This window comes from Columba livia, chromosome 14, assembly GCF_036013475.1.
Source record: "Columba livia isolate bColLiv1 breed racing homer chromosome 14, bColLiv1.pat.W.v2, whole genome shotgun sequence".
In the NCBI taxonomy this organism is placed as follows: Eukaryota; Metazoa; Chordata; class Aves; order Columbiformes; family Columbidae; genus Columba; species Columba livia.
In genome coordinates this window covers 5,942,682-6,084,970 of record NC_088615.1, presented here as the reverse complement: position 1 = coordinate 6,084,970, position 142,289 = coordinate 5,942,682, and the positions used below count along the sequence as shown (strand labels likewise).

At 45.9% G+C, this 142,289-nt stretch overlaps 3 protein-coding genes across 3 annotated transcripts; 2 read left to right on the top strand and 1 right to left on the bottom strand.

The window, feature by feature from the left end:
• The first annotated feature begins 23,834 nt into the window (after positions 1–23,834).
• GALNT10 (polypeptide N-acetylgalactosaminyltransferase 10) lies at positions 23,835–107,692 on the top strand. The gene is made up of 12 exons (XM_065029721.1): positions 23,835–24,157; positions 63,568–63,670; positions 64,556–64,694; positions 68,748–68,914; positions 84,801–84,986; positions 85,406–85,589; positions 86,457–86,574; positions 94,994–95,101; positions 97,000–97,221; positions 97,857–97,973; positions 100,620–100,769; positions 101,537–107,692. The coding sequence occupies exons 1-12, from the start codon at positions 23,975–23,977 to the stop codon at positions 101,702–101,704; spliced, it is 1,845 nt and encodes a 614-aa protein (XP_064885793.1). The 5' UTR covers positions 23,835–23,974; the 3' UTR covers positions 101,705–107,692.
• A 5,911-nt stretch (positions 107,693–113,603) lies between these two features.
• On the top strand, positions 113,604–124,192 carry SAP30L (SAP30 like). The gene is made up of 4 exons (XM_005503625.3): positions 113,604–113,966; positions 115,778–115,900; positions 117,346–117,444; positions 119,232–124,192. Exons 1-4 carry the CDS (start codon positions 113,781–113,783, stop codon positions 119,358–119,360), a joined length of 537 nt encoding a protein of 178 aa, XP_005503682.2. The 5' UTR covers positions 113,604–113,780; the 3' UTR covers positions 119,361–124,192.
• An 8,369-nt stretch (positions 124,193–132,561) lies between these two features.
• HAND1 (heart and neural crest derivatives expressed 1) lies at positions 132,562–134,945 on the bottom strand. The gene is made up of 2 exons (XM_065029308.1): positions 134,290–134,945; positions 132,562–133,745 (listed from the first exon to the last, which is right to left on the bottom strand). Exons 1-2 carry the CDS (start codon positions 134,794–134,796, stop codon positions 133,644–133,646), a joined length of 609 nt encoding a protein of 202 aa, XP_064885380.1. The 5' UTR covers positions 134,797–134,945; the 3' UTR covers positions 132,562–133,643.
• Positions 134,946–142,289: the final 7,344 nt, after the last annotated feature.

Genomic DNA, 142,289 nt, shown 5'->3' with positions numbered 1-142,289 from the left:
CCAGAATAAAGTGACCAGCTGAGTGGCACTTTGCTCTGATCCAGCCCCAGAGACATGGCCAAGGTGATGTGTTCAGACCCTTGATCTGTGCAGCACCAGAGAGATGGACCTTCGGGGACATCATAGACCCGTGTCCCTGGGGATGGCCACCATAGACTCTCATGGCTATCCATCGTCAGAGGGTGCCTGGGGCTGGCAGCAGCACAAAGCATCACCCACACGCTGACTTGTGGGACTTCCCAGTGGCCAAGGGCTGTTAGAAACCACTGCAGGGACACACACAGCCTTGGTGGGCTGGAGACACTTGCCCAAAACCCCTGGGCGAAAGAAAACCAAAACAGCTCAGCCTGGAACAGAGGAGGTTGAGAGAAGATGCTGGGGTGTGTGTCCCACCTCCAAGGGCAGCGTAGATGAAGGGGGATCAAGACTAGGGGAGACCAATATAAATCAGAAATGGCATTCTTAGAGCTGGTCCTGCCCCAGAGATGAGAGAGGATCTAGTGATCCTTTCCTATGAAGTCTGCCTGTGAAAAATAAAAATAACAATACTTATCCGAGATTCGCCAGTGACACATAACCTACAGCAACAAAGCATTACCACCGCATTAGCAAAGCCTCTCTCCCTGGCACTGCCAGACCAGCAAGACATTTACATTAAGACATCCGTTATATTTGGGAATGAGATGAGAATCTTGTATGGCTTCCCTGCAAGAGACAAAGCAAATAGGGATGGTTTCTTTGGCAGAGCCGCAGAAGAAGTCAGAGGAGAGGTCGGGCTTTGCAGACACTGGGTGATGTGGGGAGGTGGTGAGGGATGCTGATGGTGCATGGCCAGGGCCATCTCCTCCCCAAGCTGGGCATCTGCGGGACACAGCTGCTGCAGGAGCAGAGCCAGGCTGGGCTGGTGCTACACAACCCCAACCCAATCTGTTAAGGAGGGAGAAATTATATCAGAAAAATGACATTTCCAGCTTTAGGAGAGAGAGTGTGTTTGACAGGAGGAGTTAGCAGAGAGACAAGATGCTCAAAGGGGTGCTTGCTATCAGCAAGCAATTAATAAAAAGCGGGGGGGAGAGGATGTGGGATAAAAGCAGAGTTGCAAATGCTGATAAAAGAAATCTCTGTCAGAGGCACAGATCAGTATTCATCTTTCTCAGACTGCTGAAGGATTCAGGCTGACCTGGGCATCTCTATCTCCATCCCACAGGAGACTGGTAGCAGCTCCAGGAGGAACAACGCTTGTCCTCAGCAGCCTGTGGTCAAAATAATAATAAAAAAAGGAGGCAGAAGACAAATGAAGCCCAGGAGGGTGAGGCGAATTTTACACCAGGTAGGAATTTCCCAGGAGACCAGTTTGCTGACTGAAAACGCCACTCTCACAAAAATGAAAATTTTTCCTTTGGGAAAATCTCAAGATCGATGACAAATTATGAGTTTCTTCTGGGGGAAAGGGTGGGAGAACCGGAGACATTTGCTTAGTCCCATGTCTGCCTTCAGGGAAAAAACAAAATTAATGGGCACTGGTTGAGCAGTCACGCGTCAAGCCAAGAAACCCCACTGAGCTCTCCTAAAGCTTTTTCCACTCATTCTGAATATCTCCTCCTATGAAAAAAAATAAATCTTATACTGCATTTTGCCCCAATTCAGGTCAAAAAATGGCTTAAAAATCACATTCTTGAGTATGGTATGGGATTTCATTTTCCAGCTGGCAGCAGTGAACCTGTATCAGTGAAACCTGCGCTCTATGAGGCATGCTCTTCCTGGCCTGCCCCAGTGTCACCAGTTTAATTAGCAGCCATCCCCAGTGCCTGCAGCTCAGCTTAACCTCATGAGAACAACCCCGCTGTGCTGGCTAAGCTGGACTCCTGCTTGCGCCAGGGAGAAATCAGTGCCTTTCTCCCCTTTTGTTCCCCAAAACTTCATACCTGGCAGAAATCAAAACTTGGAAGATGACCCCAGGTGGATTCATACCTGCCTCAGTCACTCAGTCTTTTATCTGAGGAGGTAAATAGGATAAAGGGACCTAAGGGAAATTAATCCTTCACCAAGCCTTGATGTGCAACTTGCCAGGCTGCTTTTGTCTGTCTGGGAGTGGGATTAATACCCATCATGGGCACTCATGGAGGTGAAGACCATCCTCACCAGATATGGGAGGGTGCAGAGAGGGGCCAGGAGGGCTGTGTGGAGGTAGAAAACACAAATACAGGCTGGCAAAACTGGGATTTAGGCTCAAAAAGAGCAGGTTGTAACAAAGCAATAATAGCAAAAGTGATGGCAAGGAAGGTAGGTGTTGGTTCTTCATCCTCTGCTGGGTAGGACAAGGTGTGATGGGATGAAGCATCAGCAAGAACATTTGGGGTTAAACATCATGGAAACCATGTAAGGGCAGCAATGAATTGTGGGACAAGCTGGTCAGGGTGAAGACAGACATACTGTTATGGTAAAGAACACACCAGAGGCACATCTCTCTGGAAAGATGCAGGTGGAGCTTGTCCAGCCTGGATGCAGTGCTCTGGGCTGGACAAATTGCTGAGGTTTCTGCTGCTCCATTTTCCACTGGTCCAGCCCAGGGTCTGACCCTGCCTGACTGCCCAGGGGGATCAGTTTACAGCCATTTTTTTGTCACTTTAGCACTTGTTTTCCCAAATGAGAGCAGCACCCACCGATGGCTTGGGCTCCCAGGTGGGATGCCATGGAGGTAATTGGATTTATGGAGCTTCAAGGTAAACTGTGCATCCCCATGTGAGCCAAGGGGGCTGGCAGCACTCACAGCTGGACACAGCAAGTGAGGACAAGGACATCCACTTGCAAATTTTGCAAGTGGACTTGGAAAATACCTCGGACAGGTTGGTTGAAGAGAGGTTTTTCTTGGTTGTCTCCATTGACTGGATCAGGAACCTACAACTCGTATCTCAAAGCACTAAAGTTATCACTTGTCCTTTGGATACATGATCAGGGGCTTCTCCAAATAGACAGTAGAGGATGGCTGGGATATTTTCTCCCAAAAAGAGAAGCAGTGCCAATGGACAGGACTGCATCTAACCAATCTGACCTGCATTGCACCTCACAGCTGTGTCCTGCTCCTTCCCCCATGGCTCAGCCACCAGCTAAACCATCCACGCCAAAACCATCTCCCCATGGCAATGAGCAGTGGTGCATGCAGGGACAGGGCCTTATCTCCCTCTCGGGGTAGAGGAGGGGAGCGGGAGGGGATGCACAGGAGGGGGTAACCATCCTGCTACCGAGTTTACCAGCCTTTTATGGTGCCTGATTTTTGTCATCTGCAAAGCTATCAGCTGAAAACGTCAAATTAGTGCTGTTAGTCCACTGCGTGGCTCTTATCTGCGCCTCTCAGAATGGAAGACACTTCAAGATGATTATTGTTCCCCACTGCTCCTGAAATGAAATCGGCCCTCCTGGAGCACTAAAAAGGGACTGAGAAATTGTTTGCCTGAATTTGCATGAAAAGCCTTGGAGACATAATGGAAGGGGGTGACAGGCCCAGTGTCACCTTCTATCAGCTAAATGACAGAAGAAAAATTTTCCTTTGCATTTCTGCTTTATTTTAGGGTCTCGATTCCCTCTCCTGGCCCTTTCCCCCACCCACCCCTGAACTCCTCATCCCTGCACATCTGCCCACCCTGTGACTGCCATGGGGGCTGCCTGCTTTGGAGCCGGGTTGAGATTTTGCCACCCAAAGAAGGATGGTCTGTCCCTCACAGAGACATGGACCCTGTTCCCAGCACCACAACAACGCCTGTGTGCCCAGGGACCAGCTCTCCCACCTTCACCCCAGGGGCAAAATCGCTCTAATTTTTCCCAGATTTGGGACATCTGTACACTGGAAAGGGGTGCAGTGACACAAATTCAAGTTCCAGCCACTCTATCATTGCAGCTTGATATTTTTCTTTTGATGCACTCACTTGACTGTGAGTGAGAAATGCTGACACCAGTTCACAGGACAGACAGACATCTGTGTGCTTCCAGGGCTCCTCCTGATTGCCATGGGATCATCAACCCAAACCTGCAACACCCTCTATGGACAAAGAGCTTTCCTGGTGAAACACAGAGGATGCGAACATCCTCTGCCATGGGGCTGTGTTCAGAGTGTTTAATCTTGGAACCTCACTGGTTGTGGCTTTGTAAGGGAACCAGCCGGGTCTGCCAGCCCTCATATGTCCCATTTCCCCACCTCCCTGCCCAGCTGGAATTTGTGCCTCAACCTTCCCTTGGGTTTGGGGAGCTCTGAAAGGGCTTTAAAGCACAGCAGCACCTCCCCAGCCCCAGTGAGGGGTTTGCAGGGCTGGCCTGCGGATGCATTGTGGCAATAAGAGGGATGGGCCAGCACTCCTGTCGCATTGCACTGTTCCTGAGGAAGGGTTTCCATCCACAGCAGGGCTCCAAGTGACAAAACACAATGGAGCAGATGGCATGTGCTGGGGCATCCCTGCAGGAGGAGAGCCGATACAGGGCTCTCACCACCGGGACCCCATGGGATATCACCGCGTCCATCATTCTCCCACAGCCCGACACATCTGTCCCAGCCCCAGCAGAGCAGCACCATCCCCTTTTCCCAGCTAGACACCTCCTGTGTGCAACATAGGCAGCAGCCGTAGCAGACACAAAGTCCCATAGGATGTTTCCTCCGGGTCTCTGCCTGCTTTGGAATCCCTGCAACAGCTTTTGCCTCCCTTCACAGGGACCAGGAGCCCACAGCCCATCTGTGCTGGCAGCATCCCACCCCACGCAGGGTCACAGGCAGCCTGAGAAGCATCTGCACACAGGAGAAAATACAACCGGAGTCACATGAGTGTCCTCATGGTGCTGCCTGGAGAAACCGTGCTGACACATTCTTCCCCTTCCTTATATTTTCTGCCTCCAGCAGTGCAGTGGGAGTTTTCTTGCTGCTTCAGCTCTCGCAGCCAAATGAAGGTGGGATGTTGCGTAATGGGCACCCCCAGGAAGGGAAACTGAGTCACAGTGTGGGGTTCATGGTCCATCCCCTCGCTTTGCTGGAAGGGGACAAGGGAGGGCAGTGAGTGAGCCCGCGGCTGCATGGCCAGAAGAGCCACCCCCGACACGGGGCTGGGGCACAGCAGCTGCCCCCCGGCAGCAAACCCTGTTGCTATGGCGGGGAATAAACCTGCCTGGAGCGAGAGAGAGGAGAATATGTAAACAGTCATCATATCCCCGGGAAGGCTGGTACGCTGCTGCTGGCTGTGGGGGGAGAAACTCAGATGGAAAAATACATGGCTAGGAATTAGGAGCTTTCAGAGTCAAACAGAGGGATCAAAAAGCCTGGCTAGAGAGTCAGAGAAGGAAACGATTAAAACACTTGTGGTTTCAATGGTGAAATGAAGGCAGCTATTACAACGGAAAAATGTATATATAGCCGAGGAAAACCAGATAGTAGTTCTTATGGTATGGATGATGTGAAATGTTAAGAATGCAAAAAACAAGAAAATGCCAGGGAAAAAACATGCCTGTAAGGGCTAAAGGCAATAAGAAAGGAGGTTTTTTTCATTATATTTGTATTATTACAGACAAATGCTTAATAGAGATGGCAAAATTGCTAATGATGATACATAACAGGCAGAGACAGGCAGCAAATATTTCTATTTGGTATTTGGAAATGAGCAGACAGCTATATTTGTCTCACGTTTGGCTGTTGAAGCACTTTCTAGTTCATTAATGATGTGGCCTTAATAAATATCATCTGCCAGGAATAAACATTGGAGAAGTGGTAGGCCGGGGTGGCTCAGCTCTGTGCCCTGCCTGAGCCGGGTCCTGGGGCAAAGCCCAGAGCCAGAGGTGCTGCAGGAGGTAAAGGGGGTGGTAAAGGTGAGTTGACTCTCAGAGAGGGGATGTGGGGTGACCCAGATTGGTGCTGCGTGCTCAGCTTTGCCTTTAATCCTAGTAAAAATAAAAGAGAAGCTGATGTAAGATTCAATTAATAAAGAATTAAAGGATAGAAATCTAGTTAATGCCAGTCCACGTGGTTTATGGAAAACAACATCTTGTCAAACAAAGCTGGTTGGTTCCATGACGGGTGATGAGTCGCATTAGCAGATGTGACCGCATGATGTACCAGCACTGGCTCTGAAACAGAGGGTATCCTGGTCCCCCCAAATTGGTGCAATGCCTGTTAGCAAAAGGCACATGGCTGGGATGAAATCTGGGCTATGAGGAGCTCACAGCATCGCAGGGATGCTTGCCCTGCACAGCTGGGACCAGCCTGCAGCTGCAGCGGGCACATGGGGACCTGCTCAGGAACTGCTGCTCTGCCAGCATAAAGGTTGGAATTTCCTGTGCTAATTGAGGCAGAATAAGACTCTTGGTGGCTGTCCTGCCTGGTAGGATGTACACTTGCTGTCCCCCTTGACGGTGAGTGAGACAAAATGACCCCTATCAGCTCCTGCTCTTTGCACAGTCAACCCACCAGCTCATTTCCCCCCTTTCCTTTTTCTCATTATTCCCATATTGACTGATTCCCCACCCACCTCCACACTCCTCCCCCGCTTTTGTTTAATCAATAGCTTCTTGGGGTCGGATTTTGGAAGCAAACTAAATATTGTGGGTGCCTGTCCCAGGGGAAGGGGCTGTGTGTATATCAAGGCCAGAAGGATGAGTTCAGCCTTAAGAAGGCTTAGGGGAGACCTTGTCACCATGTTCCATTATTTAAAGGGTGGTGACAAAGAAGACAGAGACTCAGTTTACAAAGAACCACATAGAAAAGATGAGGGGCAATGGGTACAAGTTACTCCTGGGGACATTTCAATTGGACATGAGAGGGGACATTTTTCATGTTGAGAAAAATCAGCCACTGGAACAATCTCCCTAGGGAACTGATGGATTCCCCAACATTGGGCACTTTTAAGATTCAGCTGGACAGGGGGCTGGGCCAGCTTGTCTAGAATGTGCTTTTGCCAAGTCCCTTCTAATCTGGTATTCTATGATTCCATGACTTCACAATTCTACTGCCCCCACTGGGGTGTGCAGGAGGATTTTGGGGGCTGGAGGGGAGCACTCCTTCTCTGCTTGAAGAGCTGGTCTGCAAACAGGTTCTGTCTGCAGGGTGTGGGCTGTGACACTGGTGGCAGAGATGTCTGTCCACAAGCAGCGGTCAGTCCATCATCTCTCCTTGCCCCACTGACACATGCATCCATTTGCAAGGGACTGCACATTTCTGGCACTCTGCACACCACTGTGCTTCACTCTGGAGGAGGAATTATCCTTACAGGAAAATACAAAGATATGCTATACCAGCTGGTCCAAATACAACTGGCACGTCACTTTGAGGCACAGCACCAGAGGGGGACTGTGAGAGCTGCTTGTAGAGCAGTGCAGGCTAGAAAGGTCTCTTTATCAGTGGGAAGGGAATGGAGAGAATAGCTTCTGTTCAAGGCATGTGAGCAGAGGACAAGAGGGAAACATCGTGGAGGTCCCAGTACACCTGGGAGCATCCTGGTGCCATGAGCCCAGCCAGCTGTGAGCTCCCTGAGACACTGTCCCCATATGCCTGTTGCCTCCGGGGAACCATGTCCCCAGGTGGGGAGCACAGTGATACATCTGTGTTTGTTTTATCTGCGCTCCAAAACTCAGCCCATTTCAGCTTCATTGCAATTCCACGTCCTCATGGCATCTCCTGACACTGGATCATTTACAGCGCCCAGGAGGCAAATACAATGAGTCATTATTATTAGTTAATGAAGCATCCAAGCACTAAACCCACAGTCTGCCGAACGGATAAAGAGCCCAGGCTGAATCCGATTTACCACACATCTCACTGGCTCCTCTGGCAGCAGCAGAGGTGCCGCCCGTTGCAGCTCCCCAGCCCCTTCCCCACCACTGGGAATGTAGGCAGGACCCTGGTGCCGGCAGGGAGTGGGGCTGGGAGCATCCATCCCATTGTTGGAGCTGGTGAGTGGTGCTGGCTTTGCACCCCACTGCATCACCTTGCAGACCAGGGACCACCAGTAAGGCACTGGTATCTCACCTCCTGCAGTGCCACGGGCTTACAGGGGCAAAGTCCTGACACAGCACTGGGGATAAGGAACCCCAGGGCACGAGGGACCCCAAGGGGCAAGGGACACCACTCTGCATTTCACACCTGCACCAAGGGGGCCAGGGAATAAGGGCACAGGGAGATGTGAAGGACACAGCACGTCCTTGGCTGGCCGCATGGATAACACAGAATCTCTCAGGCAGCTTCTCCCTTCCCAGAAGGATAAATATTTGATAATAAATTACTTTGAAGATAATCCACTTAATCCTTTGCCATGTCTCCAGGTTTCACTGTAATTAAAGTGTGATTAATTTTCTAAAGAAAAGCTAAAACCCCATGCGTCTCCTCGCTCCCCCTCCCCAGGGCACAAGGGATGGGCTCAGCTCTGTGACAGCAATGATGGGGTCTTGCCGAGCCCACCGCTGGTAGCCCGGCAAAGCCTGGGGTTGGACCCGCACATATTCTGCACGGTTCAAACCACACCCTTGCAGCTGGGGCATGAGAACCAGTCATTCCTCTGGCATCAGGAAGGGCTGACACAGGCACACAGCCCCCAGGACCTGCTCACCCACATGTGTCCCTGGACTGGGAAAGCACTTTTGACCCCATGTCAGCTCCCTCCAAAGTCTTTCCCCAGCCCCTCAGCTCCCTTAGCCCTTGTCACCTGCCCAGAGCAGATGATGTCCCACTGGTGTCCCAGTTTTAAGGCTGCAGTCTGTAGAGCTGGTAGGATACCCACTGCATGCTCTTCTGCATCTCCCAAGGGCTGGTGCAACTCTGCACTGGGGGTTTCAGATGCTCAGCCCTTTAACCCCCCACTTCAGAGAGGCAAACATGTATTATAGTGGGTTTGCTCATGGTGGGGAGCTGCTGGTGCAGAGCTGGCGTAGGCTGGGAGTAAGGCAGAGGGGAGGTGTGTGGGTTGTGCTTCGCTGATGGAGCAGCATCACCTTTCCACTCTTTGAGCACCAAACCCAGGGTTGACTCAGCTGATCAAAAATAGAGAGTGAGGGGAGGTGTGAAAGCCAGAAAAAAAACAACAAAAAAAAATTCAACTAACCTGACTAAGGCAATTTGCATCAGGCTTCACCTCCTCCAGGGTTCTGGAGCCTGGGGAGGGGGACCTGGCTTGTGTTGGGGTATTTCTGAGATGAGTGATACATCTGGAGAGCCATGCTGATGCCCCTGGCTGTGGCAGTCCTGGTCCCTATGGGGGTCCCTCTCTCCCAGGCGCATTCCTCGTTCCCAGCTGTGTCTCTTGTCCAGGAGGCAGCAAAACCAGGTTGGGTTTTCTGGATTTTTCCTGGTTGCTGTTAAGTGAAGTGAGCCAGGAACCCTGAGCTTCCCTACAGACCACTGCTGCCCCAGGTTCGAGCAGTGTCCCTGGGGCAGCCCAAGCCCCATGTGTGTCCTGTGGCCCTGCTGTCCCCTGCCACTGGGGCAGAGCAGAGGAGAGGACAGAGGCAGCCCTGGCTCCTGGCACTTAAATATTCCCCTTCCCTGCGGAGAGCAGATTTCCCACCAACACTAGGCAAATGGACCTTGCTGCATGCAACTCTGACTCTTTGTCCCGCATGAGTGGTGTCACCACCTCCCTGTCCCCAGGGAATTTCCTGGGGAAATGTGCTGGGCCAACTCCTTTCAGCCCAGGGTTTGAGGCTCCATGCCCTGAATTGTTCCCAGCCCCAGCACAGGCCAAGAGGAGACAGACAAGCAGCCAGGAGGGGTTTTGATGGGAGCTGCCCCTGCTTGGGGACATCAAAGCACAACACAAGCATGAAGCCACAACCCCTGGTTCCAGGCAAGCCAAGCTGTCCGTGCCAGCCAGGGGAAAGTTAATTTGCTTTGCCCATATATAATGAAGACATGAATCCTGGCTAAAATTAACACCATGCTTTCATTGCACACATCTGGGGAAGGGCTTTCCTTATTATCTGTCCCAGGATAGTTGGGTCTTCAGATCAACCCTGTGAAGAGAATCTTTGGAGCTCAAGACAATTTATCTTAGAGTAAAACCCCCCTGAGCACAGGGAGCGTGGGAGAGCATCAAAGTGCCGCACTTACCAGATACTTCAGCCCAGCACCGTCTCTAAGGACGCAGGTAAAGCTGCATTATTCATAATATCAGGTTTTGCTATTGAATCCTAATAGCTGGCCAGAGCTTTTGAAGCAGCAGAGTGGACACCTCACTTCAAGTCGGTTGTTGCCCTGGAGCTGCTTCTGCAGCAGACACGTGTGCATGGATGTGAAAATTTGCTGAAGAGCGGGAGCCAGTTGGCGAAGGCTGCCAAATTGTCAATGAAAAAAGAGTTACACTGCTGAAGGATCAGTTATTCAGCAGAGATGGCAGCTTCATTGCTGGGATGAATCAAAGAGCCGTGACAGCCCGCGGCGGGGGGACTCTGTGCAGCCGCTGGGGTATGTGCTGCTGGAGCAGAGAGTTTTTCCAACAACACACCACTAGCTTTTGTATCACGAGGTCTGGGGTTTTCATTAAATTATAACATTAAGGAATAAAACTCAGCACATGCCCAGTTTTTCAGCATGGTGCAGTCTGCAAGGCAAGCGAGCTCTGTGCTATGGACTTCGCCTTTGCTGTACCCCAGGGAAGCCCCGATTAAGGGAAGAAACAACTGCTTTCATAAGCTTTCCTGCCTTCCTCTTTGCTCCTCCACTTCCCCCCGCGGAATTCAGATTCCCAAGCAAAACCAGGGAAAGAAGCTCCCGTGATGGTCACGGCCGCAGCAAGGAGCTGTATTTTAGGAACATCCCGCTGGGCTTTCTGTGTTCCTCTCTCGCCTTACAGCACCTGGACAAGCCATACTGCAAAAGACCATGGAAAAAGGAGTTGAAACCACCATCTGCCTCAACCAGCACCTCCAAAAGCCACTCAGCAGCACAGGAACCCCAAAAGCCCTTCCCTGGTGACATGCAGGGGACAGGCTGAGAGTCCCCGCTGTCCCTTGAGTCCTGTGATGCCCCCGAGGGCTGTGCCCACGCTGAGGCATGTCAGGGTCCACCCGAGGCAAAGCCAGCCAGCAAGTTTTGTGTTTATTTCCCTTGAAAACATCTCCTTAACAGGCACTTAACATTATGCTTAAGTGACAACGAATTGCACATTTTATTTAAGAGTAGGCACAGGGAACAGTGTAATTCCCTGTAGACTAATGGTGCATTTCTCCTCACAGACAGCCAATTAAATATTTAATCAGCAAAATAGCCAGTTAAGTATTGTATATGGGCATAAATACAACCCAATACATTTCCACGCCACATTAAGCTGGAGCTTGTAGACACTTTTCTCCCCAGCATCAGGCATGACAACTTGGCCAATACATCCTTCAAAAGCAGATTCTATTTATTTTCTGTCATATTAAGTAGGCATCATTTCTATCCTGTCCCAGCCAAGTAAATTAACTCTTCAGCAGCACTATAAGAATAATCTGCATCAAATTGTGGATTAGAGGAAGATTGTTGCCGTCCTGTTCAGCAGCTATCTGTGAGCTGACTACAAATTTCCACTAATAATTTCTTTTTGGGTCGCATATTGGAGTTGTGGCAGTGGCTGGAGAGCCATTGTGCTCCACGGTCCTCAGATGCTTTAGAAGAGACAGAAGATTTAGCAATTACAGACACAAGCTAGAGAAAAGGGGAAAAGAAAAGGATTCTGCTTCTTCTCATTCAATAGAGAGGGTTGAGGTTAAAAAGGCATTAAAAATCAGGTTTTCAGAAATGACATGACTACAAGGAGGGAGGGACAGGGCTTACTACACCCTGCAGGGACACACTGGGGCTCCCAGCACAGGGTGACGGAGCAGCAAGGGCTGTGGGATGAGTGGGGTTTCCCGTGAGGAGCACCCCAAGGCCCAAAGAGGAGGCATCACTGGATCCATGCATGCAAGGCTACGCCCACTGCAGTGTACAGAGAGAAACACTCATTCTGTTTTCCCACCATCTAGGAGATGTATTCATTCCACGAGTGTCTTCTTTCAGGCTTGATTTCTGTTCGGCTTTCTTTCACAGCCTCCACTTCCCATGCTCTCATCGTCTCGATTATCACTGTAAAAATAAATCTAATTACGACGCATTGTTGCAAAGTGAATCAATAAACACGAAGCAAACACAAATCCTCAACAGCTCGAGTGGGCAGTTTTGTGTTGGCTGCAGTGGGTGCTGCCTCCCGCTTCTCCCCTGCATTTCTCAGGATCTTTCCTGGTACAGAAAGTTAAGCACAATGGATAATTGACAGCTGATTTTCTCTCCTGGTTTCTGAGTGATTTCAGATATGAATCAAAATCCTCTTCTGAGTTCTGCAAGCCATGGTGATCAGTGCTGTTAAAGTACACGGAGCAATATGAGAACCCTGCTCGCAGAGAGATGAGCTACTCTTGGAAAAAGGGTCTTTGCTTCATTTCAAGCACATAACACTAGGCATGCAGTGATACAGCACCTAAACACAGCAAAGACCGAGCAAGAATGGGATATAGTGTTAGACAGCACCTTCCCTGCTCAGGGCATTTCTAGGGCTTTGCAAAGCACCAAGCTGGCAAAATGCTGGCGGTGGAAGCAGATGCCGACTGCTGACGCTAGGATGGAGCTCCCAAACACCAGAGATCATCTAACTAGAGGGGTACAGGGTAAATCCTGCAATATGTCCATGTAAAAAGGCTTTTCAAGATTTGTGAGTTGCATTTTGGCGAACTAGAGACTGTGAAAGGGTGGTATGTAGGGAAAGATTAAGCTACAGGAGGGACACCAGTTTTTGGTTAATTTTTATCTTAGAATAGTTTCTATAGAAATCTGTTACATTACGGACAGGTTTTGGGAAAGCGAAGGCTGTGTGTCTTGCCGGAGACCAATGAATAGACTGAGCAGCCCAGGACCAGTCTGGCCCCATAACCAGCACTGGTGGGCTTGGCTGGGCTGAGCAGGTTCACACCTTCCCAGTGAGATGTCGTGGCCAGACGGGGCCATGACTACGGGCTTCATGACCTCACGGTGCTTTAATCTGACATGTTATTCCACCCTTGGCCAGGCTATGAGCATGCTTCTGCCAATTACATCATCTCGGCTAAAGCACGGAAAGCCTTTAAGCCACACAAATGCCCTCGCTTCTGCGCTCATTGCCTTAATTACAACCTGTATTTCCTCAAAGGTTAATTTGATCCTAGACCTGGGAAGCAATGCAGCTGGGAATCTGCCTCCAGTACCCCCAGCCACCTCCATTGTCTTCCTACTAATAAATCTCCTTCTATTAAGAAAAAATAGGCAAGTGCTAAGGGTGGTTTCCACTTTTCTGTCTCTGTTGCTCTTAGTTCAACCTCTGTAACAGCTGCCAGGAGTCATAAATCACTGAGCAAAATCCTGGAGCTGGGGATCACTGTCTTGTAAAACAAATATCTTCCAGATTTTGTAGTGCCTGATGCTGGTTACAAGCTGTTGGTTGTCAGGTTCTTCCTCTTCTCTTCCATTTATTTCCCAGCCCCGCGTCTCTGCTACTTCTTCTCTGCTATATATTTCCTGTTTATTGTTATTTCTTTCCCCCCTTTGTTTTAATAACTCTTTTACTGTGGATTCTTGTAAAAACAGCTGCTCTAGCCAGTAAAAAAAATATTATAATATCTGGAAACAGATGCCCTGGCATTGCTTCAGCTGTAATCTTCTAGATTTATAATTCCTCTTCAGTTCAATATTGATTCAGAATAAAGCAAGTCAAAACACACTGGCAACTCACAGCTTTCTGTAGTTGTCTTCTATATTTCTTTTTCTCTGCCGTGACATTTCTTTTCTTTTCCTCCACACAACTAAAACGTACGGAGGAATGCAAGCTGATAAGGGACACCCAGGTCCCTATAGAGAACAGGGTTTATGTCTGTAGAAGCTCAAAGGAATGTTGTCAGCTCATTTTTATTGTTCTAATGTACTTTCCTCTTTCCTGGCACTATCTACCTCCTCTCAGCATTCCCCTTTAAGTCACTCCCCTGTGTTTCAGGGACTTACAGAGTCCCTAAGGCTCACAGGGAGGTGACAGCAGCCCAGCAGCCCGGGGACAGGACATGGCATCTGCCATAGGATGTGGTTGTGTCCGTCTCCCTCAGGTTCTGGGTGCGGGACCCTAGGGACTTGGTTCTGCGGCTCCTTCTCAGCCTGCCTGCTGCTGAATGGCAGTGCAGGGGTTAGCGAGCCCCTCGAAAACACGTAGAAATTGAAATAATAGCATTTCCCTTTGGTAAAGAGCTCTCAGAGAAGAGCAGGAGAAAGTTATTAGCACACATCTTTTGGGTCTAAAAAACCCATTTAGGGTACATGTAGTAAATATGCACTTATATCCCCACCAGCAAGCACAGACACCAGGAATGCCTGCAGCCTGCCTGTAAGTGGCTCGAAGGCCATACCATCCATCCACCAGTGTACAGACATCTTCTGACTTACCCTGTGCCGATGAGACTGCACCTGAGTGCAGAGCAAAAGGCTTTTTTGGAGTGTAAAGGAGGAATCTGCTCCTTTGAACATTTTCCCGCACATCAGAGGGTGCCATCACTCTTTAATGTCTCAGTTTCTCTCAGGGCTATCTAGTTTGAAAGGCTGGGGCTATTTATGCCCAGTTCTTTTCTTCCAAGCCCAGTCCCCCATTGCTTTCTCCTGACAAAGACTCTGCCAGACCTACAAGTGGTGTCTTCCCGGCAGAGCTCTCATTTGGGTACTGTAAATTAGCCTATTGATTTCTCCTTCAGCAGAGGAGGTAGCCTGGGCTCTCTTTAGCTTGCAAAACCCCAGGTGGTCTCCAGTTATCACACCTTGCCCAGACACGGTACCATCTGCACTCTCCAAGGTCAGCATAGCCCTTTGGGTTCCTTCCAGGTCCACCCCCAAACTGTCTGCCTTCACCTCTGAGGAGAAGGGACCATCTCAAGGACAGCACACAAAAGCCAGCAGCCACATATCTCAGTGCTCACCTAAAGCCAGGCACTAAGAGGCACAAATTTAGGAAGTGGAAGTAAAGGACTGGTCCTACGATAGGCTGAGAAACATCACTTCTAGCAGAACTACACTGTTGTGGGGCATCTAATTTGGGGAAACAAGCTCCAGCGCTCTCAGCCAACAGCCAGGCTGGCTGTCTCAGTTGAGAAAGAAGTTCAACAATTCCCTGTGCTCTGCCACAAGTCAGCCAGGAACTGGGAAACCATCAAGTGATCGTTTACTTCGCTGAGCACAGAATGGCAGAGATGCTCTGTGAGCTGCTCTCAGAGATCCTCCCAGAGGCTCCACATCAGCAGAACAGCTGCTCTTCATGCTGTCTGCCTGTGGACTGGGGTGTCTCGTCCTACTCCATGAGGAGTGGGGCAGCATGGGAAGGGTTTGTACACCCCCATAGCTGCCGTGCCAGGAGCTGGCAGACCTGCTGCCAACCAATATGGGGTTGTCCCAACTTGAAACATGATTTCCCAGCTGAGAGCATCTCTTCTCCAGTGCAGGACACATTTACTGTGTGTTGATGAGGTCCTGCTTAATCGGCAGCAGCTAAAACACTCTCCAGAGGAAGGAAGGGCAGATCTCTCCAGCTCTGTGTCAGCAGGAGCGAGCAGTGCTGGGGCTCTGCCAGGAGCTGGCAGGGACCCAGAGTGGCTCTTGAACCTTAGTAAATCACAGCAACTCTTCTCCCTTCTCAGACAACCCAGCAGCAAAGCAAGATGTGGCTCTCTGAACTCTGGTTCACCTGGTTCTACCCTCACTTGCTCACCTGAGCAAACCCATGTGTCAGCTCCAGGTTGAAAAACAGGAGTTCCAGAACTGAGCTTTTTTTGCTGTTGTTTCTTACTTTTTTTTTTTTTTTTTTCCGGTTTCCATCAAATTTATCAAGCAAACACCAGATTTGCAGCTGGGTGTGCTGGGGCAGCGCAGACCATGAACGTCTCCCCTTTGCCTCTACCTTCGTAATACGGGGACCCTTCCGACCCTGGCCAGCCATGATGGTGACCACATGGCTCAGGCCAAGGGGCTTCTGTGGCTGCTGTTTCCCCTCTGCTCCCTCTCCATGATACAGGCAGGGCTCAGCCTCGGGTTTTCCTGGAAAGATGAATTTTCCTGACTTCTCTGGAACTTTAAGGTCTGTTTCCCAGGAGGGAGACTCTGAGGGAACCCCAAGGGAAGCGCTTTGTCTTGCAGTGCTATGTACTGCAAGATGATGGTTATTAGCACACTCGAAGAAGCTGCCAGTTATCTTTCATCCTGCTGTATCTCCTGGGAATAAGACAGAAACCTCTGCACAGCACCTTGCTCAATAGGCTCGAATATTAACCACAGGGCTGCTGAATTACAAATCCTCAGCCACAGTACAGCGACGTGATACAACAGCCACAGCCTGGGATGTCTCTGGTGTCTCACGTCAGCCCTGCAGACTCACCTTCTAAGTAACACAGCCATGGGACATGCAGAGTTTTGCTTCCCAGGCTTTCTCCAAAGGCAGCATCGTCCCTTCTCCCTTCCTACCCCGTCCCCAGCCCAGCACTGGTGCCTCCATGTTCTCCTTCCTGCAGAAGGAGCCCAGGCAGCGCAGGCACAACGCCTGCACTGAGAGATTGTCACAGCAAGTTTTCCTGATGGCCCCAGGTTAATCCCTGTCTCTCACACACGCAGTCACTCAAGGTTGTTCTTTGCTGCCACAGGAGACTTGTGGCCAGCTGGGCTACATCACAGGGCAGGAGGAGAGGAAGGAGAAGGAGGAATATGGGAGGAATAGACTGCAGAATGCAGGAGGAGGAGAAGAAAGGATGTTTGGGACCTTCAGGATGAAGGCAGCACTCTGCATGCTGAGCTTCAGCTCTCCAAGTGTGAACGTCTCCAAGTAAGCCACCGTGACATCTTCTGTAGTCAAAAAAGGAAAAAAAAACACTTCAAAGGAGCATCTGGCTGTTGGAAATACCTGTCAGGACAGCATCTGCCAGAGAGACGACTGCCTGTTCATTGACATCCAGATAGTCTGTGTGTACTTCCATATATTGGAGTTAAAGAACAATGGGATTTCAGTTGAATTATAAGGTTCAGCTGATGGGAGGGGAGCTGTATAATTCCTTACTCAATGCCTTTGTGTGTCTCAGAGGCCAGAAGCACTGAAAGACTCTGAAGCAACAGAAAGGACGAAAGCAACCCTGGGAACACTGGGCAGGAGAAAGGAAACAGGACGGTATCCAAACCTGTGGCTTTATGATATCCGTTCATTTCTAAAAGATAAAAAAATGGGAAAAAACACCAACTGGCTGAGCAACTCCATCACTCCCCGATGGTTACCTAAAGCCACACAACAGGCTGGAGGGAGACATGAAGCTCGTTGAAGATGAGGAGGACCATGCCTTTGAGACACAACAGAAGTGCTGACCTGACATGGTACAAGTGATCCCGTGGGCCAGGGCAGTGAGGTCCTGGTGACACAGAGCTCTCGGCTCTCCTGGTGTGTGGCCACGGGTCAGCACTGCAACACCGGCAGACGCCTGCCCTCCCAATCTCATCTTCTCGTCTCATCCTGCACTGCGTCTGACTTGCTTTTCTGCTTCTCAACCACTGTTTTTTCAGCCTTTCATTTTAAAGACAGAAAATAAAGGACAAAGGACCTGGTTTCCTTCTGGCTCTTGAACACAAGAGCCCTTGGAGAGGATGTATTTTAAGAAAGGAGAGCCTTCCCCCCGCTGGAAAAGCAGCTCAGCAAGGGTAGGCTCAGCGCTGTGGGCACTTGAGACACCTGCTAGCAGCCACTTCAGCCAACAGACGCTCATCCAGCAGAAATAAATGTCTGCAAGATGAGCTCCATCAGGATTCATGTGTAAGGTGGGGAGATTCATGTCCTGGGGAGAAGCCCTCCCCACATTCCCCCTGCACCGGTTCACTGCTCAAGTGACATCAATGTCACCTCCTCCCTGGGGTGGGCATTCCATGGGCCATGTGCAAGGGCATCTGCTGGGTGGTTTGAACCCCCTCCAAGGCTGAACCTTGCATGCTTTCAATACATGGAGCTGAAAAAGCAGGAGGTTCCTATGAGAAGAACTGCCCAGGTTCCCCTTGCAGCTGGCAGTCATTTTTTTGTTCAGTATGAAAAATCCTGAAGCTGATTTTATGGCTAATGTAGAAGGCAGGATTCCACAGGGGCCATTTGGCACATCTCACTCTGTACTTCACCCCAGGCTTGTGCTCCAGGGACACAGCTCACCTTGGAAAGCTCTGGTGTGACTGCTCCAGCCTTGCCTGGCAGGTCATTCCCTGTGATTTTGATTCTCCAATGGGGAAGGTGCTTCTTGACATCTGTTCTGAATTTGATTCTCCTCTATTTACATTTTATAGCCCTTGCACCTCTCCACTTGGTGAAGCTGAGTGCAGTAACTCGAGATGATATTACCTGTATCACTTAAGCTTTTATGCACTTCACTTAAATTTTCTCATAACCAGATTTATTTTTCCCTTTCTCCCAGCTGTCTTCAGCACTAGATACTATAGTGCTATCTATTAAGCATCTTCTTTCCCCTTTCCATAAGGTTATTTTTCAATCTTATGAGCAGAGTTTATCACACTTAGCAAATACCTTGTTAAAGGAAATTTTGAGCACGTAAGTGTTCTTGATTTGTTGCAGAAGAAGACCTTGGACCCAAGTGGTGCTCCTCTCATCCCAGGCTGCATCTAGTGAGCTGGCAGAAAAGCAGACCTTTCCTCCAGGTTCAGCTTGGTAATGCACAGACTGTTCATGTTCATAGCAAAGCTGCAAACCTTCCTCAAAATCAGCTCTATGTTGCTCTCATATGTGCATTGGAGAATCTGCTTTAAGTTTTGCCTTGCTAAACCCATGGCAAGCACAATTTGAAAGCTGATACCTGTTCCAAGTGCTAATGGCTGCTATGGGAAATAGTCAGAAACATAAGGCTGAAGGCTAAGGTGTTCAAAGCTGCCTTTGTTAGAGCGTGAGCTTCCAAATCCCTTGAGAAGAGCAGAAATTGTTGGCCTCAAAATCCATGGTGTGCTCAGACAAGTGGGAGCCAGGGAGTTTTGGGGACATCTTGACTGCAGTCTCCCTGGCTGGCTCCACCGGACTTGGAATCAGTCCGATTCATTGCAGCAGCTCTGAGTTCAGAGCAGAGGGAGCAGACAAGGCTCATTGCCTATTCCAGCCAGAAAGACTGCAACAACATTTGCCGTTTTCATTCTTTTTAAGTAAGGTTCCTTGAACAGATGGCCAGCAGTAGCCCCTCTGTCACCTCATCCCCAAACTGAGCCCCGCTGATAATTGAGCGCAAACTATGAGGGCTGCTTCAGGAAAACACTGCTAGAACTAAAGCGTCCTGATGTGGTTTTGTGCAAGGGTTTGCAAGGAGAATTGGGGTCCCTGCTGACCACCAAAGCCCGGTGGGCAGAGCACGGACCATTCCAACCCTGCAAAGTGCAGCAAGGGCTTTTTCTCCTCAGCCACTGATGGTTCCGGCCCAGAGATGGGCAAGGGATTCAGGCTGATCCTTGGAAAGAAGCACATTCCCGTGTCAAGCGCATCTCTGGATATGTTGGTGCAACTGCTTGCAATGTGGAATGCATGAGGCTCATATCCCTCCTTGCTTCACATTCTGTTCCAGTATATATCCTCGCAGCAAGCCACCGCTAGCTCGTCCTCCAGGACTGTGCTTCAACTTAGACATCAGCAATTTCCCCTGCCACACACCATCAGTGAAATTACCCACCCGATTTGAGGCCAGGGGAGTTAAGAGAGTGTTACACTCTGGGAAACTCTGCCAACAGCTTGGTTGCTTTTGCACCCCTCCAGGGTACAGATGTACCCAGCTGCTCCTTCCAACTTTGCACCAGGCTGGAGGAGCGACCACCAGCAACGGCACCACTTTCCAAGCAAGGCCCTGAGCATCCTCCACCAGCATCCAACCTTAGCCGCCTTCTCCTACCCCACACTGCTGGGCTCTGCCCGAAGCAGATGCAGGCAGATTTCCCTGTTGACCGTGAGGATTTTGCTTGCTAAGGTAGATCCACTGGGAATATCAGCATTTTAATTTTATTTATTTTTCTGCTAAAAACGGTGCATAGGTCTGTCCTATGCAGATAAACTCCCCGGTCAGTCACAACACAAATAACTCCCTGTCTTGCTTTCCAGCCAGGGGACAAGGATTCATAGATGCTGTCTTTCTATCCCTGACAGACACAAGAACACGGTTGGATGCCCTCCTGCAGTGCCAGGGCTTGCAATTTCTTTTTAAAAGCCTGTAATCATCCTCACTTCTGTGAGCTATTTAAGCATTTGCATTGTTTCACAGCATCTCGAGTGCCAGCCAGAAGCAGATCCCAGATTTGGGGGAGCCCAGCAGGATTGCTGGGGGGGCCATGCCAGCAGACACCCCCCGCCAAGCAGCAGAGGAGGGTTGTGCTCCTGCCAACAGGGGAGCCAGGTCCTGGGCATTGCTTTTTATCAGGAAAGAAAAATAGAGGGAAAAAAAAAACAACAAAAACAACTCAATTATGTCCACATGATATTTGAGCTGAACTTCAACCAATAAACACTGCAGGATAAAGAAATGCTGTGGAAAAAGAAGTTCTGTTGTGACACAGCCACAGCTGAGGCTCATTCATTTTTTAAAGATTGTTTTTGCTTTTCCCCTCCTGGTCAAAAATGAGATTTGGAGAAAAGAGAAAGCATCACCAGCATACACACATCTGTCCAAAAATCCACCCAAAGCGTAAGTGGAGGAGTTGACTTCCCCTACGGGTGCAGCCATCGGACACAGGGCACAGTGTGAACACAGAGATCTGGACCAGAGTTTCCCACTGCATCCCCTGTAGCAGCAACATGTATCTGTGGTATCCACAAACCCAAGAAGAAACATAACAGGCTCTCATGTGGTAGTTTAGTTCCCATTTGCCCCTTGCTATGAGAGGCAAATGTGTCCTCCCTCCAGCCATGTCTTCCCGCCCTGCCAACCCATGTCATTAGGCTGGCACAGCAGCTGGGGGCATGCAAGGCCAGGTCTTGTCTCACTCATGAGCACTTAGCAGAAGAGAGGGGATCCCATAACTGTTCAGCTCTCTTGCAGGGATGGAAAGGACCCACTGCTTTCCATTACCCACCCCTGCAGGAGTCCCAAGGTCAGAATCTGGTCCTTCTCACAAATCAGTCCTTGCCCTGAGGAACTGAAGACAGAGGCACCAGAAGGCAGGAGAATTCTGATTGCCAACATCTTTTCATGCTGTCGTGCCATCTGTGGGCTTCATCTCAGGAACTCCTGTCACATCCACTCCCGTTAGCATTTTGCAATGCTCTCTTGCCCTCCTAAGCATCTGCTGACCAAGTGCTCCTGGCCACCCCTGTTCCTCATCCTTCATCCAAGGCTTCATCACACCGCTACCCACTTTTGCTGTACTCTGCCCTGCAGCATCTCAACACACGAGCTGCAAACCAGGCAACCCAGCTTTCTAGCAAAGAGCTTCCAAGTGGGGATTGAGATGCTATTAATTTATCCTATGTTTGTTTTGAAAAAATGCCTGGGAAAGGTACACCATTTCCCTTTCCAGTTAGAGGCTTAACAGCCACAGGCTTTCTTTGTTCTCAGAAACATAAATCCGTATTTATTTTGCATGTACCAAATTAATACCCAAGGCATTGCATCCAACAGGCCAAAATCAGAGCTTCGTCTCTACCAGAACACTTCAGGAGAAAGAGGAGAGGGAAAACTGCTGGAGCTTTAATAGAAGAAACGTGTATTTATTTAGGACTGAGGCAGCTCACGGGGTATAAACTATTTTACTGGGAACGCCAACAGGATTCAATTAATCTTAAAATGTGTAGGAAGGACCTGGAGCATCCATTTCCAGCATGATCACCAAGAAGTAGCCAGACTTTAATTCCTACAAGGCTCTTCAGAGAGTTTGATTGTTGAGGCTGTTCTCAAATACAAAATACTGATCTACCTGCAGCACCGGCCATATTCTGTTCCCAGTTAAAACTTGTGCACCTCTGCTGAAGTCAATTTACGAGGCAAACATTTAATTTAGCAAGCAGGCTCACAATCCTAAATTTAAACATATGTCAAGCCAGCTAGTAGCTTTGTTTTAATTAACTCTCAAACTTTGTGGCTGTCATTTCTTTATATAAATGAGGATATTCTGCCAAGAGCAGACTCTAATCCTATGTGCATACCTACAAAACCTCCTGCTATTTCACAACCACTTCTCAAAGAGCTCTAGCAGAGGCAAGAGGATGTGCATGTTATTATAAGGGTCCATATGGCAGCACGTTGGCACTGCAGTATTAAATCAGAGATATTGTAGCTTTCCAGCCTAGATTCTCACAGTACCAGGTAATGTATATGTAGCTTTATTGTTGTACAATTTTAGTGGCTATGCATTATTCAACAGCGGCCAGAGTCTATGCTGGCAGAGGCGATTCAGTGATGATAAAGGGAATACGTTTTGCTCTAAAGGCACGAGCAAAGGGATTTCACAGGTCAGTATCTTCTCCACCCACTGAGGAACAATGAGAGCACTAACATTTCTAGTAAATAAATCAGCTGCTGACAAATTCTCATGGATAATTAAAATTAAATGACAAGCTGTCTTAACATGTAGTTAGACATAGGAACTGGAACCTGCTCTCTAAATTAAATGCTTTCCTTGATAATTTGGCTCTCGAAGCCAGCACTGAAATCTGCTGGAAGGTGCCATCTAGTGGGTTATGGAAGTTTATTTAAGTTTAAATTCACTTGCTGATGCGGGGCAAGAGTGGCAACAACTGCGAAAACTAGCATGTGTAATGCTTCTCATAGACGTTCTGTTGTTGTTTTTCTAGGAAATAAAAATTTCCCTGCGGGGGTTTACATTGGAAGAAACCTAATATTTATTTTGCCAGTTTCCCCAGCAGGAGACTGGATTGTCACAGCTTTGCTGCTGGCAGTAGCCGAGCTACATGGCTGTTCCCCTGGCAGGGCATCCTCTAATCACTAGGGATGTTCGCTCTTCTTTTAAGAAGTTAATCCACTCCTCATTTCTTTTTGGAAAAACTGTAACACTGTTTTCTCCTTCCTAAAAAAACTGATCCAAACCCCCAAAACAGCAAAAAACAAACACGACATCCCGTGCCTTTAAATAATCTAGTTTATGGTACAGTAGAAACCACTTAATCGGTACCCAAATGAATAGCATTCCTTGTTGATGGGACCCATCGCTGGGGAATGGACTGGGAACAATCCCGCCCGCGGGTAAGGCCAGAGGAGACCGATGGCATCTCCATCCACGGAGCCTTGTCCCCCCAGTTGCCGTGTGTCCGTGGGGCGAGCTGCAGCCCCTTGGGGAGCATCCACAGCCCTTCACGTTGCTCTGACCCCCACGCCAGTGCTCGACCCCGGGCCCCGTTTGACCCCGGGTGTCGATCCACTCTCGCCGCCGGTTCCCTGCCGTGCCAGCCCCTCCTAACGTGCTTTGCAAACCGCTCATGTTTTTAGGGAGAGCATGGACCAGCGCTGGGGCCTGGGCAGCCCCCACCGCAGAGGCCAGCGCTCAACGGCCGCGGGTGCCGCCGCCGGGCCGCTAATTGCCGAGCCGCTAATTGCCGAGACTCTCCTAAGCAATTAACCACCTGCGTTCTCCCACCGACGGCAGCTTCGGAGCCCGCTCCCTGCCCGCTCCCGCGGCGCCCACCCAGACGCCCGCCGGTGGCATGGTATCCTTCGAGAGCCGTTATTAGAGAGTCATTAAGGGAAAGTCATTAGCGGGGAGGGGAAGCGGAGGAGGGGGCGGGGCCGCCCCCCCGGCTGCGGTGGGCGTGGCCGCGAAGGCCCCGCCTCCCCCCTCGCGCGGAGCGGAGCGGAAGTGCCGGAGTTGCCGCCCGGCGCTGCCGCCGAGCGCGGGGGAAAGTTGGGCTCCCTCAGCGCGGCGGGGGCGGCCGGGCCGCGCTCCCTTCTTCGCTGCTTCACCGTCTCCTCCTCCCCGGCGGCGGCTCCGATGCGGCGGAAGCAGAAGCGGCTGCTGCAGGCGGTGGGGCTGGCGCTGGTCGCCCTCGTCTTCTTGCCCAACGTGGGGCTCTGGTCCCTTTACCGTGAGCGGCAGCTGGAGGGCGGCGGGGCGGCCGGCGGGGAAGGAGCCGCCGCCGCGGGGCTGCCGGGGGCAGCGGCCGGCGAAGCGCCGGTGAGTGGCGGCGGGGGGGGATGCGGGCACGGGATGTGGATGTTCCCCGTGTGCGTGCGGGGAGCGGGAGGTGCCGCCGTGGCGGGGCCGGAGGGGGTGTCCCCTGCTCCCGTGTCACAAGAGCGAAGCCTCGGCGGAGGCTGGGGCAGGGGCAGGGCGCGAGAAGCAGCAGCCACCCGGTTACAGAGGAAGGCTGGGGGTGGCCTTCTGTGCCCCTCTTCTCTGGCGTGTGTTGGGTGCAGGGGGAACGCGAGCACTTTCTTGGCAGTTTGGAGATGCAGGGGCTGGAGGGGCTGCTTGCCTCTTTTCTTCTTGGCTGAGCTTGGGAAGAGGATAAAGCGAGGCTTTTGCCCCTTGCTCCAAGGAGTGAGGAAGGGGAGCTTGTCCCATCCTTGCAAAGAAACTGACAGTAATTCTGTCTCTCAAGGGTGTGCGTTCTGTGCCATTTCTCTTTACCTGCCTTGGAAAGGTACAGGGAATAAACATCACCCACTACCTCTGGGTCCTTGTAGAGCCTAAGGCCAGGGCTGGCAGAAGGTACCAGGGAGAGCCTGAAGATTATGTCTGTGTGCTGATTGTCCTTTGGGAAAAGAGGAGTGGATAGCTTTCCTGAAGAGAGGCAGAGGATGCCTGCTGGATACGTGGCCCGATGGGGTTGCAGCACATGACCGCGCTCCTTTCTCATCCCACTGGTGTACTGGTAAATTTACAGACAAACCATCTGGTTAGTGTGTGAGACAGGAAGGTTAGATCACCTAAATTAGAAGCTCAGTTTAGCCGTGTTTACTTTTGTCTACATAATTGCTTTATCCCCTTCTGGGTTTGGCTTTGTACCATTAAGAATGGTTGGGACTTGAAAGCCTGAAATGTCAGCTGTTGGTTCAGCTGCCACTCTACAAGGCTCTGCTTGTTCAAAACCACTTAAAACTCTTAGTTGTCTAATTCTTTCCCTCCATGGAGACTTGCGGCTTTGAATGCACCATAAAGGTGGAGAAATGTACTGTGGTGATTTCTGCTCAGAGGGAGAGAAGGCTCTCAAAAAGAGGTATGGTCTGAGGCTGAGCTCTTCCTTCCCTGAGGAAATGTTTTCTTTTCCAAATTCAAGCATTTAGTGCAAGTCTAGGTGTAAACATGATCGCATCCTTGTAATGTCTCATGCTGGTAGGCAAAGAGGTCAGCTGTTATCTGCCATAACACATACATTTGTAGCAGATCCTTAACCTGCCCAGAAATCCTTTAATATACGCAGTGATCGTTACGTGCCTGGAGTTGTAACGTTACTGCCTTTTGCTTGTATTTTTGTGTTGGATACAGTGAATCTATTTTCCACAACTGATAAAAATCAAGCCCTGTAGTCCACTGCTCCACAGCTTCACATGGTAGGATGTTAGTTATGGTGGAATAAAGACCATGGTAAAATCACATGTCTTTCAGAGGTTATAAGGAGAAAGTTGGTGAATATCCTTAGGATGCTTAGAAGTTCCTTGCTGTAAGGAGCAGTTAATTTTGATTAAATCTATAAAGCATGGAAAAACAGTGACAAGCTGACTTTTAAATTTTGGTCTTCCAAAATTGTCCTTGTTCTGTGAGCTTTGGGTAGCTGTAAGCCAGGTAGTTCCTGCGGTGCAGTGCATTACTGCTAATTTTTGTGTGTGTTCAGTGTTCAGGTATCCTATATTGCCCATGTTGTACAAAATGTTGACTCTATTTTTCTTTGTATCTTTTTAAAGTATGGCAGGTGTCAGTAAATTGAGATCTGCTTTTGTTTCGATGGTGTGTTGAGCTGGGCAGGAAACCTCTGTGCAACTTGCAGGAGAATTTGCAATAAAACCTCTTTGCACTTGTGTAAATCAAAGTTACGCGGTTTTAGGCTGAAGGCTTCATTTTCCAGTCTAATTAACGTGGAGTTATGGGACACAGTGGATCTGGGAGTGAAGATATGCTTGTATCATATGCCTATTTTTTTTGAAGGATTGAGCACTGAAATGATAGCTCCTGTTACACTGAGCAAGGGAAAACATACCCTAAAGGACAACTGGCTGTCTCAGTAGAATTAATTTCAGATGAAGCAGAATACAAACCAAATGTTTTTGTGATGTGGGGGGGGTTTGGTTTTGTGTGTTTGGGGGGTGTTTTTTGTCTCATTTTGTTTGTGGGTTTTGTGTATGTGCTGTTGGTTTTTGTTTGTTTGTGTTTATTTGTTTGGTTGGTTTGTGGTTTACTGTTGTCATTGAGTTACTTGCCAGCTGATTGCAGAGAGTTTTTTGGGCATCCTCACATTCAGTGGTTCCAGCCTCTCTTCCTTGGTCCTGACAAGCATTCATGAATTTTGTACTTAATAATCAACTTCCAGCTTGTAAATGAACGTGCTGTTTGTCTGCTTGTTCACAAAGCCATTTGGAAGAGATAACCTCTTAATACCAAAACTCTGGATGATAGGAGGCTATATCATACAAAATTATGTTCATAGTAGTCAGAAAATATTTTCTTCTGTTTCTGGCTTTAATTTGCCTTTTTGTGCAGGCTAATCTTTGAATTGGGGACATTTTGAATGTGCTGCAGAATTGAGCTTTTCAATGAAACCTCTGTCCAGGCTCATTCTTTCTTTTTCAATGATGCCTGCTGTTTCAATCAGTAATTTTATCTTTCAGAGTAACAGCAAAAAAAGGGGAAAAGGGTTTTAAGAAACAGCTGAATTAAAGCTATAAAGCAATTCCTAGAATAGAGAGTTGTGATGCTAAAATTTTGAAGTTTAAAACCTGCCAGGAGTTTGTTTCGTTGTCTATCTTGTGCTGTGCGTTACCTTTGAAATGGCAATACATCAGTGTAGACGATTTTGCCTTGTTTAATCTTTCTAGTGCCTGAAACAAATGTGTCAGAAAATTAAGCAATCAGAAGCCGTATAAATATATTCCAGGAAAGATTATGCTAAATGATTTTTGCAGAAATGCTTAGGCAGCTAATTGCTTCTGTATTTACACGTTCAGGGGAAACATTACGCTAGCAGGAAATGTATTGCTTTAATAAGGTGGATTTGGTCTGTGTTCTTTCCTTCTGCCTTCGGGTTTGTTCTTTTGCAGCTCCATTGGGTGCTTCTTGCTCTGCAGAGGAGGGACTGGCCTAAAGTCATCGAGGTCTTGGCCTCAAGGTCGTGCTGCGGATCTCTTTAGAAAAGCTGATGCACTGAGTTACTCCTCACTACAGCTGCACGCTCACAATTGTCCTTCATCTGCGTGTGTAGCTGCTCAGCAGATGGTATCAACTGGGAAGTCCCCTTTTCATGCTGTGGGTAGCAGGTTTGGCTGGTGTCGTGGCTTTAAATGGGGATGATGGTGTCAAGGTACTGAAGTGCTTCTGCTGGTAGCAAAAGTATTGGCTTAGAAGCTTCTTATACTTCATGATTGTACTTTTTTTGCTCACCAGCATGCTTGTTTTCTGGATGCTCATGTAATGCACATTGACATATGCATAGTTTAATCTTTTTCTAACAAGTATTCAATAGGTAAAACCATATGATCTGTAGGTGTGGAAGTAGGAAAAAGCAGGAGAAATGTGGCTATTCCTGTTGTCTCTTGAATCTCTGCTGTCTGCCTCGGGGGCTGCTGGGCATCCTCAGCCCAAATGTTTAATTGATGTGTAGTTCTGCAGTACGTAAAACACAGATGAGTTAATTTGTGGGCTGGTGGTTTATGCTCGGACTAATGCAAGGATTTCTGTGACTTGTAATGCTCTGCAGAGATACCGCTCTGGAGATCCACTCTCTGCTTGATACCTGGTGGTGTGGGAATGTGGTGCTTGAACTTGGAGACATACTGAGCTTGAACATGTCTATCTTTGGACTGCTGGCTAGAGGCATTGTAGCAAATTAGCTGTCTTTCATTGCTTGTGTTTCTATCTGATATGATGCATGCTTTATGGAGTCACCCTGTAGCTTGTTGTAGTAGTAATTTGTGCTCTATAAATTCACTTGCAAGCATGATGGAAGCATATAAATCACATAGGTGATGGTGTGGTGCCCTCTGCTGCCAGCTGGCTGGAGTGAAGGGGGGGTACCTGCTGGTAGGTTGAGAATGAGAAACCAGCTGCAAACTTGTGATTAAAAAATAGTTTGCGAGAATGGTCCTGTTGGAAAGTTTGGGCTTGTAAATGTTGCCTTTAGTGCAATTAAACTTGAAGTTTCCAGCCCATGTTGCTGAAAATGTAGCCCTAATGGTGAGCTTGAGTGGGCAGCGATCCTGTGCTGCCTTCCAGACCACTGCTCGTGTCCTCCTCAGCAGAGGAAGATGATCAGCTTTGCCATTCTGACCCGGGGGCAGCTATGAAGCTGTCAAGGATTGTCAGCTTCATGTTGCAGCTGGTGAAAGTTAAGAAGGAAGAGGATGGTTTAGCAGCCTCTGTGCTGCCAAGGCTGGGGAGGGTGGAGAGGGGCTTGGGAAAAGTCAGAGGAAAACCTTTCTGCTCTCTGCCAGCTAGAGGTGAATGGAACAGCTGACTCACTGTCCTTCCTAGGCCTGTTTCTTCAGCAATTAGGCTGGTTGTGCCCTAGACCTTGTGGCTGCTGTTGAACTCTGGAACCTGTCTCCTCGCAGGCCTCTTGGAGACATCTGTGCAGGCAGTTGTACTCGCTAGTCACTCATCAGCTGGTAGAAAAGAAAACTTTGAAAACCTTATTTTGGTAAGCGTAGTGTAAACCAATTGGCATCTAAGGACTGACGTGCAAGTGCTAGAGCTGAACAAGCCTGTTTTAGTGTGAGAGTGACTGATTTCCAGTCTAGGCTACTCAAGTCTGTCACTTCAGTGCGCTTGTGAAACAAGGTTTTCCTCGACTAGGTAAGTGTGGACCACACTTCTGATCAGCCAAGTGAGCTGAAGTGAACATGAAGTGACTGAACCATCTCACAGCTCTGAAATGCGAAGTAAAATTTGGAAGAAGTGTTTCTTAAGGAACTGGGGTTTTCAGAGGTCTTCACTGAAGGCCTCATTATTCCCTCTGGTGATCTTCACTGCAACGGCAACACAGAGCTGAATGAACAAATGGGCTGTGTTCTAGGTCTCCTATGCTGTGTGAAAATAAAAGGTTTATTATATTTACTGTTCTTTAGGGGGGTATCTCTGTTATCAGATAAGTGATTCTGTGTTTCACCATTCCAACATACTGTGTGCAGCTCTTAGCTGCAATGGTACCTTTCTTCACGGAAGGAAGATTTCAGTGGGAAAACTTTTTGGCTCCCGCCATTTAGGCTACTTTTTAGGTCACCAGTGAAAACTATAATCATACTGTGATCTCCAGAGCTGTGTGTGTTTTTTCCGGTATGAATATGGATCAAATTCTGACAGGCAGTGAGATTTAAGAGCAACTGTATTTATTCATTTCATGGTGGATAACTGCCATGCATCTGAGTGAACTGAGAAACTAATGGACACCAGTGAGGAGTGTTGGTAAAACTGGGCAGAACAATGCTATCTACCAGACTTTGTTATATTGTATCATTTTCTCTCCCTGTTTAAATAGTTACAGGCATCGCTATAAAAAGATAAAGAACTGCAGTTAACCTTCCAGTCACTTTTGTATTTGCTTCCCTGTGGAGTCAACTGTAACCTTGCTTATGTTAGATAAGAACAGACCTTATCTAACTGAAACTTTGAGGAAATGGTTAATCCAGGTGTAAGAGCAGACTGTACTCTGCTCCTGGTCCTTTGCCACCTTTCCCTACACCAGGTATCGCAGGCAGGGAACCATCAGCTTCCTTCTGGAAAGTGAAGAGCTGATGGGGTGTGTTAGGAGTTTGTAGGAGGTATTTCACTGTGTGCTTGAAATATCACTAGGAAAAAAGAATTTTCAGCCTACTGGCTCAGTATCATGTTGGCTTTAGCAGAGGTGTGGTTGGCAGGCTTTGATGGAGTGCCCCGTGCTGAGTTCCATGGCACTTCAGGATGCTGTAAATGCCATGTAAACAAAGCTGCTGGGGTATTTACCCTTGGAGGATACTCCTCCTCTCCGGTGTCCATCATGCTTCCTCTTTGCCATCCTGTTAACTCCATGGAGTAACCTCTTGAGTTCTGCTGCTTTAAATTGTTTGATAGTAGCGTGAATAGCGCACGATGCTGTGTGGACACAGGGAGAGGGGTGGCTTCAGTGACTTTGTGCATGTGAAATCTTTTAATAGTAAGAGATACTCCCAGGTTCAGTGACCTGAGCGTATGTGTAGTTTTTCTTCTGGATCACCTTTACTAGAAAACTGGAAACGGATGTTTCCATGACTGAATGGATTAAGAACTGATGGGACATTGTGATGGCAAGCAGACATTGATTATTTAAATAATCATTCATTTAAATATTATTTAAATATTACTTCAATCAGACTGAGGTAGATTGAGTTAAGGCTGAGTAGTTGCTTTTTTAACTTCTTATCTGTCTATTCCTCTTCTGGAATCAAATTTGGAGCAATCTTTTTGCCCTGCAGTTGCACTTTGTCTTATCCTGAGCTCATGTCCCCAGACAGAAAGTTCCAGTCAGTCCTGGTGCGGTTTGGCCATCCATGTGTTCTTCCTAGATAGAGCTTGGCCTGGTGTTCCTCTGTGTCCGGAGAGGAGTACAAAAGACACTCTGACTTGACCTCAGGCCCCAGGTGGTTTGCAAAACTGATAGCTGTTGGGGATTTTTAGCAGTTAACAGAGTGTGTGAATCTGTTTGTTTGATTTCACAGACTCCTGAACAGATCCTGACGCTCCAGTCACTTCCAGCATAACAGCATGATGCTTTATTTCCAAATCCAGGGTTAATAGCCTCACCTTTCTGATTTAAAATTTTTACGTTCTACATTTTGACTGCCTTCCCTCTTGTTTGCGATGAATAGGCTTTCAAATTCCCTGTTATCTCTTTAAAAGTCTACTTGTGGTTTTAGCTTCACATCTGGCATGCTGCTTATGACTTCTTACAACCCAGGGAGCGAGGAAGTGTTGCTGGTCTTGCTTTATTCGACATGAAGCACAACCTCTCAGTGGTAATGGTATCTTTTCTATCAGTGTAACCGACACTTGTGGTCCTTCCTGCATTTTGTGTTACCCTGGCTAGATGATGGGTAGCTAACAAGGATGGAAGTGTTTATCTACACAGCTTTGTTAAGGATATAAGCAGTACTGGATATCAAATTATGGCTGACTTGTCAGACTGGGCCTCTTTTGTTAGATTTAAAGGGTCTGGCAAAGGACTGGAGAAAACTACAGATAAGTAAATCAATATGTAGCACAGTAAGTTACCAGTCAGCCCCTCCTGTTCAAATGCCTGGGTAGAAGAGTTACTTTTACTGTGTCTAAGATATCCTGGCAGCTCAGCATCTAAAGTCCTGTGCACCCCCTAAAATATGAGAAATATGTCACTTGGCATGTCTCCTTATTGTTCATAAACGTGGTAGAGCTTTAAATCACAGCTTCAAAGAAAGGAGGGCTACCATTTCTTGGTCCTTAAGTTTGCTTTTCTTTCTAAATAACTACCTCTCTTCTCTGCCCTTTTGCAGTTCCTCCATTTTCTCTAATCTTAGCTCCAGGGTTAGAAGAGAACTCTCTAGAGCATGTATCTATAATTAAGGCTTTTTAACCACAGTTACGGTGGAGTACAAGCAGTGTTCCAGTGGTGCTGTTACCCAGGGAGAAACTTGCTTCAGTGTAAAAGCCGGTGCTGTTGTTATAACAGAACTCTCTGCTATTGCGGTCATGGAGTTACCTCTGATACTTTGTGCCTTCCCGCTCTGATAAGTTATCTTTCTAGGGCTGGTGACCATCAGTGGCACATCTTCTGTAGCTCACAAGAATAACAATATTTATTCTGCCTGGCATTTTCCTGGAAACACAGCCTGCCAGCTATGGTGAGTAGTGTCACTCATGAGTGTCATTAGAAAGCTCGAGGAAATGTCATCCAGCTCGTTTCAAAGGTCTGACTTCTTTGGGTGTTTCTGCAGCTCTCTCCAAGCATCTGAACTAAAACACAGCTTTCACTGACTGTCCTGATGGTTGGTGACGTTCAGCAGACTTTCTTCTTTAGAAGGTCATTATATAAACACATGAACGTGTTGCCACTGATGTGAGTCAGGGATGAAATTCCTCACTTAGCCTCTGTGCTCTTGGAGGTCTTACAACTACAGTAGACAAGAGCAGACTTAGAGGCAAGGACTGAACAGCAGCCGATGGCTTAAATTTGCACCCTACAAAACTGGGTTTCTGTTACTACATCCTTTGCTTTTCGGTATTACTGAGTTAAACTGTAATGATAAGCAGTTTAAACATATTAAGGGTTTAAAATGGAAACCCTATTTTAGGCAAGTCGGTGTAACTCTTGTGGGTATTATGATTCTTTCCTTGGCCAGAAATAGAAAGCAAAGGAAGGAGGGTGGAGTTAGTGAAGGTTTGACTATGTAGCACTGCAAACCTGGTAGAGAAATTCGCTCTTAATGTTTATTTGGTGGCTGCGTTTAGCAGTCTTAACTCCTTATTAATTTTTCAGCTGTAATACTTTTTTTCTTCCCAATTAGCACAAGTAGCAGAAAACAACTTCTAAAATCTGTCTTTCAAAACAGGGAATGCTGCCATCCTTCCCTGTTATGCTGAGCATTGCCCCTACAGCAAGGTAACTAATTTTGGTTCAAAGTGTCTCCCCTCAACACTAATATGTACTTCTCACATGTATGTTGTGTAGCTGATGTAGCAGTGACCTGACACGTTTCCCTGATGTAGCTTTCAATAATTCCAGGTGGTTGTGGTTTGTACGGTGACTGCTGAAGCCAAACTTCCAAAAGACATTGCAGAGTATTTTAATGCACAGAAACTGCAGCTGTTTGTTGCAATAATGACCAGCCAAAGGGTTAAATGTCAAACAAATGTTGAAAGGTGGTTTTCCAGGTGCAAATGTTTGAACATGTGTCTTAAATTCGGATGTCTGTAAATGAGCTCTGTGTTCCTGCTGTAGAGCTACTTGGTCATAAAAATAAAGGATTTGCAGAATAACAGTAAATCAGTCTGTCTCCTGCAAGAACTTTCTGCATGAATGAAATCTACCTTCTTGGTTAACCACTCTTCCTTTCCAAAAACCTGATTAGAGTGGTGTTTTGTCTTTGTTAGTCTAAGTCTTGTGGTGTTTTAGGCATTTATCAGATCTTATCTGGAAACAGTGTCAGCTGTCCCTCCTACATGTAGAACTGCTTTGCTTCTGGCCTCTTGAACAACTGTTTTGACAAGATTAAGTTGTTATGAAAAGTTCTGCTCTGCTTGATCTCTAGAGCCTGAAATTATTTGCTTGCAGTTACATGTGCAAGCTAAGGTGACTTTTCAAAGGACAGTTCATCCTCTTCTCCATCTTTGCTTATGATTATTTGGAAGATCTAACATTTAAAACCTCGAGTAGCTGGTCTTCCTTTTTTTCAGTAGAAGATTGCATAGGCTTGTCTTTGTATAAATGACCTTTACTTGTGTTCACATTCATTTGGGAGGCTACTTTTACCTGGTTCATGACATTAGCAACAAAACAGTTTTTCTCCATGATGGAAAAGAGGTAGTTTTTTCTTGAGCTTACCTAACATTTCTCAGTCTTCAGATGAAGCCCAAACAAGAAATTGTCACAGGGATTTGGAAATATGAGCTGTTGTTTAATAAATAAAAAAGGTGAAACAGACTTTGAGTGTTTTTAATGTTTAGACCAAAGTTTTCCAACACATTTTAGAGTATGATGTTCCTTTGAAAAAGTAAAGTCTTAGTGACTTTGACCTAGGGTACGATACAAAAATAACCACATAACCAGGTCTGGCATCCCACAAGCTTTTTTTGGTTTTCTCTTTTTATATATTATTATTTTTAAAAGAGTGAGCAACTCCTTCACTTCTGCTCAGACTGGCTTTAATCTTAACTCTGCTTCCTTGAGAGTGGTTCTCTTGGAGACTCTGCTTTCAGCTCAGAGAACCAAAAGCAAAGTACATTCCTTCACTAAAGAAAATCAGAACCCCAAAAGCTAGATAAACACAGGCATAACTGTGTTGTAAGGGCTTCAGTTCAGCGAGTAAGTTATTTTCTCTAACATTACAGAGGGTCACTTAAATTTAGCCCCGCTGTCGGTTCATGTTAGCCACTACATAACAGGATTATTCTGGATCTCAAAAAGAAGTGAACCCTGTGATTATCTTCTGTCTTCTCATTTATCTCCCAGGTGGCCTGTTGCCAGGGTTTTGTGTATGATAGCCACGTAATAAAGTATAACCAATTCTTTCCACTCCTGCATATGTTAGTTTTGCTGATCCACCCAGTTCACTCTGCACTGGCACTTCTCTTCGATTCTCAGGCTGCAGTTTACTGTGTTGGAATTAGCTAAAACCCCTATGGATGTTTTAATGTTGTGTGCTGCCTTTTTTATTTGTGTCCATTTTGGAATCTGATTCAAGGTACTAATTTAGCCTGGGGAAAGAAAACAATTCTCCCTTTGGAAAACTGGCATCTGTTCCCAGTGGCAAAGAAGTTATATTGCTACAATTAAAGTGTTTGGAATGAGACTTCTCAAAATTATTTTGTCTGCTTCTGAGGGCACAGAAATAAGCTGCAAAACCACCTGCAAAGTATTGAAAGACCTGGGATTTTGTTATAGAAACGTGCAGAAAGGTGTTTGGATATATGTATGGAAGCCAGAGGACTATCCAAGTCATCGTGGTTGCCGTTCCCCTGCTATTGCTGCCGACCTTTCAGAAATGTGGTTCTTTCCCCATTCTGCCCCAGATTGTTTCTGATCTTCAGCTGCAGGTTATGTGCTCCGCAAATGGGAACGTGGAAGATCGGAAAAGTCTTATCTGCAATGTGCAAAGGTCCTACTTGTGTTGGCCTTGATTTTTTTATTGCTTAGTATCCGTGTGTAAAATACAATAGGTTTTCTTTCACCGTAGTTGCATATTTTCCGCAAACAGGAACTTGAGCCAGCTGGTTACAGAGAGAGAGTCATTGGCAAAGCAATTACAAACTAACAAGTGTCAATTCCCAGGCTGTGCCAAGACTCTTTTCCTCATATTTTGGCCAAAGCTGTAGTCAGCATAAAGTTATACTGGTTACCATGGGTGAAAGGCCCAGGCTCTGGAAACAAGTGATGTCTTGTGACTTCCTTAGTGCTGATATTTTTATAGTAGAAATGCATCTGAGAAGCTGTGGATTGATGCACATGAGCAGGGAGCGCTGGTGTGGCCAATCGATCAGCTGGGAATTGTCAGTCGTGTAAAAGAAATCGCATATTGGCTTAACCTGAAAATGTTAAATGAAATATAAAACCTACAGATTTTCTCTGCGGATATTTGAAAACAATAACAAGTCATCTGAAAACTTGTTTTTTTTTTTTAATTATTTCTAGAGGGTATGAATTTTCAAGCCTAATGCGGTACAGTCTATTTTTATAGTCCTTGAAAACAAAACCTGACAGAGCATATTTGCCAACACTTCCATTGCTCTGGTGACAGCGCTTCTTTTTAAAGTGTGCCAGAGGAAACGCTCTATGCTGGAGCATATGGCAGTGATTAGTGGGACCAGTGCTGCAGGATGAAGTGGGAGAAATATGGTTGTGCATAGAAAAAGCTGAATGGACAGAACATGAGAAATGTAGTGGTTTATGGGTTGGTTTTACAGTAGGAATGGAAAAGAGTTATTTTTAGGGTTGCCTGTAACTGAGATCACAGTATCACAGTATCACAGTATGTTTAGGATTGGAAGGGACCTCAAAAGATCATCTAGTCCAATCCCCCTGCTGGAGCAGGAACGCCCAGGTGAGGTCGCACAGGAACATGTCCAGGCGGGTCTTGAAAGTCTCCAGAGAAGGAGACTCCACAACCTCCCTGGGCAGCCTGTTCAGTGCTGTCACCCTCACTGAGAAGAAGTTTTTTCTCAAATTTAAGCGGAACCTCTTGTGCTCCAGCTTGATCCCATTACCCCTTGTCCTATCATTGTTGGCCACCGAGAAGAGCCTGGCTCCATCTTCATGGCACTCACCCTTTATATATTTATAAACATTAATGAGGTCCCCCCTTAGTCTTCTCTTCTCCAAACTAAAGAGACCCAGCTCCCTCAGCCTTTCTTCATAAGGGAGGTGCTCCACTCCCTTAATCATCTTCTTTGCCCTACGCTGGACCCTCTCCAGCAGTTCCCTGTCCTTCTTGAACTGAGGGGCCCAGAACTGGACACAATATTCCAGATGTGGTCTCACCAGGGCAGAGTAGAGGGGAAGGAGGACCTCTCTGGATCTACTAGCCACCTCCCTTCTAATACACCCCAGGATGCCATTGGCCTTCCTGGCCACAAGGGCACAGATGCTGTCTTCCACATCAGTGGAGGTTTAACTGAGAGGACAACTGGTGCCTTTCTATGTATATTTCCCTTAATTTCTTCTGTTTGCCCTTTGTATCTATCTCTGTTTATATAATTCAGATATTTGCACGGTCTGTTTGTGCCAGAGTGGACTGAAAGCCCTAGGAAGTGAGAGGCTTTGGTACCCAACTCTTTCTGTGGATTTAGGCCTAAGTGGCTTTAAGGGTGGAGGGTGATCCTCAGAAACCAGCCGATCCTCTCCACATCTGACACCCTCGGTCCAGGGCTCTGGTCAGTCAAACCCCTGGGGTGCGTGTGCTCATGTTTTGCTTCTAGTATCTCTTGCCACCTCCTTTTCCTCCTTGCTGCCCAGCTGCTGTCCTGAGCATTGACAATCTCTTGTCAAGGATGCAACTCAGGGACCTGAGTTCTGCACAGGCCGTGTGGGACTCCAGGTACTTCAATTTGAAAGGTTGGGGTGGAGAAGAGGGGAGGATGGTGTCCTACTGCCCTTCCACAAGGACCGTTGATGTCTTTTACTCAAGGGTTGCAGTGCAGTAGCTACATCACTCAGTTGAGTTGGCCTCCCTGCTTTGGCCACGCTAAATAACACCTTGTTCCCTGTTTTAAAGGAGCAGCTCAGGCATCAAAGCATGCAGACAGGTATGAGTCATTCTTATGGTGGCCACCTTGTATGTAAGGACCGTGTAGCCAAGACCTGGAGAAATCAGAGGTCAAAATCCTGCCTTACCCAGTTGTTTTGAATTTGATCCTGAATGTGCCTACAGAACCTTGCTCAAGGACACAGACCCCACTGTGGGAATAGCAAAGCTGGAAGTTGAGCTGCGAGATGCACATCACTGTGATGTCAACGTTTCTTGTAGATTTAGCCCTCGACATCATAGGTAGTCATCATTTAAGTGCTGTAAAAGGTGTTCTCCTGCCTTACCCTGTGCTTCATATTTCATCAATTATGTTGGAGTCTGCCAATTTTTTTTTTATTCAATACAGGCAGGAGCAAAATGAAAATGCCCTGCTCCATTTATCACATTTGATGTCTGTATTTGCCGGTGTTTTTTTATGAAAACTGCTTGTTTTCCCCTCTGAAATCTTCTTGTCAGAGCAGCTCAATACATCTTGGACTAAGGAAAGTCACAAGATGTTAGAGAATCCCTGAAAATTGGAGGAATGTATCAGACTGCTGCATACCATCACCCTCCTAGTATCAAAATTGCACTGCTATTTTTTGTGGAGTGACATTTAGATATTAATATTTAAAGAAATAATGTAAGAGGCCAAGTTATTTCCAATTAAATCCAAGTTATGAAATTATTGTCTTGAGCTCACTACAGCTGTGACTTGCCTGTTTTATGCTTATTTTTTGTGTGTAGCATTTTTCCGCACGTTTAAGAGTTTTTAAAGCTATTTTAGGTCTGTTTTTTGCTATCTTTTAAAGTTCTTGCTTTTGCTTAACTCTGGAGATAATTAAGAAGCCAGAATTAAATTCTTTGTGCCCTTTAGGAGAAAGGGATGGCTTCATGAGGATTGATTTGTTTGTATTTCTATGGCATGGAGGAATCCTAGTCAGAAATCTGCAAGGAGAATGGGACAGCTGGATTTTCACTGATGACTGAATCCGGTGTTTGAAATTTTGGGGCATTTTTAGTCTTTTGTCTCTCTAAGTTTTGTAATTGCTTTGCACTCGAGTCTGCTGGCTCAGGCACGAGCCTTCTGGATCCAGCTGCTTCTTCCTTAGCTTGTCAGAGTTGCGAAAGGATCTGACTTTGAAACCTTGATTATTTTAAATCTCTTTTTAATTCCTTACAGCTCTTAAAGGTCTAAACATTTAACTCTCTGTGTAACAGTGAATTTTCTGCAAAAGATCTTAATCTTAAGAAATAACTAATACTTGAAAAAGCAGGGAGGGAGAGGCAGCAGTTCCAAAGGTATCCCCTGGTTTCTTGAAGATCCTCAAGTTTATTCTGTGGTTCAGAGCAATCTTGGCTTTGTCTTACGTTATGTAAATTTCCTCCATACTAGTCTGCAGAATGGCTTGGACAACCTACAGTGAGTATGGAAGAGATTACTGGGATTTGCAGCCAAAATGGTGGAAGCATTAAACAACGCTCTTTAGCAAAAGAAGTGTGGAATAGCTTTCCAAAGGGATCTATTGTAGCTCAACCAGTAGCCACAAATGCTGGCTTATGTCCCCAGAATGCTGGATGTTTGAGAAATGGCAGAGTTTGCAGCAGGAGTTAGTCAAGATTTAGTTTGGGTATGTCCCTACCCCCGAATGCTGTGCCATCGCTTCAGTCAATCCTGCAGTATTACAGGTTTTAGCTTCTTTGCTGTTGGCTTCTGCTTATCAGCACTGCCCGTGCTGAGAGGTGACATGGAGAGAACACAAGGAAAGCTGCTGAGCTGGTTATCCTCCGACCGCTGCACACAAGATCTTCTTAATTCATACATTCAGGGGTGAAAGTGTGGGCAGGGAAGGTTGCGTTATTCTTTGAATAGTCAAACTGTTAGTTTTCCTCCTACACCCTTCACGTATAGCTGTGTGCACAGTCTGAAATGGGATGCCACCTTAGTGATTCTTGCTCTTCATGGTGGTTTATGTTCAAGCCCAACATCAACAGTAAGAGAACTGATGTAGTTCTTGTTGGTTGCACCTTCCTTGACACAGGAACTGTGCCCTGTTCCACCTGCATAGGCTGATGTGGGAATGAGACTGAATGTGCTTCTCTGGAGCAGTGGACTTGAAGAGAAGGGGAAGCAAATGTCCATCTCTTTGTCTTGTCCTCAGACAACATTCTATCCCAAACCCAGCTGGCAGAATGGGCTGCACTAGGCAAAACACTTGGCACTAACTCTGGCAAGGCTGGTGGTTTTGTAGCACTAGACAGCTGGCATCCCAGCTGTGGTGTGACAGCCGACACAGTGCTTGACATAACTATTAATCTATGATAATGAGATTGCCTGAATGGCCTTTATTTTTCATTGTGGTGTCAGCTGGGTGGATGCTTCAAGTCTGTGGGACTGAATATGAGCTGCTGAGGCACCCACCCAGCTCCAGGCTGGGAAGCGTGTTCTGGTGCAGCAGGTCGATGTGCGGCTTACACCAAAGCAACGGGCTTGGAGCTGATGGGACTGTGTGTCCTCTTTGTGTGTAAGAATAGTCCTGCTTTTCCTAGTGGTCTGCAGCTTGAGATTGAAAGGAAGTGTCTATTGTGTAAACACTCTTGTGTATATACAACAAAGTGTAAATGTTAAGGTTTTTTGGTATCTTGCAGTGTAATGTACCATCTAGAAACAGAGTGACATTGGTTGGATGGACAGCTTTCAGAGAAAAAGGTGTCTCTGCTGCAAATTTACTGATACATTTTTGAGTTTCTGTTGCTAGAAGGAAACCCGCTGTACTTCGGACAGGTTATACTTGAAAGAAGTTAAAAACCAGCACCCCAGCAGGGTATAATTGCCTCAAAGTAATCTCTTGGGAACTGTGCATACTTGATGGACATTTCAAGGCATAAGCCTTCTGTAAGAGTAAAGGAGAGTTCACTGGTATCCAGACAAAGACCCTTTAGCCACCTGGACTTGACTTAGATGTTGTGTGCTGCTTGCTTGTGGATGAGAAGCTGCTGTCTGAGCTGTGGATACAAGGTGCTATGCAACATATTTTAGTAGCATTTAAGCTCCCTTGACCTAATTCTCTTGCTTTTTTACTGGAGCATGGATTAGCAGTGGCTTGCTAGTGTAAAAGTAAGCAGCAATTAATTCTTCTAAGTCAAGTCCTGTATGACTGTAACTCGGGTAATGCCATCTTTCTGGAAAAAATGGGGCAAACTCCTTGAATGAATATAATAAAGGATAGGCGGGGGGCTGATCCTGGTGCCAAATATTGACATGACAGGCAAACTGCGTGTTAAAACTTGGATGGTGTTTGCTGGTTCCTACTGCTGCTTTCCTTCCCTCAGTCAGGCCTGATCTCAGCCCTTGGCCACGTCAGCTTCCTTGGAGGCCTTAACACATTCCACAGGATTCCAGATTGTTCGGAAAGTACTTTCTAAATGCTGTCTTAATTAAAGATTTCTTTAAGTCAGAATTAAGTTATTAAAATGTTCCAGGCATTTTCTAGAAGTCTTTGAAAGCTGACTGTACATTCCTTTCAAAGTTGATTCTACTGCCTGTTATGGATTACAAAGTAAGATTGTGCTGCTTGTGGGTTACCGATAAGTTCAAGTAAGCATATGATGATTTTTTTTTCTTGCAGCAGTTTGGCTTTTTGTGAACTGACACTGCCATTGAATCGCTCTTTAGGATTTAGCAATTGTGTAGTTGCGGTCCTTTAGCAGTGATGCAGAAAATGTCCAGTGTTCTTCTTGCGAGGGCATTTCCAAAATCCCTGCGGGTGTCAGACTAGATAGTGCTGTGTAAGACAATAGACTAACAGCCATCTAAAACGCTTTCGTTTTGTTTTGCAGAACCTGTGGCTGCTTCTAAAACACTTGGTAATGATATGTGATAGGGTTTGTACTTCACAGAAAAATTGCACTGTGTGGAGTTGTTGGAAGGTCACACAGCTGTGGTGCTGCAAGTATTTAATATGATGTTTAGGTGACTTGAAGATAACGAGTGCTTAGGGAGATGTGCCTTTAAAGACAAACTGCACTGTCCTGGGTCTGTCCCTACCAAGATCTGTGAGATTCTCTGCCATCAAAATAGTGATTAGAGCCTCAAGCCTAAACTGTGTGGTACCAACATGCATTGAATGCTTCTGTTGGACTGTGCTGGTGGTTTGCAGTTTTAATTAAAGGTTTAGGATTTTAAAGGCACACTTTAACTAGATGTATTCTGTGTATTTAACAGAAAAGGCTGTGTTGGAGGGAAGTGAATTTCTGTAACAGTAAAGCAGTTAGCTTAAAAGATGTGTTTGTAAGAGAGCCTCGGGGCTGCTATCTTGCCAAATCCAAGCTCTGCAGAGATGATGTTCTTCCTTGCATTTTACAGGTAGTTTGGAGCAGCTAGTGGCTTCAGAAGAGTTGCCACCTTTTTGTGGCGCGTGTATGTAATTTCTGCAGAAGACGATATTCAGTCTCCCCTTATTCAACCAGCGTTAGGAAAACTCGGCTGCTGGTTTGAAGGTGAAGCCGGTGCGGAGGTGTATTTCTGAGCTTGTAGCTGGCCTTTGACATTTTGCTGCTCAGTTCTATAAAGTTGCAAAATGTTTAAAATAATAAAATCACAAGATTGTCAGTTCGTGTTGCTTCTGCTGGCACCCATGATCAGCTGTGAAACTGCTTATCAAGTTGATGTTCAGATTCTGACTGGAAATTGTAAAAGCATGTCAGACTAGAACTGAGTGCCGAAACAAATGTGTGGTTATAGGCTTGCTATTGTCATGTACGTCATCCCAAGACTTTTTTTTACAAAAAGTGAAATGTTAATTCATTTCTATTTGCTTTGAAATCTTCTGATGTATCAAAAGCCATGTAATTTTCTGTTTTTATTAAAGGTTCTGCCGTGGGAATGGATGACTCTGCCTCCACATTTGCTGTGCAATTACTGTTAAGTAAGAGGAAAGCCTGCTAAGCGGTCAATCAGCAAAAGCATTACTGGGAAACTACGTGGCTATTGAGCACTTAAAAGCTGAAGATGAATTTTGAAGTGTCTTTTGTATTCTGCAAGAAGGATGGGAGGCAGTTTATATGAACTTTGCGCTCTGATCAAAGACTAAGCAGCAAAGGCAATAAGTGAGAGCACTAATCTGTGGGGCTGAGAAAAAACATTTTCTTCCTAAGAGAGATAAACAGCCCCATCATACTTTGTTCCCTTAAGTTTCTCAGGAGATGTGAACCCAAAATATGTTGCGCTCAGCCTCTTCTATCACTGTACTAGATAATTTCTTTGTAAAGCATCTTACCCAGAGAGGTCAGTTTTCTAGCACAAGCCTTGCTCCTCTGTCCCTCTTCTGTCCTTGAAAGCACTTTGCAGATCTGCCCTGTTTGCGAGTGGTCCTTCCTCTGGAGCAGCATGGGTAAAAAGTGATTGAGAGCTGCTTGCATTAAAAGGAGACAGCAATAACATAGTTGTGCGACAGCTGCTTCTGTCTGACCCACAAAACAACAAATATTGGGAAGGTGTGGCTGGGCAAGGTTCACGTAGTTTTTGAACTGCTTCACTGCAATCTGCAGCGCAGGTTCTGTGTTTATTCCGGAGGTTTCCACGTGCAGTAAATCGCTCTCCCTCTGGTGGATCTGGCCGGTGTGCCGACCTCAGGGTGTTGGGGCTCTTTGCCACCAGACCATGAGGTTGTGCCGAACATTTGCTATTTGCTTGGAGCTGGACACGCTTGCCTGCATGTTGGGCAAGTTGTTTCAGTTGGCTCCAGCCTTCCCATACAAGAATGCCTGTTTGGGCAGTAGCAATATCTGAAATAGCTGCTTTTCTGGAATGTTTTGCTTGAGCTGTCCCTAAAGCCAAAACCATGGAAGGGTTCTTAATACAGTAATTTAGCATGAGTGAATGCAAAGTTAGGCAAAGCGTGTTGAGTTGGTGGCAGCTGAGGGCTCGTGCAGAAGTGCTGTGTGAAGGAACGGCAAAGCTTTTCAGAGTGGCTGGTTGTGTATGCAGAGCAGGGAAACTTGGCTGGTTGCGATGGTGGGAGTGAGTCCACAGCCCAGCAGTTCTCACCTGTCCCTGTGATGCACGTTGCTGTGCTTCTCCAGCCTTGGTGTCTGTGCACCGTATCTCCGCACTGACTTACAGAACCTTTGGAGCAGGAAAACACTCGCCTTGTTTGAATGGTGTTCATTCAGAGGGAGTGAAAAACCTGGGATGGAACTGAGTTTCTGGCTGGATTAAAACCCCTTGCACTCATTCACTTCATTTGGAGCCGTAAGCCACTATTTATTTGAAATGGAGTTTAAATTGAAAAACCACGATGTAAATTACTCAGGGATGTAATTTTGTGCACCTGTGGTGGTGGTAGCTTGGCTAAAACAATCACAGGAAACTTATTTCTGGCAGATATTCTCTGGGCATGGCACTTCTGTGATAACTTCTAGAGCTTATGCCTCTTACTAGAAGTATTTTGTATGTTTGACTCGTACAATCAAAACCAGCTGAATTGTGGGAATTTGAAGGGCTTTTTTTAAAAAAGCATTTTTTAAAAAGCCCAAGAAGTCCAATTAGTAGAATTGAATTCATAGTAGTTTAAAAATTCATGGTAAGTTACCTTATAAAATATAGATCATTTGAGACTAAACTAAGACCAGGCATATGGTTTTGATTTTTTTCTCTTTTTTTCCCCTCAAACACTGGCACAGTACTGAGTCCAGACAACTTCATTTTTCTGATGCATTATAACCAGCTGCAGATGTTTTAGACATTATCGCTTCTAAATGGGCTTTGACAAATGTCTCCTGGAAGCCAGCAGCTCTAAATAGTCCATGCAGTGTGTTCCGAGGATATGTCGAAAATAAAGTTTTAGGAATTAAATGTTCAATGTCTGAATCAAGAAAATTTACTTTATGCCTTTGTCTCAGGGGATTTCCTAGCTGGAAACATTCTTTTGCAAGACACGCACAGGTGTTAGTCGGGACACATATGGAGATTGGCATAAATATTGCTATGGATGGTCTTGCCTGGTATGTTATTTACTGGCCCTCTACTGATAATACTGGAGGGTGGGCACTTACTTGACAGGGTACTTCAACATGAGTCTAAATGCTGGACTGAAATTTATAACAGATATGCAACTCTTTGACATTAAGGCAAAAAAATTGAAGTATGCATTTAAACATATGGAAACATTATGTTTTGTTTCAGCATGGCCCTCTACTACAGAAACTTTGGTGATATTTCAGTTACTCTGTTCAGGATTAAAGGTCTTTTTGTGCTTTTTGTCTTGGCTGCGTAGCTTTGAGTTGTACACTTGCCCAGAAGGGCATCTTCATATATACATATATATATGACAAAAATGTTGCTGGTGTATTCAAATGTATAGCTCTGGGGTAAAGAAGGCCTCTGTGATTATTGACATGGGAATTGCATCAGGTGTCCTTGACTTCCAAAATTTAGACAGCTCGATTCATCACTACATAAATGATTCACTCATTTTTCCATATCCTGAGAGAGGCTTGGAAAATACTTGTGCTTTGCTGTAAACGCTTCATTAAAAATGGGATTTAGTGTGCAGCACCCTGAGTTCTTAGTCTGGTCAATGCAGGAGGAGAGAAGAGATGTCCTGAGAGAATGGGATAGGCCAAAGGCTCAAAACTAGAGAGTAGAAATACCACCTTAGGGATGTGCAAAACATGCAATATGTCTGATAAGGATTGTTCATATGTTGATATGTTCATATCAAGTAATGGTAGTCCTAATTGTGTGAAATTGTTGGGGGTTTGGTCAAAAATATTTGTAGAGAGTTTTAAAGGGAAGTAAGGATTGCTTAAGTGTTATCAGTAGCTGCTTGTGCAAGGACTTTCTTGGCAGAAAGGTATTTCAGGACAAGGGATGTGTACCTTTATATATAAAGGTTAACGATGCATCTAATTCATATCACCAAGAGGAATCTCCTTGCCCGTCTGTATTACCTATAAAGAGCCTTCCTCCAGCTTTGGACCAGTTTAAATATAATCCAGCTCATGCTCATTGAAATCCCTAGAGTCTGCCTGGCACTGGGGAGCAATTCCAAGAGAAGATTAGAGGTGGAAACATCAACGGGGAACTGCTTGAACAGGACCTGCGTGCTTTGCTGGCAGGGCCATGGCACACTGCCCTGCAGCGGGGAGCCCAATCGAGCAAATGCAGGTCTAATGATTTGGATTTTGCTACTTCACATTAGTGTTTAAAACTGCTTAGATATAATCCTCCTAGTAAATCTCTCCATGCTTTGAGATGGCGAACATTCACGGCTGCACACTGATTTTTAAGTATGAACTGGTTATGCCGAGTTCTTGTGCAGCTGAACAAAGGCTCTCACTGATGCCTGGCGAAGAGAAGTTTTCATGTTTGATTCTGTTTGTACAGGAGCATTAAATGGTTCTTTGTATCAACGGGCTATAACAAATGAAACATTCAGCCAAAGGTTTGGTTTTGATTCTTCCCAGTTGTGTAGTGACTCTGGAAAATGTATACGGCAAATACTGGGGGGGGTGGGCAGAATTCTGCCAAGTTACTGTAGAACTACTGGTTGCATGGGTTTAGTTGGGTGTGTTTTCTTGTCTTACAAATTACTATGAAAGTTTACTTTGAAGTTTGCTGTTCATAATATCAATCTTTTCTTAGTGGTTGCTCACCTGAGCCACAAAGAATTCTTTTCCCCAGTCACCCAGGATATTTCTGCTGCCTTTAGATTTGCTCTGGTTTCTTGCTGTGATTACATCAGAAAAATCTGAGGTGGTGTGTGCCCCTCAGCTGCAGCCGTCTTAATGGATTTACTCAGAGGTCCCTTGTCTATACAGTGTATGGATCCCAAAGTCCTCACACGTCTCATTAACAGACAAGCCACAGTTCGTTTTCTGAAACATCAATCAGAAGCATGCAGTATTTTTATGCTCAGTTGGAAGATTGATGAGAATACTTTTAAATCGGTGGTAGCTATGAACTTTGGCTTAAATCTTCTTGTAAGGAAAAGAAAATGATCCTACCTTTAATGGAAACTAGCAGAAAGTTGGCTTCTATTTCACTTTAAGGAATTTGGGATGGTTTCTCCTCCCTGTGGTCAAAGTGGAATATCTTGGCTTGTCTGAAACAACTGCTGCTTTTTGGAAATGCATTTAAAGGAGTTGTGGAGGTTGAAGTATTTGGTTTTCCCACATGTACTATAGTTTCTTCATACATTCCCTTCTTGGGTGAAACATTTAGCTTACTGTAGTGAGAGCTGCTACATAAATTGTTCCAGACGGTCGGACTAGTTATTCCTGAGGATGGAACATTACGTGATGAAGGCTTTTAGCTACATAAGCGTTGGGTTTTTTGCATGCAGTGATCTTTCTGAAGGTTGCAAAGAAGATTACTTAAATAGACCGGTGTTGCTGTGAAGTTGTAGTTGTTTAATTGGGATCTTCTTTAGCTATCACTAGATTAAAACGTTAGCATGGGACTGCTGCAGTTCTGAAGACTAAAGCAAGTGCCTTGTAAAAGTTTTATATGGGGAAGATGGGTTTAAATTGCTGCAACCAATTAGATTCACCTGTCTGGAGATATTAAAACTAGGTGTATTAAGCAGCCAAACGTGTTGAATTTACCACCTACTAGTAAGAATTTATTGATTCCTTTAAGGCTGGTACTGAGGTTTCCCTTAATTTTTTACATAAGCAGCTTATTACTTGGAAAGATTTTAAACTCTTTGGTTCAATAAGCTTGAAATTTGGGGGAAAGCGGAGATTGATGCATGTTCCTGTATTAGAGAGTAGCAATTTGAGTTGATGAGTGGTAGAGATAGCAGGAAGAATAGTAAATAAATTGCCTGAATATGCTCTCCTGCCTGACAAATAAGGATCCAGTAATGATGCAGGGTGTGTTACAAAGGGCTTTGACACAAGTCGACTCGGTAATAGAGGCGATTTCATGATCTTGCCCCCATTTTGCAGCTCCAGTGTGGTGGTGCATGCAGCTCTGGATGGGCACCTACTGTAAACCACATGGATGAGACGAGCTGGGTTTGAAACACAAAAAAATGCTTTTAAGCGAGCTTTGCTCCCAAAGATTATGAATATAAAACAGCAGGGTAATTCAGCAAACTATTTTTGCAGATCTGTGTAGAGGAAAGAGGCTGCTGTTCTCACCTGTTCAAAGCATTTGCAAGGATTTACTTCAGACCGCGGACAACAGTGTCAGGATTTATCAGTCTAAGGTAGTTTTACTTCAAAGTACGTAGAGCAGCCTTGATTTCGTTTGTTTTATTATGCAAATTGGAAAGCAATTCCACTAAGTTGCATGTATTAAGAATCTTTTGGCAAGATTGACATCTCGTCATTACCGTAGTGTTACGGTCCTTCCTCTTCCTCATGGAATTGGTGAAAATCCAGTCCTACACAGGCTGCTTCTGAGCAGCTGTCCCAAATGGAATTACTGAAACACTGACATTTTTCTGAGCTTTTTACTTTTATAATTAATAATAGCCAACTGCTCTGGCTTATGCTTTTTGGGATGGTGAACTTGTCTTGCCTCTCTGCACAGCGGTAAATTTATGGAAATACATAAATATTTCTTAGTCTGGGAGCGTCATATGGACACTTAAATCTCAAATTCTCTTTTCTTGTTACTTCAAGCTTCGAGAGATGTTCTTAGAAGTGAAAAGGACTAGTTCACTTAATGTGTGGCCCCTAGAGTGTTTTATAACAGGAGGCACAGGAAAATAGGTCTGATACTGAGAGAGAAGTAAAAGCTTGAAGAGGGGTGAAAGAATTTCATTGCTCTGTGTGCATTTTGAAGTGAATTCAGATGAATCTGGAAGACCACTCTGCTTGGCAACTTGCTGTGCAATATCAGGCTGACTTTTACGATGTGTTAGATATGAATTATTAAGTGATCTGAGTCCATATTCAGTGTGCATCTCTTAATGGCATAAAATTATTCAAAGCTGAGTTGTTTCCTAGCATTAAATGCTTGGCATATTTATGATTCTTGTGCCTTTCTAGCAAAGGTGGTGACTTTCACATGTAGCATTTTCAGAAGGCAGCTGCTTTTTTATATTGCCTTAAAATATTTAGCTTGTTTCCCAGCCATCTCGCATGTGCCAGCATCCAGAACTAGAACTGTATGTATTTAATGGGTTTAGTTTGGGATTCAGGCTAATATGTTGGGGCGGGGGGGGGAAAAGCTTGCCATGTAGTATCATATTCCATGGTCTAATGGAGAGAGATTGCTCGCAGGTTTAGGTGTGGCTGATTTGGGGTTAAATAATCTGCCTACTTTTTACTGCTAGTTTGGGTAAAAAACATGATGAGTTAGTGTTTTTTTTTCCCTGAAGCTTGACAACCGTGTGGTTCCACTTATGAAATCATCTTTCTAACCACAACCTCTATCTTCTGTGCATCCTTTCCCTAAGCGTAGCACCGCAGAGATGATGCTTTCCACAACAGGTCAGTTGATTAAATGTTACGACAAATTACAGCTACCTGAAAAGAGTTGCTTTTGTCATTCATTTTATAATGTCAAGTCACTCTGTTTTAAGTAAAGTGCCAAAACTCTCCATCTCCCTTTTGTAGAGCTCATTTGATGTGTCTCACCTGTAAATCTGTCATCCCCAAGAGCTCTCTCCTGTATGGTGGGGAGAACAGATGTCTCTACCTCCCAGAAGATGCTTCAGACGCTTGCTGCAGGAGATGGTCACGGGGCTGTCAAAAGCAATCTTTATGGGCAGGCTGGTCTTTCACAAGGAGATGTGTTTATAGAGCATGAAATCAACAGTTTTGCACAAAGGCAAATAATTACTTACAATGTAGACTTTAGTAGCAGATTTCAAGCTTCAATGATTATTAGTAAGGTCAGGTGGAGCACATAGTGATGTCCACCTCCTGAACAAAGTCATTCAGAACTTTTTAGCTGTTGATTTATGTTGAAAGGTTTTAAGGTGATGTAATGTTCACGCCTTGAGCTTGTCACCTCTGATAAGAATGTGTAACAAGCTGTTTTGCTGTATCTGTGTATGTGGTATGGTTCCTCAAAATCATTCTTGAATGGAAAACCCTTTTTAGACTTGCAGAAAGAGGGAGCGAAACCCCATTCCCATTATCTTAGTCTTGAATCATTATCTTGTAGTTCTCTAATGATAGCAGGGTTTTTAAGAGACTTTGCATGAAGTGTCTGTAAAATAGGCCGTTGTCACAAACAAGAGGGTTCTGTGAAATCTTTCTGTGCTCAGGATGTGGGGCTGAAGGGCAAACAGGTCTCTGGTGGTGCTGGCTGTCCCAACTGCTCTGGTTAATGCTCCCACTCCTCGGGTCGGGGCTTTTTCTTGGGCAGTGGTGAAAAACTGTTTCCAAAGAATGGATATTGGCAATATTAATCAGATTGATTCTTCACTTATGACACAGATTAAGTCTTGAACTTCAGTCTTCTATGGTAATAAGACCAGTTCATCATCACTAATTGCATCTCTTCATTCCTGATTTCCTCGGCCTTCTTACTCCCTCAAGGTGACTTCCCCACTCACCGAGTGTGCGTGTCTGACAGAACGTGTAAAAACCACTGAGCCTGAAGTAGATGAACTTTTTGTAAAAGAAATTCTGTTCCATTGCAGTTAACCACATCACAGAATTTATTAAGTCTGACTAATGTTCAATGTGTCTCATCAAACCCCACAGTGGAGGCAGTTTTTCCTCTCTGCACACCGGTTGTAAATGGTGCTCAAGGCTTGGAGCCCTCAGTCTTCAAAACATCTGTTGTTCTTCAGGGAGGTGGAAGGACAGGCAGGTGTGGAGCTCAGTGTTTCTGTGCCATTGCGTAAACTGTGCAGTAGCAGTTCTGCCAGTGCTGTTGTTGCCATGAGGTGTTAACACCACGTGCTGTCAGAGGGCAGAATGTTCATACAATCAATTACTCAGAGGGTCTGTAACAAGACCTGCTAATTGCCTGCCCTCTTTGAAGTAGTCCTAGCACTGTAAACATTTTCCTTGCTGTTTCATAGTACTTGGTGGAACAAACACCTAAGCAAATCGGAGGAGTTTGTATTAGTCATTCTGTTCTGTATTTTATGAACAACCATGCATTTTATTTCTTCATTGATTTTTCTTTTTTTGTCAATGCTTAAGCAGTATTCTTTTCATACGAAGTGAGACTCATAAAAATACTGGATATAAGATGTTCAAGTCAAATTGGGTACTACTTTATTCTGGTACAACAAGCTTGAAAATCTCTTTCAGAGAACGTCCAGCTCTGCAGCAATTTTTCTCGGTCCTATGGAGCTTCATTATAGCGAGGTCAGACTATGTGCCATAGAGAAGAGAATTTATATTTTATCATAGGGCTAACTGCTGTGCGCTTGTAATGACCCCAAAGGACAGCAAATGCTCCAAATAATTCAGTTTATTTGGAATATAGTTCTGCTGTTTTATAGGAGCTGGAGTAGATCTAGGAAAATACAGAACATTTTGGTATATTTTAATGTGATTCCTACTGGATGCTTGTGAGACTGTTCAGACCCCACAGCCCTTACTTATTTTAAGCTTCCAGAAAGTGGACAGCGAAGATTTCTGGAAATCAATGTTTTCAGTGTGTTCCCAAGGGAGAGACCTCCCTGAAGACCCTTGTGGTAAAATGAGACTCCTCAAAGTCTAATTGCCTCTTGGCCCAAGATGGAACTTATTAATTTCTCATATAGTTGAAAAGCCTTTTCCATAATTTCATGTGTTGTGCTTTTAATTTTGTGTCTTTTTGTTTTCTTCTTTGCAGCAGCGTGGGAAAGTGTGAGGACTATTTGTAATACTTGCCCTTCCTTTCTTTCTGCCCTGTCATCTCTACGCTGGTCAGCACCCATTATTTTGCATTTCTCTGTATACGATGTTTCTGTAAATATCACAGGATGAAACTTGTTTTTCAAACAGTAGGACACAGATTCGTACCGTCTGTGATCTGTCATCACCCAGAAATTATGATAAACCAGCTGCTGAACACCTGCATAAAAAGTCACTCGAGTCTCTCATTTGTACAGTTAATGCCGCCTTTGCTCACCCTGTTGAATCGTATCCCAGATTCTGTTGTCAGGACCGCTTCTAAATTTTAATCCTGTTCTCCACTTAGCTGGCAACATCAGCAGATTTAACAAGCATGCTTTTCACTGCAGTATTGAAATCAATAGAATTTACAAGGTCTAGAAAGATTCAGATAAAGATCATTTTTACATGACCTGAATGTTTGCATCAAAATGTGAAAGTTTTGATTAGATTTGAGTGAACTGCAATTTGGATATTAACAAGACTTGGTACACTCAGGTTTGCATCATTGAGTGGAGCGATGCATCTTCTCTCTCATGTCTGCCCCGTTGTTACTTGTCTCAGAAGCTGCTTGTTTCTTAGTTTTTAATCCTGACACTGCTGTAGTTAATAGCACTTTGTCATCTTTAAGGTGACACCTAAAAGTGATTTGTCACCTTGTAGGCATGTGCAATGTTTTGCTATCTGCATCCCCAGCCTTGCTTTGCCTCAATTGCGCAGAAGTGTTTGTCATCTTTCAGTTATTGGAAATTTCATCTGTATTCCACAGGTACTTGGAGATAATGACCCTGAGACCATCAACCAGCTTCTTCCCTGACCCAACCAATTTATTGTACCAGTTTCTATTTATCCCTGTTGTACCCTAACCAGGCATAGTGTTCCCTCTTGCTACACTGTCGCTATGAGGTAGTGTCTTGCTGTACTACGACTTGCAGCTGCCCACGTCAAGTGGTGATCACTACTGGAGAGTATCTCTAGGAGTGACCAATGTACCTACACAGGATCAAGCCTCTAGATTCAGCATTTCAATGTCGATTACTTTATCTCTTCCTGGCTTTGGGTCCTCATCTCAGCCCAGGGTGGGGGCATGGACAATTAAAAACCTTGGGTTGGCATGAAGATGTGTGATGTTGACAGTTTCATGCTGTGTTCCAGAGGGGCGGATGTGAACCCATTGAGGAGCTTGCTTAGAAGAGGAGTATTAAACCTGGGAAGTGTGACCAGCTGGCACATACGGTGCACACAAGTATGCAGGGAGTTCTGCCAATGCTTCCCTGTGGAGGGAGGAGTGGCAAAAAACTGATAGACGCTCTCTTACTGTGTATGCACACTTGGCACTTCAGCTCTTAGCTGGTGAGAAGTCTCTATCCGTTATTGTGAGCACAATAAATTTTAAGGTTCCAAATGCTTTCCATGGGATAACCTTCCCCATACGGTTAATGGTGGGGTTTTAGTCCTTAGTCGTGTGGTGTGAATGTTCTGCAAGTCATCTTTGCAACCCATCTGTGGCAGCTTGGTTTCCTAGAAGAGGTTGAAGACTAAAGCTGGGGTTTTTGTGCTTGGCTTTTTGTTCCCGGTGGGGAAAATGCAGCTTGTGGCCGGTCTCAATTTGCGGCTTGTGCTTCCTGGTGAGAACTGCTTAGAGGAACACCATAATGACACAAGAGTCTCCTCCAGCTGTTGCCCAGCTGTTGTGCACTCCTCGCCACCAAGGGCAGGAGTTGTGCCTGCTGCCTGCTGTACGGGGAGAATCCAGAGGTGCAAACGAAGCACGAGTACATCAAATGAGCTGACAGGGTAAACATGGGGAAATTGGAGGTAGCGTGGCTCTGGTTTTTTGAGTAGCTGGAGTAATGGCAGTACGTCTGATTCTGAGAGGAGAGTAATTAATCCTGGCGTAGATCTGTGCGCTTGCTATTGCTGGGTGCTATGTCCTGCTTGTCTGAGCAGCAGTTAAATAACTTCTTGGGAAGAAGTGACATGTTAAATGTTGCTTTTTAGTGCTGATGTTTTCAGTTTAACATAACACTGTCAAGAAGCATCAAGGCTGATAGAAAGCTGGTAGAGAATTTACTTTAAAAATGCTTAAAATAGCTAAAAGGAAGATAGTGGTATTTCATTGCTGAAAAACAGGAAAATGTGGTTTTGCTGCATCGCTGCTAAGAAAAAGCTGTGCTGAGACTGATGTGAACAGTGTGAAGCAGGAATCAAAGCAAAAGGTCAGCTCCTCCAGAGCTCCACCTGAAGTAATTGTAAATGTCTTATTGAAAACAATGATTTTCGAAAGCTGTCATGGTGATTGTTACGGGTACTGTTGGTTGCCCAGTGACTTGGAGGCAAGCAAGCAGTTTCAGCACTGAAGTACGGAGTGAAGAATGTGGAAAATAAAACAGAAAAATGCTCGTGATTCTCTTTGCTTTATTGGAGTTAGCAGGAACTATTTTGCTCAAGCAATGTTTAAGTATTACGTGAGCATGGTATTGTTCCTGGTAACAGGAGACAACTGGGGGAAAATAACCTCTGAAAATACCTGTAAGCCTCTTAAGGTGTCCCTACAATCCTTTTGGCCTGAGTGTCTATTCAGCAGGGGAGCTCCTGCGTCACCGGCCACACTGCAGGGACAGGTTGTTAAACCGCAGCTGTGATGTGAGCAGGACGAGCTGCCGCAGTGTGTCTGGGGACCCCGTCCTGTCCTGACAGGTGAATGCCTCTGGGAGATGATTTGACATCATGAGGTCTGATTTTTTGGCAGGTGACATTGTCCTTCTTGGTCAGATTGTGCCCGCTTTCAAACTTCAGATAAGTGAGATTTCTGTAATTTTATGTGTAGCTTCTAATGATGGATAAGGGCTCAAGAGAAAAGCTAAAATACAGAGTTTTTTTTCCTGTATCTTTCAAAACTCATTGGTGAAAAAGCAATTTCTAAGTTTGATATGCAGCTTGCTATGGGAAGCTCTCTGTCTGCTGACATAAAACACAACATCTCAGTACCTGGCACACAACTAAATGGGAATTATGGTTTTTATTTTGGTTTTTGAGTCATATCTGTCACATAGCTTGTCTGTGGATTGTATATAGTTTTCAGTAGCAGTAAATGTTTTACCTTTTTGGAGCATCTTGGAATAGTGGTATTGACCTTTCTAAGTCAGTGCTTTTCCAGGCAAAACCCATATCACTTCTGTTAACTATTACAAACTATAACTCTTGGCAAGATTTCAAACTGCCTTGCTCATCCTACCTCAGAAAACATAATGCAGTCTCTTGTCTTGTGCCTTTCTCTATCACAAAGTGCAAGGCGTCCTTGTTGGATAGTTTGCACGTTGGAAAGCTCTAAAGTTGAGTGGTTTTCTCTTCATTTGTCAGCCTTATGGAAAATGTTTAGGCTTTTCCCCTCGGGTATCTGGCAGGTGGGTTTTGTCCTGCCCTCACCCCAAAGATTGTTGCAGCATTAGCAGCCACCCCCTATTTTATACCAGTTACACCAGCTTGTACCAGGAGTTACATCAGGGTTTCCCAAGGACCCGGTGCCCATCCAGTTAGGTTCCATTTTATGGAGTGCATGAATTGTTGTAGATCTTTCATAATGCAAATCATTACAAATGCTGTTTTTTTTGTTTGTTTGTCTGCTTTTTGTTTCTTTGTTGTTTTTTTGTAAACTAAACAAAGTCAAATTTGCAGTCACACATTTGCCAGGTCCACCTGTGTGCAGCACCAAGCTGTTGTGATCTTGTCCTGGTTGTCTAAGTGCTGTGAATGTCACTCTGTGTAGTATTTTTGCATTGAGGATATATGGGATTTTTGTCATTTATCTTTAATGAGGTTTCTGAATTTTTGCTAGTATGGCCAGTATTCAAACTATTTGGAAGTTGTGTTCAGCTGAGCAATCCTTGATTGGTTTAACATTCCTATAATCTGATCAAGAGTTTGTGGTTTGAGTACAGGGAGTTCATGGAAATGATGGAATTACTAGGTTTTGTATCCTGCATTTTTATTAAATCCTAATGCAGATTAGTCAAGTGTTGCTGAATATGCAGCATAATCTGTAAATGTAATTGGTAAATCAGATTTCAGAAATGGTGTTGTGAAGTGTGTCCTTATAGGAAACCACTACAGCTTGTGTGCGTTTGCTCCTGTTAAATGGAGCGTGGATACATGCAGACACCTGGGAGGTTCTGTATTAAATGTCTGTTTCTCAAAATGATCTCCAAACGAGCCTGTTTGCTCTTCTTTCATTGAACCTAAGGCTGCTTGTACTTAAGACACGTTCAGATAGCACTGGATGCTGTGGAAAACAATGTCCACCTCGGAGCTTCCACCAGGAGCTGCGGTCAAAAACCAGCTCTTGGAGCCACGATAAAATGCCACATGTACGCTGGTTCCTCAGGAAAGTTCACCTGGTTTTACGTTTCCAGAAAGTATGTGAAGCAGACGGGAAAGGTGGGAGGGGTGGGAAATCTTTAATCTCGTTTGGAATGGCAGTTCAGAGATGACTTTTGCCTACATTTTCCTACCTGATGTATCTGATGTCAAAACCTCAGTCCGGGTGAGTAACAGGTTGTGTCTCCCGTCCTGACCCGAGGGCTTTGCTGTATGTTAAAGCGAGCTCAAAGAAACACGCCTGTTGCTTGAGAGGGAGCATGAGGAGGTTTCTGATGCAACTAAATGCCTTCAGGAGCTTATTCCACCGCTTTCTGCAGATCCCTGAGACACGCTGCTGTGTGGGAAATGGAGCATTTCTGATGGGAAGGGCTGTGAGCATTTTGGTGAACAGAAAAAATGAGAAAGCTGTTGTGGGCAAATTAAAGCAATGGCTCCTGTCCCCAAGTCTGAAACGAGACCAGCTGGGTTTTTAACCGCTGAAAGAAGAGACTGGAGCTGCTGTGCTATCACAAGGTGTGTGAAAACCCCAGGAAGAACTCACTGCTTGGTGCTTGTGCCAAGACTTTGGAAAGATTCTGTGCATTTGGAGGCTTGGGTTGAATTAGATGAACAGTAAGTTCAGAACAGCAAACACTGAAAGACCATAATATTATTTCCAAGGGAGAGTGAAGAAAAGTGTGAGGTGTTTGGTAGAGATTGATGACCAAGCTGGATGTTACGTTGCTGTCCTCAGCTGATGTCTTCAGGCTTTAATTGGCTGATCTACCTGGACTTTTTGCTAGATAAAATTGTGCTACGGGTTTTTCAGCAAATGAGGTTGAATTAAACTTGTTAGCTCAAGGAATTTAAAGAGAGGTAGAAAAGCTTCAGTTGAAGCACTAGCACTTGATACAAAAAGCTTTCTGCATTAAGAAGTACACAGCCAGGTAAAATCTCTTAAATGCTTAAGCAGTAGGTTGTCCTGTCCACCAAGGAGCTGCATGCCTGATGTTCTGCAGGGAACATATTTGTTCAGTCTCTCTACAAGCAGCTGCCAAGTGTCCCTGGGTGTCCTGCAGAAAAGGCTCTGCATTGTGTCCGTACATGCTGCCCTGTTCAGCTGGTTCTGGTCTAGCTGTGGTTTAATGGTCTAGCTGTGGTTTAATGGTCTGCCACGGGGTAAGGACTGATCCAGAAGTGCCCACAGTACTTTGGCTCTTTCTGAAGGAAGCGGACAGATTATTTCCTTGCCCCAACATGTGGTTTTCTCATAGAAATAAAAGCACAAATCTGAACACGTGGATTTCAATGCCACTCGTGTTCCAGATGGGAAAGAAGAGGATGATGACCAAATGGTAACATCATGGCATTGTGCAGGAGACTTTTAGGTCTGGTTCGAACCTGTTGTTTGGATCTGAGTCACAACACAGCTTTGAAGACATACTTGGCTTTTTTTGTCTTTGAAAGCACTTAATCGTTCCACATGATGTGCTGCCATTTAGTCCTGTGTTGCCTTTTAATAGTTCCTGAAATGCTGAAGGTATGGATTATGCTAATGTAGCTTTTAAATTTTTGATGGGCTAAAATAGCTTAAAAAATTAACCTTTTGAAAATACTTGGGTAGCTCTCATGACAAGGCTTTTAGCAGCTTGCTTTTTATAGTAGTACCCTATCTCCTGTTCCAGTAAATGAAGTGCTTTGCCCAAGCCAGGTTATGCTTATCTTCCTGGCCTGGGTCAAATGCCTCCAGCTGATGTTTTTCATTAGATCATCTGAAAGTCTCAGCTGTTTTCATGCCTGTACGAAGGACGGAGGCTGTTTGCACTGTGTGTGTGGGTGTTGTACCAATTTGTTGTTCAACACATGCTAATAGAGCTCTGATAAACTATGGTGCAATAGGACTTGATATCTATTTATTTATGGAGGGGTTACCTACATTTACCATGGATGGTCCCACCGTCATTAAAACCTGGGCTTCTTGCTGCAGTGAGGGGTGATTTCTCCCAGTTTCTGCCAGACGTGGCTTCTCTCACATGTTCTGCCTTCTGAAGCATCTCATGTGCTCTAGGTTTTGGAAGGTTGAAGAGAAGCTGGTTATATATACGTTTCTTATTTCTGCTTTGCTGTGGCACAGATCATGACAATGAGGTTGCACCCAAAGTGCACACACTGGAGACTTCCACTGAGAACACCTAATAAATAGAGGGATGGTTTCTATTTGCTGTATCTTTTCCTGTTGTTTTTCTGGATTCATTTGTCATATTTGGCAACTCGCTGTAGGATATAAATGCAAGATATACTTGCTGAGGAGCTGGGGTAAATGAAGAGACCTAGGATGGAACAGATGCCCCCTATAAACAGTCTCCAAAGGCCATAGCTTCTTGGGTCTGATTATAACACCTTAGTTTTTGCTGTTTTGTTTTGTTTTAAAGTGTTTGAACAGTGTTTGAAATGTCTACAGCATTATGATTAGTGTATGCACTTCAGCAAATCTTTTTGACTTGAGTACAGAAAACTCTTGGCTTACATCTCCATCCCTTCTTCTTTTATTCTGGCTGGAGCCAGGCACGCTAAATAGTGATTAAACAAAAGATTAAAATTCCATTTTTGTGCATTTGGCATTTGAATGCTGATCAATTGCTTTGGCGGCGTGTTAAGTAACAGCATGGTAGACAACAGAAGGGGCTTGTTTACAGCAATCTGTCTAAATCTATTTTTGATGTATTGCTTAATATGCCTTTCTACTTTAATTCATTTTCAGTTTTTAAAAAATGAAGGATGGAAACAGACAGGCGATTAGTTGAAGATATTGCTGGGGAAGTAATCACTCCTTAGTGGTAAACAACTTCCAGTTCTTGAGGAGAAGAAACTGTGCGTGAGCTGAAATAGAACTCATGGGCTTGCTGTAGAATTTAATGGATAAGATTCGATGGCTGGTGCGCTTTCATAGCTTGACTAAGTAATCATGATGAATTCTTCATGCTTTGAAATCTCCTTTTGGCATTGTTTTTTACGACTGTCCATTTCAAAAAGTGAAGAAATTTTTGCAAAATGAGAAGCAAAGGTAGAGCAAAACAGAAAATTGCAAAGGCAATAGCCATGCTGACCTGTTTTGTAGGGACAGAAATCCAGATCTATAATGCAAATTTACGCTAACGATGCGGTGTTGATAGCTGCGCCGTTCAAACAGTGGTCACTGTATTCCACAGTTAAAACACAGACAAGGGGGATGCGCTGGTGAGGTTTGGAGAAAAATGTTGTGCCTCCTGCCATACAACTAGAATTATTAAGAAATTAGCATTGAAGTGCAAATTGACATGCGATACAGCATCACAGGTAAGACGTAGCTCCCCACAATGAGATGCTTATTTAATAAAGTCAGTCCTAGGAAATTTGCTGTGTTTGGCAGATTGAGATATCCCAGTCTAGAGCATCTGTTGAAGGGGTATCATCAAGTTAAGCAATTTGCATAATTGAGTCAAATCCCATGCAGCATCCTTGAAGGAAACCACTAAAAAAAGCAACATTCTGGTCCCTGTGCGCTGTGTCTGGATTTCTAGAGCTCAGACATCTTTTACAAAGAGGGAAAAACTGACATCAATGTCATCAGCCTGCCCATTTTCCCAGTGAGAGGGACTTTGGGCGCTGAGATGCGCATCTTCCCTCTGCCCGTGATGGCAAGCTGCCCACAAATTTACACACTGCTCTGCTAATAGTGATGACATGAGCATAAAAATTGCAGTCGGGAGGGGGGAGGCAATGTTTTGTCATTCGCACTGACTGGTTTTGGTGGTCTGCTGGAATTATGCTGGTCTTGAGAGTGTGATTCTTAGCAAGAAATGCGATGCTAATCAGCCTGCTGCCGCTGCGCCTTCCCTTCGGGGCTGTGCAGATCGGGGGTGCTGGCAAGGTCACTGAAGCAAAGACGCTGATATTAATTTTCTAGCACTGAAAGTCACTTCAAAATTAACATTCAGACATTGTTGTTGGAACCTGTCAGTGACTCAGAGCAGACTTGTCAGATGTGTTTTAATAGCGACCTGCAAAACCAATATAAGTGTTAAAAGTTTGCTTGCAAAGGATGCAATTAGAAATACTCAACCCCCTTAACACTTACCCAGGTTGAATTAAGTTTAATGGAACATTTCTGAATTGGATTGACTAATATAACTTCTCTACCAAAGACCAAAAATGCTCCAGAATGCAGCATGTCTGTCATGACCATCTGCAGCAACATCTAGCCTTCAGGATTTTAAAAATCATTTAACAAGAGGTATGTCGATCCAATGGAGATTAATGTTGTGCTTATCTTGTGTGAATCTTGTTTGGTTTTAGTTGTACAGGGCAGTAGCATCATGAGCATTGCAGGCAGAGGAACATATAAGTCACCCTACACAGTCCTCATTTTACATTGCCAGTGCAAACATGAAGAAAATTCAGTCTTTCTAAAGTTTCCAGGACTGCCAGCTAAGGAAGAGGCTCCTTACAGGACTTAAGAGATCAATAACTCATATTCTGTGTGCGTCCGAAGTCCAACACTACAGTTTGGAAAGGTCTGGATAACTGATGCGCGTACTCCATAGTTTCCCCTCTTGCTTAGTTTAAAGTTTACACATGACTGAATTCTTTCTTTTGATGTGTGTGCTGGGTTCCTGCGTGTAGAGTGGGTGTCGTGAGCCTTTGAGTCCCAATGTGTGTGTCTCTTTTTTACACCTAGCCCCTAGACGCTCTTACAACACTCGTCTTCAGTGCTGGGTGGGATTTCTGCAGTAACTGCTGGTAAGGTGTTCACATGTGTCAAATCACAGCAAATAGCAGAAGTGATAATGGTGTTGTAAACAGTTCTGGTGTGCTCATTCAGTCCAGAATGCTATAAACAGGAGACAAAAGAGACTTCAAATATTGAGGTTTCAGATTTGCCAGCTGTTCCTTTGCCCAGTATGACACTTGTGCACAAGCCTAGTGCTCAGAAAGCTGGCAAAACTCTCCTGGCAAGGGGATGCTTGGTCTGCAAGGGCTTTCCAGGACTTTTCCTGGCAGGGGAGTATCCTGGAGAGGAAACTGGCTGGTGAGCAGGCCTGGAAAGCGGGGACCTTGCAAAACAGAGGCAAAACATCTCACAGAATGGTAGTGTGCTCTGTGGGTTATTTAGTGGGGATGATTGGGAGGGTGGCTTGTTGTCTGAAAAATTAGAAACCACTGTGGTGGCCAAATAAGTAGAGGTGTTGGACTGTCACAGCAGCACGGGGCGGCTGCTTTGTGGAGCTAAAAATTTGATCCATTTTACATCAAAAATAACCAAGCTGCTGTTTCTACTGTCTGTCGTGCAGCTGTCAGACCTGCTCACAGAGCTGGCAGAAGTCAGAGTTTGCATAAATTACTCAGGCAAGCATTCGGCCGGAGCCACAGGTGGATGCTGGGCTTGGTTTGCCTGCCCCTCGCCACCCCGTGCCCTGGCTCACCGCACCCAAGGGAGCCTCGCAAACCACCGCTGCTCGCGCCCGCTATGCAGAAGCAGCGGCAGCCTCCTGCGGTGGAGCAAACATGAGCTTTCTGGCTGGTGTTGGCATATCCTTGGTATGTTTTTCAAGGTGCTCTGTGGTCTTATTGCTGACACCAGCCTCAGGTTTGCTCCACAAGTGCTGCTGCCTGCTATGTTCAGTTTGCCCTCCCAGTGCCTTCTTGCACATTTAGTTCCTGACTCACACACTCATCTTGACACTTAAATGTACTTTTGCTTTATCAGCAGGTAGAAATTCGCGTAAGAACAGTGGTGTTTAATGGAATGGCTAGAAAATCACAAGGCAGGATAAGCAATTTCGGCTGGTATTTATATCTGTTGAGTTCAGGGGTGGTCAGGAGCCTCTCCAGAAAAGGGGAGAGTGATTCTTCACCCCAGCTCTGCTGCTCTGGAGCTGAACTTGCCTGTTCCTTCATGATGGGAGTCTGAAGACTTTTGCAGGGCCTCTCATGAAACCTCTTTCCCTCAGCAACTGCAGGTCTTCAACACATGCGGTCAGAGGTGGACTGAAGACATTGGATCGCTTGTGGCAATCTTCATTTTACATCCTAGTTCTTGTAGAGTGAAATTCAGGACAGTACACTGCCAGTTTCTGCATTTGAACAAAAGGATTCAGAGGAGTTCATGGGCTGAAGGGACAGTAACTAACAACATAAAAATGAGTTATTGCTTTTGATTCATATAACTTCATCAGGGTAGAAAATAAAAGAACAGATAATGAAGAAAATTAAGGACCCATGAGGTAAATGAAAGAAATCAAGTACACCATCAAAATATAGCTCTGCTGAGGGTTTTCTTAAAGTCATCACTCTTTTCCTGGGTCTAACTGTCCTTTCTTGCTAACCAGCCTTTTCTGGTGGTTATCTGGTTTTTACCACTCTTAATCACATTCCATAGTGTGGTCCTGCCCTTCCCCTGCCACCCTGAGAGTTCCTTCCCCTCCTTCTTCCTACATCATAAGTATTTTTCAGAGAACATCCTTGTTAGCTGCAGGTGGCACAAATGGAAATTTGTTAATACTTGTTCAGATTATGAACTAGCTGTGTGACTTGTGACTGATTTCTTGTCTATCCCGAGTGCCCATCAGCTCTCCTTCAGTGAAAAGAGAATTACATGGCAGGGAGCAGGAAGGGGAGTGCTCCGAGTATGGATGGTAGTTAATTGAAATGTGTAACTGAGTGTCTGGTTTCATGGATGAAACTTGACTTCTGCCAGGTACGTTACTATCTGCAAAATGCCAAGAAGCCAAGTGTAAATCATTTTATGATGCATGTTTGAAAGGATCTAGATTGATTTAAAATCTCTTATGTAAGAAAATAGTCCTAATAGTTCACAAGCCAGCTTTTAGTCAGACGGAGCTCTATTAGCCTTAGACCACTGGTTTATACTTTGGCATGGTAGTAACCAGCACAACTCCAGGTTTTCATGCAGTTCCTTTGCTGAGGGTCACCACCCATAACAGCATCGGAGCACGTACCTGCGTTCAGCCGCTCTAGTTCAGTTGGACATCTCAGCCGAAACCTGTCGGCACTGGTGGTTTGGGAAGGTAAGACCCAGGGCTCCCTTCCCGCTGGCTGCTTTAGAAGGGGGTGATGGGGTGAGGATAACCTGCAAAACCTTCTCAGCGAGGTTCGCCAGAGCTCACCTGTCAGGCTGCAGCCAACTGTGTCAGCCTGAAGTCTGGTGCCTTGGAATAACAAGAAAAATGTCTGAATGTCCTATTTTCCCAAGACAAATCTAGGCATGAAAATGAGTTTGTGATTTAACTAGTCAGGCAAATGATGTTTGTGTCCCAGATGCTAAAGATGCTTGATAACCTTGCAGGGTTACTATGCCAACCACTGCTTTTTGGTGGTTGTTTGGTTTGATTGACCCATTACTGAGACTTTAAACGTCTTGCCCTCCAAGGAGCAAAAGCTTATTTTTGGTTTCTAGGAAGTTCTAGCCTGTGGAGTTCTCTCTGCAGGTCATGAGGAATTAAAAGGGAAAAACCTCTATGGTCTTTGTAATGCTACAAATGACTTGCATTCAAACTCTACCAGCATATTGCAACATAGTTGAAAACGCCTTCTCAGAGAAGATGTTATTTTCTTGACCCTAAAACCTACTTATATATTTATATTTTCCCTTAGATTTTGGGCATGTCAGTGTTTGAAATGTATGATGATTTTCTTTCCACACACCATAGTCTCTTTGATCCCGAATTCACCTCATCTTTCATTTGCTAGCTTGTTCCCAAAGCACCCATTGCTTTTGAATTTAGGAACAACATCATGAAAAGAGGAGCTCTAATTGGGTTCAGAGCATACTCATGCCTTGTGTAAAATTTGCTTTTAAGTTGAGCAGCAAGAGTCTTAACAAATGACCTTTTAAATCTTATTTTGATTTTATTCAGGTATAGTAGTGTGCTCATTAATAATGATCCTGCAATAAGTCTCCCATTACAGCTTTATTGTTAATTAAATAGGATGTGAGTTGTATTGGATGTTTTCAAAATGAAAATGGGAGTTTTTAATAGATTCCCTGATTAAGAATACTGGTCTGCATACAAGATGGTGCCCTGAAAAATATATCACTTAACAGCTATAGATAAAGTACTGTTGTGGGCAAGCAAACCTTGCTTCTTCCTCCTCACCCCTTCCAGGGTAGAACTGCTTGCTTGTCTTACCGTAAAGAAGATGCTTAATCTCCTCTAACAGGAAGGGGAGGCTGTTAAGGAAAGGTTTCATGTGTTCTATATTTAATATATCCAATCTTTTGTTTAAAAGGTATCATACGCGAGGCAAAAGAAAGACCCTTACTTTGGTGATGGACAAAGGATAAAGGACTGGCATAACAAAGATGCTATAAGGAGGGACTCCGAGCGTGTAGGTACGTAACATTCCTAGGAAAATGTTTTAATACAGATTGTAATTTACTTTGCATTTATTTGGTAGACTGAGTGCAGAACAGCGTGTTCAACTTTCAGGGTCAAGATGATGTTCTTGATATGATGCAACAGTTATTGCAGTTATTATGTGTTAATCCCAATTAAAGCCTTCCTCCTCAAATCCACATTAACCATTTTGGGGTGAAAATATGTTGGTAATATCTTGGTAATTTTAGAATAGGTTCAGTATTGATATTTTATTTTATTTTATTTTATTTTATTTTATTTTAACTTACAAAACCCCACATACCTGTACCTCTCCCAAAACCAGGAGATCCAGAGGATAAGAAGAATGTTCTAGACTATAACAAACATGAAAGTTTTATTCCATAGTTCTGGATTTTTCCCTTGAGTCACATAAAAGTGCTCATTTTGAACATCGCAGCTTTACACTGGTGTGTCTGCAAGGGCTCTACCTCCTCTGTTCCAGAGCTCACATTGTTCAATATACATGTCTATCTGTGCTGAAAAAAGCAACAGTGATGAGGTGTTCACGTTTATTCTTCCTGCAGTGAAACAAAAAATGCTCTATAGATCCTCCACAGTGTTGCCGTAGCCCCTTCATCCGTTTCTGATGTTAGAAGGAAGACTTTTAACTTCTACAGTTTACACAGCTGAGTGTTTTGGAGCAAAACTGCTTATCAAATAAAGTTGTTAGGTTGACATGGTTGACCCAGTGCTAAATATGACATAGAGTACAAAACTAATGAAGGGATTTTCAAATGGCTATAAGATGACCGCTGTTCTTCTGATATGTGGATTAGTTTCTGGCCAGTTAAGTACCAATTAGTAGTAATGATGCATGTTTACTTTCTGTCTATCCACAGGAAATGGAGAGCAGGGAAAACCTTACCCAATGACTGATGCAGAGCGAGTGGACCAAGCATACAGGGAAAATGGCTTTAATATCTTTGTGAGTGATAAAATTTCTCTGAATCGTTCCCTTCCAGACATCAGACATCCAAAGTGAGTATCTAGTTTGCATTTCTATGAGTGAAAGTTCCCAAGTGCTAAATTACCGCATCTACAGGAGTGTGCTCTCTTTTTATTATGGACTCTTGTAACTTTGTTCATCAAACACAGTCCTTTCACAGCTGGGTCCTGCTGTCTCCTTAATAAAGGACAGTGTATAGTAATTGCAATGGGAAATTCAGACTAAAACTGCGGAAAAACAAAACAAAACAAACTTCTGATTCTGAAAGACTTAAAATTACCAAAAACTTGCAGCCTTGTGCAGAAGAGATCTGGAACTTACCCCAGAGCTGGCTGCTTCCTTCAGCTCTCCCAATGTGACCGTTCAATTCCTGAGCCCACTAACACAACCAGCAGCTTTGAGCACCTAATGAGGTGGAGCTGGTTCTTTCTGTAGTGGAAAATGATGTAAATGTCCGGTGATGACTGTGTCACTGAACACTCTGTCCAGTTCTCACGTGGGCCGCTGGCTGGAAATGAGCGTGAAATGCTCAGGAGCAGAACAAGATTTGAGAGCCTCCACTCAACTGTGTATGAAGAGTTCTATCAGAAGTCTTTCAAATTCATAGATTAGTTTTAGACCCTCTTCTTCATAAAAACTTATCAGGTTTTAAGAGTACAAACTAGTTCCAATTGAGTGCTGGCTTTTGAGTTCATCTATTTTTGGACATTATCCCTTTGGATGGTGTCAAACTGGATTTTGTGCAAACCAGGAGTTTTTCATTAGTGAAAGTGCTTCAGTTGGGACTTAACCCTTGTTTATACAAAGCTGAGAGGTTTTTTTAGATACTATTTGTGCAGTTCTTAATCTGAAAGCATCATTAGATATTGGAACAGAAACTTGGTTTGTGTAAAGCCATTTTTATGACAATTTAGTGAATTTGAATTCAACATCCACTTTATTCATGAGAGATTTCCAGTATTCAGGTTTTATAATTTGTTAGCTGCACATTTGAGAGAATCTCTCTTCAGCTGTCACAGCAAACTAATCAAATACTCTGCCTTGACACCTTTTCTCAATATATGCTTATGAACCAGAACAGTGTGTATGGCTCCATAAATATTTTAGGCATGCAGTTGAAATGTTTAAACGTAGAGATAAATCAAGTAACTGAAGATGCTTGTGGATCAGCCCATACTCAAGTTCTAGGAAACACAGTTTGAGCTGGCTAACCGAAATTACACCTGGCCTCCATTTGCAGGGGCTGCTGTGGGCACTGAGAATTTAAACATCAGGCAATGCCAGTATTTCCTTGAGTATTTGTTACACCACATTCCCCATTGTTTCCCGAAGTTGCTGACTCCTCATTGCTAATTCTGCTATGTAAACTTTTTTAAAATGTGAAACTTCGAACTCCAGTCCCCAGTTAAAATTAATAAGTCAAGTGTCTGGGTCGTCAACAGCTTAAGCTGTGATTAATGATGCCGCTGCAGCTGGTTTGTTTGTTGCTTGACACATCCTTTCCCCCAGTGTAGAGAGTCATAATTGTGGGGGTCTCAAGGAAAGGATAAACAGCGTGTGTATAATGGATGCTGGGATTAGCTGGGCAGAGAGTGGAGTTACATATAGTGGGGATTTGCAGTAAAGGAACTCATGGCTGAAAAGGTCTGTTGTTCATTCCTGGTGCCTATTAAAAGAGAAATACTTGAAATGGGATGTTTTTTGTCGTTTAGGAGGTTGATGAGGACAATTTGTAATGAAGTTAGGCTGAGATGAAACCCATAAAGAGCATTCTAGAAAGGAGCTTACTTTACCCAGCCTTTTACATATGGGAAGAGAGTAGAGATGATGTTGTTTGTTGATGTGCCTGCAGACAGCACAGAGTGTAAGGAGAAGGTGAATTGGGGAAAAACACAGCAGCTGTCCTGTCCTAAGCTTTGGGGCTATAGCTGCAGCTCTCCCCAACAGCTGGCCTGGGTGGGGAAGGACAGAAAAGCTGCCAGTGTGTTTGCTCACTGCTGAGATGGTTTGTGAGGACCTTTGTATAGCAAATAGTGTGTCACCTCTGCTTTCTGTTAACTGTGGGAGTCGAGAGGCTGGGGGAGCGCAGGTACTGGATGTGCCTGGTGCACACATACAACACTTTAATAGTCATGTCTTTCCCTGCTAACATTTCGAAGTGCTTCTGGGTTTTTTAATATTAAATACTAATTTTGCAGGTCTTGTAAAGCAATTGTAGATGTGGTAGCTAGAGGGAAACAATTTCTCTCCATGCTTAATGGTTAAACTTAATAGCTAAAGTTTCCTACTTGTTAAAGTTAGTCGTAAAATGAGAATTTCAGTTTAAGAAGAGTTAGAAGAGATTTGGGGGCTCTTGTTTCATATTGGAACAGAATTATCTTGGAAGAAGGTTAAGATTGCAATGCCAAGGGCTGGATGAAAGCAGCCCTTGCAGCTTAATTTTGCATCTTGCATCTGTGTGTTGCAGCCAGAGCCTGCAAGCTCTTGGCAGCACCCCAAGACAATTCATTAGACTCAGAATAAGCTACTGTCCTTTCACGCAGGCACCAGAGTAACTTCCTGTAGCCACGGATTTATTGAGCTTGTACAACATCAGTGCATCCTTCTCCATTCCCTGGGAAAGGTACTGGGAAAAAACCTGCCGCTGCCAAAGCCGCTTTCCGTTCCCATCAGCCCTTCCGGAGAACAGGGGGGAATTAAAGCACATACGTGTACGTGCTCTGTGCTGTGCACGTAGCAAAAGCCTCACTGGGTGCTGGCAGGAGAACATCTGCAAATGGGCTCTGGTGCAGGCTGGGCAAGAGGTTTGGTGTTGGGCAGGGGACGCAGCCTGCCCTGCTGGCAGCATCGTCAATGTGTTCTAACTATCTTTGTTCATGCAGCCGCTTCTGTTCCGCACTGAGTATGCGGGGTTCTAGGAGTAGGATAGATTCTTGCCCAGTGGTGAACAGCTACTGGGTGTTTTTTAGGCACAGTTGTTTGCTGCATGGCCTGAGTTGTTACCTGTTTAACAAGGTTCAAACTCTACTTGGAGCCACACCTGCAGGAAAATAAATACTGCGCTTATTGCTGCAGTTCCTATTTTCTTCACCAAGCTACCTTGAAAACACACCCACAATGCAACTAAGCATTAACCCTACTTCAAAATCAAGGATATGAATGCTGTAGGGAAATACTCTCAAATTCAAGGGGTGTCGGTGGGGTCTCTGCAGACCTATCTCCCCAGCTCAATCCAGGTTCTGCAGTGCTTTGTGTTCCAAGCCCAGCCTTCTTCCCTTCTGCCTGCAGAACTGATCCCACGTGTCAAACCAGTCCTGCTGAAAAAATGAGGAAGACAAGATTGGTTGTTTAGGAAAAGTCTGGTTTAAATAATTGTCCAGCATGACAAAGGAACTCTTTGATAGAGGTTGATCTGTTACTGAGACAGGTGCGTTTCTTTATATTGAGCAATCCTTACCATGGAATGATCCTGTCTCTTCAGTGTATTGTTCACAATGTCTTGAACTTCTGGGACTGTTTAGGGAAGGTGTCATCACACAAAATCCTTACTTCGTGCACCTTTTGTTTAAAAATATTTGGACAACAGTTATACATGTGATTAGAGTGGTTTGCTTCTCTGAAAACTGAGAATAAGTGAGCTAAACCAATGTACTGATAACGCCTAGATTAGATACATTTAACTTCTGAAACAACTTTGTAGAAAATCCTCTTCCTACTGACCTTTTGGGAATAAGGACAGGGGAAACAAGTATTTTAGAGACTTTTGTATCTTAAGCTATGAATGGAGTTTCCTTTAAAAGCAACTTCAGCATCTAATATATCCCTCTGTCTTTCTATGTTGCTAAGTGTCACTGGCCATTAAGAGTCCTCCTTTCATTTGGAGGTGTTTTTGGCCTGGTAGACCAGATCAGGGAAACACTGGCCTAATAAGACCTGGAAGTTGATGGGTTTTTTTTTTTTGGGGGGGGGGCACTTTGAATCAATTTGAGGAGTAAAGAATGAACTAAGTTACTTGATGATAATTAATATGGAAGTGCTGGTGGGTTTGGGGGCACTGCCTTTTGACTTACTCTGTCTATGTCCAGCTGCAAGAATAAGCTGTACCTGGAGAAGCTGCCGAACACGAGTGTGATAATACCGTTCCACAACGAAGGATGGTCCTCTCTCCTCCGGACAGTGCACAGTGTCCTCAACCGCTCCCCTCCCGAGCTGATAGCAGAGATAGTGCTGGTGGATGACTTCAGTGACAGAGGTATGATCATTTGTATATAACATCTCCACCATGTTTACCTACCTAAGGAATCAATGAACTTGTAAATATGCATGTAATGACTTTATTATAAAGTTTTTTACTTGCCAACAGCAGAGCTCAGGTGAACCTTGCTCCAGTACATTTGAAAGGCCGGAAGTCTGGCAGAAAACTCACGTTCCACATTCAGTTTGTGCTGGTTTAGCCGCTGATGGCATGGGCTGTCCTGCACTTTGGATGATGTGGATAAACAGAAAAGCTGGTTTTAATGTTGTGCTAAGGGCCTGCACAGGCCATTTAATCCCAAGGTTAAATGTTTGATGCTTGGAATACCAAAAACAAAAGAGGAGGAAATTTCTCACTCCTCGTGTTCTGCATTTCTTTTTTGTTCTAGATACAGAAAATGGTAAAAGAAGCCTTGATAAAAGGTTTCCACCTCAGACTGGCTATGATTTGGCTTACTGTTCTCCTGAAGTTTGTGCTCCTGAAAAGTAAATCTGCGACATCCAGGCTTGGCTGGGTTTACATAGATCCGTAGTCTTCAGGAGGCTGTTAAGTTCTAAACATGTGATCTTGACTTGAAATGCTGCTGGTTACAAACTTCTGGTTTTAATTTATCCATTGTATGTAATTAAAAAAAGCCCAGTATCTGGGAATTGATTATTTAATGCATCAAACTGAACTGCATGAAGGAGTTGGAAGCTTCAGGAAAACTTTTATTTACATTTTGTGTGTTTGGATTTGGACTGTTAGGCCACTGCTCTGCTTATTTGTTTCTCACTATTAAATTAGGCAGGTAATAAAAGCTCCGTGTCTGAGCTGATGATCGTCAAGACTGTGCTACAGAACCAGTGAGCAGTAGAAAGAATGAGGACAGTTTTCTTGTGGGTTTTCTTTTTAATTGTATGTTATTATATTTGTCCTCTGTCTGCGAGGTGAAATGCTGTGCATCTGCTTCAAATGCTAGTCCTGTGAATTTGTAACAGCATCTTCTGAAATTCCAGAATCACTGTTGGACGTAGTGATAGTAGAGACCACATCTGAGATCAGAGAGGCATAGTATGAACAGTAAATGTCAGCTTCTTCCCCAAAGAGGTCAGTAAATAGTCATCATAAACTCCAGTGAAAAGAAAAGATGAAAAGGATAATTGCTCAATAAAAATCTATTATTTTTTTTTTATCGAGAGGTTATCCTGACAAGATAAAATATCAGATATATTCCACTGTAGCTCATGATGGCCTTTCGCTTGAGAGTTGTCTAAACAGACCTCTAGCACTTTAGTAACTCTTTAAAAAGAGTGACTTTCAAGAACTTGGCTTTCCCTGGCAAGGAAACTGGATCCCTGTTGCTGGCATTTCTTGTGTACTGACCTGTGTGGGGGTTAAACATACTGGGCTTTGCCAAGTTGCCCTTGAGGTCCTGTCAGCGTTGTGCTCTCGTTCTGCTGTTGCACTGGTTTCTGTAGATGGTGATGTTTGTGCCAATCCATCAGCTTCTTTCATCCCTGTATCTCATCCATGGAGAATCTTTGCTTCACATGCAGCAAAGAGGACTTTGCTAATAATAAATAGTAAGTCTGGAAACCTGGCTACTGTGCACATCAATGATTTCTCAGACAAATGTTACTTTCATATGTTTTTCATCTGTTTTTAAGCTTGAGAAGTAAGAGGGTTTTGGTGTGACTATGAAGAAGGCTGAGAAGTCAGATAACAAAGTGACAGGAGAGTGAAGATGGATTCTGGGTTAGCTGGTGGCTGCTGTGGCCTGCAGTGCACCTGAGAGGCAGGTGTGCTGCTTTGCATTGTTGGAGCTCTCGGATGGATGAATCAACATCTGGAAGCGTCAACTGCCATTTATTTCTTAATTTGTTTGAGAGAGACAATTCTGTGACCTCTAGCAATAAACATTTTTCAACCAGAAGGGGCTGTCCTGATGGCAGCAAATCTTAACAGTGAGAAGCAAAAGCTCTACTAATTGTGTTTTTTGAAGTGTTTCCTTTGTTTTGTATTTGAAAAGAGTCACAGAATGGTTGGGGTTGGAAAGGACCTCAAGATTATCTGATCCAAATTGAAATGTGCTGGAACAACTTGCTGCCTGGAATTTTTTTTGCATGCCTGTAGTATAATGCAAATTATCAAAATGTAGCTTTAGTTCAAACAAATTTAGTGCTGGATTCCACATCGGCCACAGAACTCTGGGAAGGGCATCAGTCTGATGCAGGACAGTGGTGGCATCCAGTTTGCCTTGAGGTGAGGACCATACTGTCACCTCCGGCTGCCGTCACTTAAATCTTTGCTGACACTTGAATCTTTCTTTGTGGGGATTCCCTTGTTAGGCTGGGTTAGTGTAAAAGAAGCTGCTTTCCAGCGTGTGCCATTGGTCACAACAGGGTAAATCTTGTGGGGCTGTTTTCCCCTTTCTCTACTAGTCGTCTGTGTTCTCAACATCATGTTCCCATTAAGACTGCTGTCATAGCCTGTGGTTTTTTGTCCCCACAAACTTAGTTGGAATGTCCATAATATAAGGACTTTCTTCTCCTGACCAGAAGCATTTCAAAGTAATTATAGGGATTTAATGTGCAGAAGAACATAGGTTATGTTGAAGAGGGAGGCACCAGTTCAGACTTGTTGGAGAATAAGAATTAACCCGCCTGGTGTTGTCTGCCCCTTCCTGCACGGTACGGAAAACTGCTAAAGACCCACAGATGCTACAGATTAACGTCAGCTATTCCAGGGTGGTCTGAAATAACGCCTGCCCCTCTGGATAAGCAGAAATCAGAATGCAATACATGCGAATTACAACTTTAGAATTCCTGATCATAAAAACACTTAGCTGTGGCAGTCCTGTGTGGATTTGTAGCTTCACTTTTAATTTCTATAGCTGTTCTTTAGTTCTGATCTCAGTTAAATTAAACCTTTTCATATGCTGGCTTGCAGGGTACTAATTATGTCCCTCTGAGCTTGTTGTTACCAGAATGGCCCTAAGTAAACTAAAATGCTTTTTTCATGTATATCACTTTTCTCCTGGGGACTGTCAGATGTGAAATTTGTTTGCTTTTTGATTATTTAATTACAATGCTGCTGAGTGGTAACTGAGTTCTGTTATATTGTAGAAATGGGAGGAGAGGAAGAGCAGATCCAGTGTGTAACACTGCAGGTTTTTGTGTCGGCTCTGATGGCATTTTATTATTGATAGCAGGCAATGAATAATGGGCAGTTCATGATTCTTTAGGGTCTGCCTCGGTCCTTAGACCTACAGTCTGAATCTGGCTGTGGCTGTTAATCTCTAGTCTGTCTTGTACAAAGCGGATTGTTAGTCTCCATGTAATTCTTGTAGCTCGTGGACACCTCTGCTGTCCAGGCTATCTCTCTATTTGCACGAACAAATGTAAAACTGTCCTTTGTCTCTCACTAGGTAAATGAACAGCCTTAAGCCAATGGAACAGAGTGCAGAGGATGGCACATTTTCTTTTTGCGGGATGCTTGTCTAAATGTTCTTGGCTTTTCACCTGATACATATTTGGTAGCTCTGTGCAGCAGTGGAACATCAGGTGTATGTTATTACTGGATGAAAAGCAGAAGTCAAACTCTCTTCTGTCTGTTTTGGAGAAGAGATCTCTTTCAGGTGGAGGCTGGATGGAAGCACATACAGAATCACAAATAGTTGAGATTGGAAAGGATGCCTGGAGATCATCTAACCTGAGCTTTGAAAATCTCCAAGGATGGAGGCTCCATAATGTCTCTGGGAAACCTGTTCTGCTGTGCTTTGTGCTGCTGATTACAACCCTTTGAGCTCAGCCAGTTTTCTGTCCGCTTCCCCATCTGCTTCATCTGGCCCAGATTTCGTCAGTTTGTCCATTAGGATGTTATAGGAGGCAGTGATGAAACTCAAGATGCCTTTTGTAGGTAAGAAAAACCTAAGAATGAGGGAATCCAAACAGATCGGAAGGGTAGAACTAATAACATGGGCTGTGTGAGCATCCTGTATGCCCCAGTGCCCTTGTTCCATTGTTGAGTCACCAAAAGCTGTAACTAGGGAACACTAAGACCTCTTAAATCTAAACTAATTGTTTGCGTTTGTATGTTTATCTGGAACAAAACAATACGATGTATTTTTCAGCTTTTTCTTTACTGTAAAACAGGGTAGGGTTTTTACCTTTTCACCCATTGCAGCAATTGAAAATTTTGAATCATTCAAGGCACTGTAAACTTACTGTGTGCTAGAAGGCTGTGACTTAAGTGCTGATTGTCATTTAAAAGAAACACCTTGCCCTGTGCTTGGGGCCAGCTCTGTATGGAGAGGAAAACGTACATGTCACGCAGGTAGTTCAGAATTACTTTGAGTTTATCTTATTTATGGCTTAGTTTGACAGAAATCAGTGATTCCGGCTAGGTGTTTAAATTTTGTATAAAAGTCACATTTCAGCATTCGGTTATTTGCATATTGACTGACAGCCTGTTCTTACACATTTTTGAAACTACTTTTGTCTAAATGACAGTGTTCTAGAACAAGCGTTGTCCCTTGTTGAAGAATGAGGGCCGCAGCATCAGACAGCTCTGAAGCATCTCTTGCATGCAAAGCACTGTGTTGATACAGTAATAAAGTCAAATGTGGCAGCACTGAAAATACTGCAGTCTCCCAACATCAGGATTGTTCTGGAAGTGTTAACCCTTCTGGCACCGTGTGTCTGTGCAGTGGCAACGCATGGAGACTTTACATCCCTCTTACAGTAACCAGTCAAAATCTGCACCTGTGACTGGGAGGCAGCAACAGGTTCAGCTGAAGTACATGAATGTATTTAACCGAATATGACAGTGACATTCACAAAGTCAACATTCTGGCTTTTAGATTAAACATGGGATATTTTAGGGTGTGGTTATCCAAGAGACATGCATACTTGGCTAGATTTGCTTATAACAGAATTTTCTCCTCAAAATCAAAGCGTATGGGATCTCATTTTCTCTTGGTGGGTAGTTAGGGAGGTTCTAGATTTTAGCTCCATCTTTCTTCCGGGACTACCCTGTATCCTTGAGCCTTATTTTAATTCATGAAAATTGTATTTCTTTAGGATTCCTGAAATTATTTAATTGTTCAGCCATTTTTGATTTTTTTTCATATTCTTTCTCCACTTTTACTCCTTTTCTTAGTTGTCTGTTTTCAGCAGGACTTTGAGCTGCTCTTTGATGTTTGAGAGACAGTGAAACATGATGAGCCCCGACTCTGGCATGTGGCTACTGCTCATCTCTGAAAGGCCACATGAGGCTTTTAAGCTTTTTATTAAAGGAGACCAAGGAGTGTTCTCCCCAGGTAGTGTCATCTCAGTCTTTGGTTTTGACCAACTTTGTTGGCCCGTTGACCCTTTGTTTGCCCTCTCCCCTCACAGAGGACCAGTCAGATCCCTTTGCTTCGCACCATCGTGCCATCCCCGCACCGTCCTGTACCTCGCTTGAACATTTACTGCTGGGGGTCTCGGAGCCACCGAGTGTCAGAGGGAGCAACAGCCAAATCCTCCTTTTCCCTGTTTAAAGATAAATCCCTGTGACTTTTTAAACCTCTCTTTATATTGCAGTACATGTAATTCTGGAGGTAGCCATATGGTGTCATCTGAATGGAAAAACAAATGTGGGTAAGGCCACTTGGCTGAACCACGAGCAGCGTAATTTGGTGTGAAGGGCAGAAGTCGCTAAGTGGTGTGTGAAGGGAGAAGGGGAGGGGTGATTAATGTGTCATTGGTGCGACATCAGGTATCTAGCAAGTACAGCTCTGTTCCAGTAACCACATCTGCCAGGCTCTAATTGAAAGAAATCGTGTTCTTATTATCTGAAATAGAAAAGGGTTTAATACTTGAATTTTCTGATCTTTAACAGTAAAGGATTTATGCAGCTAAAGAGATAATATTTTCATCTTCAGGTGCATGCATTGTAAAAGTCTTTTTTCTCTTAAATGTGCTCAAGTGCATCTGGTTAGTACATCTCTGAATATGGAGTGACTGTGCCTAGGACAAAGTGGTGACAGTTTTTCTTACTGAATTTTGAATAAGATTCCTTTAAAGCTTTTTAACTTATTTAAACAAAAAAAGAAAGTCACGCTTTTCTTAGGTAAATATGCTTTTCCACAACCTTTTCTCAAATGTTGCTTTCAAGGTCTCATGTAGAAGTTATGGTAACTATTGTCTCAAACAACCAATTAAAAGATTATTTTTGTAAGTAAAGAGACAGAATAAAGAGCTTTTTTTCTTTGCTGTTAGAATTCTTGTCAGACCATCTCAGATCTGTTTAGACTGTCGTGAATAGTGGGCAGCAACATCTCCCCTTGGGTAAGTGGGAGTAGGTTAATTCTTATAGGTGGAGAGACTTGAAAGTCAAAGAAAACAAATGTACTCTTTGCTTTCAGTGGAATGAAATTCTCTGTCACAAAACGTACTCGTTTTGATGTTTGTATCCCATTAAATCTCAGGCTCTTGCTGATGCTCGGTTTGTGGGTCTGGTCATCAAGTCACGCTGAGCAGTTCTCAGGCTATGGTCAAGTTCTAAGAATTTCACTATTAAAATGCTTCTGACGGAAGCCAACACCGATGTCATTTTGGGGAGTAGGAAGTGACTTGCCTTTGGTGAATATCACTGATTCTGGTAGTGGCAAAAATATTACAGAGTGAAATAGGCTTCGAAGGCGTTTAAGTGGTTGTGACCCACAGTCTAGGTGTGAAGTTTGATACCCAAACTCTGGTGTGATGTCTGGGGAGCACAGCAGGACATGTTGGCTGGTGTAAGAGTGGAGCAATAAAACAAAACCTCTATGAAGACAGTAACTTGTTATTCTCCGTTTCTGGCAGTGTCTTGTGGCTGTGCGATACTTTAGACAACTGTTAGTGGCAGAGCCTGCTTTGGATCCGTGGTGGAATGTGGATGGGATTTGATTTTGTTTTCCTTTTTTGAGTATTCATTTTTAATGTATCTGTAATCACCATTTTTGTACTTGTGTATTCCCATCATGAAGGGATATCTAAAACCTGCATTGCTCATTAGGCAATGGCTGGAGAGTATTAAAAGTATATTCTCTAGTGTTTTAAGGGACCTGAGGGCCCATTGTAGTTGTTTACTTCAGCTTTTTCTGTGACAGCCTAAATTAACCAGTTTACTTTTCATCATGTTATATTTATTACTTCAAGAGCAGTTGCTACGGCTGAAGGATTCTTCTAGAAAGGAGACGAGGTAGCTTGGAAAGATCCAGTTTACTGTGACCTTTTTCTAAGCTAATTATTGTGTAGGGAAGGATGTCTGGCAAACTAAAGTTTAAAAAACATAAATAATTGAGGAGCAGAGCTTCTATTACAGCTCATTAAATAAATCTAGCTGCATTGCCTGCTACTAAGAAACCCTATGCATGTAGCATCTATTAGTGGGAGTTTGCAGGAAAACAGCTTTTATTTTATTCTCTTCACCTTGAAGTCTGTGTCATCACCTGCTGGGAGTCAAAAATCAAGATATCTGCCAGCTGCGGTGCAAATCAGCATTTTAATGCTTTACAGCTGCTTCTCTATAGAACTTAATTAGAAATGTGATCCAAACACCCTCTGCCAGTACTCGTATATACCTATTATTGGTAATCATAGTTTCTGCTGTTTAAGCATGCATTTTGGGTGCTATTCACAAAGCTATTCTAACATAGGAACCTGGAGAAAGGTGGAAACTTCTTCACTATGAGAAAGTTGGAAGGTAGTGCTGCTGCAATTTAAAAATTGGATAATCTAAAACATGTTTATTTTCTATAAGTTTTAATTGCAGTGATATTTTCTTAATAAAGAAATGCCACATTCTCTCACCGTAGCATCTATTCGTAAATGTCACGAGGACCACTGTTACCAGTAACTATGTACGCGGTGATGTGTCTACTGGAACATGGTATTTTACCATAATGAGTGGTGGAAACCAAGGCTCAAGATTTAAAAGCGGGGCACCTTGGTGCTACCCTCTCCTCTCCATCAGCCAGCTAAAATGAATGTGGCAGGTGAGAACAGCATTGTCCGTGAGAAGTTTTAATTTTGGTATCAGCACAGCTGTGAGCCGTCCTGGATTTGTGCTTCAGGATTGAGTAAGATTTATTGACATTTCTGACAGGTGTCAGTGACTTGTTGTAATAGTTGCATGTCTTGCCAATAAACTAAATGAGCATTGGGAATTTATAGTGAAGAGGTCTTGAAGAGTAAAGTGTAAGTTGTAGAATATACTTCTCACATGCCAGAGTGTGTTTCTACAAGTCAAATGTGTCTGTGTCCAGCAGCTCTATTGGTAACTTTTGCATTTGCCAAATAACTTCATTTTCTGTTCTCTGACACAGACTACAAGACAAATGTTTTTGCTTTGTCATTCATGGTTATCAACATATGAGCATCATTATAGGAATGAACGATTATCAGTTGGTTTTCCAATATTGCACTAGGCTGCAACCCCAAAGCAAAATTTTCATCAGTCTGCACTGTTAATTTTAGGCTCCATAGTTGTTCTTCCTCACTTAGATACTTGAGCTCGAAGCCTTTGGACTCCAAAGGGCTACCAAGTCAAAGCAACTTCTCCATGGGTTAAATCTTGGGCCTAATGGTGTATTCACTAACAAGACAAAAGTCCAGAGTAGAATTTTCTGTTAATTCTTGTAATCTTTCTAGAATATTTCCTTTTTTTGTTGTTTTGCACAGAGCAAATACTTTCAGGCCAAGAAGTTCTTTGTAGGTGAATGCTGCTGATGAAGGCAAAACTGAATCTCTGAGGACAAGATTGTTTGGCCTCTTTTAATTTTAATCCGGTCTCTCACGATTTTTGACTCTAGTATGGGAAGCAGAGTAAAAATACGCAGGATTCTGGACCAGTGTGTGGTGTATCAGCCTCAGAGTGCTGGAGGTGGTGATGCCATTGGTGGGCTTGCTTGGCTTCATGGTTTTCAGTGTTTTCACCTGCCCATAGTGTTTATTGATTTAGTAGAAGGGTGTTGTTACAGCCTTGAGGAGGAGTGCTGACATTCCTTTCGTTAAACAACTGGATAACCAAAACCATTTATTTGGCCTTAAGATGAGGACACAGATTCCCCATGTAGAAGGGCAGCATTTGGGACAGTAATACCCTTCCTACCAGTCACCATGGCTACATCAAACTCGAGCGGAATATTAAGCATGCTGCAAGGAGTTTGCTCCTGTTTCAGCACTACAAAGGCCAAACCCTGCAGCTGTCTAGTCTGTATGTCAGCAAAGCTTTCTCTCTGATGTTTAAAAGCAACCGGCAAGGAAATGACTGAGAGTCACAAAATCACCTTGTTAGATCAAATGTAGATGTCAGAAGAGGAAAAAACCTAAATGGCTCCTTTAATCTTGATACATATTTAAAGAAATGGGAAGGGAGAAGAGTAAACTAATGAGAATGACTGTTCCCTCTGGGAAAGATGAATTATGGCCCAGGAGGAAAAATTGATGTTGTTGATTGACCAGGGGGTCAATGCAGGATTTAAGAACTGATGTACACACTGCAGGTTGGCCGCAGTGCTCCTTATAAACAAAAGATGCTTACGCTTTACAGCATGAAGGAAGGATGAGTAAATGGATTCTTTGGATTCCCTCGGGAAGAAATGGTTGAAATAGACTTTCTTTACAGATGAACTTTCCTGAGAGATTAAGAGGTTATGCTGTAACTAAGATGATTATTCCCTGTGTATTTCCCTGCTTGGAAATGCAGCCTACTAAACTGTCCCTAGGGTCTGGGTGCATTTATATGCTAATGCCAGTAAATGTGAATTTTCTCATTTGCAGATTACACCTTTGTATTCAGTACTGGTATCTCCTGAAGCTATAAGTGAGTGGGGTTTGGATGACTGCTGTAGGATGGAGAAAGCTATGAGAAGTTCCCTTTGCAAGTTCGGGAAGTAATTGATGATACAGGCAAGACAGCAGAAGTTTTAGCGCTTGAGTTTACAGAAGCGCACAGCACAGGCTCGCCCAAGTGGGCTTTGCCCAGCAACTTGCGGTCTGGCTTGTTTCTTAGGTCACACACTTCGAGTTTTGTGCACTTCATTGCACCTAAAATGTAAGCGTGGTTTTAAAATATTTAGAAAGTGAACAAAGTCAATAAGCTTTCCAGAAACCTATTTCTTTTAATCTTTGTTACAGTCTAAACAATGATGACTGCTGCATTATTAACAACAAGTGGGGTGGTACACGGTCAGCTCTTGTCCAATGCAGAGAAACCCTTTTTCCCCCCCAGTTTTTGTATGTAAAGATGTGCTGAGACCCAACACTGATGGAGAATGAGCAACAGAAGCTGAGCCTCCCCTCCTTTAAGAGTCTACCGCAGAACTGTAATCAGTGAAGCAACAGATATTAGTTTTCTCCTTTCTCAGGCTGCCTTTTCTTTGTAAGATGATTCAGCCTGGAAGGCTGTGATCAGCTTAATCAGTTTGCTATTATTGGGGCTGGTGTTCACAGTACAATTTATTAAATCAGTTTATTATCCTCCCAACCAACCTCAGTGATCAGAGAGTGAAAACATTGTAAAAAAATTAAAACTAGCGTAAGTGCTGTCTGTTTGGATAACAGCACATTTTGCTATTTAAAAAGATTACTCATCTGCACCAAAACAGGGAGAGATGGTAATTTCAATGATGTAGAGCTTTCTATTTCAGGGAGGCCTGGCTTGCACATTGTGATAGATCCAGGAGAAGTATAATTCATTCTTAAATTGTTAAACAGCCTGTTAGGGCCAAGTGTCTAAGTAAAGACGAATGGATTCATTTGTAATCTTAAACAAGCACGTCTGCTTGTGGAGGGCAGGGACGGGAGGCTGGGATAACCTGTAAATAGATGCCAGCTGAACAGTTGCACTTCAGGTCCTAGTGGTTGGACATGATCCAAAACATCCTGCAGGGAAGGGAAACCAGCCTTACCTTCTTGAAAGGGAATTCTGCAGATCCTCCCGTCCTCTCCTCCTGTGCCATCTGCCCTTCAGCAGGAGCGGTCCCTGAATTTCCAGAGTGCAGCAGCTCTCCCGTCTTCATGTTATCTTCACCTTCCTGAGTGTAACCTGGAGCAAAACACCTCGGCGGGAGCCAAGATGCTGTGGGGCAGAGGGAACTTTGGTTTTGCTGGTGGCATCTGAGTAACACGGGAAAGTGTCTGTGAGTGTTTCTGCAGCGCTGTTCATTCTGGATTGGGTTGATGGTACTCATGAGCAAGGAGACGAGAGTTGCAGATGTGCTTTACGGTGTAAAATTCAGAAACCAAAGGTGATAGAGTCTAAAGTAACATATGAAACATTTCCCCTGTCCTACTTGTGCGATGTTTGCCACCTAATTCTTTCTCTGGACATAAATCTGTACTGTAGTTTCAAGTCCTGACTGGTACTTAAAATTAGTTAATTTTTTTTTTCTGTCCCAAGATCACAAAGGTTGGTTCTCCCTTCCCTGCCAAATACTGCAGAGATGTTACAGGGACATCCATAAAAAGGCTTTATGCCAACAATGTTATTGCCAAACAAACTGTGAGTCCTAAAAGCCTTACCCTGTCCTCCTCTGCAGAGGACAGTTTGCCTGAGTTTGCTTGCAGCTCCTTTGAGTTCAAACATCTGTGAAAATAAAGGTTCCATGGGATCAGTTAATGACCCTGACAGCTCAAAAGCCTCAGCAATGGCCACATGGCTCAAAACATCCAACTTGAATCCTTCAAGGTACAGAAAGCAAATGTGTGCTGAGCACCCCTCAGTGGCAGCTGCCCATGATTCACTGCACCCCGAGGTGGACGTTGTGTTAATCACCTGAGCTCTGAAGAGTCCCAAAGTGCCACCAGAACATGGGTCTGCTCTAAAAGAGCCCAGTGACTTCCTCAAAACAACCCCCATCTTTGCATCTCAGGAGAGAATGACCTGAGTCATCAGTTCCACGTCTTTTAAGCCGCGTCTCCTGCTTAAAAACAAAACAAACTCTGAAGTTCTCAGCAGACCTGATGCAACCACTTCTCTTTAACTCACCCAACCCCCTGGGAAGCAGCCTGGCATGGGCATCCAGTTTGCCCAGGGAGGGAGGTGCACACTGATTGCACATAGCCGTGGCTTTTATAGGTGTTTGTGGGGAAGGTGAACCACCCTATATGCAGTCACCTCTTAGCAGGTGCTTCAGGTCTTGGCATGTGATTTGGGGGAGAGAAAGGGACACCAACCAGGCCAGGCTTGAGCTGCGTGCCTCCGGTGGCCCGTGGCTCTGCAAAACTGAGCTCAGCAAGCTCGAGAGGAGAAGGTTCCTCTCTACTGCAGAGCAGCTCTTGAGAGGAATAGCTGTTGAACTTAAAGCAGGCAGGCAAGACGTTATTTAAAAACATGTCAGAAACTTGAGAACTGCTGGTTCTCTTCCACTGTGAGAAAATTACTTAGGTTTGTAGCGTGTTTTGAATGGATTTGGCTCTGACCAGTTGGTGATTTTGCAGAAGCCTCAGTGAAAACGTGGTGGAGCCGACGGGATGTGAAAGACGGGCAGGATCTGAGCGGTTTGCCGTGAGGGGTGCATTGAGTGACTTTGACTTCAACAGCCGAGTCCCTGCAACTGCAGTGCCATTTAATCTGCTCTGGCTCTGCAGATCCACATCTAAGTCACATTGTTTCTTGTGTATTTGCCTCTTTAAGCTCTAAAAAAAAAATCCATCCCAGGAATTCAGCCTAGGGATAAAAAAAGTGTTATTTTTGGAAAGATTTGGAATTGCTTATGTTCAGCAGGCCTGCTCTTGAAGCTTCTCTGCTATCTTTACCCAGTTTTATTTACACCTCAAATTAAAGCAGTAGTTTTTAACTGATACTGTTAATGTAAATGCTGTATATCAAGTTTATCACTAAGTCGGTTAGCAAGCTACTAGTCTAGTTTTTAATTTGCAGATAATCCTTCTCTCATTTATATGTTTGGGCTGTATTACTTTGCCCAGGGTAGGCACAGCCATTGGAATCCATCCAGCTCACCTAACAACTTTCATTAAAGAAAATTGCCCTTGTGATAAAAATTACTCAGTGTGACAAGATTCCATAATATATTTTTTTAAAGCCTCATAAAATTTTGTAGCAATTAAGGCCACTTGTTTGTTTTTTTCAGATTTGCTTTTAAAAGCAAAAATTGACTTAATTGTGAGGATATTTGTAATAGAGTGAATAAATATTTTCTGTTTGGGTGTGTAGGGGCCAGGCTGGTTGGCAGGAATAACACAGGGATGAGGAGACAAGAAAACCTTGTCTTTGAAAAGCAGATTTCACTGTGTTTTGTATGTTGTTTGTGAGATTGCATGGAAATCTGTGATTCTTCAGTAAGGGAAAGGAGACGCAATGAAGTCTGCTCACTTGCAGTTCATGATACATAAGTCTTAACCACACAAACCGCAGTAATAGAGTGCGGGTATTTCTGCAGGAATTAGGAACGGTGTGTCTTAGCATCATCCCTCCTGGCTGCCAGGATAGCGCTTGGTACGTGTGTCCCTGTGGCAGCACCTGTGGCTTTTCCTCGCTTCTGTTTGGGAATAACACAGCCCAGAGGAATCGGCTGGGCTGCCTTCAGTATCACCACATGTGAAATTGCACCAGAAACCAGCAGAGTTCAGAAAGGTGTATGATGCCAAAATGTAGAAGGACCATCACACAGGTGGAAGACAAACCTCTGGGATCTTTCACAGTCTCGTCTTCATGTTTCAATCAAAATAAATGAGTTACAGAAAGTCTATATATTTTTTTCCGTTGTTTTGGAGTGTTTGGGATTTTTTTAAGACTTTCCAGTGCTGTGTAGGTCTGGTTTACATAATATAAGTATTGTGGGGTCTGATCTTGCAAGTGCTACAGTATGTGTGGCTGCTGCTCGGGGAGTCAGACCCAGAGCTTCTGTCTGACAGTCACCTCCTTTATTATAACACGCAGCCATGCTCATGTTTATCTTGTCTTGGGTAGATTAACTAAGCTGTACCTCCTGCCTTGGGCTTGGCTGATTTGTGCTTGAAGCGAGGATTGATTGTTCTCTTTTCTGATGAACTAATCTTTTGTGATAAACTAACAATGGCAAAGGATGAGCTGTGATGTTAAACAGTGGTGGGTTTTCTTTTCTTCTTTTTCTCCTCTTTTTTGTTGGCTTTTCAAGTCTACCCACTGCCTCGGGAGGAAGGCAGCTGCACTGATAATATATCTAGTCTCTATGGAAGGCCCTTATTTGAAAAATCTGTAATTGAGTGGACGAAATTTCTGGTTGCTTGAGAGGATCTATTCAGAAGAGACTTGAAAAGGATGAGGGAAAAGCGTGCTAGACAGCAAGAAGTACTAAGGGCTCTATTGAGCAGGGAAACATATGTAGATATTGTGGGACAATTAGACTTGTCAGGCAAAACACTAAAATGCATTTGTGAGCAAAAAATCCTGGGGAATGTTAAATAAAGCTTTGAAAAGGGCATAGTGCTTGCTAGGAATACCTTAAAAGCAAAGAAGTTGGTTTGGGTGATCTTTGAAGGAAGGCAGGTGATGGCTGTTTCAAAGAGAAGGTGCAGAACATGTGTTAGTCATAGGGATTTTGCCCATTTTTTTCCTCCAGTGGCTAAAACCCTGAAGCACAATTGCTGGGTCAGCAGCATGGGGGTGAGCTCATCACTTAGTTAATTTACCCCTATGCTCTTTTTAGACAACTATTTCAATATCTGGCTTCCCTGGTGCCCTGTTCGGGGCACATTCACACTGTTCACCTTTTCAGCCCCTGCCTTTCCTGCCTGCTTTGGAAGCCGAGGAAGACTCTGCTACACAGAACGTGGTGGATGTGTTCCTGATAGTCAAATCAAATAAGCCTATGAGGTTGTTGGTATTTGAGTGACTGCCTCTATTCGAGTTTTGTTGTGTGAGATTTTAAGATCAGTTAATTGCTTAATTTGACAAACCAGCTTTTGTCTAGAGAGGCTTGTTTCCTCGAAGGCTGCTGATGGCGGTGGATCACAGTGCGTTAATGAGCAGTCCCCGGCACGCTCTGAGTGGGGTTTGCTGTCAAGTAGGTCAAAACTTCAGATGCCTAAAGATCAACCCGCTAGTGATTAGGCCAGCGTCAGCTCTTTGCTTATTTTTAGGTTTTTCTTTGGTGTAAAGACAGCTTTGTGCCCCTCGTTCTTTATATAGACCAAGCTTTCTGCGTCCGTATCTGAACAATCTATCCACTGTTTTGATCACTGCAGCTCTCCTGTTTGAATTCTTGTTAATCATGCTGACTACAAGTGTCTGTGCTAATTATTCAGATGTGGCTTCAGTCCATATTCAGTAGCACAAATATTTCAGTATTTAATTGCAAATATCTCCTCTGATAAGCATTTAACATAGGCATCCAAATGTACACAGTGGCTTTGTCGGCCTTGCCGGCTTGAAGGGATGTCTGCCGAGGCTTTTGCTCTTTTTTATTTAGGTATGAGTGGATGGTCACATTGTGTGGTTTGAAGAAAACAAACACAAACGCGCTGAGTGCGTTTTACTTCTGAAAGTAAATTGTGCTGTGTCTCTTCTGAGCTTCCCTGGGTTTCCACAAAAGTGTCCAAGAATCCCTGCCCTGATCAAGTTCTCCCATAGGTCTGCCAGCTGGCTTTTGATTCCTTCTGCTCTTCCTCTGCTGTTTTCTTCCCTCCTCTGTCTTCTCCTAGTTCCTGCTTTTCTATTCTTTCTAAGGTTTTAGAACATCTTCAAAAGTCTTGGTTAAACAGTTATGTTTAAACCCTGGATATAAAATAAATTATTCTTGCTTCCTTTTTCCTGTTATTGCATTGTTAATTGTTCAGGACGTACTTCCAAAGCCACCTCCTTCTGGTAAAAAAGGAGCTGCGTTTTTAAGAAACCAGTCGTTACAGTGTTTAAATTTCTCATTTTCATACAGAACACCTAAAGAAACGCCTGGAAGATTATATGGCCCAGTTCCCAAACGTAAGAATCCTCCGAACCAAAAAGAGAGAAGGGCTGATAAGAACGCGCATGCTGGGGGCCTCTGTGGCCATAGGGGACGTCATTACCTTCTTGGATTCCCATTGCGAGGCCAATGTGAACTGGCTGCCTCCTCTGCTGGGTGAGTTCTGGTGCTGGACGTGGCTGAGGGCTGAACGGCTAAAGAGCCGGCAACAGGTGTTGGTGTTGAACTGGTTTTACTTACACCTGCTGCTTTCCCCTCACGCTGTAAATGGACAAAAGGAAGACGAAATGTCTTAAAAGGGAAAATAAACAAAACCAAACCAAATAAACAAACATGTGACTGTGTCCTTCTATTCTGCTTCTGGTGATGGTCACTGTTATTTGAGTGCCTGGTGTTTCTGTCTCAATAGTTTTAGCTTGCATTAATATAAATTGGAACATCCGCCTGAAAAGGAATGAATGGGAAGAATGAGTGTTGTTCTTAGACAACTTCATGTTTTGATGCTCTTTTCTGTAATTTCATGGTCAACAAAACCAGCAGGTGCAGGTTTTCTAACATGTTTCTCCAATCTTCAGATCGCATTGCCCGAAACCGCAAGACTATCGTTTGCCCTATGATTGATGTTATTGATCACGACCACTTTGGATATGAGACTCAGGCTGGAGACGCAATGCGAGGTGCATTTGACTGGGAGATGTATTACAAGCGGATCCCTATTCCTCCTGAGTTACAGAAGCTTGATCCCAGTGATCCCTTTGAGTAAGTTACTGAAATGCAGGATGGTAACCAACCCTGTTACAGGGTTGGTTTACATCTCAGTGTAGTAGAAGTCAGAAGTTGGTGTTAAGCTACTTGCTTTTTGGCAGTTGTTTGCTTTGTTGGTTTAAAAGAAGTGTGTCATGTAGTAGCTGTGAACACTCTCCTTTTCACTGCTATTTTTTGCCACCTTGATTCCTGCAGAAGTTAACATTTCATTTAAAACTGGTATGTAACACTTAATGTGGTCATTTATTACTGAGATCTTTCAGACATAACTTAGTATCCCTAATGCTCTGCTGAAAACAAGAAACCAATGGCAACTTATATGTCATTCCCAGGTGGCAGAAGAAGAAAACCTAGCAGAATAATTAGAGCAATTTTGATGATTGCAGTGCATTGCAGAAGTAAATCTGTGGTTGTTATGTTCTGCTGTTGCTGTGTTTGCCAACATTGAGACAGTTCTGCTGTCCTTTACTTCTGCAGTGCTCAAAAATAACCCAACAAAACACTTTTTGAGGTCAAGCTCCATGACTTGATTGGACTACTGAGACAGAGCATCCCCTGTGCAGCGTATGGGTCCCTCTGGGAGAGGTTTTGTCCTGTCACCTCATGGTGACTCTTTTTGCCAGTTTGGAGGAGGGACATTGACTGCTTCTGAAGGGAGTCTAGTCTGGTCCTTCTCATTTGCAAGTGGGAAATTAGTAGATAATGCAAAGCCAACTGTTCAATGCTCAACAGGGCTGCAAACACAGTGGGAACACTGGGTGGTGAAAATATTTGTCAAATCTTGCTTTGTTTTTTAAATGTTTAGCTAGAGATCTGTATCTATGAATGTGTTTGTAATATGGAGTCTGGTTTTTCCTTAAGGTCTCCTGTAATGGCTGGAGGACTGTTTGCAGTCGATAGAAAGTGGTTCTGGGAGCTGGGAGGGTATGATGCAGGTCTGGAGATATGGGGAGGAGAGCAGTATGAAATATCCTTTAAGGTGAGCTATGTTCTCTGGAAATTACTTTTGTTTTGAAAACTAAAAATTGTTCCGAGGAACAGAATGTGAATGATCTATCTTGTCCTTGCTTTTGCGTGTGACTAAAGGTGAAAGAGCTGGAAGTAGTTTGATAGCACACAGAAGAAACAGTGATGATGTGACCAGTCATTTGTGAGGGTCAGTTTTGGAGCATGTTTAGCTGGGGTGTCCACTGATCTGTGGTCACAGCTTCAGGTCCATACGCTCTTCCCAGCAAGGGTAAGTCAGCTCGTGTGCAGCTCTCTGACTGTCAGGCTGCTTAGTCCTCGCCCTGGCAAGATGATGAAATACTCTCCTGCTTGACGGAAGGAGGATTCAGGCAGCTCAGTATTTGCTCAGTCGAGTATGTCAGTCCTGAGTTTGAGTTCCCAGAGATGAGAGTAACTTACTGTCTGCAGTCGATCCATCTGACTCCTGGCTGCAAGGAACGGAGACGATTAATTACCCTGTAAGAAATCCTCAACAATTGGAATAATAACGCTGTTGCTGGCAATGACTTCAGATCATTATCTGCCTGGCTTGGGGACAATTCTTTTACTGATTGCGCAAGCTGTTCAGTTGAGGGCTTTAAAATAAGAGTTAGCCAGCTGACCAGAAATGCATACTAATAGTAATGAGTCACTGTGACCTACAAAGATCACTGGTTACCTGGGTTATCTTGGAATATGGCAAACTGGAATCAGTTCCAGGAAACCCACTGGCATGTCCCAGACCACTGGCAGTTGGTGGCTTGTCTTGTGTTCAGTGGTGGGAATCGTTTCCATAGCCTGGAGCAAATTGAGTAAAGATTTCTACATTAAACTCTGTTTGGACCACCACACAGTTTCTCTTTCAGAGGTTGCATATTTAGTGTTATAGGTGTTTGGATGCCACTGAACTAAGCCGGTTGACCTCAGCACAGGGCAAGAAGATGGTAGTGATGCTAACGTACTGCAGTTTAGCTTCAGCATCTGAAATTCCTCATGTCTCCCCTGATAAACAGGTTATGGCTGATCTCTTATAAAACATTCCTAAATCTCAATGCCTCTATGCATGTAAAACTAGATTCAACAAGCCATATTACTGTACATACACACCATGTACTCCTGTACAGCAAACAGTGGAAGAAAAGATGTTGTTTTCAAGACAATGTATTTTTTCTTCCATTGTTTGCTCACCAACCCCTCCCCACCCCCCCCAAACCAACCACAAAACCAATACTAATCATGTCATATTGGAGATCACTTATCCTCTGTAATGGTGGCAGGAAGGGGTGGGGGGGTCACCCTTTTTGGAGATGCCATTGTGGTTAGAGCCATTTATTTTTGTGTTGCATGTAATGAAATGGTGTAACAACGTCATTCTTTGCAGGAGGGGCAGGGGCTGTGTTCAGCCTCTTTGCCTTGGCCCTTTTGGAAAGCGCTGATTTCCAAGAGCAATGACAGCGGCTGGGCAAGCCCTTTGTCTCTAATGCCACAGCAGACAGTCGCACTGCTTGATCTGCAGGAAATAAGACAACCTCATTCAGCTGTTTGCTTATCCTCTCTGAAACACACTGTGGTTTATTTCAGTCCAGAGATGGTAATTTATGGAGGGATACATTTGCTTTAATTAATCTCTGCAAAGACCCCTTTTTTCTTTCATTATGCAACAGAAAAATGAAGTTTTAACTGAAAGAGGCTCAGTGTATTTTCAGAAATTAAGATAAATTGATACATTCATCTGTGGCTGATAGATTTAATAATTCTGCTGGAATTGCAAGAATAGAAGGTTTGTTCATAGAATTTATGAAGCTATGACATTTCCTGGCGAGCTTAGAGCTGCATTTTTACCTTTAGAAGCAAACTGAGATTTTTGAAGTTAAAGGGGCACTGTCAAATAATTTAAAGTTCTGGTTTGAGATTTGGGGTAGCTGTTTTCACATTGTTTATTATCTAATGGGAGTTCAGGTTTTAAGTGTGTCAAATGCACAGCATGCCTATGACAAGGGATCCCTTCCTGTGCCTGGGGGCTGTGGGTGCAGGTGCTCTTTGTGCTGCTGGTTTTGATCCATTCCATCAGATCTGGCCTCCTCAAGCCTCACCAGGAGCAGATTTTTTCTTTCATTTTTCTTTTTTCCTTAAGCATATTTTTTTTTTTTGGCCACATATGGGCTGCGCTTTACAGTTTTTTCGCCTTTATTTTAAAATTCAGGGCTCTGTTGCTGAGAGACTGGGAATAAACAAGTTTATTTAGGAGCCTCTTGCCTTTCTGTTTTGAGATGGTACGTATTTCTGTCATCAGCTGGCTCTGCTTCTTTCTGTGAAGAAACTTCCAGGCGGAAGGCAAGCCAACAGAGAAACCATCAGTGTTTAGCACCTCAGAAAACATTTAGCTGGAGGATCGAACTCTATTAATAGCCTTGCTTCTTGTATAAAAGATGTACACCAAACATCACTAGAAAACATAGCATGCTGGAGGGACAAAAAATGTAGGTGAACTTTAAATTAGAGACAAACTTTCTAACTCAAACTACTGTTTCTGGGTCTTCTCAATCTCTTAAAACAGGAATTTCTAGATTCAAAATGAAGGAGTCCATCTATCCCTTCCATATTGAAACAGAAGACACATGCTGCTTCTTTTTCTTACTTGTGTATACCCAGAATAGCTCAGCCTATAACCAAGGACTTCAACAAGTCAGGGATCTTCCTATTTCAGGTCATCATCCAACACAACGGGAAGGTTACGGGCTTGAGTCCGAGTCGCAGGTGTTATGCTTGTTCAAATGAGCCTTGCTGCTTCAGGAACCCTGTTTGCAGAATGCGCCGGGCAAACCGCGCTGTAAATCCACATGGTGTGAGAACCGTGGTGCAAGAACCGTTCTGCTCCCTCTCGGTGGGGGTGCTGACCTCAGAGGGCACTCCTGGGTTTTGGAGAAAGGGCCAACAAGCACACACAGCTGTTTGTGTGTGGCACTTGTTACCGTTCCATTCTGCTGCCCCTAACTACAACCATTTCCATACCTCTTCTTTTCTAGAGTTTTTCCTGTGTTTTTTATCTTTCTGCAATGATGAGAACAAAACTTAATACTTTACCCTAAGTGACAATGTGTCTTTTCTAACCACAACCTCATAGCTCTGATTTTCTGAATGCTCCTGCGTACTCCACAAATACCAACATTCTGCTGCCTCCATAACCACTTCATTTTCTTTGAGATTAATATATTTAATTTGGAGCATTACATAGGAAGCATTTAAACTGTTCCTTTCTGCAGATGCTACTTTATACAGCACTTATCTACGCTCGGTTTTATTTGCAATCAGGGTGCCTCTTTTCCAGTATTTTTGTGGCTTCTGTTCTGTTTGGCTTATGTAACCTTCACTAAACTTCTTCAAGCCTCTCTTCCATAAATATATAGTCTCTGATTTTTTGGATATGGGGAACAGAAGAGGAAAAATTATGTCTCTGACTTGTATAGGCATAAATATAGATGTACTCTGTACCTCAGATCTTGAGTGGTGTGGTTCTCAATCTTTTAATTGTATGTTGCACTTCAAGAGCAAAGAATGAGAATCTGGAGTGTCTCTCACTAGGTGATAGATCATTTCAGTTTTAGAAATGTTCGTCTTGTCATTTAGAGATTGTAACACCTTTATAAAATTCAAAGGGCTTGGTGCAAACAAGCCATATTGACAGGTGCCCTGAAAAGAACAAGTAATGAGGGGAAAAGGGATGGGTAGTACTCATGGTCTTTACTCCTTGCTTCAGCAATAAGAAACATCCACTGCACTTATTCTGGTGATCGTAGATCACTGCGTTATTCCAGATCCTTTTCCCAAAGTATCGACATGGGTTGCTTCTCCTGATTTCCATAGCTGAAAGCACGTTGCATGTTTTCCATCAAACCCAAGTGCTCCGTAGCTTCTCTCCGCATATCTAAGGCCTGCATCTCCCTTGCCCCACGTTGGCAGCAGATTTCTGATTCACATTTTGCCACCGGCCTCCTGGCAGGTGCTCGGTTAGGGTTCGCTTCTGACAGCGTTCACTGAAGTCAGTGCTGACGGGGAGCCTCCGCTGCTCATTCCAGGCACATCCCCACACCACTTTCCAGCAGCTCACGTTTGCCCACACTGAAACAGGCCAGGCATTCTGCTGCTTTTTTTTGTGGTTTGTTTTTTGGTTTGTTTATTTTGTTTCTAAGCCAGCACATGCTGCTTAATTCTCGGGCTCTCAGCTGCAGTACAGGGTGGCTTCTTCCTCCTTTCCTATGTGCTGATGCAGAGATCAGGTTCAGCCCGTTGACTTGAATTTTTGGCCTCTGTTCACGCTGGTGTGCTTGGTTCAGGTTCTGGAGTAGCCTCCCACCAAGCAGCAGCAGGAAAGTGGAGCCTGAAATGTGATTTTTTTGGGAAGTGCTATCATTCCTCTGAAGTGCCCCAGACAGTAAGGAGGGGCTGTGCTGGTGGATGTTGTACGAGCGAAGGTGTTGTGCGAACACACAGATCCCAGTGCTTTTTGAGCTATTTTAATCTTTTATAGAGCAGTAAGTCCCAGCTGCAAGAGCAGCTGATGCTTACAATACAAAGGATTATGATTTCCCTGAATTATTGGTTGCCCTTGCTTCTATCCTCTCACCTTGTTATGCAGAGAACCCCCTTAACTTCCCCACTGTGTCCTTCCCACCTTTCAGTGTGTGCTCAGACAACCAGGCAGCTTCTCTCCATTGGTCTAACCCATGGTCTTTATCTTTGTTATGGCTTGCAGAACCAGCTTTCTTTTCAAGCCTTGACTCTTTCCTTTGTGTTGTTTTTCTTTTTCCCCTCTTGGGAAGCATGGGCTCGATAAGGTTGCAGTCTTTGGAAACCATAAACCTTGTACACCCAGATAATTTGTGTTCAGACACCAACCACAGTATTGTATTGTGTGTTTGAGAGGAGAGGTTCAGCTGTCTTACGTGACATTGTTTTCTGAAATAGCGGAGAGGGAATTGCATCAGCATCACATTCCCATGTAGAGAATAGGTGACATATTATCTTGTGCTTTTCTAGCACACTGGCTGAGCCAAAGGCTCTGGAGTTGCTTTATGAACAGGGAGTTACAGGTCTCCAGGCCACTGAGAAGATGGAAGTAATATCACCAGTGGTGTTGTTTTACTTCTTTTGCATATGGTTTTATTATTAGGGTGAGATTATGGCCTTAGAAAAATCTCCCGCGGTATCACTTCAGTGTAGCCAAGATCTGTCAGCTGCTAGGTGCCTCGCTCAAAATGTAGATTGGTAAAATTGTGCCTGAGGAAGAAGAGAAATTTCCCGTTCTCTCCTAATGAGATCTGATTAGATCATTGTATAAAGCACCGCCTGCCTGACCAGCTTTAATTCTTGTTCTCACGGTGGTTTAGTAAATGGCTGATTGAAATTAAGCGCGTCAGGCTCAAGCTCTGATGTTTACTGTCGTGTCAGGGAGATGAGGCACAGTCTCACCCTTCCGTAAAACAAGAAGAAAGCGGCTCTCCAGGCCTAAGGAGAACCCAGCAAGTGACAGGCGGTGTAATGTGAAGGCACGAGGTGCTGCCCCACGGAACAGCACCGGTTCAGCGGGTTGACAGTGCTGTATTTTTAGCAGCGTAAGTTCTGGCGTGTCATGCCTGTTAACTGTACCCTTGTTTAAAAACAACCAAATACTGCTCACTGAGTGGAAGCATTCTCTCAGCTAGCTGGCACACAGCTATTTTGGGTTTGCTTCACTTGCAGTTATTCCTTGACAGACCCTTGGATGTGATTCCCCTGACCTTTAACTTTCTAAAGCTTTTGTTGGCAGTGTTTTACCAATGCATGTCATGCACTTTCCCTCTCCCCCTTCTTCCAGTTTTATAGATAAGGACTGGTAATTGTCTTTATGGAGGTTGTAATGAGTTCTGTCACCACACAAAGCAGCTCACTAATAAAATAAATCAAAGCAGCAATGAATGAAAGGAAAGCGTGCTTTTAAAATTAGATTTGTACTGCAAGTGCCACACTGTCACTTGCAGCATGAGACAATATTAAAAAGGCACTGAGTTGGCAAAGTACCTTGAAAGGGTCACTGAGCTCTGCTAGCAGGGATTAGGAAGCTTTCCCTTGCCTCCACACAGCACTGGTAATTGAAGCATCGTTTGGGAGTAAATATTTTAAAGCATGATTAGGAATAGAGCCTGCGAAGCTGATCTTAGATTTTTACTTGTTCAGTAAGTCAGTTAAGTAGCTTTTCTTATCATATCATTACATGAGTTTCTGTAACATCTCCTGTGCCTGGAGTCTTGTACCAGCTTGGAGCTCTTGTCCCAGCGTATCATCTCTCTGGGTTCCCACGCCCCCCATGCTGTGCTGTCCCCATTGCCGCCTCGTGAGCTCCGCAGTGCCAGGACAGCGCTGTCCTCGTTTCTCGGGTCATTTAGGAAAGTTGTGTTTTCAGAGGAGACATGCTCACGGAGGCCTGTTCGAAAGCCTTTCCTTAGGCGTAGGGCAGGTGAGGCATCCCGTGGGTGGGCAGCAAAAACCTGCTGTTTCCATTCAGGCTTGTGTTGCACTACAACGCAGCTGCTTGTGGACGGACAGGGCATAGGTGCTGCAGGGTCAGAATTTGGGTTGTTGAGCGTGTGTGCCCTGGCAACTGAGCTCTCAGCTTCTTCAGCTCTTCCTACAGTTTTTTATAGTTCCAAGAACTGTTGCAGCTCTCACAGCCTTGCACAAACTGTTTGTGTCATAGAAACACAAAACATCCCCAACTTCTTGTTTTCTCAGCCTACCTGTTAATTTCCTAGCAGAGAAATCATTCTGTGGCCCTCTGCAGCAAAAAGCACAGCAGCTGCGGAATAAGCAGCATTTCTAATTCCACTAGAAATATCACAAGCTAAGTGCTAGTTTCTTTTTTCATCTTCATCTCTTCTGTACCAGCCTCTCAAGACACAGCTGGGACAAAAAGATTGAAATTCTGTGGAAGGAGTGTTTGTCAACTTTCTTCTTGTCTCTCTCACCATAAGGACATGTAATTAAGTACCTTGAACTGTAGAAGTTGCCTGTGAAAAATATTCCTCTAACTGAGAGCAACTAACCTCCATTAAGTTATACGCAGTCAGCAAATGACTGTAATTGTAAGGGCCAGTAGACAGAGCTGAAACTCCAGAGGACTTTCATGTCAGAGCTAATAATTATGCAGCAGCCTTGGCCAAATATTTCTATTCCGAGCTAAGTATTTAATATTGTCGCTGTAGAATATTAATGGAATTGCCCGCTATGTGTGAAGCTGTTGACTAAGCTAATTGTACAGTGAACTGCGGTGGCTCAAATTAGCCACAGTGAATGGAGAGATCAAGAACACTGCAGCAGGCAGCGCCAGCGGAGCTTCTTAAATACTGCTGGCTTTGGGGCGTTAACGTCAGATCTAGGGACAAAATGAAGGGCAAGACAGTGTCGTGCTTAGAGAACTCAGAAAGTCATTTGTCTTGCGTGCTGAAGGATACTTCTGTAAGTATTGATTAGATATATCTGGGAAGCACATATGAATCTATTTCTTAAACCTAATGAAGTGGATTGGCTGGTTTGGAAAACATCTCCTTTGGTTTCACTTGGACAAAACTGTTACATCCATGCTATAAATAAAGGATAAAAGAAAGTTGTGGCAGAGTGTTGGCACAAAGTGAAATCTTTCCAGATGGGGAAGGAAACGTCTGGGCCTCATCTCGACATGAACCAAGGCTTGAGGTAGTCTTCTTCAACAAGCAGTGTGTTCCAGTGACTTTCTGAGGGCTTTTTTAGAGCTAATTATGCTTTCACCAGGCAGGGATTTCTACTGAAGTTGTAAGGCTGCAAAAGCAATGAGTGCATGTCAGCAATGAAAGTACATGAGAGCAGTGATAACCACGGGGAAAAAGTAGCAGTTTCTTCTGGTTTCTGGCACTTGAAGAGGCTCCTGAGTTCCCTGGAGTGTTTTGTGTCACAGATGACCAGTGCTACAGAGATGCGTTCCCTTTTACAGCAACATTACACAACCTACACCCAGGTCTTTTATGGCAGTGCAGTTTAACTATTGAGGTTACTATTGCTGTAGTAACGTATATCAATTTAAAATGTGTCATGTGCTGTTCTCTGGGTGCTTGGATGGGTTTTTTTTCCTGTTCTTTTCTCTAAAGAAGGCAAAATTGAACTGTTTAGGCATTGGTCTTGATAACACTGGTGCTAAATCAAGGCTTGCTGCATGGCTCGAAGTGGGGAGTTATAGGATTTGAGACTAAGGGAAGGAGGGGAGGGTGTTACAGAGAGAGTGTACTTTAAAGTAAAAGATCTGGTTTAAACTTTTTCATGACTTGAAAGTCTTTCTTTTTTTTCTTCTTCTTCGTTTTGCTCCACATAACCAAGAGTGAACCTCTATCTCTGCTGTTGCACAGGTATGGATGTGTGGAGGTCGCATGGAGGACATCCCGTGCTCTAGAGTTGGACATATCTACAGAAAATATGTTCCATACAAGGTTCCAACAGGAGTCAGCCTGGCAAGAGTAAGTGGCAATGACATTCCACACGACAGACGTCTGATTGCAACGTGACCATGCTGTTGTCTCCTCTCACCCCACAATGGGAGGCAAATGTAGGCTTTGTAGTCAATAAATTGTACTTGTGCAGTGCTCACATGTGCAGTTTTGCGGTGGTGGATGTGTAGCACAAAGTGAAGAGAGCCCAGGGGAGCTGCGGACTCATGCAAACAGCTGCCGTGCTCCAGACATCAGCCGTTCTAGGTGCTGGGAAGGGGCTTTGTGATCAGGCGCTGGCTATGGAATCACCAATAAAAACAAGATATGGCTTGATTTGTCCAATACTCCAGTCATTTTATGGCTGTGCTCTCCAAGAGCAGCAGGCTTTGGTGTGGTGATTGTGTTTTGGTGACTGAAAGACCTCTCAGCTTCAAGCATCACAGACCACCGAATGAGTGAGCTGTAATTTTCCACAATGTAATGTTCTGTGCCATCTTATTTCTCAATCTAGTGCAGCCAAAAGAGGAAAGAGCTTTTGCCTTTCATGCACTAGCTTTCTCCAGTTAATTTCCAAACTGAGAAGGGATTGCATTGCCCTCTGGTGGGAGAAAAAAAAAAAATCGTAAGAGTAGGAAGGCTGCAAAACTGAAAAAAACAAAACAAAACACAAAAAGTACCCTGCTGTTCTGCAGTCTTATGGCTTGCACAGTGTTAAGATGTTTACCGGTTCAGTAGCATCACCCTAGTCATAGATTTGGATTTATTACTCAGCCAAACAATGACCTGTCAGAGCGATAGAGTGCTCTCCTATCTATGCCATCGCTTCAGGAAGGAGCTTTATTTCTTGTGATTCGGTATTTGGCTCTCACACACTCCCACAGTGCTGGAAGGAGATGGTGAACAGGTGTAGGGAAGGCTGTTACTTGGCATCTAAGATAGTGCAGCACCTTGAGATGAACACCTGCTCTCATCGTGCGCCAGTTGCATTTGAGGCAGGGTCAGCACCCTGCTCGTTCTTAACGTCGTCATTGTTTTTGGTAGTAAATGACCCCTGCTGGACTGACCATCTCTGTGCAAGGTGGGCTGTGCTGTTGAGTCACTGCAGTGGTGACTGCATGAGACTCATTACTGTGTGACACCAGGAACGTACCTGAAGTTACCAGAGAACAGTCCAAGGTCTGACGGTCTCTGGAGTGTGTTGGGACAGGCGGTGGGGCGGGTGTCTCCAGAGCAGGCTGTTCTTTGCTGTCTTGGAATTGCACAGTGGATTAAGCTTTACAGTGATAGGTAAAATATACTGCTGCCATGAAGGAAACCCTTTGCTTCTGTTCTGAAAGGTCATCACCTAAAAGTTCTGTATTGCTGTGGTATCTGAGAGTTTCTTTTGAACAGCTTTTTTTAGCCAAAAAAATAGGAAAATAGTGGTAAGAAAGAATATTGTAAGCTGAAGCTTTCCAGAAGGGAGTACTGCAGATCCCATTCCTAGATGGGTATAAAAGATGCAATAAGAAGGATTTAAGAAAGTGCCTTTTTGTCAGGGACCTTTCAATGTCCAGTGGTATTTACCAGCATCATTTTCTGACTAGCTTCTTTGCAGAAGAGTAAAAAAGGGGGGGAGGTTGGAACCACACAACAACTTTTGATTAATGTTGTTTTTCTTAGCCACAAGGAGCTAGATATAATGGCCAAGTGCCAGGATTCTGTTTTGACCTCAACTGAAAATATCTTTCTAAAAGTCCCTTGGAACCGGAGAATAATAAAAATAATCTTTGTCCTAAAGCTGGAGAGAAAGAGTGGATGTGAATGAAAATCCGTTCTGAGCAAAAACACGAGAGCTGTTCAGAATGCTAATGTCGGTAGTTTGTGCAGAGGGTTCTGACGTGATTTTTCTGGCACGTTCTCACATGTGGCTGTTACCCACACAGAACTTGAAGCGTGTGGCCGAGGTGTGGATGGATGAATACGCAGAGTACATATACCAGCGCAGACCGGAGTACCGGCATCTTTCTGCAGGGGACGTCGCGGCTCAGAAGGAACTTCGCAACAACCTCAACTGCAAGAGCTTCAAGTGGTTCATGAACGAGGTCGCCTGGGACTTGCCGAAGTTTTACCCACCAGTGGAGCCTCCGGCAGCTGCCTGGGGAGAGGCAAGTGTGTGCTTGAAATCTGCAGTGGGCAAACAGGCTGCGGTTTGGCTTTTTAAAGTTGCCTGAGCCATGTGCTCCAGCACTGGTTTGCTGTAAGGTGGGAAAACGGAGTTTAAAGATCCTGTTTGCTATGTTTCAGAACACTTCTACCATTATATTGGCCTGATAAAAGGCAGCCACTAGGCAGATGTTGTGAATTTAATAGAAGGCAGAACATGCCAGCAGGGAGGACTACGGAGAGGTGGCAGCTGAGCAGTAGTAGAAATCTTGTCTTTCCAAAGGGCTGCACAACTGTGGTGAGCTACTCTGCTCCTTAGCTTTTCCATACAAAAGCCAGGAAAACCATCCCTGGTTTTGAAGTCAGCTGTGTTCTGGGAGAAGAATCGCCCCGGGGCGAAGCGGTGGATTGTTAGACACTACAACATAGTGGGCTATGGGTTTTTCTGTGTCCTGGAGGTTGTTGTACAGCTGGTGATGGTTCCCATGCTCTTTCCTGGCTGTTGTATACCAGCTGAGATACATAGTTTAGTGAGGAATCGTGAAATTGTTTGCAAATGAGTAGTTGAGGCAGTTTAAGCCTTCTTTTCTATCACTTGGTAACAGTAGGAGATTCAGCGACTAGTTTACTGTTTCAGATACGCAATGTAGGAACTGGACTGTGTGTGGACACTAAACATGGTGCCCTGGGATCCCCACTGAGGCTGGAAAACTGCGTGAAGGACAGAGGAGAGGCAGCATGGAACAACGTGCAGGTAACCGTCCCTCGGTAGATCATTGGCCCCTGAATAAATCCGCAGTGGAAGAAGTTATAAGCACGACTGTTTGAGAAGGAAGGCTGCTGCACAACTCTGTCAGGTGAACAGAGGGTGCTGTGCACTCCAAGGCTCGTGTGCTAATTATATTTGATGGGCTTGTAGCAGGATGTGGCTTTTGCTCGTAACGAGGTCTGGAGCCTGGCAGACTTGGTGCTGAGCTTTTACCTCCGCTTTGAAGTTCTCAGAGCAACAAAAGAAAGCGGAAGAAAACAATGTGCCAAAATAATAAAAGAAACCAGAAACAAGGCAGCTGTAATATGTAACAAAGTGAATATTAACTTCAAAGGTTGTGCTGAAAGAAGTGATGGAGGAACATCATGCATATTAATGAACCTGCAGGAGCATTCAATAACCATTTACTATCATCCTTGTGACAGGAGGCAAATGCATTATAAACACCCAACTATTGCTGGAGAGAGATGAAACCGGCCAGGCTATAAATTCACCTTCTCAACATATAAGGTGCCAGAAATGACAGCTTTATTGTAACAGAAGGGAGGGAAATATTAGTTTGTCTAAACTGTAGCAGCTGAGCTGAGAAAAGATCAAGAAAACAATGCCTCTATTACAGAGCCATGCATAACTCTTCAGGGGAATGGCTTCAGTGGTAGGAGACAGAAGGCTGTTGCATATCAATTTTGATGCATGAAAACTAGAAACAAAACCAATTTACTCAGGCACAGTCCAAAACTAAGCCTTTGTTGCTTCAGGAGGATCTTGAGCAATTAGTGTTGGCTTGTATTTAGGAGGAGAATGTGGTTTGAACTTCTATGTAGCATTGAGCCTAAACAATTGCAATAATTTCTCTCGCAAGAGAGGTTTAAAAGAGAGACAAGAACAAAGTAGCTTCTTTGTGCAAAAGTTTTTGGCCATGCTACTTCAAATAATAGCACCCTGCTCGTTACTGGTCTTCCTTACTGTTCCATGAGATCTCTCTGGAGAGAGGACTGTTCCTCCCCATGGCTCCAAAAGGAGTCCCCAGAACAGCCCTTCCCTTTGGGGACTGAGAGGAACGCGTGTGCTGGCTGTAAAACCACGCTGGCTAGTGCTGGTCACAGAGGACACTTGCAGCCTTGCCAGAGATGCTGTTCTTGTCAAAGCAGAAAGCAAAAGCTGGATACACGTGCCTGCCTTTAAACCAGTTTGTGTTTTGTGAGATTTGGTCCTACGGTGCTTAAAACATGTCATAAGCCAAGCTCTGATCATCAGGCTGACGATGCAGCTGGATCACGCAACTGTCTCAAGCTGTGGCCAAAACCAAAAGCCAAGAGGGCAGGGCAAGGGGCAGAGCAGGCGTGTGGTGGTAGTTCCTCCAACTTTTCTACCATAGTCCAACCTGGTGGCTCAGGGTTTCCAGGCCACATGTGCTCGCATCTGGTGGTGTTGTGGTTTAACCCCACCCGGAACCTAAGCACCACGCAGCCGATTGCTCCCTCCCCGTGGGATGGGGGAATCGGAACAGTAAAAGTGAGAAAACTTGTGGGCTGAGATAAAGACAGTTTAACAGGTAAAGCAAAAGCTGTGTGCACAATCAAAGCAAAACAAGGGATTCATTCACCACTTCCCATGGGCAGGCAGGTGTTCAGGCGTCCCCAGGAGAGCCGGGCTCCGTCACATAAAGGTTGCTTTGGAGGATGAACACCGTCACTCTGAGTGTCCCTGTGTTCCTCCTTCTTCCCCCAAAATATATACTGAGCATGACATCATGTGATGCGGAGCATCCCTTTGGCCAGTTTGGGTTTGCTGTCCCAGCTGTGGCTGCTCCCACCCTTCCCAATGGTAGGGCCATGTGAGGAGCTGCAAAGTCCTTCACTACTACTTAGCAATAACTAAAATATCAGTGTGTTATCGACATTATTTTCCTTCAAGATCGAAAATGCAGCACTCTACCAGCTAGTAGGAAGAAAACTCTATCCCAGCTGAAACTGGGACAGGTGGCTTTCATCAAGGCCACAGCGTTGTCAGGCATAGGTTGTGCCTGGTTACTAGAGCTAAAATCCTTTCTGTTTTTTTTGTAGTATCCTTCCCTTCATTTCATGTGAAAGTGATGAGAAATCACTGCAGGGTCAGTAGGAGAGAGCTCCAGGAAGCATTTCCCCCATGTTTGTCCTTCTGACGCTCCTGTGAGTGGGGTGGGGGGCTGTGGGCTCCTGTCCCAGAGGTGTGGGACAGACTCTTCCCAAGGTGGCTGCAGGCAGACCCGTGTGATTACCATCAGTGTTAACTCAGAGCTGCTGTAGCACTCTGACTTTTTTGCTACCTGTGAAGTGCTGTAATTGGTCAGCTGCTCACTTAATCCGCGATGGGTGTCTGCATTGCAGAGACATTCACAGCTGCTATCAGTACCTGAGATAACCAGTACGGCCGTTTGCAGCATCACGCTCATTTAGCGGTGCAGCAGTCCATGGAGTGGCTGGTACAGACCCCCCGGTCAGCAGTCACTGTCCCCAGAGGTATTTCTCTAGAAGATGTCATTTCCCTGAAGCCATCCTCACCTTGTGGGCAAAGGAGGGAACGTCGTTCTGCTGGTGAAAGCACCATGTGCCATGCCAGCCATCCTGAGGGTTCTGTTTGTCCTGGCAGGTGTTCACGTTCAGTTGGAGAGAAGACATCCGTCCTGGGGATCCTCAGCATACCAAGAAGTTTTGTTTTGATGCCATTTCCCACAGCAGTCCTGTGACCCTCTATGACTGTCACGGAATGAAGGGGAACCAGCTCTGGAGATACCGAAAAGTGAGTCTGCATGTGTGCGCATGCATGTACGTGTGCTCGTTTAAGGTGCCAAACTGTCTGTAGGTGTTCAAGTTTCCTTAAAATGTCACCGCTCACGTTTTATTCCTCTGTTCATGTAGCGGTGCTAAGAGAATCTGCAGGCAGTCTGTTATCGTTGTGCCATTAATTACTCTTGATCAGAAAGAGGCGACTCCCCTCTTCTCCCCTCTTCCACTGGTTAGAAATGTTGACAACTGCTTCTCCAGGGCTTGCTAAGCAGGAGGACACTCTCCTTGCGGCTCTGTCCGCAGCTGGCACTGAGGTGATGCAAAACGCTTGCAAAACCTGCTTGCAGAATGGTGTGGTGTGTCTGTTGGTTTGTTCTAAGCACTAGAAGTTATGCCAAAAGTAGATAAGGATTTATTTATCCTCCTCCTAAGCTATTCTTCTGTGGGCATCAGGAAGAGAATTCTTGACTAAATGTCCTGTCCAAGTCCCTGCAATCTTCATGCAGGTGCTGTGGAGCGACTGCAGCGGGATGAGAGCCTGGTGGCTGGAGAACCTGGCTTTAGATGTAGCTTTCCAGCTTCCCTGTGCAGATGGGAGGATTGGGCTGGGTTCTGTTGCAAGGGGTGGGAATGGACCCTGTCACTTGCCAACCAACAACTTCTTCACACACATCCCAGTGACAAAACAGCTTGCCTTGTTTTTTAAGACTTCTTTCTGTTGGTTTTAGAACAACTTTGCTTCTCTGCTTAGCAACCTCACGTCAAATTTCTCTTCGCCAGGACAAGACCCTCTTCCATCCAGTAAGCAGCAGCTGTATGGACTGCAGTGAGAGTGACCGAAAGATCTTTATGAACAGCTGCAATCCTTCATCTCCAACGCAGCAGTGGATATTTGAACATACAAACTCAACCGTCTTGGAAAAATTTAACAGAAACCTTGATCTTTAAAAGACTGAGAAAACATATATATTTTACAATTATAGTTTTTACTGGGGAGGGTTGCAAAAGATTTTTTTAAGAATACTTTTTTTTAAACAGTTCATGAAGGTAAAAGGGAGAATCTCAGGAGAAGGTTAACTAGCAGGCCAGTCTTTATTGTGAAGATGCTGCATCCTTCTCTTCTGAGGATGGTGAAATTTCAAAGGCTTTGCCGGAGCCACTTCTGTGCTGAGACTGGAGCAGAAACTCTGTTTTTAGAGGAGTCTGAATGTGATTCAAACTGCTTTTTGCCTTTTTTTTTTCACTGTTGTTTCCCACCTGGGTCTGATGTTAAATGATTTTCTTATCCAGGAGCCTCCAGGACGTTCTGTAGCTGCTATACCACCTGCTGAAGTGTTCCCACATACGTGTTTTATCTCCCAAAGTCCACATAAGTAAAATCTTGAACGTGAGATTTAGTCCTTTGATAAAAAAAAAAGGCCATCAAAATGTAAAACGAAGTTAATTTTTTTTTTTTTCCCTAAACAAAGATGTATTTCAAACAGATTGAATATTATTACTTTCCAAATCGTAGCTCTGATAAAGGAATGAGCTCTAGTGGAAGTGCAGCCAAGTGTTGGGAATATTGCTGTAGTTGATAGTGATGAGAAATCTGAGTTTCTAGTCACTTCACTTTACAGTCAGTTTGTCGCTCACTGTTGACTCTTCAGGGTGAAAGGTGAGCAGAGGGTTTTTAACTAAGCATGGTCAAGATTTTTGCCAAGAGCCTTTGGATATCAGGTTCTAAATTGGCCTCTTATTCAGAATCTTTCTAACACGGACACCTCTAGGGTTTCTCAGAGTTAAATCTACTACATGAGGGCAACTTCCATTTTTTCCTTTAGAGTTTTAAAGGCTAACTTAATTTACAGTTGGTGTGAGCAGATTCATTCAGGATGATTAAGTCAGGGTTGAGATTAGCCATTGGTCTGTACCCATTAGTCCATCAGTCTGTAGTTTGCTGCGGTCACGAGTCCTGTGGTCAGTAGTGTTCTAGGCTTGTGGGAATGTGCTGTTAATCTCTCCTTTTTTCCCCCAACATCCACAGCACTGTACAGTTTACTGTGACTGGAAATCTGTGCTTAGGCAGATGTGGGATTGATGGGCCCATTTCACTGGTGCCCTGTCCCTTGTGTAGTCAGTTAGCAACACCAAGGTGTTACCCTTCTGGTTTGGCTGCAGGATCTGCCGGACACTGAACCAGAGTTGTCTCTGGAAAAAAGTTCTGCCACTGAAGAATGAATGGAGGACCCTTGGTTTTGAGTCTGAGCGAGTGTTTAAAAAAGAAAACCCAATCTGGTTTAAAATGAAGTTGTTGCAAAAACAGATTTACTGGTTCATCTGACTTAGCCTTAAGCTGAAAGCAGCAGTGGCATTTTTTAGTAAAAGCTGTGAATGACGGTGCAGTTAACCATTTGCAAAGATGCTGCGTAAATCAGTGAAACTGGTCTTTTTTGGTAATTGCCCGGTTCCGCGGTTTGTCCCATTGCCCATGCAGGAGTGTTGCAGGGGTAGGTGGAGTGCAGGCAGCTCTGGGGTGCCAGGCTGAAACACTCGGGGGGGGGAGCGGGACGGCCCTCTGGTGAGAGCTGGAGCTGTTCAGCCTGGAGAAGAGAAGCTGAGAAGGGATCTTATCAATGCTTACAAGTATCTCAAGGGTGTGTGTCAAGAGGATGGACCAGACTCTTTTCAGTGGTGCCCAGCGACAGGATGAGGGGCAATGGGCACAGGCTGAAACACAGGAGGTTCCATCTGAATATAAAGAGAAACTTCATTCCTTTGAGGTGCCAGAGCCCTGGACCAGACTGCCCAGAGAGGTTGTGGAATCTCCTTCTCTGGAGACATTCAAACCCACCTGGACATGATCCTGTGAGATCTGCTTTGGTGAAGCTGCTTTAGCAGGTGGGTTGGACTGGATGATCTCCAGAGGTCCCTTCCCACCCCAACCACTCTGTGATTCTGTGAGTCTGGTGTTTTTGAGGCTGTGTAGGGCTGTGTCTGTAAACCAGGAGCAGACTGGGGCATGACCAGCTGCCTCTCAGGTCTGATGTATTGACTATGAAGTTCAAAATCATTAGCAAGTTGCTCATCCTTACAGCTCAGGCCATGCCTGACCATTTCTGCCAACTTACCGGGCCCATGCAGTCACGAAGCAGAGGAAACACGAGCGCTGTGTTGCAGCTGGGAACCAGGCTTGCCAAATGTGTTTGGTGTCTAATATTTTGGGAGTGGAGAAAGCTGTAGGCTTTGCTTGTGACAGTTTTGCAGCAGTATTGCTATGGAAGTGAGACCAGTGTCAGACAGCGTTGACATTTTATGTTCTCTGTACCTACAATATGTCTGTCATTAGGATCCCTTTTCATTCCTATGGGAGGCAGAGCCACCTTCCAGTGTTTTGTGTCTGGTTGCTGCTTTCCTTAAGTTATTAATGCTCTCATTAGCCTAGTAGTGCTGACAGTGGATTGCTTGATGGCCTGACCAGATGTCTTTATGAATGTTTCAATACCTGTGGAACAAGAAGCTGTTTGTCCATGAACAGTGCTAGTTTTTTACAATTGGGACACAATCAGCAAACGATATAAATGGACTGTAGGTCGTTCTGCTTGCAGCTTGCAACTTTGTGTGTCTTAGTTTCTAATGAGAGGATTAACTTCCATTTCTAAAATGCATGGCTTGCTTTGTACTTGGGCTCACCTTGTGAAGAGAGCCCTCGCTGCTCGGCTTGCTGGACGCTTGCTTCAGAGAGAACTGCAGTAACGAACAGGTCTTTTACCACTTAGTGATCTTAATTTGGAGAGAATGGACGACTCTTAGCGGTTTGTACCGAAAGATAGGTAACGGTTGAGGCGATTCCTGTTTGACAACCAACCACCAGTACATGGAAGCTGGAGCTTTAGTGTGAGTGGTCCTACTGGATCCTTCTCAGTATGGTTGATCTGATCTGTTTTCTGAAGGTCTGGGATCTGAGTGTGATAAGTGCCCCACAAATTCTGTACACTTCCGACTGGCTCACTGGGCCTCAAGCTATTAATTTATTTGCATCAATCATACTTTTCAATACCCTAGAGGCTTTGCTGACTAATGAGAAGACTTAATATAGCCAACCATCCACTGATTGAGAAACAGAAGCTGTATTTCATCATCTACATCTTTAATTGAGCCTTTGCTGCGCAATTTGGTTAATTATTCCAATTACTTTTGGTTATTTGTAAGCAAAATTGCCAAAGCATGAATACATAAGCAAATCTTCACATCTGCATGCAAGTCAAGACTGGAGATTAAATACCAGTGATTATCTAATGCAAAATAAATGTTTTCATATTTTTCCCCAAGAGTATTCAACCCACCCCTCTCTCTGTGGCTGCATCAATTCTGCTGCTTTTAAGTATCAGAATCCAAACAACAGGGGGATCCCTGGACGTGTGTTATGTGGCAAAATAACACTTTGATTTGCTCGTGTAGCTGTTGTTGATTTATACTGGTGCTAATTTCTAAGGCCTACAGACAGAGTAGTAGGTCTGGGGCTCTTACCTGCGCACGGTGTCTTTTTTTCATGCCTGGGAAATTAACTTTATTTTCCATACCACAAGAGAAGCGCGGTGAGCCTTACTGGAGGGGGAGTACAGCATCATTAAAATAAAGATGTGCCTTTTTACATGTAAATGTACAGCAAATGCTTAAACTTGAACCATTTCCTAGTGCCTTGCTGGACAAGAGAGAAGAGGGGAAGGGATTGGGAGATAAGGATTTGAGAGGAAGCTTGACTTGTGCAGTGTTTGTGTGTGTTTCTTAAAATATCGGACTTCTAAGTGCAAAACTTGTGTGAACAGCTAAATCAGAAGCTCCTGGGTTTCCAGTGTTAAATCAATAGTGTTAATGACTCTGGGAGGGTGTGTCACTCAGAGGCCGGCAGGTTCCTCCTGGTCCTCTGTAGCAACTAAAGCTGGATCAGAGGATGTCTCTGTTTGCTGTTGCACGTTTCACCTCATGGTGAAGGCTCCTGCATTTCACTGGCATGCAAGATCCTGCATTTTGTTTTCTAAGTATCCAAATCAGAAATCACAAATAGTCCCAAAGGGATATAAAATCTGCAGCAGCAGTGTCTTGCAGAAAGTCGATGCCTTCCATCACTGGGAAACTTCTAAAGGATGCGTTCAAATTTCTCATACAGAAGTAGCAAGAAAGCGATTTTTCAGCTCAACTTCAGTCCAAGGCTGGTTTACAATAGTCTGTGCACAGGGCTTTGCTTTACTGGAGAGTTCCAGTCAGCAAACTTTCCTCCTCACTGCTGCACTGAGACATCAATGTATGGAAAGTCAAGCAGGCACCACCAACAACCAGCATTGCAGAACACGGTGCTAGTGTAGGATCATCACAGTAGCTATAATAGCTTGATGTATTGAGGAGAGCAGAGGCATCTCCTAAAAGTCATATTGGGCAATCATGCTGGGTAAAAAGAGAGAAGCTTTTATTTTACATGGTCTTTCAAGATCTGGGCAGATACTTGAATGGTTTTGACTGGTGATGACAGCTGCTGGCAGTCGGCCTGTCACGCTTTCAGTCAAAAGTGCTCTGGTAAAGTCATGTCTGAAACAGTCTGGCTCTGCTAGGACAAGGGATTCAAGCATACTTTGCATCCCATGTCTGCTCACAGCTGCTGCCCTTCATGTTCCTACTCACCTGCTTGCAACAAAAGAGCCTGGTGGTGCCTCCATCACTCTTTATCTGACAAGCAGCAACCTAGGTTTCCATTTCAACAGCCATTTAGCATGAAAAGCTTCTTAAATAGTTAGGAAACTGATGCCAAAATGGTGAGTAGGTTAATGTCTGAGTCTGGAGGGGTAGGATTAAAAAAGATCTTTCACAGGATACATAGTGAAGGGGGAGCTGGACTGGGAATCGGGAGCACTGGGTGCTGCTCCCAGTCTACCAGTGGCCTATTACTTGATCCTGAGGAAGACAAGTCTGCGTGCTCCAATTTCCCAGCCTGTGTAAGATTTCCAGGGCTTTATTTGCTGACCTCATGAGTGTTGAGTCTGTATTTTAAAAAGAGCTGCAAATCCTCGCCTAGTTTGAGTGGAGAGCAGAGATGCAGTGGGTGGAGAATGGGAAAGCTGAGATCTGAAGTTTCCATCAGCATTCAACACACAGTTGTCAATTCATTTCATATTCCTTGTTAACCAGTCCAATTGATTTATTCGTGTTATAAATTTAAAGCGTAACTGAAATAAACTCACCTCCTCTGATTGTTCCTTTGTAGTGTCACGCTCTATCTTGGAGGTCTGTGTATGAAGGTAGGCAATGATAGATTATGGAAATCCTAATCAAAATAATATGTCTGGTTTTTGACTCTGCCTCTGCCAGCTGACCATGTTCCTTTATTTGCTGCATTTGAGCTTTCTTGATGCTTCTGTATGACCCAAAAGGCTTCAATGATTCCAGCAGATGTGAGGGATTTGGGAGTTTTATGTAAATCCACTGGCTCTATGTGGTCTTAAATCTACTAGTTCAACTTTAGGAAAAAAGTAATCCCAATTAGGGAGCGAGCAAATGTGAACTTCAACACCAAACAAGATAAAAACTGATCAAGCGAATAGACTAAAATGTTATCCTTTATGACAACAGTAACAAATAGCTTTAGCCTCTAGGGTGGAGAAGGGAATTGGTTTCAAAATGCATTCTCCAGGATCTCGGTGATAAGGTCCAAGTTTGTCTGTTCCTGTACTGCATGCATTTTATCTGTAAAACTGGATGGTGCCTCTTGAATCAGTGTGTATTTATTTCTGTGTATATTAGGACCAACAGCCTAATATCTGGGGGTGGTAAAGGACTTGTAGCACTTTAATGTAGTAGCTTTCATAAACTGGGAATCATTGATAGAATGCCTAGTGTTTTTAAAGTTGAATGGACTTCCTTTTATAATATATTTAAAATAAATTTTTAATGTGTTTTCTGAAACTGTGTATGCAGAAATGCCTGTCCCTGCCTGTTTTGCTCCAGTGATTGATTTCCCTTCTCTCCACTTCTTGTAAGAATGAGCTTAGTTTCCCTGGTCTGGTGTTTCCCGGGCAGAGGATTCCTGCTGTGTCAGGCACTGCTCTCCTCCAACCCCTGGGAAACGTCTTTCTCAGCTGCTCTTGAGAGGCGTTGGGTATAAATTGCAGGGTTTACCGTGTTCATGCACAAGCAGCCGCCAAGCTCACGCCTGAGCGTTGTGTTGGGCCTGCGTGGTAGGTTCAGGCTGTGGGGGCTGCAGAGAATCCTGGGGGCCATGACGGGAGGAGGTACATGAGGAGAAATGTAGTGAGATGTGGACAAAGCTGGAGGAGATGCAAAGGGGGACATGTTCGTGCAAGGAGGCACTCCGTGCCCAAGGATGCAGTCCTGGAGGGCCCATGTAGATGGCTTGTGCTGAGGCAGGACACCCCTGGGGGGTCGCAACCATGGACGATCCTTGTCAACAGGGGACACCAAGAAGCACAAAGGAGCAGAGAAAACCCAGTATGGAGATTTGAAGACAGACCCACTTGAGCCTGACCTCCCACACCACCTGTCACCTTGCACAATGAACGCGGAGAAACTCTATGAACCGTGGCAAAGGGGAGGTGAGACTCGGAACGACGGGTGTTTGGATGAAATTTAACCAAAGGAAGGAGGAGGAAAAGTGTTTATTTCAGTCTGTGTTTTCTTTTTCTCAATACCCAAATCAGTGATTAGAAGTTTGTGTTAAATGGCAACTGAGTAAGTAAAAATTCCCCAAGTTGGTGCCTTGCGGATCTCCTGCAGCGACTGCTGGTGCTCAAGCTGCAGCTTTCCCCAGGGAGGAGCTTTTGCGTGTGTGGTGAGTACTTTGGACGAGGGGCTGGGGTGGGACCCTCGGGCACTCTTGTTCCCATGGCGGAACACGGCGATGCTGTCATGCCTGGATGGTGACCCTCTGCGGTCCCTGGGGCGCGGACCTTGTTATCCTCAAGAACGGAGCCTTGCGGCTGAGAACCTCCAAGAGCCGACACCTGGGCAGAGGCCACCGCACCGGGTTCGCTTCCCTCCCTGAGTGTCACCAGCCACAGGTTTAAAGCAACACAAAAAGCTTTTCTCAAAGGCAGTTTGTGTGTTTACTTCTGAGATACACGGCCATGACAATAGAACCACCCTGTACGTGCACCTTGTCCGAAATACCTTTTCCCGCAGGTTGGGGGAGCTCAGCATCACACAGCTGCTCCCCAGCTTAGGGCAGGGTGAAGCTGTTGCTTTCCTTACTCTGTGTGTCCGCCTTGAGAGCAACTACTGGCAGATCTGTCCTGCTCCTTGGTTTTCAGGTGAGGGTTTTTAACAGCTCGCTGCCCTTTTTGTGTTCCGATTTTTCTGTGGGAAGGGCAAGTCTTTCAACCTAAGACAAGGCAGGTTTACAGGCATTGAGCCCAGCCCTACCCCATGTTCCCATTAGGACTCTCAGCACTTTCTGCTGTCACCACTTCTTTTGTGGCCTTCCCACCGCTCCTTTTTACTAAACTCCATGGGGTGGAAAAACAGTGAAATAAACAGAGGGGAGAGAAACAATAGCATGTGTGAAAATGTACATGTGTGAAGGAATGAAAAGGCTCTTGAGGGAGCAGCTCACAACTGCAAGGCGTGCTCCTAAGGGAAGGCTGCTCTGTGGTTTTTGGTCACGGGAACATTTCCCAGGGGGAGGATGTGCCAAAAGCTGTGACAGTTGAAGCATTTTAGCATGTTCAGTATGTGCCACCCTAGAAAAATGCTGAGGAGAGTGGGAGTCTGGGGGAAGGCACTAAGGCAGGGTCTCCACTGGCCCCCAGGTACAGAAAATGGAAATGGTCAGATTTCTCACAGTATCACAGTATGTTTGGGATTGGAAGGGACCTCAAAAGATCATCTAGTCCAATCCCCCGGTGGAGCAGGAACGCCCAGGTGAGGTCGCACAGGAACATGTCCAGGCGGGTCTTGAAAGTCTCCAGAGAAGGAGACTCCACAACCCCCCTGGGCAGCCTGTTCCAGTGCTCTGTCACCCTTACTGAGAAGAAGTTTCTTCTCAAATTTAAGCGGAACCTCTTGTGTTCCAGCTTGATCCCATTACCCCTTGTCCTATCATTGTTTGCCACCGAGAAGAGCCTGGCTCCATCCTCATGGCACTCACCCTTTATATATTTATAAACATTAATGAGGTCCCCCCTTAGTCTCCTCCAAACTAGAGACCCAGCTCCCTCAGCCTTTCTTCATAAGGGAGGTGCTCCACTCCCTTAATCATCTTCGTTGCCCTACACTGGACCCTCTCCAGCAGTTCCCTGTCCTTCTTGAACTGAGGGGCCCAGAACTGGACACAATATTCCAGATGTGGTCTCACCAGGGCGGAGTAGAGGGGAAGAAGGACCTCTCTGGATCTACTAGCCACCCCCCTTCTAATACACCCCAGGAGGTATCACACTCACTGGAGGTATTAAAAAAATAAATAAAATAAAATAAAAATAGCTTATTCCCAGGACATCTTTTGGACCTTTTGGAGAGTGGCATATCTGTCCTGAGAACCCTGAATGGCTCCATTAAAACGCTAAGTTCCAGATGACAGCTGCCTTGCAGACCTCCCTTTAGAGGGTAGTGCTGCTCCAGGTAAGATTTAAAGTCCTGCGCAGGTTCCCCTAATTTGATTAGAAGGCTGACTTGGATGGGCAGGTTATTACAGCTTCCAAGGCACTAAAGCTGCCTGGATGTTGATGGGTTTATGAAACATTGTTTCTCACTTCATTGCAGCTCCCACAAAGAATTATTAGATCAGGTTAGTGATAGATACCTAATAAAGAATGTCTCTATGAGGCAGTTTATTTCACAGCAGGCTAGTTCCAGACTAGCAGACTGTGAAATCTTGAGCTTCCCATGAGGATAAATATGCTGAAAGAAACTGCAATTATATGAACACCTCCATGCGTTATTTTTTTTGAAAGCCTGAAAAGAAGGTGTCATTGTGTTAGCCTGAGCTGAAGGTACTTAGCATTGAACGAGCACACAGGCCGTGAAAAAAGCACGTTTGTTGGGGTTTTTTTCGCTCTTAGTGGGCATTGCGAAACAAAATCATTGCATAGGATGACAGTTTGCAGCCAAAGACAAAATACAGTCTGATGGTCAGTACCGACCTGTTCTGGCGCTGATGTTGCCTGTTTCTCCAGCCACTCCCAGCTTCCTGCTTGTTATGATCATGTTCTCTTCATGTTTACCTGCTTGCTGGCAGCTATTAACATGCCCCTGCGCTCCGTGTTTTCAGCTTGCCAAATGGTCAAGATAGTCTTTCTGCAAGATTTCCTCAGCCTGCTCTTCAATTTTTATTTGTAATGTTAAGATAAACCTCAAAAAGCTTGCTATGGGGATCTCTGAGAACAATGTCAGCCTTCCGGTGTTTCCCTTTCCCAAAAACAGGGGAATACCTGTGAGTTTTTTGCCAGGAGGTTATTACTTCAGGCAGGCAGATCCCAGGCAACTTGGCCCAGGGGCTTTTACAAGCAGTAGCATCTTGCTTTTTAAGATCTCTTTGTTCTTCACTAGCTGCTTGCTTGTTGGTCTTGTGAAAAATGCAGTTGTGATTCGTGCTAAGATGTTTAATGTTTACAGGTATAACCAAATGAGGCACGGACTCTGAACTTGGAAAAGGGAAAGGTGGTTAAGTTCTATGTAAAAAGTTATAAAGCTTGTTTAGGAAGTTATATTGATATCGAGAACTAACATTTTAAGGGTTAAGCAACTATGTAATAAGGGCCTACTAACAAGCTAACATTTTAAACCACATTATTAACATCTAGTTTAGAGCTGTATGTAACTAATTGTGCTAAAAAAAGCAGGACTTCATTAAATGCCAAGATAAGAAGTTTTACAGCACCGGCTGCAACCTTGAGGAGACAAGATAGCCAAGATTTACAGCAAAAAGGGGGCGCCAGTCTGGTTCCAGTCGGTTTGGTCGCTTGGGTTCCAGCCAGTTCCTCCTAATGAGCCAAAGGTAAAGAGTCCACTGTGATGAAGCTGAGGAGCTTCATCCAAAGACGCCTAAAGACCCTTCCTTAAATTCACCAAGTGACATTGTGCAGGCGCAACAGGGGAGGGTCAAGGAGGGGAATATGTAAATGATTATATGAGACTCATTTTAATAAAAAGCGGGAAAGGTCATGAATATGTATAGGCGTTCCTGGGGTCATTATGAATATGTGATTCCATACTGTTTTTAAGCACACTTCTTATAGTTAAAAGTGTGCGTGTTGGGCGGAGTGAATCCCCCGTGCACCCAGCGCTGTTTTGCTTATGCTCTAATGAACACATGTTTAAAGAATACAATTAAGGAATTGGATTAAGCGTTGTTTATCCATAGAAAAAGCGTAAGTTATTTATTTCACTCTGCAGGTAAAGTCATTTGTTTCAGCACCTCCCCATGCAGTGGCCGGCTCCGGGGAGCCGTGTCCCCAGGAGGGTGCTCTCTGGTTCTCCAGGAGTCACACGGACAAACAGGAATTAGTAACAGCCCAAGTGCACCAACAATAACAGCTGGGACAAGAGGCAAAACTGTTGAGGACGAGTATTAAATCACTGCCGTCCAGATTCATTTGAGACCTGTTTGGTATTGCAGGGACTGGCTGGAAAATACATATTTTAGCGTTTCTCAGTCGTCTTGCGGGGATGAGGCAGAACAGGCTGCGGGATGCTTGTGTCAGTGCTGCTGTGGAGCAGCTCAGCTGCTGACCACGGGCTCTGAGTCTCTTGCAAAGGTATTTCGTGTGCGTGGTTCGGTGCATCTCGTCTCGCAGTAACGCACGTTGTTCCACATGCGGGATTTCAGACTTTGAAGTTATTTCAGTCTATAGAACCTTTTTTCTGCTTGTGCAAGAAGCCTTTTATTCAGAAAGATGAAATCCTTTTCCATTTACAGCTGCCAAGGTGCCTTTGACAGTAGCACATGCTGTCCACTGCTTCAGAAGTGAGAGCATTTCCAGAAGTGATCTCTTTTCTCTACAGATCAGTAGGAATTTCTTATTTTTTCCTCCCTTTTTTTTTTGCTTATTTCAGAAGAGAAATGAAATGCAAAGCTTGCAGTCAGATTGCTTTGGGAAATGCTTCTCTAGGTCCAACCTTTTCACTCTCCCTGCCTTGTAACCAGGAAAAAGATAAAAAATCTTTAATATTTCAGCCAGGGACTCCTACTTACACGACAGCAGGAGCCTGGTGCTGATGTAGCCGAGCAGAGGCAGCTGGGGGCTGTGTAACACGAGTTGTGTACGCGGGTCTGGGCTATTAGTCGAGCGATGCTGGTGTTGGTTTGCTCGGTTGGAGAAACCCGGGCTAGGAGCCCCCGGGCCCGAGCCACAGGCGGGCGGGTGCGCGGCTGGAGCGCTGTGCTTCGCTGTGCGGGGCTGTGCGGAGCGGAGGCCGAGCGCAGGCCGGCGGGCCCGGGGCGAAGGGAGAGGCCGAGCGACCCCGGCTCCCGGCACAGGCCGCACGGCGCTGCCCTGGCAACGGCGCGCGCTCCCCCTCCCCGCGCGCCTCTCTGCCGGCGACCTTCCGGCTGCCGTGCGAACGCGGAGGCGGGCCGGAGCCGGGCGGTGGCGGCAGACAGGCAGCGCTTCCACCCAATAGACGCGCGGAGCGGCGCCGGCGAGCCCCGCCCCACGATCCGCGCAGCCCAATTAGCGCTCCGTCTGCAGGGGAGGAGGTGGGACTTCCGCTGCCGGGGAGGCGGTTTTGTGTGTGTGTGTGTGTGAGCGGTGCGGACGGGGTCCCGGCTCCCCCGCGGGCGGCGGCGCTTGGGGGGCCCGGCCCGGCCTGGCCTCCCTGGGCAGCGCTGAGCGGCAGCGGCGACCCTTCCTGCGGCGCGGCCTCTTCCCCTGGCGCTGAGGGGGGTCCCCCCCTTGAGGGGGCCCCTGCAAGAGTGGGGGGTCCCCTCGGGGGCGGCGGGGTCCCCCCCGGAGGGCGCGGGGCGGCCCGGCAGCGGCGGCAACGGCGGCTGTTTCCCCGGTTCTCGGCTCCCCGGGCGGAGTGAGGGGCGGGCAGGTGGGCGATGAATGGTTTCAGCACCGAGGAGGACAGCCGGGATGGGCCTCCCGCCGCCCCCTTCTACGGCCAGAGCTGCTGCCTCATCGACGATGGGGACCGCTGCGTGCGCCCCGCCGGGAACGCGTCCTTCAGCAAGCGGATCCAGAAGAGCATCTCGCAGAAGAAGCTGAAGCTGGACATCGACAAAAGTGTGAGTTGCGGCCTCCGCCGGTCCTGCCTGCCGCCGCCGGGCCCCCCACCCCGAGGGCCAGCCGGCCGCTCCGTGTCCTCCCCAGCCCCCGCCGCACTGCGGTGCTTCCCGGGGCCGCGCTCCGGCCGCCTCGGCCCAGCGGAAACTTGCTGATCGGGCAGGCGAGTGGAGCTTCCAGGGGGGTCACTGAACCCCGACAGGCTGTGGGGAGAGGGGGTGCGTTGGCGATGCTTTGTGTTCCCAGCTCGGTTCCCCGCGCCGCGTTCGCCGGTGTTCGGTGTCGCTGCGCTGGGGTGAGGGAAGGACGCGCGGTGAAGATGCGGCTGTGCCTCCTGGCGCTGATTAGCTCGTGAGGCTTAATGAGGCGGCACCGAACCCGTGTTTGGGAGGAACAGGAGCCGTCTTGGCTTCGGTGGCAATAGCGCGATTTTAATTTCAGTTTGGGATTGAAAACCGCAGGGTGAAATCAGCGTCACGGGTTGCTGCTTCAGTTGGGCGGCACTGCCGGTACTTTTTGCATTAGTAAGAATTTGTGCTTTAGCAAAACAGATGACTTAAAAATGAACGATTGCATGTAACTCGGAACGTTTGGTGTGCTGCCCTGTGCACAGAGCTCTCGCTTGTTCCCTGGCTGGCACGAAACAGCCTAATTTGCTGCTGACCGCTTAATGATGGTAAGTGACAGCTGTCAGCTCAAGATAGAAACGGGTTGTTTGCCGAGCAACGAAATTGGTAGAGCAGAGCAGCCTGTTGAGATATTACAGAAGGAATTTCTCAGAAGCGACTCGGTCCGCCCTGCGTGCTTTTCTTCCCTGATCTTTAAAGATTAAAACCTTTAAAAACAAACAGGCAAACAAAAAGGTGAAGTTTTGAGTCAGTGTGTTTGGCAGCTTCCCCAGTTGGGTAGGTTCCTTTTGCATGGCTGAAATCCATCATGTTGCAGGAAGAGAGTGACTCAGTTTGAAATACAATCTTACTCTTAAAACCCTGAGTGTTTCTTCTGCTTGAAGTCCTCAGCAGGTTTGTCTAGAGGTATAGTCATTTCTTTCATTTCAGAAATAATTCTTTGTCGCCAGATGAAAGGCTTTACAAATAAAAAAAAAAAAGAAATCAGACTAATGAGCTCAAAATAAAGGAAATATATGAAAATATGAAGTGGGCTGCATAAAGTGAATTCAAATGTAGGGTGTCTGTGTTGTCTGAAGACATTTTTGCCTTACAGATACCAAATAATTTTGATCATTTTGGTTTTTTTTTTAGTATAGATGCTAATTCTAGTGAGATAATATTTGTTAAAAAGGAAGTTCCATGGCACGATGAGCTATAGGAAAGAGACACTTGCTTTCACTTTGCTTGTTTTAATTGAGGTAATTAGCCAACTTTTATCTGGTCTATCTAGATTTTGAAACACTTGCATTAATAATGTGTACTGTTCAAATCAGAAAGTTCACAAGAGTGGAACAGAATAATGTTTTCCTTGGTAGTTACCTGAAGCAAATGCCCTTCCTCCAGACAAGTTGTTTTGGTTTTTGCTTTTGTGATGTGTGATTGCAACTATAAGAAAAATGTATTATCTGCAGAGGTTCAGGTTCAGCTGGGCTTCCTGAGTCGTTCATTGTCCTTGCCTTTCGTCTTTGTAATGTAAATTATCTCAAAGGCAAGAGTATGATATCAGGTCTGGGGTTTAAGATTAGAAACTCCTTAATGTCGTGAGGGATGTGCCCTCTCCTGCGGTTGTCGAACTGGCTGCTCTCAAGTGCTGTTTCTACCATACCTGTTTTGATCGCTTTTTTACCACTTCTGCTCCTCAGGTGAGACATCTGTATATTTGCGATTTTCACAAGAACTTCATTCAAAGTGTCCGAAACAAAAGAAAGAGGAAGACAAGCGATGACGGAGGTGACTCTCCTGAGCATGAAACAGATGTGCCAGAGGTTAGTAGGTGCCGAGTGGGTGTAGGCTGCTTTACTAATTTTGAGCATGTTAATGTTTCACTTGGATGTTTTCACGTATCAGAAAATAATTACATTTTAAATGGCAACTCCACTTAAACTGCTATGGAGTTACTCTTGCTTTTCAGGGGCATTTTTTCTGATGTCTCACGTCCTATTTTTTTCTTCATTCCTGTATGAGTTCTTTGCCTATGGAAAGTTTTCTATCAAAAGCCATACAGTGAGGTAACTGTGCAGTTTCATGTATGTACCACTTCCAAACAGAGAGCTGTTAAAACAGGATTTGATACTAAATCTTTTGTAATGGTAAAAATAAATTCTTTTCGGTGGTGACTTTTTTTCCTGTGTTAAGAACTCTAGGACAATCTCTCCTCTGTGCCGTTGTGTGCTGTATTTGTTTTGGTGATGCTTCTGGCACTGTTGACACTGCAAAAAGTTGTGCAGAGGTGATGTTTGCAGAAGAGCCGAGTTCTGGCCATGTCAGCAGAGCCCTCTGCTGGAAATGCCACCCAGATTGGCAAAAGGTGAAAAAACCACCAAGAATCATTTTGCCAGCAAAGTTGTGTCTTAACTGCAAAGCTCTGCCCGCACATCTCCTGTGTGGAGGTGTTGAAAGAGCAGTAAGTTTTCATGGGGTTTGGTTGGTTTTTGTTTTAAGGATACCTAACCTTTCGTTGTAGCTGTTTGTGTTTCCATTCTACAAGGTTCTCCCTCACAACTTTCCTGTTCAGGCTTTACCTTAGTTGCCAGGATGACTGGTGAAGACCCAGCTGGTATCTATAAATGGTAGTTCTGTAGGGCATTCAGGGTACTTGGTGGTTGAAACTGGGGGCTGCACATCACCTGACTGAATAGAGAACTCTGCCGTGTGTCGGTTGTAATGTCATTTTCTTCTTGGTTTTCAGCAGGGACTCCTTTTGTCTTCGAAACATGGCATTTTCCACGTGATCTTCATCTTCCTTCCTGTAATCTCCCCCTCGCTCGCTTTTGAACTGTGCACTTTTCCACTGAAGTATTTGAATTTCATTTCTTCTCCGTCCTCTGTTTTATGTCACAAGCCATTTGTTCAGTGCCTACTAAATTGGTATTTCATGTGTGAGCTTTTTAAACCTTGTGGGAACAAAAGGTTCCCCTTTACTTGGAGGTTGCAGAAGTGTAATTGAGAGCAGAAATTGGCGAGCGATTCTGTTGACAGCATGTGAACCAGAACAAAATTTTGTGTATTTCCCTGAGGCTATTTTGATCCTTTAGCATTAACAAATGCAAAATATACTTAGATTTGTCAGTAGGGCGAGCTGATATGGTTCTGAATGCAGGCAAGGAGCAATCCTGTTGAAGAAGACATAGTTATTTTTAGATGATTCTACATTTCTGCCTAACAGAAGCTAACAGTAGTGCTCATCCCCTCGTCTCTGCATCACTTCCAGGTTGACTTGTTCCAGCTCCAAGTGAACACTTTGCGACGTTACAAGAGACATTATAAGTTGCAGACTAGGCCTGGACTCAACAAGGCTCAGCTAGCAGAAGTAAGTGACGACAGAGGTACTGTCATCTCTGCTATTAAAAAACCTTCTTATCTCCTGTGCGGAAGTGCAGATTTCTTGGATGCTGATACCGGTAGCGACTCTCTCAATTCGTTACCTTTAGGGAGCAGAACCAGAACCCAGTTTCCAGAGGCTCAGGCGTAAACTGAAGATGGCTGTTGTACTCAAACTCACACGCTGCTACTCACCTGAAGCGCCTCTGTTAGTTTTTGTTTCCTCACAGGCACTTGAACTGGTTGGAATTGCTTATTATTACAGACAAAGTCATTGACCATGACTTCAGATTCCTTATTTCCCTCCCTTGTCCTGATGTCTTATGTATTAAGTCAATAAAAGGCCTTTAAGTCTTTATTAAGTCAATAAAAGGCCCTTTTCTTTAAGGGCCTCTACTGCTGCTTTCTTACCACATGGGATACTTGTTAAGAAATAACTGCAATTCTTTGTTACTTGGGCTTGTTGTGCTTGGTGTTCATCTGCTCTGCTCTCTTTCCTGAATTGATCTGAAGGCATTCGGTGGGAAAAGTCTTCTCTAAATTTGGAAAAACGGTAGCAGTTATTGAGTGGTAACGAGATTGTTTTTGCATGCTGAGGCTTTCACAACTGTCTGCCCAAAACTAACGGTTTTGCTTTAAAGAACAACAACCGGCAGACCAAAAAAGACAGCAAAACACGCTGTCTTACCCTCTTTCAAGGTCAACCAGGAAATGAATACACAGAATATAGAGAACGTGTAGTGTAGTGTGTGTAGGAGTAAGCTGAACCAAGCAGGGTGGGTATATGTCCTCATTAGTAGTTCTGATTTGTCATGTTCTAACTAACATGTTCATAGTCTCTCAGCTACCTCCTGCCATGAACAACTTCTTACTTAGGCAATTTACCATCAATGTGCCCAGGAGGGGAAAAAAAAAAGAACAAACTACTATGCAAGCGGAAAATAAAGGGAGCCTAACTTAAAGTTGTCACACACTTCCCAGATTTCCTGTGAAGTCTGAGCAGCTTTGACCCTACGCTGGATCCTCGTCCAGCTCCCATGCTTGAATCACTGCTGCCTGAGGCTCTTAGACTCCTGCTGCTACCCCACCGTAAGGAAAACTCAAACTTCCATAAATCTTCTTGGAGTGACTTATTGCTCAGCCTACATCAAAATCCAGTTCTGGAGCTGTGCTGGGTACCGTAAAAGAGCTTCTTCCATTTGAGAAGCAAATCTCATCCAGCTCCAACATGTTTTCTACATTCGTTTTCTGAGGAAGAAAAGCAACTAATGGTTCAGGGCTTATGCCGGTGTCAGGGAAGGGTAGCCCTAACCAAATCTGAACTCGCCCATTGCAAGTCCCTTGGTGTTCCTTTCAGTGAAAACTTATCCAGTGTGTTTTCCTTTGGACTCTGTAACTTTGCTACATCTGGTTCACACAGCAAAGTGCTTCAGTATTTCTGATACTCTCCTTTAAAATACTGAGATGCAAGGCAAACTTGCTCTCCAAATAATCTCGGCATGAAATGTCACTTAGGAGAGGCTGTGCTGTTTTGGCAGGAGGACGTTCTGGCTTCCAAATTCCGCTTACAGGTTGGCTGCAAATACTGCTGACATAGTCATTCCAGCACTAAAGAGAAAGGGAAATGAGGACTGACAGTTTGAATTGGTGCATGTTTGACTAAAAGTATATTACGCTCAGTGGCCATAAAATTGTTTTTGGAAAGTGAAATCCTGTTCTGATTACTTCTACTTTTTAATTTCCGAATTTCTGTCCCTTTACATGTTGTCCTTCCAGACTGTCAGTCGTCACTTCAGGAATATTCCCGTGAACGAGAAAGAGACGCTGGCATATTTCATCTATATGGTGAAGAACAACAAGAGCAGGCTGGACCAGAAATCAGAAGGTAGCAAGCAACTAGAATGAAGATTAACAAGACTTGGAATAAGAGAGACCTTGAAGGAACAGATGGTATTGTGCATTTTAGGTTTATAAAAACTGTTGAAGTATATTGTAAATTTTTTTTTTAAATGCAGTAAGTCTGGATAACAGAAAAAAAATATAGACATTCTTATCAGGAGTATTTGCAAACATGTGCCCAGCATGTTTCTGAAGACTTCTTCCCCTCATTTCAAAGTCACATTGGAATAAACAAATGAGGATAATGAGGAAACCAAGTAAACCTGTAGGACTGTGGAGTTTGTCATCTTGGTATTTTAAACTATTTTTGGAAATCTGCATCTCAGTGCAATTCAGATCACAGATGGAATTTTTTCACTGAATTCAGACCACATCCCAAACCACCGTGCAGTTTGCCTTGGCACAGGACTGGAGCAGCCTCAGAGATAAAATGCGTTGTTGAGGTGCGTGAGCCAGAAGTTTGCTCTGTCTTGCCTTGAGTCAGTGTTTCAAGTCCCAAACTTCTACAAATGTTCCAGCTCACCAAATCTACTCCAGTGAACACGACTTGAACAGTCTGAAATCAATTCATTTTTTTTCAACCATTTTCATCCCACCCCTTGCAACATGGATGCCAAACAACTCTCTGCAATCTCTTTTCCTAATTTCTTTTATTTAAGAACTCACTAATTAATTGTCTGTAAGAATCTTAAAACTTCTGCATTTCCTCAGAATGTGGTATTAAGGCAAATACAGCTTATTGGCTGGGTTTGATCATGTTGGCTCATTTAATTCACTTATGCTTATTTGCCTTGTATTCAAGGCTCGGTGATGGCAGGTGAATCAGTGGCTTAAGACATCTGTCTCTTAATCTCTGTGTCAGATCAGGTATCAATCGCAAGTGGTGTGAATTTTATACTGAAGCTTGTCTTTAGCAAAACTGCTGTGTGGATTAGCGGGCTCGCAGTTTCCATTTAGTATAAAGCAGATTTATGCTGCCATAACTGAGGTAGTGAACTGACTGAAGTAGGATGTGCTTCATCTGTCTCTCCAATGGCAAAACGGTATCAAAGCACTTGCCTTTTTTGAGCGTTACGTGTGCTTTTGTAAGAGCTGTGTGAGGGGAGGGCGGCATGCTGGTCCTCTTTAACTGGCAGCTGCCTGAGGAGATCGCTCTGATTTTGGTGTTTAAAGCCAAGGTGTCCTTACAAATAACTCAGTGGTTAATTTGGCAAAAGGAGCTTACAAAAGTGTTGGTCGTGACTGACTGTTATCCAGTGACCTCAAATTCTATTGAAGGGGATGTCATGATTTAAAGCACCACCCCTGTTTCTTTGCTGTCCTGACCAATGTCTCTGTTCTGTTACAAGATGCCAAGACTCCACATAGAGAGTATATTCTCAACAAGCCTTAAGCAACGAACTGAGCGGTAGAATACTTCGGCTAGCATTTTGTCAGTGGCAGGTTTTAATATTCCAAAACTGGATGAAGCTTTGTTGAAGAGCTAAGCACGCAGATCACGACCCCATCTTAGCGCTACGTCGTGTTTTGTAAGGCATGAAGGGTTCACGTAGTGAAGCTCTTTGTGAAGCTCTCCCAGGGTCTCTTTAAAAATCAAGTCACAGTTTAAAGCAAGCTGTTCACATCAGCTCTGAATTGTTTGTTAATACCCCAAAAACCATGTTCAACAAACTTCAACACGTCCAAGTCCTGTGTCATAGGCAGAAATACTCTGTTATGGTACACGTCCCATTTGTGAAGTTTGGGAGGGTGTGACTGTTTCAGCATTTCCTTGTTCATTTCAGTATGGATTTTAAGAACATCAGCCAAGAGAGAGGTTCAAGGAACGAGAAGAGAATGTCTTGTGTCGGTGTTTCATGAATGTTTAAAGATTTTCTAATTATGCTGGTCCTTTCCTTGTTGAAAGGATGAAGTAATTCCCATATCAGTCAACATGATCTGGCTTCTCTCATTCAGGACAGGTACCTAAAAGGGTGTGTTCTTTGACTGCATGTTCATCTTCCAAGTGTTCATGTAATCAGAGGATATTACCAAAGGAAAACGAGTTTCTGAGTTGAGAGGGTTATGCCTCATTGTAACCAAAACTGTAAAAATGTAGTTTGTTTGGGATTTACTTTTTTGGTGGTTGTACTTTGTTTTAATTTCTAAAAGTAAATAAATCTGTTGGGGTGTTTTAGCAGCCAGCAGCAAAATGATTCATTTCAAGGAAATACGGCAGCAGGTTCCATCTGTTCAGGTGTATTCACTGGAATGTTTTTGTGCAGAGGTGGTATCCAGGAAGCTTTTTTTGTTTTCTTAATGAAAATAATCAGTTGATGTGAAATGTGATCCTTGTTGGTTTCACTCTTAAAGCAATTATACTTTTTTTGAAAAAATTCTTAATGAAGTATGATGATGAAGAGATGTTTACCAGCCATTAGCAGTTGTTTATAAGGTGGAAAACTTGGAGGCAAGACACCAAAGAAATGGAAGAATCTTTGGCTGTCAGACCCCATGGCCTTATAAACCCTTGCAAATGCCTTATTACCTTGTTCTCAACTTAGCTAGAGCAAAACGCCTTGAGCAAAAGAAAGCCGATGTCTTGTTGGAAGGGTCAGCCACTTTACGGCTGCCGCGCTATGAACTGAAATCACACGTCAATTCAGTAGCAATATCCATGTTCAGGGTGCCTGTGATTCTTGAAAAGCATTTAGTGTCTAATAACCAGAAAACGCAACAATGCAATTGTCGTTCTGTATAATACCATTCTGTGTATTTGATTCCTTATGCTGCATGCCAATTCAAAAAAGACTTTCCAACTTTTTGTTTTAAACTGCAAAGTAAATGTGTTTGAACCTCACACTTGTGAAGCCATGAGGTGGGACATTTTCTCAGCACTTTTAAGTGGGACTTGTTGGAAAGGTGGACGATCCAAATCGCTTTGTCTGGTATGATAAGAGTTCTTTTCTTATTTTACATTTTGCTTTTCACAGATGGGCCTTAAATTCTGTCTAGCTTTGAACCATGGAGCACAAGCCTTGGAGGCATGGAGGATGACCAGATGTCATCTTCCATTTATAACAGTGGAAGTCTATTTCTTACAAATGTGCATAGGTGACATTCACCCTGCGGCAGAGGAATCGGCTTTGAAGCCCTCCAGCCATAACAGAGCCTGATTCAATTGCGTAGCCTGATTGAATTCTCCTGGAAGAGTTGCATTAACTTCATTAGACTTCTGAAGAGATCCAAGCCAAATCCAATCCAAATAATGCAGAAATGTCTCTTCCGGGGTTAATTTCATCCTGTACAAGGACCCTCTGCTTGCTTTAAGGGAAGAAGAATAACTCATTGCTGGTAGTTATTGGCTTGAGCTCAGCTCAAGGGAGTTGGAAGCATGCAAAGACTTGGGTTGGTGGCAATCCGATGATTGAAAAGTGCAAATATATCTAGGGAGGCTGTGTTAAAATGCAGTTTGTTTGGCTTTTAATTTCTGCATCTCAAAGAATCTGAAAGAATATTGTATATCAATGTGAAGTAAACAATTGCATTAGAAGCTAATGTTTCTTTTGCCAGGCACTTTAGATGCTCAGCCTGAGAAAAGCAGAGAGGGCAGATTTGTACCACTTGTCTCCAGCACTCTGATGTCGCAGTTTTTGGCTGTAAACCACTAGATACCCTGGTGTGCAAGACTTGACCAAATCCTACCAAGTTTGATGTTTAAAGTTAGTCTGAAGTGCAAGCTGACTTCAGAGAGGCTTCAAAATCAAGAGTGAAAATAATGCACAGTGAGTGCGAGTTTTCAAGTGGGCTGTGATGGCACAGAGAAGATGAAAGAGGACACAGCCCAGAGAGAGACTGATCAAAACACGCTTCCACAGTTAGTGACGTGGAGGAGGATTTGTTCGGTGTTAGCTCTTGTAATGGATGTTTTCTGAGAGGGGAAGCAGGGGGAGCTGTGCACTTTACGTCTTTTGGCTGAGCCAAATGTAAATACCAATGGGAGATCTTCAGTTGGAGAGGAGAGAAATGATCTGCTGGGGGCCTGTTTGTTTCAATTCTTCCCCAGAGCACTAGATTCACTTTGCCTCTACAGTTTAAAAAAGTGGGTGACACAAGGTAGCCTCCAGTACAAAAAAGTCCTTGTACTGCCCAGAGTATTGAATGAAGAGTCCCAAAGGTGAAGGAATGTTATTGATGCCTCACTCCTCTTGTCACTGATGCCCTTTAGTCATCTCTATTTTTTTCGAGTTAGGGAGTCTTTGCTTTCCACTTCCAAAGTGCAAACAAACTGTTAGGATGTAAGATACTCCTTGCACTTTTCACAGCTCTCCCCGGTCTTGCGTTTTTGACTTGCTTGTATGGAATGAATTAAGTGCTTGAAGAAAGTGGGGGAAGAACTGGGAGGAGGGCTCCTGCCTTAAACCTGAACTTCCCTTGCAAGCAGCTCTGCAGCCAACCCCGGACATCAGCAGGTTCCAGGAGCCTCTGCCAAGCTGGGTTTGCTCCTGTCCCAGCTGCAGCTGCAGCGCAGGCGAGGGGGACAGCAGGTAACGTGCAGAATGGCTTGGAGTCCTTCAGCGGGTTTACTGGGAGAGAAGAACTCTGTTCTCTCCTCCGTTTCTGGCCTCCATGTGTTGTGCTGATCTTATGCCAAATGTTTTGGACACCTTGTATTTTTAACTGTGTAATATAGCTGTGTATTGTTAAAGCAACTTAGTAACTTATAGCAAAAACTGTAGAACTCATTTCTCTGAGGTGTAGGAAATGTCCTGCTTCCACTGTGTATGAGACTTTAACTCTGTACTGTCTGACAAAGATAAAATGCTGAATTTCACTTTAATAAACGATCTATCTAGCAATGAGGCCTACATTCCCTTCTGTTTGCCTTTCTGCCTTTAGCACTTTAGCTTCAGAGCTGGTGGAGTTTTGCTTTGCATGGACATTTTGTGCCAGGCTTCTCTGATTCACTGTCATTTCCCACCCACCTCCCCGGGGCTGAAAATATTGCAGGCGTGGAGGGGGGAATGGCACTGCTGACTAAGATGGGTCAAGCCTGAAGCAGAAAACTCAGGTGGTGGGATATTTTGCGACAAACCTGCGTGGGCTGCATGGATGTAAATGATGGAGTATTTTGAATGCAACAAGAAAGATGGAGTCGGTTGGAGAGCCACGTGACCTTGCATTTTGGGGAGTGTTGGGCTTTTCTATGATGGAGGTATTTCCCCCACCCTGATAATGAACAGTCGCTCAAGTGCAGCATCTCATTTGATTCATGTTTCCTAATCAATCTTCTTTATGTTTAGTTCAACCCCGTGCTTCTGCTTCCTTCTCCAGTACACCCTTGGCTACACTTCACGCATGACTTCTAGCTCCTGTCCTGCAGAGTCGAAGCTGCATGCTGCCCTGACCAGGTGGGTGCTGCTCCGGAGCAACACTGACATGTAGCATCCCGACGTTCAATCAGTCAGTCTGCAAGATCCTTTTCCATTTAGTGTTTTGTTCATTTCCATTTCCCATATTGCTTTTCCTCCTGACTATCAGCCTTATAGACAAAGATTCCTCACTTTTTGCTGCAGTGAGGAAGTGGGTGATGCCGGATACCAGAGCTTGAACACTTCTTTTCCTGAATCCTGTCATGGTGTTTCCTAAGGCTCTGCTGGTGCTGTCTCAGGCATGCTCTAGCCTTGATTTTTAGCCAAGGAAGAGGTTGTAGTGTAGCTTTTCAGACACAGTGGATGGTAAGGTGTTGAGAGCTTTACACTCAAATTACATGATCTGAATTTATCGTTGCGCTGTTGATGTGCAGTAAAGCTTTGCACAGACAATTCTCTCCAAAACAATCACACAACACCTATACCCTTACTCCTTGGTGCTGTCCTACAGCCACCTGACGTGTCTCCTCGTCACCGTTTAATTCATGACAAGGGCTAAAACGCTTTCTGGGAGGAAGGTGGAAACTTGTGTTGCTGCTGTGTGGTGACTTCCAGCCGTGCAGAACCTGCCCGTTGACGCTGCTGGAGCTGCATCCAGGAGATGTTTGGTCCTCCTGGTCCTACGTCCCAGGGTATGAGCTTTCACTAGAGAGAGGGAGTGGGGACTGCAGGGAAGAGACCTTCAAGAACTGGTTGTGTTGGTGCTTTATTAAGCTGTGAGAAACAATCAGCGATCACTGATGGTTTGAGCCTAATCTTTTAGCTAAAAACTGACCTCGGTGTGTTTGAGAGCTGAGGGACACTGAGCGGGCGCAGCAGAGACATCCCCGTGTCCTCTGTGCCTGCTTTTGTGGATGTGTCTGGAGGCCTTTGCGATGAACCAGGATCTTTTTGTGCGAGGCAACGTGCTGCCATGCTGCAGGAGTGTTATACCTGTCTCAAGGAGCTCGCAGCTGAAGAAGGCAAGAGCAGAGGTGACACAGAGGTGACACAGGCGGGCACCACAAAGAGTGGGTGACTTCACAGGGGTGTCACCTGCATGTTGTCAAGTTTTTTTAGAAGGTATCGGGGAAAAGTCTTCAGGTGAGGACAAAGGCAGTGTATCCTAGTGGAAAGGGAAAAGCCGTGTTGTTCACATTCTCAAACTGGTGGGTGTGGGCTCTTCTGCCAGCACGGTGGGGATGTGTCCTGCCCGGGGACCAAAGGCTGAAGGAGGACAGCTGTAAGCAGCAACCTGTTGTGCAAGTGCTGGTTTTGGCATGAGAGGGTACACTAGAAACTCCAGCAATACAAACAACCTCTGCTAGTTAATCTGTTATTTGCACAGACTAATGAATAAGGCTGCTTAATCTCAGGTTTGCTCCCTGCCAAGAAACTCGCAGAAGATTTCAGGCTTAAAACCAAGCAGGAACCTGCTCAGTCTTTTTAAGGTCTTCACGCTGAGAAACTGAGCAAGCAGCAGATTGATCTGATGGGCCCAAGGCCACCCGTCCCTCTCTGGGCTCCCTGCCGCCGTGCGAGGGCAGTGTTAGCTCGGGAACCCGGGCTGGGTGCTCTGCAGCTGCACCTCGGAGCCTCTGGGCAGCTGGCGGAGGGACCGGAGCTGCTTTCCCGTCCCCAAGAAGCCTCCTCGGCAGGAGCTGGCCGTGCTTGTCAGATACCGGAAGCGGGATCATGCTGCAGTGGGATGTAGAGATCATAAAAATGGTTTGTTTGCATTTTTTTTTGCCTGCTTGGACATTGAAGTTGAACACATCCAATTCCCTGCGTGAGCTGTCCTACAGCCTCCTCGCAACACTGATGGAAACCAGGCTTCGTTTCTCTGCTCCCCAGCAGAAAGGGCAGTGCAGAGGACTGGGGAAAAATGTGAATTTAATGGTTTTATGTTTTAGAAATGTGGCTGAGCAGGCTGAGTGTGCAGGGAGAGCATTAGGGCTTGCTTTTCTTTTTCCTTTTATTTTACCTGTATCCAATGAGGGGTGACTGCATGGCTCTGCCAGCACTTAATCTCACTTTGCCAGGAGCTGGAGCCCATTTCACATCTCTTATCCTTGCAGGTGGTGTTGGCCTCTTCCCTAAGTACCTCAAAGCCCCCTAATATGCTTTTGTGTTTTTGGAGCTTTCTCCAAGATCTGTTCCCTTTCCGTGTTGCAGGAAGCACTTATTGATCACTGCAGCATCCTCCACAGGGAGCACTGTGCTGTCCCAAAACAGGATTGTTCAGCTCTCCTCTGTTCTGGAAGGATCCCTGTACCCTGCAGGTTGAGGTTCCCATTGTTCCACACCCACCCTCCCAATGGAACCATGTTATTGTTTTTCCTGGAATTTCCACTGGTTTACTGGCCATTAACCCTGACCCTCATGTAAAAAGTAGAGCCCTCGATGCACTGCTGCTGGTCTCAACTCACCTTAGCCCTCTGTGTCTGTTTGCCTGGGTGTAAAAAGCAGTTCGAAGGCTCTTCATTGGCACAGTGATAGCACTGAGTGTGGACAGGGCTTTTCTTATTAGACTAGCACAAACCACAGCGCTGGAGAGCTGCTGTCCCCTACCATTCTTTGTCCTCTTCCCTTCTCTCCTTTTCCCGATCCTGTTTTTCCCCCTATTCCCTGCTGCTCATCTTCTCCACGTCCTTCATGTGCTCCCCAAAGCAGCCCAGTAAAGGTATGTCCACAAGGGCCTTCCCGCCCCTATTTGTCACGTTCCTAGAAACAGGAACCTGAAAGGGCATTGGGTGTAAGATTGCGTGTGTTCAGCCCTATGCAGCTGGATGTTTTGCAGGGTGAGTTGCTGAACGCAGCAGCCCAGGCTCCGGTTTGAGTCAAGCTGATGAGCTCCAGTGCAAACCCTGCCCTTCTGCTCTCCATCAGACACGGCACCAAAGTGGGAGCTCACCAGTGAAGGTGAGCAGAGGAGGCAGTTTCAGGGCTGACACAAGCTTTGTGCACCAGTTCAGAATCATAACTCCTTCCAGCTTTTCAGTTTGGGAAGGAGCTCCTGGCTGACGCAATTAAAGCAGCCTGCTCTGGCCCCTGCATCCCCCCTGGCTGCTCCTGCGAGACAGTTACAGGCCATGAGAATTTTGTCAAGGTAGCTGCAGTCTAAGGCGAAAAAAAAATCCCTTTTCCTCTCAATTCCTCAGCTTTCAGCCACTGGTGACGCCATAAATTCCCCTACTTCTCTGGTTACTGTAAAGTCTTTCAGGGTGGTCAGGACCCAAATTCCTCACGCAAGAGAATAAGCACGGAAAAAGGAAACTTTGCAAGGAAGGACCTTCCCCGCTTCAGGGATCCGTTGCAAGGAATCGGCGAGGCTCCAAGCCTGTGCTCTTGCCTTGCAGTCCCTTGGCTCGAGCCTCTTCAGTTACTGCCAGTCCCGCTCTCCTCTCAGCAGTAAATACTCTCCTACCAGCCTGCGCTTCCCGCTTGGGCTCCAGCAGGTCTGGCTGGAGCTGCAGCAGCTCCAGCTTTGCTATTGCACTTTAGCTTTGGAGTAACCAGGAGAGACAGTTTGTTCAGCATCACGCAAGGATGGAGACAGCACAGAGTCCTGCTGAGCAAAGAGCACGGCTGTTTTTACCCCCTGCCCTGAGCTGTGCAGCACTGATCCTCCACCCGAAAGCCCCAGCTCTCAGCCTGGACCTTAGATCCAGCTGCTGTGTGGAACACAAACGGGCTGCTGTGCCACACACATCATCCAGCTTCACTTGAGGGCTGTGCTGAGATGCCGTGGGAGAAGATCAGCGGGAAACTGGCAGCAAAGCATCATTGCTGCAGGAGAAGATGCTTGCTGATGGGATTGCTCCACCACTGAGCAGGACAAGGACTCTGCAGGAAGCCAAGGTGAGCACCTTTGCTAACTCCACACCAAACACATGAGTCTTGGGAAGAAGCACTTTCTCCCAACACCCCGTGCTGGGGAAAGGGCCTTGGTTGAGTGGAGCAACAAAGGTGAGTTTTGGAGAGGTAGGGGCATGGGGTGGATGGTTAGAAGGATGATTTTGGGAAGGTTGGCCCACAGCACAGTGCTCTTGGTCTTCTCCCAGGGCAGGCAGCTCCATAGAGAAATACGCCATGGGGAAGAGCTCAGTGCTAGCAGACCCACGCAGGGACAGCCAGAGGGGAGAAAACCCGGAGAGTTTGGATTTGTTTAAAAAACAACAAATAAAAGAAGGAAAAATAAATGTTGGAGCCTTCATTTGCCTTGGGGCTCCAGAGTCTTTCTGAGCTTGGATGTTGTTTCCGTAGCTGCAGGTGGGTCTCACAATCGCATTACCCCAGAAACACGGAGATTTGAGCATGAACTATTGCATGACATGAACTTTGCAACTGAGGGGGCCTCTGTTGGACAGAAAACCTTCCCACCTGAGCAGTACTCGCAGGAGACAGTCTGACTTGGGAACCAGCAACTGGACTGAGAGGCTCTGAGTGTTGGGAGAGGATCAAAAAGCTCCCCTGGCAGTAAATCTTTCACCTGCCATGTTACTCACTGGGGCTTGTGGCTATTCCTCCAAGGTCGGCCTCAGGTCAGGATTTCTCCTGTCTCTTTAGCCCCCAAACCTGGAGATTTTTGTCTTATCTTTGACGTCATCTTGACACAGAAAACGAATTATGACCCAATTACCCTTACTGCGAGGGGCTGGGGCTACCTTAAATGGCCAGAACTATCAGGCGCTTCCTTAAAAGCGGATAATTAGAGTGGGGTGCAGGGTGGGGAGAGGGGCAGGAACTGTGGGGGACCCCTGGCATGGTGCTGCCCCTGCCTCCCTGCTTAGCATGGCAGGAGGGGACATCCCATCCATCCTGTCCCACTCACTCTGGCCCAGCCAAGCTGCACCCTTGGGTTCCGCAGAGGCCGAAGCAGAGATGGGGTTCCCTGCTGCTCCCAGCAGCGAGGTGTCGGGGGTCCCCCTGGCCCATGCCACCCCCAGCGCTGTGCCACCAGCTGGGGCCAGGCCAGAGAGGCCCCATGTCGGGAGGCGGCTGCCCTGGCCGTGACCTTCGGGGTGACCTTGAGCGAGTCCCCGCTGCAGCTGGGGACCGGCTGTGCCTCTCGCACCATGGGGAACGGACATTGCCATGCTCACCCCAGGGAAATAGCAGACAGCAGCCTCACAGCTGAACTGCTGTGACAACTAACCTGAAACTTTAAAAATTCCTTTTTCTTTCCCTCTTTCAGTGACATCCAAGCATGTTCTCCCCGCTGTGTGTCTGGGCATTTCTTGCCCCGGGTTGTGCTGTCCCTCTGAAGCCAGCAGCTGTTTTTTGGGGGCCAAAACATGCTGAGCTGAGTCTCAACCCACAGCCTGGACCGTGCTCTTCTGGGATCCACTGCCCGAGTGTCTCTGTCCAGGTAAACGGTGTCAGGAGCAAGAGGAGCCGCGTTCCCCTCCAGGATTCAGCCCAGGGAGCAGGGAAGTGGAGCTGTGCAAAAATATGGGATGCTCTCCTGGCCTTGCAGGTTTGCTCCAGGTATCGGCGCACTCCTGGGTGACTGGGGCTGGGTGTCTCTTTCCCTTTTTTTAAAATCTTTTTTTGTCAGATTGGTATTTTATTTGGCTCCATACTGTCTACCAAGCTGTCCAGTGTAACCCTTCCCTTGCTGCTTCTGAGATAAGAATAGGCTCCCCCGAGATCAGATAAACAGGCCCATAAATACCTACAGCAACAAGAAGCAGGATCTAGGCTTGGCAGGAAGGGAGAAGTATGCAAAAGCAAAAGAAGAACCATTTCTCCTCACGCCAAACCCCAGGGGTGCAGAGCACGGGCTGGGAAGTGCCTGACAGCCCCTCTGCCCCCAGCACTTGTCCCCTTGGCCAGGCAGGGGGACGAGAGGCCGGGCAGGGCAGGCAGCACGTGGCCAGGTCCCCTCTGCCATCCCCATGGCTGGGTTCCAGCAGCAGAGGACACAGCACGTAGGATGTTGCCCTGGGGCCAAGCAACCCCTGCATGCTTCGGTCTGGGCAACCGCAGCCCCGCGCCTGCATGCCGGGGGCATTCTGCTTCCCAACGGCACCAAGTCACAACAGGGTTGAGCTGTAGGTGTGTGCAGGAACCTCCCCTGGCCAATGAGCTGAGCTCTGGGCCAAAAATCCAAAGCTAGTGGCCAAACCATTCTTCTTCCACCTAGGTTTGGTGCAGCCAGCACTGGGAGCCGTGCTGCTGCCTGCCAGAGGCTGCTGGGATTCACCTCACAGCCGGGCACGTTTGCTGCCTGAGGAAGAGAAGCTGCCCTTGTGTAGGACTCCCAACCCCCCTGCTGCTCCCATCCCTTTGGGGGTGACCCCATCCTAGGCTGGACCCCGTCCTGAGCTCAGCATCAACACCCCTTCTTGGCCCAGGAGTGGTGGAGCTGCATGTGCAGTGCCAAGGTTGGGATTGAGCTGCTTGCAAATACACCCCCTCCAAAGTGTGCGTTTTGGGGAGCAGTGAAGCCCTGGTGTACAGGAACCGTTTTGTGCCTTTCTGCCCCCCGGATCCCCCCAAAAAATGCTGAGACAATGTTGCAGGAAAATCCCCTTGCTGGGCAGGGAAACCCCCTGTGGACATGGGAACAGAGATCGTTTTCACTTGCAAAAATCACAACGGAGTGAAGGGTGCTGGCATGGGAGAGACATTTCCCACAAGTTTGCAGCCAGTAGGTACCACCACCTGCATCTCGTGGTAAGAAAAGCCACAGTCCTGCAGGAGCAGGCAAAGCATTGCCCCAGCTGGGGGAGGGTGCCCCCCTCCTGGAAGCAAAGCTGGAAACCCGTAAGAGAAAAACATCCAGAGGTTTTTGGTGAAGCAGGGAAAACTCCTCAGGCTGCAGATGATGTCCCAGATAGAGCCTGGTGTGCCAGAGCAAGGACACAAACTCCTCGGTGATCCCTGCCTTACGCATCAGAGCAAGTCCTAGGTCCCCGTTTAACCCTTTCTCTCATCCGATGCCATGGAACAACCCTGACTGGTGCCGTATGGTTATGGGGATATGGGCTGACACACGTAAACAGGATTGGGGCTGGGCACATTGATGGGGCACTGGATTACAGTGTTAGTGATGGCTTGGGAACTTTCCCGTAAAAACCCAGCCCTTTAAGGGACTGTGAAACTTAGCCATTAAATAGGATATTTGGGGTTTGCTTCCTGATTTTCTTTTTCTTTTTTTCTTATTTTTTTTTTTTCTTTAATGTGTTTGGTTTTAGAAATGCTCTGTTCTGGTTGCACTCATGGACTTGGTGCCATGCTAAACATTTTATAGCCCAAACAAAAAAATTACCACTGCGGGCCTTGCTCCGCTCAGGCAGTCAATTTTCATCTCTGCCTCCTTCAAAGTTATTAGAAAACAGATCAGGGGCAGAGAAGGCAGCTGTGCAGTGTCTCCAAAATGAGGGACTGATTGTTCTGTGAACTTTAATTACAACAGCCATACTCCCCAATGCTTGTGTGTCCAACCGTCTGCATTTATACACAAGCACAGAGTGGTTATAAAGTGCAAGCTGCTTTCCCACAGGTGAGCTGGTGTATTTTTGGTGTGTGTGGCTGCACAAGGTCAATCAATGTGTCCACAATTTATGGCTATTGCATCATTATTTCGATACTTTTATTTGCAAGCAAAAGCTTAGTTTCAAACAGAAATCTTAATGCTTCCTGCTGAGCCTCAGATTAACCCTACAACAACGTGCAACTCTTCCCTATCTCTGTTTTCTTTGCCCCAAGCAGCCAGCTGAGCATTAGGCTTTATCCTGGCGTCTCTGGAGCGGCAGCATGGCCAGGCCGGGAAGGCAGGATCAGGCCCCGAGCCCATGCATGCACATCTTGGAAGCCACCCTTCAGTAATAGAGCTGTGTGCGCAGAATAAAGGAACAAGGATCCAGCTTTAATTATTAAGGATTATTAAGGAGTTATGCTTGAGAGGTGACAGAGATGACTTTGGGCTGTGTGAGTGCTGGCGGATTTGAGGCTGGGGGTATCCGTCATGTTGAGACGGCGAAGAGGAGATGTTGCTCCTTCCAAAATGTGCCATCCTTCCCCAAGCCAAATATAGTCCGGTCCCTTTAGCTGGTCTCCTGGGTCAGGAATGAAGGGGTTGTAGGGCAGGGGCAGAGTTTGTGTCCTGGGGCAGACTGTGGGTACACATCGCAGAGCCCTGCCAGCTTCTGGAGCGAGGAGGCATGGCATAAAGACATCCCAAAGATTCCCACGGAGCTGCCCAAGCCCCACGGGAGAGAATTCCCCCGCAGGACACTCATTTAAGGGGAGTCCTGTGGGCAGGAGGGAGGGGGGCCTGGCCATGGCAGCGCTATCTCAGGAGCAAGGGAAGGCAAAGGCGTTGGACCCGAGGCTGTTTGCGTAAAGTTTGAATTTTCTTTATTTTTTTTTTTTCTAATTATTTCTTTTTAAATATGTGGTGTGGTGCGCCCGGTCCCTCGGGAAGTGGTCATGCAGATCTGAGGTAGAAAACCCGGCACAGGAGTGTTCCCAAATGCACCTCTAGGTAGTTTCACCGCAGCCACACGTCGGTCAGGCAGCGGACGGGAATGGGGCAGGGGGCTCGTATTTACAACAGCAAACGAATCAAACCGTTTTAGCCCGGCCCGGGAGGGCAGGAGCCGCCGATCGTTGCTGACAGCGAGAAGGAGCAACGATTACTGCAAACGGGGGAAGGGGCGAGGGGGAGGAAGGGCCCGGCCGGTCCCCGCTGCCGACGGGGCGGGCAGGACCCGGCCCCACAAGGCGCCCTTCGCTTGTCTCCTGCGGAGAATCCGTCTCGGCGTGGGGGGTGCCGGGCCGGGTACCCGCATCCTGCGCCTGGATGGGCTTCGGGGACTGGGCCGGGCTCTCTCCGACATTGCACATGGAGGGGCGAGCGGGGAGCGCCGTCGGGGCGGCGGGGCAGCCCTCAGGGGTTCAGTTCCAGAGCCCAGACCTGCTGGGGCCAACCCGTCCGGCCCTTCAGCTTCTTCTCGCCGTGGCCCAAAGGCTGCGAGTAGACCTCGGGCTGCTGCGGGAGAGGAGACGGGGAGAGGGGGGAGAAAGGAGCCGTCAGGAGCGGAGCGGAGGGCCCGGCCTGGCCGACCGCACCTTGCGCCCGCCTCGGGGCTGCAGCCGAACCCCGCAGCTCCGAGCGGTTCTTACCAGCCCGAGGATAAAGAGGGTTTTCTGGGGTTCCCACCTCCCACCCCGCACGCTGCAGCAGGGGGAGAAGCAGCCGCCTTTGCTCCAAAACGCACCCGCGCTTGCTTGTCCCGGGAAATCGGCCGGGAGAGGGGAAGGACGAACGGGCGGGAGGCTCCGGCGCGGCCCGTCTTGGGGTTTATCCATCGGGGAAAGAGCCCAGCAGCCTGGCCGGCCCGTCGGAGCCCTCCGCGAAAGTCCAGCCCACGGGTCGTTTAAAAAAAAAAAATAAGCTGGGGACTGGGGTAAAAAAAAAAGGCTCCAGCGAGGCCGAGAAGGTTGTTTTTTTTTCTCCTTCAGCCCTCCGGGCTTTCTCTGCCCGTGCCCGGCCCGGTAAGAACGGTACAGCAGGGGCCCGGCTCGCCTCTTACCGTCTCCCGTTTCCTCTTGTTCTCCCTGCCGTCGGCTTTCTTGAGCTCGGCTTTGAAGCCCTCGGTGTCCCCAGGCTGGCTGTCCTTGGCCAGGACCTCCATCAGGTAGGCGATGTAGCTGGTAGCCAGGCGCAGTGTCTTGATCTTGGAGAGCTTGGTGTCGGCGGGGACGTTGGGGATGCACTCGCGGAGCTCGGCAAAGGCACTGTTGATGCTCTCCGTCCTCCGTCGCTCTTTCTTGGGTCCCCCGACCCCTTTCCGTCGGCCCAGGCGGCCGCTGAGAGCCTCCAGCCGCCCCTGGCCGGTCGGGCCGTACTCGGCGGGGCTGTAACCAGGGCTCTGCCCGGCGAGCTCGGGGGTCACCTCGGCCGGGTTGAGCACCCAGCCGGGGAAGTAGGCGCGCTCCTGGTGGCACCGCGCCGCCGGCCCGAAGAGGAAAGGGTCGTGCAGCATATGGTGGTGATGGTGGTGGTGGTGGTGGTGCTGGTAGCTCCCCACCAGGTTCATGGTCCGGCCCGCTGGCCCCAGGGGCCGCGCTCAGCAGCGCACCATGGCCGCGGCGGCCGTCCGGGAAGCGCTCCCCACCGGGCGGGCTCGGCGGGCAGCGGCGGCGGGAGCGCGGCTTCGGCCTGGGGCTGCCTTTGGGGTTTGCGTTGGTGCGGTTGGGGTTTGGGGTTTTAGGTTTGCTGGTTTTGGTGGCGGGGGGGGAGTGTGTGTTGTGTTTTTTTGGTGTGGTTTTTTTTTAACCCCTTCTGGTGCCGCCTAACCCTGGCTTTATATAGAGCCGGGCCCCCCCCCGCCGCGGAGCCAATGGGCAAGGGAGGATGCTCGGGGGCCCCGGGGGGAGCGGGGCGGTGGAGGGGGCGTGCGCCGCCCTATTGACTCAGTTTATTTGGGCTCACACCTCCGCTGTTTGCTCTCGCCTCCCGCTTGTTCCTTGTTTTCAGGGAGAAGCGGGTGAGGACTGACCCGGGGGGGACCCCAGCCCCCTCCCCGTCTCGCTTCTGTTCCCACCGCTTCCCTGTTCCTGGAGTCGGGGTGTCCGAGCCCCCACGGAGAGCGGCCGCGCCGGGCGGGGAACGAGAGGCTGCAGCGAGTGCGGCGGGGCCGCGAGCGGCCGGCGCCCCGACGGCCGGGCCGGGCGGGCGCTGCGGGGCTGCAGTGACTCGGGGGCTTTTTGCTTCTCAAAAGCAGGAGAACCTGGCGGGGGGAGCGCCTGGCCCCGGGGCCAGCGCGGCCCGACCCCACGCGGGGGAAGGTCGGCGCCGTGGGAGCGGAGTGGGAGGTGCGGGCGGTGCAGGCAGTGCGGGGTGCTCGGGGCAGCACCCGGGGCCGGACAATGAGCAGCCTCCACCGAGGGAGCCGGGTGATGAGGGACAGCAGGCGACGAAGGCACTGGAGAGAGGCTGGGCTGGGCATGGCGGGGGCAGTGGTGATGGCACAAGGGGGCATGGGCACATTGCCCACGTGTGTTCTGTGTGCACATGTGTGTTGCACAACTGCACGCTGCACAGGTGTGCTGCATGCTTTCAGGCACGCTGCACGTGTGTTCTGTGCGCACACCTATGTTGCACAGATATGTGCTACACACACTCGTATGTTGCACACATATGCAGTTACACCACGCATGTATGCTGCTCACACACTGGACATGTTGCCTACACATACCACAAACATATCTGTGCTCTACACACACCCCCTACAAATACATTACACACATGCACTTAACTGCACTCCTATATGCTACGTACACACACTGGCAGCACACGTATGCTACACACAAAATGCCACCATATTTATATTACATACACACACGTGCTGCATACACATACTGTGCATATACACATTGCAGTCATTGCATTTTTACACACAGACGTATGCTGCACATCCATGCACAGACCCTGCACACACATACATACACATATATAAAAATTATACTATACATACACACAGTCATATTTACCACAGGGCAGTGGGGACACAGGGACCTGTCCTGTGTTTCCCTGTCACAGCCGGGCTACGAAACAGCTGGAGGGTCCTGCTGGGGCTGAGATCTTGCACCACAGCCCCCCAAAACCTGAGCCCAGCTTGGTGCCCTGCAGGGAACAACATGTCTCACTCGCCTCTGCACCCATGGGAGACAAATCCCCAGGGTGACGGCTCCCAGATCCCACGCTTCGGCCCCAGCCTGGCTGGGTGACGTTGGGGCCAACCTCTGCTCTTGCTCCATTTACTCCCAGTGAGGGCAGACTGGGCACGGCAATGGTGATCACAGCGTGGTGGGGCAGGAAGGGGCTTTGGGCCCAAGGTATGTTAGCGATTAACGGCGCTTTCCAGCGATTCATCTTGCAGCGGAGGGTGGAAACGTTGGAGGGTTGTTTGCAGGCGCTTGTATTAATCATCCGGGCTAACACACCATTAACGTCCTCCTGCATTTTAAAGATGACAAATTTTATTTGACTTCTCTCAATCACGGTTCCCGGGCGGATTCAGGAGCCACTTAAATGCCTCGGATTTTCCATCGTTAGTTGTTACAAGGCGAGTTGCAAAGGCGGGAGGCCGGGGGGGCTGGGGCAGGGTGCAAGCAGGACTCCAGTTCTACTGGGCCCCAGCGTTCAGGGCGGGGGGGGGTGGCCGTACCGGATCTGTCCCGCTTCACTCCCCCTCACTTTGTTCTTGGCTGCTGCAAAGCCCCCCCTTCCCCACCCCTTTTAAACAAGCGCCCTGCAAACATTTGCTAGTGATTACCCTCCCGTTAGAGTCAGGCCTTGGGTAGGACATCATGTCGCTGATTTCCTCCAAAATGCCAGTGGCTGGGTGGGATCCCTGAGCCCTGCTTGGAGCCATCGGAGGTCAGTGCCCGCCTGGGAGAGGGACACATCTCCCACTCCATGGCTTTCCCCCCCCATACTGGTGTGGCATCACCTGCAGTGCCCTGCTCCTCCTACCAAGCAGCCTGGCTGTTCGCTGAACCTCTCCCTGACCCTGGAACAGCCCTGATGGAGCAAACATCCAGGCTGGGGTCTGTGCCACTCAGCCTCATCCCTGGAAAACACCCCCACCTCCCCAAAAAACCCCAGACCTTCCACCCTGTACCCCTGCATTGCACAGGCCACTCACAGCCACATCCAGCTTGGAGCTGTCGCCTCGAACCGTGCACCAGAGCCACCTCCAGCCTCCGGCTGCTGAGCCAGGTAAGCCCAGCCCAATCCTGGGCATTATCTTGCTTTATTCCCCCTCCCTCAATGGAGGTCCCTGCACCCTGTGCACTTTGGAAGTGCTCAGCTGAGCAAATAGTGGGACCAGTGGGCTGATTTTCCTTTGGAAAATCTTTCTAATCTTTCGTGTTTTAACAAAATAATAAAACTGGAGCCCTTTTCACGCTGACACCTATTAAATCAAACCAGACTGCCTTTGTCATGGCGTCCAAATTTAGCACTTCTCAAACTTTTGGTGAGTTTCTTTAATTTCACGTCTCCCCGCTCATGCAGGGGGAAATGCTGAGCAGTTTGGATTAGGCGATTTATGACTGGCATGGCAGGAGGAACCACGTTTCTCTCCACCTGTTTTCCTTCAAATTCTTCCCAGAGAAAGATTTCTTGCCCTCACAGCCAAGCAATGGTGAGTTGGGGGGTGCTGCATGTTGGGGGGGGTGAGGTTATCCTGGGTCTCCACAGCCCACAGCACCCCGACCCCAGCAGGAGCCACCCAGCTGCTCACCCATCCCCTGCCCTGGGACAGGGGCTGTGCTTTTGGCCCCTCAGCCACCTCCTTATCAGCGCCCAGCGAGCAGAAGCCTGGGGTGTCCTGTGACTTTGACGCCAGTTCTGCTCCCCGCCTCTGGCTCCCTTATCTAAATAGGAACGTAAATCAGGGCCTTGGCAGATGCCCTGGCAGGACAGGGACTCCATAAAAAGGGGCTCTGCTCCAGCTCTGTTTACATTGCAGCCCCGTAAAATATTCCCCTTGTCTTCCCTGCTAGCATCTCCCTGCAGCATCCCGGCACCCTCCTGCTCCCGCATCCCCCCCGCCCCAGGGTCCTCTACAGCGCTGGGGAAGGTCCCAGCCCCAAAATCCAGCAGCCCCTCCATGTCCTCACATCAGGTTATGCCCCAAGATACCTCCACTCCCAGCTGCAGCCTCTGATCCCTGCTCCGACAGCCTCCGCAGGCACAGAGTGGAGCTGAACCAGCTCCCCCGGGCAGCTGGGTTGTGTCTAAAGGTGCCCCTGTGTATTTATAGCACTCACTCAAAATAATGCAGTAATAATCACTCAGCACCTTCCTAACAGTTCTGTTCCTGGAGGCCTCACGGGAGTAGTTGCAAAAGGCCTTGGGAAACTGAGGCACAAACAGAGTCTGCTTCAAGGAGAGGTGTGTGGGGCGAACAGGAGCTTGTGGGTCACTGCTTGGGGGAATTATTTTCCTCCCAGTGACATGAGGAGGGAGAGAACCTGCAGAGGTGAACAAATGAGGTCAGTTGGAAAGTGGGTGTTGATTGGCAATGAACCCAGACCCAGGGTCATGGCCAAGGCTGGGCAACAAGTGCCATGGCTGTGAAACCCCACACAGGGCATCCCTCCTCCCCGAGAGGGCTTGCCACATGTCCTGCTCCACCAGCACCAGTCTTGTAAGGGTGAGCGAGTGTTGGGGTGCAGGGGAGCTCACGTGTGCTGGGGCTTGTGCACTATGTACCCACACACTGCACGTGTCCCCCAAACTGCAGCACTGAGCTGCTTGATGCTACAGCATCACGGAAGCAACCCCAAGTGGGGTTCAGCGTGTCAAAGCCCCACAGAAGGAGCAGGAGGAATTGGGAGTGAGCTGGGTACACACAGTGGCTGTGCTGTGCTGGACCCAGATGCTCCTGTTCTTAGCAACAATCCGCGGCATCTTCTCTGTACACACACCTCCCGTGCCGCTCCTCTGGTGACATAAAGGATGACTGCGAGCATTGCCGCTCCAGAAATACAATCTGTTTATGGCCAAGCAGCCACTGCCTTGTCTGGATAAATCAAAAAGAAAACAAAGCTTTATGGAAAAAAGATTATTAAATTTTCCATGTGCTCCTGAAGGGATGCGCCAGGCACTCACTGTTTATTTTTTGTCCTCTTTCCTTGCTCGTACTGTAAATGACATTGTGTTTACAAAAGTTTTTATGTCATCAGAGCAAAGTCACAGCTCAGCTTCCTCTCCTGTGTATTTTATGTAGATGGATGTGTCTGCGAGGAACATTCAAACTAAACAGAGCGCTGGTTTATAGGAAAATGTATTTATTTGAAAAATCGTAACTCACAATTTCGGCAAAACCGGGCTCCACATTTATTGCCACTAATGGGGTGTGGCGGCCATAAATTAACCTGGAAAATTGCTGCGACCATATCAACAACGGCTCATTGTGCTGACGGAGCAGAGTGGTGCAGTCGCTCCCCAAAGACGCCTCATGTCAATTTGCAATTAGGTTTAAATGCAAACAATAGGCAAAGGGAAGGTAATGGCAGCCTTGCAGCTCACCGCTGGAACCGGCCCCAAAATCATTACTCCAAGTTGGCCTGGGTGCCCCCAGTCTTACTTAAAACAGTGCTGTCACCCCATCTGATTGCCACTGAAATAAGTGGCAGGAGGCTCTACCTGCCATAAAGGGAATTTTCTGTTTATATAACATTACCTGTCATGGACATGCAAGTGGAGATGATGGAAAAAACAAGTCAATGAGCCCTGACTGGCAGCCTGGGTGCACAAAGAGCTGGTCCAGTTGCTCCCTGGTTCTCTTAATCCAGAGGAAACTTTTGCATGGAAGCAGGAGTGATATTTCTGCCCCCAAACGTCTTCTTTCCCCACTCAAATTCCCATCTGAGACCAACCCTGATCCCAAAGCCCCACGGCCAGGTGCTGACCCCATGGCAGTGTGTGCCGCCATCATCCCCTCATCCCTGATCCCTTGGTTTGGGGCAGGGTTTGGATGCTGACCCAGGGTGACACCTCTCTGCTTGCGGGGAGAAGCTAAGAAGAGCTCCCGTCTGATGCGGGTTCCTGACGAAAACCAGCGCCTTCCCCTCCTCTGTCCACTTTCCACTCCTGAAGCAAATTTACAAGGGCTCTAAAATGTCCCGCTCCAGGGCATCAGCCAACTGCTAATGGCTGGGGATTGGGAAAGACATTTCCTCCGCGCGAGAAGGATTGCGTAAGCGCTTATTAAGGCAGCTCCTGGCGTCTTCGTCTAAAGCATCTGGTTTGGGGCATGGCTGGAGACAAACTGCTGGGTCTGCATGGGGTAGGGCTGGGCTCCCCGCTGCCAGCTGCCCCCTTGTCCGGACGTGGGTGCAGGTTTGGGTGAGTTTGTATGCACTGGTGGGGAAAAGGGAGATGAGTCATGTTGTGAGATGTGTCTTTGTCGCTTTTCCTTTGCTCTCCATCTCGTCCTGGTGGTGCCACCGCGGGGTCTTGCCTTCACACCTGTTTCTCTGTTGGCTCTGGCTTTGTGAAGTTCGGCAGGAGAAGGCACAGTTTGAGTGCAGGGCCCTTCCCACCCCAGGTACCATTACACCGCACATGCATGAGGGATTTCCCTGTCCGTGGTCACACCGCCATCCCGCCTCCCTTGAATGAGGAGCTTCCCTCCTGTCCCACCAGCACCATGCCTTGCGCAGGGACTCACCCGGCTCGTTGGTCGGGCGTTGGGTGCTCCTCCAATCTTGTACAATACTTGCGTAACATTGCAGGTAAAAGAGGGTGTCTGTACTTGGCTGTGAGGTGGGAGGAGGTTGGTGACAGTGTCACAGGCTGCTGAAACAGGCTGGGAAGCTCTGACAGGTGTCTGCTGTGCTGCAGGCTCAGTGTGGTGTGCTGGCACTGGGGAGCAGCCAGAGCCAGGAAGCAGCATCCAGCCCGTGTTTCCCTGCACTGAGACCATTCCCAGTATCCGTACCTCCCACCCTCCTCTGCGTACAGATCCACCTGGGGTAATTAATTCGTTTTTACTTTGTTTGGGGTGATTCCAGCTCTTGTTGCACAGTGCCTCATACCTGTCCGAGCTATGCTGGTGCTGAAGGATAAGGCCAGCTAGTGGTAACTTATTATCCTGATTATCCTCAGCTCTCCCAAAATCCCAGGGCTCCTTTCCCACTGGGGGAGCAGAGGGGCTGGTTATCCCCTAGTTCCCCCGTGGCATCTCGAGAGGTTTGTGCAGCCACTGTGCTTGCATCAGGTTATGCCAAGAGCTGCAAGATGGTTTTGCAAGGTTTTCTGCAGATTGGGGTGGTTTTAAAAATTAACAAGCGTCTGTTAAGACTTTTTTTTGCAACTGAAAATTATTTGGAGGCTGGGGGTTTTAAATCATTTTAGTTCTTTTTTCCACCCTTCCCCCCCCCCCCCCCCCCAATTTTATAAATGGGAGGTGGCAGAAGCAGGAATGCAGCCAGCATCAGACTGGGGCTGCAAATATTTTGCTTTCTAGGATTCAAGTTCTGCAGGGAGGAGATGGTGGGGAGCTGGGGGTCAGTTATTTGTGTTGTTTCCTTGGGTTTTGCTTTATAGCCCCCGCAAAACAAAACAAAACAAAACAACGAACTGGGGAGAAGGAGGAGAAATCTGGAGATCTATAGGGTGGCTGTTTCTTCAATTTAAAACGTTTTGACATGGCAAAGCTGCTGCCAACCACAGGCGGTATCCAGCCCTCCTTCTCGCCACACCAGCTTTTATAAGCCTGATATGTTCAAGACCCTATTGTACGGATGCAACACTGATGGGTGTCCCATGCCAGCACAGTCTGTGGTACCACGCTGCTTTCAGGGGGTCACAGGGTGGGGACGTGCTGTGAAAAGTGAATCCAGAACTGTGGAGAATAACGACTTTGTTGCATGTCAATATGCAAAACCTCCTAACGTGCTCTGTAGAAAAAAACTGTTTGAAATGGAGCTTATTGGAAGGAAAAAAATTTCTCCCGTAAAAATTCTGATCCCTCCCCAGTTCTCAAAACTGAAACAAAATAGTTTACTTTGA

Coding starts and splice junctions, on each gene's coding strand:
- HAND1 (XM_065029308.1), bottom strand. CDS start 134,796: ATGAACCTGGTGGGGAGCTACCAGCACCACCACCACCACCACCATCAC. Junction 133,746..134,289: donor ACAAGAGGAAACGGGAGACG/GTAAGAGGCGAG, acceptor CCTCTCCCGCAG/CAGCCCGAGGTCTACTCGCA.
- GALNT10 (XM_065029721.1), top strand. CDS start 23,975: ATGCGGCGGAAGCAGAAGCGGCTGCTGCAGGCGGTGGGGCTGGCGCTG. Junction 86,575..94,993: donor AGTATGAAATATCCTTTAAG/GTGAGCTATGTT, acceptor GCTGTTGCACAG/GTATGGATGTGTGGAGGTCG. Junction 97,974..100,619: donor CAGCATGGAACAACGTGCAG/GTAACCGTCCCT, acceptor TTGTCCTGGCAG/GTGTTCACGTTCAGTTGGAG.
- SAP30L (XM_005503625.3), top strand. CDS start 113,781: ATGAATGGTTTCAGCACCGAGGAGGACAGCCGGGATGGGCCTCCCGCC. Junction 115,901..117,345: donor ATGAAACAGATGTGCCAGAG/GTTAGTAGGTGC, acceptor CATCACTTCCAG/GTTGACTTGTTCCAGCTCCA. Junction 117,445..119,231: donor ACAAGGCTCAGCTAGCAGAA/GTAAGTGACGAC, acceptor TTGTCCTTCCAG/ACTGTCAGTCGTCACTTCAG.